General features: G+C 49.6%; 2 protein-coding genes across 18 annotated transcripts; one reads left to right on the top strand and one right to left on the bottom strand.

The window, feature by feature from the left end:
• Window positions 1–8578: 8578 nt before the first annotated feature.
• CAMKK2 (calcium/calmodulin dependent protein kinase kinase 2) lies at window positions 8579–75456 on the top strand. Of its 17 annotated transcripts, none has more exons than XM_016924397.4 (18): window positions 8670–8859; window positions 31741–32270; window positions 35389–35436; window positions 36775–36828; window positions 37636–37687; window positions 42436–42569; window positions 46038–46074; window positions 50597–50618; window positions 50763–50851; window positions 52980–53179; window positions 53738–53791; window positions 56753–56826; window positions 56913–57000; window positions 58057–58185; window positions 61552–61652; window positions 62178–62220; window positions 69057–69128; window positions 75046–75456. In XM_016924397.4, the coding sequence occupies exons 2-18, from the start codon at window positions 31800–31802 to the stop codon at window positions 75268–75270; spliced, it is 1893 nt and encodes a 630-aa protein (XP_016779886.1). In that variant the 5' UTR covers window positions 8670–8859; window positions 31741–31799; the 3' UTR covers window positions 75271–75456. The 17 variants fall into 17 exon arrangements, 16 of the variants coding, with proteins under 16 accessions (XP_016779888.1, XP_016779896.1, XP_016779892.1 ...); XM_016924396.4 differs by lacking the exon at window positions 8670–8859 and adding an exon at window positions 9617–9758; XM_016924399.4 differs by lacking the exon at window positions 75046–75456 and having other exon boundaries at window positions 8579–8859; window positions 65929–69109.
• P2RX4 (purinergic receptor P2X 4) lies at window positions 72694–96941 on the bottom strand. Its single transcript, XM_016924411.4, has 12 exons — window positions 96571–96941; window positions 89560–89707; window positions 84913–84984; window positions 84731–84803; window positions 83862–83958; window positions 78219–78299; window positions 77966–78107; window positions 77733–77869; window positions 74287–74380; window positions 74118–74183; window positions 73708–73803; window positions 72694–73277 (listed from the first exon to the last, which is right to left on the bottom strand). Exons 1-12 carry the CDS (start codon window positions 96702–96704, stop codon window positions 73251–73253), a joined length of 1167 nt encoding a protein of 388 aa, XP_016779900.1. The 5' UTR covers window positions 96705–96941; the 3' UTR covers window positions 72694–73250.
• Window positions 96942–110008: the final 13067 nt, after the last annotated feature.

The following is a 110008-nucleotide window of genomic DNA, read 5'->3' as shown; positions in this document are numbered from 1 at the left end:
ATTTCCCATCAGAAAGTTTTTCTGATGGGAAGTAATTTCTCTTCAGGGCTCTTTGAAGCAGTGTAAAACAGTTGTGTCCATTACAGTACATTTGCTGGCCAAAGACAGCTGCTCTGGAAACAAGAGACTTGGTGGAGAGATAGAGACTAATTGGTATGTTGACTGAAAATCTTAAATTCATTTGAAAGGTTATATATAGAGATGGTAAACATTGAATAATATTAAAGGCTATGTAGTAAAAAGTAATTCTTCAGCCTGTAATCCCAGCACTTTGGGAGGCTGAGATGAGTGGATCACCTGAGGTTAGGAGCTTGAGACCAGCCTGTCTAACATGGTGAAACCCCGTCGCTACTAAAAATAAAAAAATTAGCTGGGCGTGGTGGCAGGCGCCTGTAGTCCCAACTACTCGGGAGGCTGAGGCAGGAGAATCGCTTGAACCTAGGAGGCAGAGTTTGCAGTGAGCCGAGATCACGCCATTGCACTGCAGCCTGGGTGACAAGAGCTAAACTCTATCTCAAGAAAAAAAAAAAAAGTACTACTTCCTCTTAGGAGGTAACTGTTATCAGTTCCTTTTTATTCTTTCAAGTATATTTTTTCATCTGATGTCATTTTTGATTAATGTATTTAAAGTAAGAGCCTTTCAATTTAAGAAGTGGCCTTAGCTACTCTGCCTCAGCAGAAGGTTGAATAAATGGGGTCAGGTTGTTCAGGTGACCCCACAGGTACCAACATGAAAGCTTGATGTCATCATGCCTGACCAGGACCAGCTATGCAACTCATGGAATCCAGTGCAAACTAAAAATGTGAGGCCTCTATTAAAAAGTAAAAATTTCAAAGGCTGGGTGTGGTGGCTGACACCTGTAATCCCAGCACTTTGGGAGGCTGAGGTGGGCAGATCTCCTGAGGTCAGGGGTTCAAGACCAGCCTTTGCAACATGGTAAAACCCCATCTCTACTAAAAATACAAATATTAGCCAGGCATGGTGGTGGGCGCCTGTAATCCCATCTACTTGGGAGGCTGAGGCAGGAGAATCGCTTGAACCCAGGAGGCGGAGGTTGCAGTGAGCTGAGATCGCACCACTGCACTCCAGCCTGGGGCGACACAGTGAGACCCTGTCTCAAAATAAAAAACATAAAATAATTTCAAACGGCAATGGCAGAGCCTTAAACCAATATAGGGCCCTTCTGAGCCCACAGCCCTGCACAGTTTGCACACCTGAAAAGCCAGCCTGCCCAAAGCGCCTCTCAGCTGATGGCAGCTTCACCCTAGCAGGGAGACAGGGCCTAAATCCAAAGCTAATAGAAGGGGTCTGGGGTCTCCTGCTATCTGTGACTTAGATTTGTTGATTGAGGGGCTTGTCTCCTCCCTGATAGAAGAGTGGGTTGAATGAAAAGTAGAGACATTTGTGACCCCAAAACTCAGAACTGTCGGGGTGACAGCAAACTGGCTTTTCTCCTGATAGAGCATTTGGTAGGGGGAAAAAAAGGAGTCAATAATTTCATAATGATGTGATGATGAGTGGTTTAAAGGTATAAGAATTGATCATCTGGTTAAATGGGGAAAGGGTTAAATGAGGAGGGAATTGAAACTTTTTCTTTTTTTTTTCTTGAGATGGAGTCTCGCTCTATTGCCCAGGCTGGAGTGCAATGGCGGAATCTTGGCTCACTGCAACCTCTGCCTCCCAGGTTTAAGCGATTCTCCTGCCTCAGCCTCCTAAGTAGCTGGGATTACAGGAACCCGCCACCATGCCCAGCTAATTTTTGTATTTTTAGTAGAGATAGGGTTTCACTGTATTGGCCAGGCTGGTCTCGAACTCCTGACCTCGTGATCCACCCGCCTCGGCCTCCCAAAGTGCTGGGATTACAGGCATGACCCACCGCACCTGGCCGGAATTGAAGCTTTTTAAGCAGCAGGCATTCGGGTCTATACCCGAGATCTTCAGGATATATCCTCTAAGGGAGAGAAGGAAAAAGGTGTTCTGACCTGGTGGCACAGTGGGAACTCTACCCAGCAGCCGTGTGCCCTGTTTTAAGTTCTTAGCTATATTAACACGTTTAATCTTCACAGTAATTCCAAGAGTTAGCAATAGCATGAATTCCATTGAACAGGATAGGATGGAGGCATAAGGGGGTTAAGTTACTTGCTCAAGGCCACACTGCTGATAGGTTCCAGGGCTGGGCCTACCCTTAGAATTTTCAAAAGTACTGTCCTGTTTTTGTGAACATTGTTTTTCAGTTTGTTGAACACATTAACGATAATATTAGTTGTTATTTACGTAGTGCCCAATATGGGCCAGACACTGCTATGTACTTCCACACATACCATCTCTAATGCTTGTGAGCTAAACATCATCCCTGTTTTACAGGCAGGAAAGCGGGCCCTGGAGGTTGGGCCTGACCCAGCCCCCACCTTGGTGAGGACCAGAATCAGGATTCAGCCCCAGGAGTGACGGGCTCCACAGCCTAGGCTCTTTCTCACATCACCAGGCTGCCTTTGTATTCACCTCCATACTCTGAATATTTCTACTTGTTCAAAGTGTTTTAAATTTGGTCCTAATATTTTTGGGTGGTTACACTGGCTTTTTTTTTTTTCCTGTTTCTTTTTCTTTCTTTCCTTTTTTTTTTTTTTGAGACCGAATTTTGCTCTTGTTGGCCAGGCTGGAGTGCAGTGACGTGATCTTGGTTCACTGCAACCTCCGCCTCCCGGGTTCAAGCGATTCTCCTGCCTCAGTCTCCCTGCCTCAGCCTAGGATTACAGGCATGCGCCACCACGCCTGGCTAATTTTGTAGTTTTAGTAGAGACGGGGTTTTTCCATGTTGGTCAGGCTGGTCTAGAACTCCTGACCTCAGGTGATCTGCCCGTCTTGGCCTCCCAAAGTGCTGGGATTACAGGTGTGAGCCACCGCGCCCGGCCATTTTTTTTCCTCGAAGATGTATGCTGAGACAAATGAAGAGCCTCCTCATCTGTGCCCCCATCACTTCTTCTTCTATGATGTTGTTTATGTTTGGGACTAGTAATCTCACTGCCTGTTGAAGGGAAACTTCTCAAGATCTTCTTCTTTCTGACAGCATTTTTCTTTTCTTTTTTAGAGATAGTTTCACTATGTTGCCCAGGCTGGCCTTGAAATCTGAGGCTCAAGTGATCCTCTCGCCTCAGCCTCCCAAGTAGCTGGGACTGCATGCGCGTGCCTCTGAGCCTGACTTGACAGCATTTTTTTCCTTTTCTTTCTTTTTTTTTTTTTTTTTTTTCTGAGACGGAGTCTCGCTCTGTTGCCCAGGCTGGAGTGCAGTGGCACGATCTCAGCTCACTGCAACCTCCTCCTCCCGGGTCCAAGCGATTCTCGTGCCTCAGCTTCCTGAGTAGCTGGGATAACAGGCACGTGCTAACATACCTGGCTAATTTTTGAATTTTTTAGCAGAGACAGGGTTTCACCATGTTGGCCAGGCTGGTCTCGGACTCCTGACCTCAAGTGATCCCCTGCCTTGGCCTCCCAAAGTGCTGGGATTACAGGCATGAGCCACCGTGCCCAGCCCCACAGCATTTTTCTTTCTTTTTTTTGAGACAGAGTCTGGCTCTGTCCCTCAGGCTAGAGTGCAGCGGCCCGATCTCGGCTCATTGCAACCTATGCCTCCTGGGTTCAAGTGATTCTCCTGACTCAGCCTCCTAAGTAGCTGGGATTACAGGTGCCTGCCACCACGCCTAGCTAGCGACAGCGTTTTTCTACTGTCCTGGTGAATGGGAAAAAAAAAATTCAACAAGTGCTGTAAATCAAAGAAAATGACCCAGGCAAGTCTCAATCATTTTAGGAGGCTTACTTGCCAAAGTTAAGGAACTACCTGGGAGACAGGTGTATGCCTTTCTCCGAAAATGATTTTGAAGGCTTCAGTATTTAAAGGGGAAAGGGCAGGATATTGAGAAATACACAATTTTCATGTGAGAGTGGGTAGGGGAAAAATAGTCATTCATCCCTTTGCCTGGCTTGGTGAATCTGAAATTTTTTTTTTTTTTTTTGAGACGGAGTCTCGCTGTCGCCCAGGCTGCAGTGCAGTGGCGCGATCTCGGGTCACTGCAGGCTCCGCCCCCTGTGGTTCACGCCATTCTCCTGCCTCAGCCTCCAGAGTAGCTGGGACTACAGGCGCCCGCCACCTCGCCCGGCTAATTTTTTGTATTTTTAGTAGAGATGGGGTCTCACCGTGTTAGCCAGGATGGTCTCGATCTCCTGACCTTGTGATCCGCCCACCTCGGCCTCCCAAAGTGCTGGGATTACAGGCGTGAGCCACCGCGCCGGGCCGAATCTGAATTTTTATATAAGATAACATAGAAGATAGGGCCAAGGAAGCAATCAGATACGCATTTGTCTCAGGTGAGTAGAGGGATGACTTTGAGTTCTGTCCTATGTCCCCCGCACCTGTGAAGATAAGCTATCCATTTACATTGCCTTGGAGAACTTCAACAGAACTGCTTTAGGGTAAAGATCTTGGGGGCCGCCAGGAATTTCCTTGTGGGCAAAATGTGAGGGAGGTGTGTCGCTTTTCATCTTTGTAGCCACCTTATTTAGGAACCAAAATGGGAGGCGGGTTTGCATGACCCAATTCCCAGCTTGACTTTTCCCTTTGGCTTAGTGAGTTTGGGGTCCCCAGATTTCTTTTCCTTTCCCAGTACATTGGTGTGATGAATCCTGCTGTCTGCATCTGGATGTTCAAGGTTTGGGAGGTGGAACATTCCAGTGAGCAACATGAGCGGCACACGGTTCAGAAAGGAAGGATGAAACCTCCGCAGGAAATTACAGTGCTGTCCTTGGGGGTGAGGTAATTTTACACTCTTGCTTCCAGCCCCTCCCTTGTACTGTTCAAGTTTTCTGTAAAAATATGATTCAGATGCTTTGTTTACTTATTTTCTTGGCAATCTGTTGTCAGGACAACAAGATCTGTTTGCCTAGAATAGAATTTTCTGGTGTTCTTGGAGGAGAAAAATCCAAAAAACAAAGCAAATTCTTACTTTCATATTTCTAAGAAGAAAATGGTTGCCTTAAGTGGGATTTTTTTTTTTTTTTGAGACGGAGTTTAGCTCTTGTCGTCCAGGCTGGAGTGCAATGGCGCGATCTCCGCTCACTGCAACCCCTGCCTCCTAGGTTCAAGCGATTCTCCTGCCTCAGCCTCCCAAGTAGCTGGGATTACAGGCATGCGCCACCATGCCTGGCTAATTTTGTATTTTTAGGAGAGACGGGGTTTCTCCATGTTGGTCAGGCTGGTCTCAAACTCCTGACCTCAGGTGATCCACCCACCTCAGTCTCCCAAAGTGCTGGGATTACAGGTGTGAGCCACCACGCCCGGCAGTGGGATGATTCTTAGAAGAATTGCAACTGTGAGATCAGGCAACAAGAGCAAAACTCCGTCTCAAAAAAAAAAAAAAAAAAAGAATTGCAACTGTGATGTTTCTGTCCTGTTCTAATTAACTTTAATAAGGAAAGCACATACATTGATGGGGGTTTTAGCTTTGTGCTAATTTTAATTAGTTAGCATCATTGAAGACTTATGTACCAAGCACAGAGCCAGTATCTTTACATACATACATCGTTAGATTTAAACCTCATGGGAAACCTGTGAGCTAGATACTATTATTATCCCCATTTGACAGCTGACGAAACCAAATTGGGAGAGATCAAGTCATTTGCCCAAGGCCACAGAGCTGGTAACTAGTGAAACTGGGATGTGAACAAAATCTATCTGACTTCAGGGTCATTGCTGTCACCCACAATGCAGAGAGTAAACAAAGGTTTCAGATGTGGTACCTGCCTAGACGCCAGGAAGGTATAGGTCTATTGGCAAGTCAAAACACAAGAGTGAAAAAGGAAGGAATAAAGAAGGAAGGGAGGTGGCTAAGCATCAAATAAATGGTACAGTCCTTGCTTTAAGACATCAGAGAGAGGAGAGGGCAGGGAGGGCCTGGCTCACAGCATTTCAGGAAACTATCAGGAAAAGCAACTCTTGAGCTAGAGTTTGGATTTGTAGGGGCACTTCCCAACCTTTCTTACTTAATTGGCTTTTAAGTTTACACAGCTGTGTGTATATCTAAGTTTCTGCCTGTGTGAGCTACAGTGTTCTAATAAAACACAGGCAATTTAGTAACATGATGTAAACATACAGAATTGTTTAACAAGTACCAGGAAAAGACATCCAGTAACAGGAAAGGACACCCAAATCTATTTTGGTTACCTTAGTAAAGCAGGGTTGCCAAACTATTTATTGCCCATAAGCTAAATCTGTCATGCCACCTGTTTTTTATGGCCTGCTAAGAATGGTTTTTATGTTTTTCTTTTTTCTTTTTGTCAAGATGGGTCTTGCCATGTTGTCCAGGCTGGTCTCAAACTTCTAGGCTCAAGTGATCCTGCCCCCTCGGCCTCCTAGAGTGCTGAGATTGTAATCACGCGTGTAGGTGTAAGCCACCACACCTGGCCTTTCACATTTTTCAATGGTTAAATAAAAACCAAAACAGTAATATTTTGTGACTTATGAAAATTATATGAAATTCAGTTTTCAGTGTCTGTAAATAAAGTTTTATTGGAACACTGCCGCATGCATTCATTTACTATTTCCTGTGGCTGCTAGGATGGCAGGGTTGAGTAGCTGCATTACAGAGCCTATGGCTTGCAAAGCCTAAAATATTTACTATCTGGCCCTTTACAAAGTTTGCTGACCCTGCCTTAAAGTGCCCCAGATAATCTCCACCAGGCCTGATACATATTTTTTTTTGGGGGGGGGAGAAAATATGAGAATATAGAAAAATACGGGACTATGCATCCTCCATTCAGAATTGACTATTGCTAACAGTTTGCCATTTGCCTCACAGCCATTTATAAGTACTAAAAGGAATAAAACTTTACAACATTCCTTATGCTCCCTGTCCCGTTCTGTGCTTTTTTCCTTCTTTGTGGCAGACTGTCATGAATTTAATGTATATTCTTCTCTTTGACTTTAAAAATCTTGTATGTAAGCATGTGTCCATGAACAGGATCTACTGCATGGGATTTTAAGGTACACACAAATTGTACATCATGTTGTATTCTGCAACTTGCTGTTTTACTCAACATTATGTTTTTGGGATTTCCTTATGTCAGTACAGATCCAATGCACCCCTTTTATCTATTAGATGGTATTCCATCAAACAACTATGAGTTTCATTTATCCATTCCTTTGATGAACATATAGGAATTTGTTCCCAGGTGGGTTTTTTTTTTTGTGTTTTTGTTTTGTTTTGTTTTGTTTTTGAGATGGAGTCTTGCTCTGTCACCCAGGCTGGAGTGCAGTGGCATGATCTCGGCTCACTGCAACCTCTGCCTCCCGGGTTTCAAGCGATTCTCCTGCCTCAGCCTCCTGAGTAGTTGGGATTACAGGCGCGCGCCACCCATGCCTGGCTAATTTTTGCATTTTTTTTTAAGTAGAGACGGGGTTTCACCATGTTGGTCAGGCTGGACTTGAACTCCTGACTTCGTGATCTGCCCACCTTGGCCTCCCAAAGTGCTGGGATTACAGGCGTGAGCCACTGTGCCCAGACTTTTTTTTTTTTTTTTTGAAACAGTCTTGGTCTGTCGTCCAGGCTGGAGGGTAGTGGTGCGATCTCTCTGCCTCCCGGTTCAAGTGCTTCTCGTGCTTCAGCCTCCTGAGTAGCTGGGATTACGGGCACCGCCACCACACCGGGCTAATTTTTGTATTTTTGAGAGATGGGGTTTCACCATGCTGGCCAGGCTAGTCTCGAACTTCTGGCCTCAAGTGATCTCTCCGCCTGGGCCTCCCAAAGTGCTGGGATCATAGGCGTGAGCCACCATGCCCGGCCTCAGGTTTTTGCCATTTCCAACAAATGCATGCATGTTGAGTAACATCAGAAGAGGTGGATGGCCGAGCATGTTGGCTCATGCCTATAATCCCAGCACTTTGGGAGGCAGAGGCAGGAGGATCACTTGAGCCCAGGAGTTTGAGACCAGCCTGGGCAACATAGGGAGAACTCTGTCTCTACAAAAAATAGAAAAAATTAGCCAGGTGTGGTGGTGTGTGCCTGTAGTCCCAGCTACTCAGGAGGCTGAGGCTGGAGGATCACCTGAGCCTGGGGAGGTCGAGGGTGCAGCGAGCCGTGATCGTGCTACTGCACTCCAGCCTGGGCAACACAGAGAGACCCTGTCTCAAAAAACAAAACAAAACAAAACAAAACAAAACAAAGAAAAAAAATGGGAGTGGGCCGGGCGCGGTGGCTCACACCTGTAATCCCAGCACTTTGGGAGGCCAAGGCGGGTGGATCACGAGGTCAGGAATTCAAGACTAGCCTGGACAACATGGTGAAACCCCATCTCTACGAAAAATACAAAAATTAGCCAGGTATGGTGGCCGGCGCCTGTAATCCCAGCTACTCGGGAGACTGAGGCAGAGAACTGCTTGAACCTGGGAGGCAGAGGTTGCAGTGATCCGAGATCGCGTCACTGCACTCCAGCGTGGGCGACAGAGCGAGACTCCGTTTCAGAAAAGAAAAAAAAAAAAAAAAAAAAAAAAAGGAGTCGGGGTGGAGCTCTCATTGGCTCGTTGCATGTGAGTGTCCCTACGGCCTAGAAATACCAGAGAAGCGCATCGGAACGGGCTGGAAATCCACCCAGTTAACTAGAGGGCTTTGAACCTTTTATTAACTTGGAGGTTGACTCTCCTGTCAACTCGATTCCCTTTTGGCTGTTTGGCAGGGTCAGTGAGACATCCCCTGGGTCGCTCGACCCCGTAGGACGGTTCAGGGAGCCCTCCAGGTCTTCGTTTCTCCTCTTCCCCGCACAGTGCTGTTATCCAGCTGGGGGACCCAACGCACACTTAAGGCTCCAGCAAAGTAAGTGCCAAAAAGGGGAGAATGGGAAGAATATGCTGTATTTCACAAAAAGCATCTAAGTAGCCATCTGGAAAAGCCAGAATGAACTTCAATGGTGCATCCAGGTGGGCTGGGGATGGGAGAGGAACGCCTTCCCCCAGCCTTTAGGGCCGGCCCTGAGCAAGTGGTCAGTCGGCAGGCAGCTGCGGAAGGGGGCTCCCCCGAGTCGGTGGTGGCCCAAAGTCCAGGCCGCATCCACCGCCCGGCGCCTAGCGCAGGGGCAGCAGCCGGGTCGCCAGGAGGGGCCCCGGGTGTTCTTGCCGGCTTGGGGGAACTTTCCCAGGGTCAGCCCGGAGGCGCCCTGCAGCCCCGGCATTTGGCTAAACAAAGCAAGCGCTGCCGGCGCGGCCCGCCCGAGGGCGCCGCGGGAAGAACCTGGGCAGGTGCGCGCCGCGGGCGAGCGGGTACAAAGTTGCGGCGCCACCTCCTGCGCTCCGCGCCCCTCCAGGCTCTCCTCCCAGCCGCCTCCGATCCTCCCGGCCGGGCCTCTCTTCCCCCGTTCTTCGCCTCCTCCCTTTCTGCTCCTTGCCCTTCGCCTCTTCGCTACTTTCGTCTTTGCAGGCTCCCGCCTCCCCACCCCTCCCCGGCGCAGGGCCGAGCCGGCGGGGGCGCGCAGGGGGCGGTGCGCGGCGGGCGCGGGCGGTTCCGCGTTCGGGTTTCCCGCCGCCGTGGCCAATCCCCGCGCTGCCCGGGGCGGCGACGCGCCCAAGCCGAGCCGGGCGGCTCCTCCCGCCCCCGCCCGCCGCGCGCCCGTCGCCCGGGCGGAGGAGAGGAGCGCGCGGCCGCGCAGAGCAAGCTGAGCCGAGCCGAGCCGAGCTGGGGGCGCAGAGCGCGGGAGGCGGCGGCGGCGCGGAGCCCAGGTGAGCTGGCGGTAGCCGGGCCCGGGGCAAGGGACGCAGCCGCCGCGGCCCCGGGCGCCCGCTCCGTTTCCCTCTTGAGGCGGGGGACCGCCGCCGGGATGGCACACAAAGCCCCGAGGCTGGCCTGGGGCTCCCAACACGGAGGGACCCCACGTGCGCCTCCCCACGCCCCGCCACGTGGAGGGACACGGTCCCCGACAGCCCTTCCCCCGCGTCCTCGGGGCGCCCTGGGCCTCGGGATGGCTTCCTCGGCTGGGCCGCGCCCTGTCCGGGTGGCAGGGGCGGTCCTGGAGTTTGGAACCGCTGTCACCGGGGGCCGGGTCCGTCAGGGTTCGTGGAGGCGGCCTAGGCCCAGCCCCTCGCGTTTGACAGGTGGGGAAATCTGGAGCGTTCCGGGGAAGAGAGGACCAGCGGACTTGGGGCACCCCCACCCCTCAGCCTGCCTGTCTCGGGGCAAACCCAGGCCCTGGTGGCTTGGACACCAGGTGGCAGGACCCTAGGCCAGCAGTTGTGGGGACCTAGGGGACCTTTGGCTGTCTTCGGTCTGCCCTTTGACCACCCCCACCGCACCTCTTCTCTCAGCCGGAGCCTCACAGGCTTGGTCCTTCTGACCTAAATTCACCTCGGGGTTGCAGTATGCTGTGAATGCGGAGAGGCGTCCGCCTGACTCTCAGGGACGCTGGACCCAGCCCCTCTCAGCATTGGGGCTCGGTGCCTGGGGTGCCACCCGACCCAGCCTTGAGCTTTTCCTGGCTTTCCCCCAGCCCCTGCACTGCCTAGCTGGGGAAGTGGGGTGCTTTCACAGCTCTGCCAGCCTGCCCTCCTGGCCGCTCTCACTTAGTGCTGGACAGGATGCAGCTCAGCCCCTCCGATCTCCCCGAGAAGGCTGAGCTTTGGGGAGGGCGTCTCTGCTATCAGCAAGAGAGGGATACCTGGCCTCCGGATGGGACCTGCAGCGTCCATCTCCCTACAGGCTACTTTTACCTTCCCCAGCCTGGTGTTTGGAGTCTCCACGCAGGGGATAGAAACTTCAGGTGCCCTAGAGCTGTGCTGCCATTTACCACTCCCCCTCCCCTAGCTCTGCCCCCAGAGGAGAGAGAAGAGGATGGCTTTATGTCCCCATAAGCTCCTTTGTTCCTTGGAGGAGGCGGGGGCTGCAACAAGGGGAGGGCTTTGGGGGAGTTAGCCACCCTCTTCCCTAATCACCCCACGAAAACATGCAGTTTCAGAATAAATAGTGTGCATGCCATGCAAATGCAGCTTTAGGGCAAGCCCCACATACCCCTTCCAGACTGCTGCTCATACACCCTTCCTATGGAGGAAGCAGGCATTGGTGACACACACCCTTCCTATGGAGGAAGCAGGCACTGGTGATGAGGACGCAAAACATATTTTTGTAATGAAGAGTAATAGCCATCATTTGATGAGCTCCTAACTTGGATAATAATAAGAATACTTATTTATTTATTTTGAGATGGAGTCTCTGTTGCCCAGGGTGGAGTGCAGTGGCACAATCTTGGCTCACTGCAACCCCGCCTCCTGGGTTCAAGCGATTCTCATGCCTCAGCCTCTCCAGTAGCTGGGATTACAGGCGCCCACCACCATGCCTGGCTAATTTCTATATTTTTAGTAGAGAAGGAGTTTCACCATGTTGGTCAGGCTGGTCTTGAACTCCTTACCTCAAGCGATCTGCCTACGTCAGTCTCCCAAGTGCTAGGATTACAGGCATGAGCTGCCACCTGGCCCTGGACAATAATAATAATAATAACAGTATTAAAAACTAACATCTATTGAGTTCTTGCTGCCTGCCAGATTCTGTGCTATGTGTTACATGCATTATCTCATTTAATGCCTACCAAATCCTACAACGTAGGGAATTTTAACCCCATAGTAGAGATTAGGAGACTGAGGTTTACAGAAATCCTGCAGTGTTGCTAGGATTTAGCCCCATTTTATAGAAGGGCTCAGAGAAGTTAAGTAACTTGCTCAGGGTCACACAGCCAGTGCAGGCATGTCAGGCCTTAGAACCTTTGTGCACCTGTTCAAGAGCAGAGACCCTGGCAAGGCTGCCCTGAGCTTCTTGAGGAGCCCAGGTGTTTGTTTTGTTTTGTTTATTCACTACATCAGTGTTTGCCGATGCAGCTCTATGCAGGGTCTGTAGTACTGCCCATCCTTAGATGTGGCTAGTGGGCTGGTAGCTAAATATAGTCACTAATAACAATGCACTAGTTCTCATCCGGGGGTGGTCCCACCCTCCTGGCAGGGATTTGGGAAAGTGTGGGGGCGACTTTTGGTTGTCAAAATGATGCTAAGCACTCCTGGCTTTTAGTGGGCAGGAGTCAGGGATGCCTACTAAAGTGTCCTGTAGGCAGGCCAGGGCCACGACATAAAGAATCACCCTCCCCTGGCTGGGCGTGGTGGCTCACGCTTGTAATCCCAGCACTTTGGGAGGCCGAGGCAGGAGGATCACCTGAGGTCAGGAGTTCAAGACCAGCCTGGCCAACATGGTGAAACCCCGTCTCTACTAAAAATACAAAAATTAGCTGGGCGTGGTGGCACACACCTGTAATCCCAGCTACTTGGGAGGCTGAGGCAGGAGAATCGCTTGAACCTGGAAGGCGGAGGTTGCAGTGAGCTGAGATCGTGCCATTGCACTCCAGCGTGGGGCACAAGAAGGAGACTTCCTCTCAAAAAACAAACAAAAAACAAAAAAAAAATCACCCTCCCCCAAATGCCAGCAGTGCCACTGTTGAGAAACACCACAAGGAATGAGTGCTGTTGTGATCGAAGGAGCACAGGGCACTGAGGGTTCTGGAGAAATCTCCTCAGACTGGTGTGAATCTGGGAGGCTCCCTGAAGGAGGTGTCATTTGTGCAGAGCCTTGAAGGATGGGCCAGAAATGGGAGATGGGATGGGAGTAGGAGGGGAAGGGGATAGGGTGGGGTGACCTAGCAGGGAACTTTGTGCAGTAGCCGGGGGTTTCCTCTTTGAGAACCTCATCCTAGATGGAAGATGAGTGGCCAGACACCACTCTCAGGGGAGAGGACCAGGCCAAGTGGGGCAGGCCAAGCCTGTTTTCAAGGCATTTTGGCTCAAATTTTAACATGGGCCACAGAATCACCATTATTCTATCAACTCATTTTATGGAAGGGCTCTTTATATGAAGGGCTCAGAGAGGCTGAGTAATTTGCTCAGGGTCACCTGTGATCTTCTTTCCGCCCCAGCATACTTTCTTCTGGTGGTTATGGGAAACATTTCATTTCCTGATCCTGGGGATTTGGGGCAAATGCTATTTCAGATTTTCCTTTAAATCAGAGGGTCTTATATTGCTTATTGCTTTGCTTTGTTTCTTTTCTTTTCTTTGAGATGGAGTTTCCCTCTTGTTGCCCGAGCCAGAGTACAGTGGTGTGATCTCGGTTCACTGCAACCTCTGCCTCCCAGGTTCAAGCGATTCTCCTGCCTCAGCCTCCCGAGTGGCTGGGATTACAGGTGCACACCACCACGCCTGGCTAATTTTTTGTATTTTTAGTAGAAACAGGGTTTCACCATGTTAGCCAGGCTGGTCTCGAACTCCTGACCTCAGATGATCTGCCTGCCTTGGCCTCCCAAAGTGCTGGGATTACAGGCGTGAGCCACGGCGCCCAGCTTTTTTTTTCTTTTTTTTTTTCTTTTGAGATGGGATCCCACTCTGTTGCTCAGGGTGGAGGGCAGTGGTGCTATCATAGCTCACTGTAGTCTCCAACTCCTGGGCTCAAGTGATCCTTCTACCTCAACCACCAGAGCAGAGGAGACTACAGGTGCATGCTACCATGCCTGGCTAAAATTTTAATTTCTTTATAGAAACAGGGTCTTACTATTTTGCCCAGGCTGGTCTCGAACTCCTGGACTCAAGTGATCCTCTAGGCTCAGGCTCCCAAAGTGCTGGGATTGGATTATAGCCATTGTGTGTGGCCTACTGCTATTTTTCTTCCATGTTTTGCTTTCCCACTCACTTCTTCTCTTTGGATGGGGTTAGAGAACCTGGATATGGGGTTCAGGCCGGCTGGCTGCATGGTGCTGCTGCAGCCTCAGCCTTGCATCTGTGTCTCTTTCCTAACAGTTGAGGAAATTGCATTTCCCTTTTGAAACTGATCTTCTTTCAGGCTGTGCTTGTTACCTTACTGACCTGTTAGTAGAGATTCGTAAGGGCTTCTTTTTAAAAAAATTGAGGAGGGCTGGGCACGGTGGCTCATGCCTGTAATCCCAGCACTTTGGGAGGCCGAGGCGGGTAGATCACTTGAGGTTAGGAGTTCAAGATCAGGCTGGCCAACATAGCGAAACCCCGTCCCCACTAAAAATACAATAAAAATTAGTTGAGCCTGGTAGCTTGTGCCTGTAATCCCAGCCACTCGGGAGACTGAGACAGGAGAATCGCTTGAACCCGGGAGGTGGATGTTGCAGTGAGCCAAGATCGTGCCACTGCACTCCTGCCTGGGCGACAAAGCAAGACTCCTTCTCAAAAGAAAAAAAAAAAATTGAGGTGAAATTCACATAATATAAGCTTAACCATTTTATTTTATTTTGTTTTATTTTATTTATTTATTTTTTTGAGACAGAGTCTCACTCTGTCGCCAGGCTGGAGTGCAGTGGCGTGATCTCGGCTCACTGCAACCTCCAGCTCCTGGGTTCAAGCGATTCTCCTGCCTCAGCCTCCCAAGGAGCTGGGATTACAGGCATGTGACACCATGCCCAGCTAATTTTTGTATTTTTAGTAGAGACGGGGTTTCACCATGTTGGCCAGGATGGTCTTGATCTCTTGACCTCGTGATCTGCCCGCCTCGGCCTCCCAAAGTGCTGGGATTACAGGCGTGAGCCACCATGCCCAGCCCAAACTTAACCATTTTAAAGTGAACAATTCAGTGGCATTTAGTACATTTATAATGTTGTACAACCACTACTTCTGTCTAGTTCCAGAGCATTTTCATCACCCCCAGAGGAAACCTTGTACCCATTAAACTATCACTCTCTCTTCCCAGTGCCCCTCCCTGCAGCCCCTGGCAACCACCAGCCTACTTTCTGTCTCTCTGGATTTGCTTGTTTTGGACATTTCATATAAATAGAATCATGTAATATATGACTTTTGTGTCTGGCTTCATGCTTTCAAGACTGATCCATGCCGTAGTGGCTGTCAGTTCTTCATTCGCTTCTACGGCCCAGTACTATTCCATTGTGTGGATGGACCGCATTTTGTGTATACATTCATCCATTGATAGACATTTGGGTTGTTTCCACCATAAGGGCGTCTTAAGGCTACTTTGTCCATTCCCGTGTCTCTGTAGCCCCTCAGTTAATGAACTTCTTGGCATAAGACATTTTTTTGTCACTCTGTTTGGAGGGAGCAGGTGATGGAAGAAAGGTTTCTTGAAATCACTCAGGAACCAGTTTCCCAACCCAAGGTTTTTGGGATTCCCTTCATTGCACCCTTACCTACCCCTTGCAAGAATTGTGGCTCCCCATTTAAACCCATTGCTGGCCAGGCACAGTGGCTTACGCCTGTAATCCCAGCACTTTGGGAGGCCGAGGCGGGTGGATAGCTTAAGGTCAGGAGTTCAAGACCAGTCTGGCCAACATGGTGAAACCCCGTCTCTACTAAAAATTCAAAAATTAGCCGGGTGTGTTGACACGCGCCTGTAATCCCAGCTGCTCTGGAGGCTGAGGCAGGAGAATCGCTTGAACCCGGGAGGCAGAGGCTGCAGTGAGCCGAGATCAGTGTGACTGCACTCCAGCCTGGGTGACAGAGTGAGACTCCGTGTCAAAAAGAAAAAACCACAAAACAATAACAACAAAACAAACCCATTGCCTCCTGGATCAATTCATGGTCATTTCATTACAATTTTCAGGGACAGTCTTGATTTTATTCAGTTCCATTCTTTTCAGTTATGATGATTTTTTGTTTGTTTTTGAGATGGGATCTCACTCAGTCGCCCAGGCTGGAGTGCAGTGTTGCCATCATGGCCCACTGCAGCCTCAACCTCCCAGGCTCAAGAGATCCTCCTGCCTCAGCCTCCTGAGTAGCTGGGACTACAGCCCTGCGCCACCACACCTGGCTAATATTTTTAATTTTTTTGTAGAGACAGGGTCTTGCTTTGTTGCCCAGGCTAGTCTGAAACTCTTGGGCTCAAGTGATCCTCCTGCCTTGGCCTCCAAAAGTGCTGGGATTACAGTTGTCAGCCATTACAACCAGCCCTGTTTTGTTAAATGAAGGTCCCCATGTGATTTTATTAGTATATATTTTGTGAGACTTTTTTCCAGGTAAGTAAATCCACAAAGTAGAGAAAAGCAGACAGATAGTGCCACGGCCCTGTGGCCGTGAGTGGAGTCAGCCCATTCTGTCCTGATAGCTTTGCCAGGAATACCCGCCAAGAAAGCAGAAATGGAAAGCTGGCCTGAGAGGAAGGACAGCAGAGATCAGCTCCTGAACCCTTCCATGTTCCAGACAAGGGAAGCGGAGTACAGAAAGGAAGGGAGGACATGATCTTTGCGGAACAATTACCTTGAGCCACGCTGTGTACTAGGGACTGCCATAGAGAAGATCAACTCTATAGCCACCCTCTTAGGTAGGTCTGGCACCATTTCACAGATGAGAAAATCAAGGCTCAAGGTCCTCTGGGATCTGTATCCTTTCCTGATGTACCTTCTCTTCCTGAGGTCTTAGGCCTCCCTTGGCTCCCCCCCGCCTTTTTTTTTTTTTTTTTTTAAAGACAGGGTCTTGCTCTGTCCCTCAGGCTGGAGTGCAGTAGCATGATCTCAGCTCACTGCAACCTCTGCCTCCCGGTTTCAGGCGATTCTCGTGCCTCAACCTTCCAAGTAGCTAGAATTACAGGCACGTCCCATCACGCCTGGCTAATTTTTGTATTTTTAGTAGAGACGAGGTTTCACCATGTAGGCCAGGCTGGTCTCGAACTCCTGACCTCAGGTGATCCGCCCGCCTCAGTCTCCGAAAGTGCTGGGATTACAGGCATGAGCCATCGCGCCCAACTTTGGCTCCTTTTACTGGCAAATTATGCTCGTTTTCTGATGGAGTGGAGTCCACCTTCCCCGGCAGGTTATGGGATGGAAAGCATTTCCGAATAGTTTTGGGCTCTGAGAAATAAGATTTAGAATTATTATTTGTTTTCTTCCCTGATTGGACCCCTTTCTCAACAAAACCAAGATAATAAAAAAGACATCTTTAAAATGATGTGAGTTCTGTTAGATTTTGTAGGGAAGACCCCTGGCTGCTGCTTTCCCCGTTGGGGACGTTAGTGATCCAAATGGGAAAGGGATTATTTTAGCTGCCAGTGTTTCAGTTTCAGTCATGTTTGTAGTATTGCCACTGAAGTTTTTTTTTTTCAATTATGAAACATTTTAAGCATAGAGAAAAGCCAAAGTTTTGCTTTGTTTTTTTGAACTGGCTCGCTTTTTGGAAAGCTGGAAGGAGGCCCAGGAGGTGACGGAAACGGGGCAGAGTGGGGCGCCCTGGCTCTGCAGGCTCCACTCTTCACCCAGCCCGCTCTTTTGGTTGGGGTGGGGTGGGGGGGTTGGTGCTGGTGACAGGCTATACCCTGGGGAACTGAGAAATACTGGGACTTGGTTCCTGTCCCAGGTGAGTGGTCTCGGAGCCTTTTGGAAAAGATGAACAATTCTGACATCCTTTCCCTTTTGAAAAGGAATGAAAGAAAATGAGAAGATTCTGTTGTGCCCCCACCCCCACCCCACCCCATCCTGAAAGCTGCTGAGCAACTATTTTTATGTTGCCTCTTTTTATCCTGGTGGCTTCTGTAAATAGTTGAGAGATGGCAGTTGCAGAGATAAAAATGCTAATCCCAACCTGGAAAAGAGAGGGATGGTGGTCCTCGGAGGAAAGGGGGGTGGGAGTCAGTGGGGAGGCCAAGGTGTTGCCCCTCTGCCCACGTGGCTTAGGCATGAGGCAGGAACCCAGTGGGTGGGGTAGGAGCATTGTGGGTGGTGCCTGAGAGAAGCTTCTGTTAGAGAAGTTTAAATGGGGAACCAGTGTTTTGCGGGGGCCAGGGTGCAGAAGGGAGAGCACACTCCCTTTTTCGTTTTTGAAATGTGCTTTGGGGTATTGCCTTCAAGGCTTCTGGCAGAGAAATATTTTATTCGGTTCATCCTGGACAGTTCTGCCCTCTAGGTCCAGGTGTGGGGACGTTGGGCCCCGCAGAGCGGCAGAGCTGACTCCCTGCACTCTTCTTGTCCCTCAGCTGAGGAGGCTTGCAGCTAGATTTAGCATGATGTCCAAAAGGTGGGGAGGAGGGAGGGAGAGGGGCCGTGGGTAGCCCAGGCACCGATGCCTGTGGGTTTCGAGCTGGCCCTCTCCATCTCTGATTTGCCAAGAGCATGCTGGGTAGAAGTCTTTTTCTTGTTCATTACAAACTGAAATTCCAGTTGTTTTCCAACCTCTTCCTTTGGTTTAATGAAAGATTGGGAGGGATGCAGTGGGGGAAGAGGAAGGAAGGAAGATGGTTTCTACACTTTATTTCCAAATACCTCCCTCCCCTAAACACATACCCAAACTCACCCACACATTCGTAAGCTCCTCACACTTCAAGGCTGGGGCCACCCATGCACACCTGGCTTTATTTTTATTTATATTTTTTAAATTTAAAAATTTTCGAGACAGAGCCTTTCTCTGTTGCTCAGGCTGGAATGCAATGGTGCAATCATAGCTCAGTACAGCCCCAACCTCCTGGCCTCAAGGGATCCTCTCACCTCAGCCTCTGACGGAGCTGGGACCACAGGTGTGCAGCACCACACTTGGCTAATGTAAACATTTTTTTGTGTGGCGATGGGGTCTTGCCGTGTTGCCCAAGCTGGTCTCGAATCCTGGCCTCAAGCGATCTTCCTGCCTCGGCCTCCCAAAGCACTAGCATTATAGGTATAAGCCACCACTGTGCCTGGCCCACAGCTGGCTTTAGATGTCTGACTGCGTGACTGGGGCCATTCAGTGATATTTCATTACTGACTAAGTAATAGCTGCCTAAGAACTCTTAAGACAGTTGGCCCTGGCAAGCAGCAAGACAGGGGAACTGCTTACTCTGTGAGCATCCAGGGCCTCAAGGGTCACTGGGCTGCAGGGCAGGCCACCTGGATCTCCTCCTGGCCCAACTGCGAGCCTGCTGGGCTGCCTGGATGATGTCATCTCAACTTCTCTGAGTCTCGGTGACTCCATCTGCAGCCTCTGTTGCGCTGATTGCAAAAGCCATGTGAGAATGTGCTCTTATGACACATGGAAGCAAGGATGTGAAATGATATGCATACGCTATTTTTAATTTTGTAAAATGTGATGCATATGGACAAGGGCTAGAGGGGAAGATGAAGAGTTAGCACGGCAGGATTAGAGATTTAAGAGATTTCGTTTTAAAATAAATTGAAACCAGCTAGGCACAGTGGCTCATGCCTATAATCCCAGCACTTTGGGAGACTGAGGCAGGTGGATCACTTGAGCCCAGGAGTTTGAGACCAGCCTGGGCAACATGGCAAAACCCCATCTCTACCAAAAATACAAAAAATTAGCCAAGTGTGGTGGTGTATGCCTGTAGTCCCAGATACTTGGGAGGTAAGGTGGGAGGATCACCTGAGCCCAGGAGTTCGAGGCTGCAGTGAACTATGATTGCACCACTGCATTCCAGCCTGGGCAATAGAGTGAGACCCTGTCCCCAACCGCCCCGCCCCCCAAAAAAGGAAGCCAACTGAGGGCCGTGAATTCAGTAACTGCCAAAGTTCTTTCTTGGCAACAGCTTCTGTATAGTGAGCATTCACACTTGTGCCCTCCTGAAGCACTCAGAAGCTGGATGATTGTGGGCAAGTCAGCCAGGCTCCCTGTGCCTCAGTTTCCTCACTGGTGGAACAGGGATAATAGCAGGACCTATTTAGCCAGGCGTAGTGGTGCGCATCTGTAGTTGCAGCTACTTGAGGGGCTGAGGTGGGAGGAATGCTTGAGCCCGGGAGATCAAGGCTGCAGTGAGCCAAGATTGTGCCACTGTACTCCAGCCTGGGTGACAGAGTGAGACCCTGTCTCAACCAAACCAAATCAAACCAAACCAAACCAAACCAAACAGTATCTATAACTCATAAAGTGGTCGTGACAATTAAATGAGATGATGCAGGATTAGAAGAGTGCCAAGCACTCAAGAAGGCTAACCATTAGTATCACTGCATCTGCAGCAATGCGATTCTTGTGTTGAAAATGCCAGTTTCTTCTCCTCTCCCTGTTCATCAGCCCTTCCCTGCCCCATCCTTGACGTTTTAAGATTAAAAGAAAGAGAAAAGCAGCGTTGGAAGTGCTGGTTTCTGCCTGTCAAGGTGAAGGCTGTCCAGGTTGCCAGAGGCCTTATAGCTGCCTGGCAGTTTGGCCTGGATGAGAGCCCTGGGGTGTAGGGAGACAGCAGTTTCCCTGTCAATCAGCTCTGTCATTTGTAAGTCAGGGCCCTTGACTGTAAATGATGGAAAACTAATCACGAAATAGCTTAAGCAAAAATGGAAATATGTTGGCTCATGTAGTTAAAAATTGAGGTACATGAGCTTCAGGCATGGCTGAATCCAGGTGCCTAAACAGTGTCTCCAACCTCAGCTCTTTTCCATCCATTACCTCTCTTCTCTCTTCTTAGACTTCATTCTGAGGCAGGATTCTCTCCAGCCCCTGGTAGCTTTAGGAATATATCCTCTGAGCTCTAGGTTCAACAGAAAGGACATTCTTTCTTTTCAACACTTCCACAAAATCACAGAATAAGACCCAATAGACTGACTTGGGTCACACATCTACTCTCTTTTTTGAGACAGGGTCTCACTCTGTCACCCAGGCTAGAGTGCGGTGGCATGATCACGGCTCACTGCTGCATCAACCTCCCCAGCTCAAGCGATCCTCCCACCTCAGCCTCCCTAGTAGCTGGGACTACAGGTGTACGCCACCATGCCCAGCTAGTTTTTTTTTGTATTTTTGTAGCGATGAGGTCTCGCCATGTTGCCCAGGCTGGTCTCAAACTCCTGGGCTCAAGGGATCTGCCCACCTCAGACTTCCACAGTGCTAGGAGCACAGGTGTGAGCCACTGTGCCTGGCCCACACATCTATTCTGTTTCTTTTTTAGATAAGGTCCTGCTCTGTTGCCCAGGCTGGAGTGCAGTGGTGCGATCTTGGCTCACTGCAACCTCCCCCTCCCGGGTTCAAGTGATTCTCGTGCCTCAGCCTCCTGAGTAGCTGGGATAACAGGCATGCGCCACCATACCTGGCTAATTTCTGTATTTATAGTAGAGGTGGAGTTTCACCATGTTGGCTAGGCTGGTCTCGAACTCCTGGCCTCAAGTGATCTGTCCGCCTTGGCCTCCCAAAGTGCTGGGATTACAGGCGTGAACCACTGTGCCTGGCCTCATATCTATTCTTGAGTTACCCACTTGACCAGAGCAATTGATAGCCAGCTGGCCAGGCTTGAGTCACATGCAAATCTCTGAAGCTGATGGTGGGGTCAGCCCTGTAGGGCCACCTCTCATGTGGAGGGATGGCTTCCCAGACATAAATTGGGCTGCTGTTATCAGACTAAAGAAACTTCAACTCTAGGCCAGCTAAAGAAAGCTTCTGACCTTCTGAGTGGCCTTGGGACAGAAGAAATAAACAACAACTTCTAGTCAGTATTTACTGAGTGCGAGCAGTGTCCTAGAAAGTTCTAGGCCCGGGAATTCAGCTGTAAACAAGGAGGGCAAAGCCACAGCTCTCATGAGTTAGTCATGTCCATGTCCCTGTGCCCAAATCCTGTGCATTTCTCCTCCAAGCACTTTGAGACCCTGTGCTTTCGCTCTCATCTCTCTCAAACACAGGTCGAGGTCCCAGGAAGGCAGAGGAATGGGCTGCCTGCCCAAATCCCTTGTTAGAGATTTTGGTCCAGCCTGGACTTTATTCAGGACGCAATATGTGGACATGGCAGGGCTATGCCTGTAATTGTTGGCCCCTTCCTGAAAAACTCAGCCCGGCCGGGTGCGGTGACTCATGCCTGTAATCCCAGCACTCTGGGAGGCCAAGGCAGGTGGATCACTTGAAGTCAGAAGTTCGAGACCAGCCTGGGCAACATGGTGAAACCCTGTCTCCACCAAAAAACACAAAAATTAGCTGGGCATGGTGGCGTGCCTGTAGTCCCCAGCTACTTGGGAAGCTGAAGCAGGAGAATTGCTTAAACCTGGGAGGCAGAGGTTGCGCTGAGCCGAGATCACGCCACTGCATTCTAGCCTGGGCAACAGAGCGAGACTCCATCTCAAAAATAAGTAAATAAATAAAAATAAAAATAAACAAGAACAACAAAACTCAGCCCAATTGTCGCCCTGCCTAGAACCACTGCGTGACTTTAGGCAAATCAGTAAATCCTTCTGAACCTTCATTTTCCTCATTGGTGGAATGAAATGGTCAGAGCAGGTGACCACTGATGTGCACCTGTCTTTGCACTGACATTCAATGACTTGAAAGCAGGGGCTGACACCTGTAGCGGAGAGGCAGGGCATGAGATGTGGGCCGAGGGGAGGGCGTGGGCCGTGGCAGGCAGCCTGTCCTCAGCTTTGGAGAGGCACTGGGAAGTGGTGAGGACTGTGGTGTGCTGGTGAGTGTGTCCCCTGCCCAGAGCTGCAGCGAGTGGTTGCCAGGATAGAACACAGGCCCAGTGCTATCAGTGTGCAGTTCTTCAAGAGAATCTGTAAATTTGCACTTTTATCTGAAATCTCCTGGCTCTGAAATGTTGGCATCTCATTCAAATAGTTATTTATTTATTTATTTATTTATTTATTTAGCGAAAGGATCTCATTCTGCCACCCAGGCTGGAGTGCAGTGGTGCAATCATAGTTCACTGCAGCCTCCAACTCCTGGGCTCAAGCCATCCTCCCGCCTCAGCCTCCTGAGTAAGCTGGGACTACAGGTGTGAGTACCATGCCCAACTAATTAAAAAAATTTTTTTTGTAGAGATGGGGTCTCACTATGTTGCCCAGGCTGATCTTGAATTCAGCATCAAGTCATCCTCCCACCTCGGTCTCCCCGAGTGCTGGGATTACGGCCATGAGCCACCACTTCTTCAAATAGCTTTGAACCTGGTGTAAGGCCAGTATATCGGTGGCCAGATGTCACACAGGAGTCACCATTTGCAACGTTTTTGTTCTAGGGACTATGATGAGGATGGGGTCTCTGAGGCCTGAGATATCTCTATTGCCATCTGACAAGGGAGGGCCTTTGTTTTTGCGGACTCAGTTGTTTCAGTGGCCCCAAATTAAAGAGCGCTGAAGGAGAGAGCCAGTTGTAACAGTTGGTGTCACTGGATCTGATAACCCTGCTTAGCTGGGCTAGGGCCCTGGGTCTGAAATATTCCAGCACCGCCTCCGTGGATGCAGCCGAGCCTCTCAGGTCTCCCGCTAGAGCTTTGGGAAATGCCTCAGAGTCTGTGGCCTCCAAGGCAGCCGGCTTCTCCGAACCCCACTGGTTGGGTGGGGTGCTGTATTATCTTCCTAGAGAAGCCGTGACCAAGTCTCACACTGGGCGGCTTAAAGAACAGAGATATTAGGCAGGGCGTGGTGGCTCACGCCTGTAATCTCAGCACTTTGGGAGGCTGAGGCGGGTGGATCATCTGAGGTCAGTAGTTCGAGACCAGCCTGACCAACATGGTGAAACCCTGTCTCCACTAAAAATACAAAAATTAGCCGGGCATGGTGGTGGGTGCCTGTAATCCCAACTACTCAGGAGGCTGAGGCAGGAGAAGCACTTGAACTTGGGAGGCGGAGGTTGCAGTAAGCCGAAATTGCGCCATTGCACTCCAGCCTGGGGGACAGAGCAAGACTCTGTCAAAAAGAAAAAAAAAAAAAAGAACAGAGATATATTCTGTCATTTCTGGAGGCCAGAAGTCTGGGATCAAGCTTGGCAGGGTTCGTCCCTTCTGAAGGCTCCGAGGGGAGTCTGTTCCAGGCCTCTCCTGGCTGCTGGTGGTTGTTGATAATCTCTGATGCTCCTTGGCCTCTAGAAGGAGCATCGTCTCCGCCTCCATCTCCGTGTGGCCTTCCCCCTCCGTGCTGGCTGGCTGTGTGTCTACCTTTCCCCTTTATTGGACTAGGCCTGTTGGACTGGGGCCCACCCTAATGACCTCATTTTAACTTCATAATCTCTGTAAAGACCTGTCTCCAAATAAGGCCACATTCTGAGGTCCTGAGGGTTAGAACTGCCATATAACTTTTTTGGGGGACACAGTTCAACTCACAGCAGGGTCTGAGCCCAGTCCCTGTAGCATTGCCCTGGGCTGCCCTCTCGTCATCATCATCCACTTCCCACAAAGCTGTAGCCCTTCCAGCCCCTCCTTCCCCACTTTGTTCCTGCTCCCGGGCTCCAGACCCAGGGAACTTGTTTCTGTTGCCTCCACTCTCCCGCCTCTTTTCCACAGAGGGCCTTCTCAGAAGCTGTTTCCTCTGCTGGGAACAAGTTCCTGCTCCTTTAGTATCTACTCACCCTGTAGGTCTCAGCCTAATAGACGTTCACCAAGAGGGGCCTTCTTTCACCCACCGCCTCCCTTCAAATCTAAAGTGATCCCCTCTGGTATTCTCTTTGATCATATCCTGGTCTTCTGCCCCAGTCTGTGCTTATAGATTCACTTGGGACCTACTTTTTCTTTTTCAAGATGGACTCTCGCTTTGTCACCCAGGCTGGAGTGCAATGGCCCAATCTTGGCTCACCACAACCTCTGCCTCCCAGGCTCAAGCGATTCTCCTGCCTCAGCCTCCCAAGTAGCTGAGATTACAGGCGCCCGCCACCACACCTGGCTATTTTTGTATTTTTAGTAGAGACGGGGTTTCACCATTTGGCCAGGCTAGTCTTGAACTCCTGACCTCAGGTGATCCACCCGTCTCGGCCTCCCAAAGTGCTGGGATTCCAGGCGTGAGCCACCGCACCCGGCCTTGTGCACCTACTTTTAAATGTTGGTCCCCCTCATTGGACTGTCAGTCCCCTCGAGGGCAAAAACCACATCTGTTTTGTTTATCCAGCACGTGATCATTGCTTTATAATTACTACATGTAAGAACAAATGAATGAATGAATGAACACATTTCCTTGAGGACCTCCGTGGGCCTCAGTTTCCCCATGTGAGACAGGGTGTGGCTGAGCCCATTTTCCCAAGGAGGACATTGATGTCCCAGGCAGGACATCATCCGTAGCCTTGGCAGGATCCTCGGAGCTGTTTTGGGCCTTTTTGTTGTGCCCGGGATGAGGCAACCTCAGGGGAGCCTGCACAGGTGTGTCCGGGCTTGGGAGCACCTCTTTGGCACCCACTGGCAGCTTGCTGCACGGGAGGTAGCGGATGCAGGTTGGAAACAGCCCCTAGGAAATGAGAATGTGTTTCCTGGAGGCCCGCGCCTATTGGGGGACCTGCCCCGATAATCACATAGGTTCTTTTCTATTTTCCTAAGCGTCGGCTGGCTTGAGAAATAAAGGGACAGAGTACAAAAGAGAGAAATTTTAAAGCTGGGCGTCTGGGGGAGACATCACATGTCGGTAGGTTCCGTGATGCCCCACAAGCCACAAAAACCAGCAAGTTTTTATTAGGGATTTTCAAAAGGGGAGGGAGTGTGCGAATAGGTGTGGGTGACAGACATCAAGTACTTAACAGGGTAATAGAATATCACAAGGCAAGTGGAGGCAGGGCGAGATCACAGGACCACAGGACCCAGGTGAAATTAAAATTGCTAATGAAGTTTCGGGCACCATTGTCATTGATAACATCTTATCAGGAGACAGGGTTTTGAGATCAGCCAGTCTGACCAAAATTTATCAGGCGGGAATTTCCCATTCCTAATAAGCCTGGGAGCGCTATGGGAGACTGGAGTCTATCTCACCTCTGCAGTCTTGACCATAAGAGACAGATACGCACCGGGGGGGCCAGTTCAGAGACCTACCCCTAGGTGCGCATTCTCTTTCTCAGGGACGTTCCATGCTGAGAAAAAGAATTCAGCGATATTTCTCCCATTTGCTTTTGAAAGAAGAGAAATATGGCTCTGTTCTGCCCGGCTCACCGGCGATCAGAGTTTAAGGTTATCTCTCTTATTCCCTGAACGATTGCTGTTATCCTGTTCTTTTTTCAAGGTGCTCAGATTTCATATTGCACAAACACACATGCTGTACAGTTTGTGCAGTTAATGCAATTATCAGAGGGTCCTGAGACGACATACATCCTTCTCAACTGACAGGATTAAGAGATTAAATAAGACAGGCATAAGAAATCACGAGGGTATTGACTGGGGAAGTGATAAGTGTCCATGGAATCTTTACAATTTATGTTTAGAGATTGCAGTAAAGACAGGCATAAGAAATTACAAAAGTATTAATTTGGGGAACTAATAAACGTCCATAAAATCTTCACAATCCACGTTCTTCTGCCATGGCTTTAGCCGGTCCCTCCGTTTGGGGTCCCTGACTTCGGCTGGCTGAGCCCATTTTCCCAAGGAGGACATTGATGTCCCGGGCAGGACATCGTCCGTGGCCTTGGCAGGATCCTCGGAGCTGTTTTGGGCCTTTTTGTTGTGCCCGGGATGAGGCAACCTCAGGGGAGCCTGCACAGGTGTGTCCGGGCTCGGGAGCACCTCTTTGGCACCCACTGGCAGCTTGCTGCGCGGGAGGTAGCGGATGCAGGTTGGAAACAGCCCCTAGGAAATGAGAAGGTGTTTCCTGGAGGCCTGCGCCACTCAGCTTCCTGGCAGAGGAAGGAGCGTTTCCCTCATCCTGGCCCAGGTCCCGGGTCCATCTGCTCCAGGAAGGCTCTGGTGGCTCGTGATGAGCTGCCCTGTGAGAGGGAACAGGGTAGAGGCAAGGCCTTGGGGGATGGCCTCTGCTTGGATTTCATGGGGAAGGATGCAGGCCCAGGGCTGACATTTTGTCAAATCCAAGCAACTTTGCAAAAAAGTCCTCTCACGCTCCGCCCTCTGGAATCGAATGCTTCACTGTCCTTCCCTGGCAGAGGGCCTGGTCCTGTGAGGGTTACATGGCCAGGCGGTTATCTCCGTGCTGGGTGCCTGATGAGAGCTCAGTTGAATGTTAGCCGTTGCTGTTTCCAGGCTAAACTGTTGTCTTTTTGCATGATTTCTTCTGCACAGAGTGTTGGTAGCTTTCATCAGATCTTTGTAGGGTCTGTGACCCCCAAACCGTTCAGGACACCTGCCTAGACTCTGTAGGTGTCTGTGAGGCCAGAAGCCCCTGGATGCATCTCTTCCTGTCAGGGCCTGCGTCTCTGGGGCTCCTCTCTGCTGAGCTCTGGGGTTTCACACTTGCCCTGCCAGCGCCGACGTCCCTGCCCTGGGTCTGAGCTGTCTCTCCTCTCCATCCTCCTCCAGACCGCAGAGGCCGAGGCTCCGTCAGAGCTGTGAGGGAGGCCCGGGCCAGATGCCAGCTTGCCAAGGAGGCCGATTAAAAGCAGCATTGCTGGGGGCGGATGGCTCAGTGCCCTTGGCCAGGTGTAGAGTTCGATAAGCAATTGTTTTCCTGTTGGTGAGAAAAAAACGAATCTCCATTGACTTCCCCAGGCACTGCCCGGCCTCATTTTCTTCTCAGGAACTCTTGCAGCCCTATCAGAGGCAGCTCTAGGATGGGGGAGAGACTGACTGCCTGCCCTGGGGGACGCAGGCCACACAGCCAGGGCTGAGGGACACACTTAAGAGCAGGCCAGCTCGCTTGGACGTCGGTCCTCGTGGGAACATTCCAGAGCATAGGCTACCTACCAGAGCAGGCCATGGGCATCTGTATTAGTCCGTTTTCACGCTGCTGATAAAGACATACCCGAGACTGGGCAATTTACAACAGAAAGGTTTAACTGGACTTATAGTTCCACGTGGCTGGGGAAGCCCCATAATCATGGCGGAAGTCAAGGAGGAGCAAGTCCGGTCTTACATGGAGGGCAGCAGGCAGCGAGAATGAGGAAGATGCAAAAGCGGAACCCCTTGATAAAACCATCAGATCTCGTGAGGCTTACCACCATGAGAACAGTATGGGGGAACCCGCCCCCGTGATTCAATTATCTCCCACTGGGTCCCTCCCACAACACACGGGAATTATGGGAGTACAATTCAAGATGAGATTTGGGAGAGGACACAGAGTCAAACCATATCAGCATCCAACAGGTGTTTGTTGAAGTAGTAGTTTTTGAGTACTTAACCACGTGCCGGGCATGATTCTGAGTGCTTGGTTCATCTAATCCTATGACTATCAGATGGGCACCAACTTTACAGGATGTCAGTGACCTTAAGCTGTTGAACTTCAGGGTATCTGAGTTTCCTCTTCTGGGACATAAGGATCATGAGAAGGAGAAGTAAAGTAGCAGCAGCTAGGGCCATAGAGAAATATCAAACTTGAGTTGTATTCTCTCATTGATGGGGAAACTGAGACAGGGACAGAGTTGATGATTTCTTTCTCAGATACAGTAAGGGGGAATGGGGGACAGAGAAATAGGAGATAAGACCAACTGCTCCCCTCTCCGACCTCCTGCCCCGTCTGATCCCGTAGCATCCTAGGCCTTATCGTCATAACTCCGATCATGGTTACAGGTATTTTCTTTCCTTTAAAACACTTTTTTTTTTTTTTTTTTAAGATGGAGTCTTGCTCTGTTACCCAGGCTGGAGTGCAGTGGCGCAATCTCGCCTCACTGCAACCTCTGCCTCCCGGGTTCAAGTGATTCTCCTGCCTCAGCCTCCTGAGTAGCTGGGATGACAGGTGCCCAACACCACGCCTGGCTAATTTTTGTATTTTTAGTAGAGATGGGGTTTCACCATATTGGCCGGGCTGGTCTGGAACTCCTAACCTCAAGTGATCTGCCTGCCTTGGCCTCCCAAGGTGTTGGGATTACAGGTGCGAACCACTGCATCTGGCCTGAATTTGACTATTCTAGATACTTCATGTAACTGAAATCTTACAACACTTGTCCTTTAGTATCTGGCTTGCTTCACTTAGCGTATGTCTTCACGGTTCGTCTGTGTTGTAGTGCGAGTCAGAGTTTCCTTCTTTTTTGTGGCTGTATAGTATTCTGTTGTATGGCTCTGCCACATTTTGTTTATTCATTCATCTGTTGATGGACACTTGGTTATACCTTTTGGCTATTGTGAATGATGTTGCTATGAACATTAGTGTACAAGTATCCGTTTGAATCCCTACCTTCAATTCTTTTGGGTCTATACCTAGGAGAGGAATTGCTGGTTATATGGCAACTCTACGTTTAACTTTTTGGGGAGCCACCAGACTGCCTGATTGTAGTTTGAATTTGCAGTTCTCTTACTATGGGGTTGAACATCTTGCCGCATGATTGGACTCTTTGGCGTTCTCTTACCACCACTCTGTGTGCATGAGTCAGGCCCGTGTCAGGGCTGGGACGTTGGGTTTTTCCCTTTTGCCTTTCCTGTTGGGCTTTCCCTGCCACATGCCTGGCATAGTAGCTATTCCATCAGTTCTTCTGGAAGGACCGTTCCGAGAGCGCTGAGGGACATTTTCTGCCTCTCAGCCAGATCCTCCAGGGAGCTCTGGCTTTCCGCTGTCTGTACCTTCCTCTCTTTTACCCCACTACCTCCCAATGTCATCGGAGATACCATTTTATTCATTCATAAAATCTCTGCTGAGCCCTCATTGTTTTCCTGGGACATCTAGAGAGACCCCCCACCCCGCCCTTTTTTTTGAGATGGAGTCTCCCTCTGTTGCCAGGCTGGTGTGCAGTGGTGCAACCTCAGCTCACTGCAACCTCCGCCTCCCAGGTTCAAGCACTTCTCCTGCCTCGGCCTCTCCAGTAGCTAGGATTATAGGCATGCGCCACTACACCTGGCTTATTGTTGTATTTTTAGTAGAGACGGGGTTTCACCATGTTGGCCAGGATGGTCCAGAGAGACCCTTTGTGATGTGGGTGATTAGCATGGAGTGGCCATCATCCACAGGTGTCTGTCCACAAATGTACTCCCTGAATTCCAGTGGTACCTGTGACATTTGTCCAGCAGAATTTGTCAAACACGTTAAGCAAAGGTTAATGTTCTGTCCCAGAGACGGTAAGAATTGACAGCCTAAGGGGATGTGTTAATCTTTTTTATTTTTATTTTTTGAGATGAGTCTTGTTCAGTCACCCAGGCTGGAGTGCAGTGGCGCGATCTCGGCTCAGTCACTGCAGCCTCCACCTCCCGGATTCAAGTGATTCTCCTGCCTCAGCCTCCTGAGTAGCTGGGATTACAGGTGCCCACCACCATGCCCAGGTAATTTTTGTATTTTTAGTAGAGATGGGGTTTCACCAGGTTGGCCAGGCTGGTCTTGAACTACTGACCTCAGGTGATCCACCTGCCTTGGCCTCCCAAAGTGCTGGGAGGATTACAGGTATGAACCACTGTGCCCGACTTCTCTCTCTTTTTTTTTTTTTTTTGAGATGGAGTCTCACTCTGTCATCCAGGCTGAAGTGCAGTGGCGTGATCTCGGCTCACTGCAACCTCCGCCTCCCGGGTTCAAGTGATTCTCCTGCCTCAGCCTCCTGAGTAGCTGGGACTACAGGTGTACATTACCACACTTGGCTAATTTTTGTATTTTTAGTAGAGATGGGGTTTCACCATGTTGGTCACGCTGGCCTTGAACTCCTGACCTCATGATCCACCCGCCCTGTCCTCCCAAAGTGCTGAGATTACAGGCGTGAGCTGCCGTGCCTGGCCTTTTTTAAAAAATTGAGATATAAGTTCATGTAACATAAGTTGGCCATTTTGAAGTGTATAGTTCAGTGGCATTTAGTACGTTCACAATGCTGTGCAACCATTACCTCTATCTAGTTTCAAAACGTTTTGATCACCCCAAAAGGAAACCCTGTGCCCATTAAGCAGCCATTCCCCACACCCACTAATGTCACCACCCCCACAGTCCTAGGCAACCATTAGTCTACTTTCTGTCTCTGTGGAGTTGCATATTTTAAAAATTTCATATAAATAGAATCATATATATGTGACCTTTTGTGACTGGCTTCCTTCAGGTAGCATAATATTTTAGAGGTTCATTCATATTGTGGCATATACTTGATTCTCCCCGACCTTTTTTTTTTTTTTTTTTTTTGATACAGTCTTGGTCTATTGCTGAGGCTGGAGTGCAGTGGCATGATCTCGGCTCACTGCAACCTCCGCCTCCTGGATTCCAGCGATTCTCCTGCCTCAGCCTCCTGAGTAGCTGGGATTACAGGCACACGCCACCATGCCCGGCTAATTTTTGTATTTTTAGTAGAGATGAGGTTTCACCATGTTGGCCAGGCTGATCTGGAATTCCTGGCCTCAAGTAATCTGCCTGCCTTGGCCTCCCAAAATGCTGGGATTACAGGTGTGAGCCACCATGTCCAGCCCTGACCTGCATTGTTAATGCCCAGCATTTAAAAATAAAAAGTCAGGCAAACTTATTAACCTCCTTAGGGCTTCTCTTGGGAAAAACAAAGGGAAGACCAGCAATAGTAGGCCCAGATTCCTGCCGAGCAACAATTGGCTTGAGCTGGAAGCAGCTGTCAATTCTGTAGGGGATATGTGTGCTCTGTTTGGGGGTTTTCTTATACTTGTTCCTATAGGAATTGAGTTAGGAATTATTGTCATGGTATGTGAGAAGTAGTTCCAGCTACTTGGGAGGCTGAGATGGGAGGATCACTTGAGCCTAGGAGTTCAAGGGTACAGTGAGCTATGATCGCACCACTGTACTCCAGCCTGGGCAACAGAGAGAGGGAGAGACCTTGTCTCAAAAAAAAAAAAGAAAAAAAAAGAAAAAATAATAAAAGAAAAAATATAAGAAGATGCAGACTCTGCTTTTCTGTATAGACTCAGATCAGATCACACCATGTTTTGCAAGATTTTTTTAGGATGTCAACTGGAGGCAGGAATTAGACAGCAGCCTGGGCCAGGAGGAGAGGGGATCCTTTCCTGTCCCTGCCTGTAGGAGCTGGGCCAGCTGACCCTTTCTCTTTCTGCAGGTGGCTCCGCTGCCGGATGGGAGTGCCCCAGTGTGCTGGATGAAGCTGGCGCATGCACCATGTCATCATGTGTCTCTAGCCAGCCCAGCAGCAACCGGGCCGCCCCCCAGGATGAGCTGGGGGGCAGGGGCAGCAGCAGCAGCGAAAGCCAGAAGCCCTGTGAGGCCCTGCGGGGCCTCTCATCCTTGAGCATCCACCTGGGCATGGAGTCCTTCATTGTGGTCACCGAGTGTGAGCCGGGCTGTGCTGTGGACCTCGGCTTGGCGCGGGACCGGCCCCTGGAGGCCGATGGCCAAGAGGTCCCCCTTGACACCTCCGGGTCCCAGGCCCGGCCCCACCTCTCCGGTCGCAAGCTGTCTCTGCAAGAGCGGTCCCAGGGTGGGCTGGCAGCCGGTGGCAGCCTGGACATGAACGGACGCTGCATCTGCCCGTCCCTGCCCTACTCACCCGTCAGCTCCCCGCAGTCCTCGCCTCGGCTGCCCCGGCGGCCGACAGTGGAGTCTCACCACGTCTCCATCACGGGTATGCAGGTGCGTGAGCCGGTGGTGAGCCAGGTCCTAGGGGTCCCTGGTGCCCTTCCCTGCCCCCAGCAGGGCCTCTGTGGAAGGTTGGGCTCCCCCAGAAGGATCTGAGTGCCACGGTTGACCTAGGAGTTGACTCCAGGGAACGTTGGGGGCAGCTGGGGCCAAAAAGGGGCCCTAGGGGGGTCGTGAATCAGCATGGGGAAGGGAAGGCAGTCAGCAAAGGGTGGGTCATGGAGCCGGTTACCAGTGTGGAGTGTGGGCCGCTGGGGCTTTTTCCTTCCGTGGGACCCTGGGGAACAGCACAGAGCAGCAGCCTCAGTCATCCCACCAGGGGCAAGGGAGCTGGGGTGTTTATACTCATGGGTGAGGGCTGCTGGGGCAGGTGTGTGTGACCCGCTGTTTGTGTGGACAGAGCAGTTGCAGGGCCGGAGGGAGCCTCCAGCAAAGAGACTGAGGTATGGGCGAAGGTGTGATGGAATGAGGCGGGTCACTGAGAGCCTGGCGACGACCCGCCTGGCCGAGTGTGTGTTGGCACCAGGCACTGGGTTCAGCGCTTGCTGTGCATCTCTCACAGGACCCTTACCGTAAACCCTGCGGGGATAGAGAGAACTCAGATCCTCACCAGGGTTCACAGGGCCCTGTGTGGTCTGACCCTTTCCCATCCCTCCTGCCATTCTGCTGCCAGCTCCCTAAGCTCCCTCTGTTCCTGCCTTCACATTCCTCGGAATCCAAGCTCTTGCCTTGGGTCTGTACTCTTTCGCTGTTCCTTCTGCTTGGAACCACCTCCCCCACCACCCCATGCCAACTTTGTAAGGCCTATTCCGATAATGTCCAAGTCTCAACTCCAGTATCACCTCCTCCAAAAGGCTTCCTGGGCCACCCTCCCTAAAGCACCCTCCAGCCTCTCTCTGCCCCATGGCCCTATTTGCTTTCCTTCATAACGTTCATCAGCATCTGATTATCTGTGCGTTGGTTCAGTTGTTTATTGCCTGTCTCCACCCAGCCAGAACGTAAGCTCCATAGGATAATTTCATCCACCTCCACACCCTATCCCATCCCCAGAGCCTAGCACAGTACCTGGTGCATAGTAGGAGCGCAAAAATATTTGTTGAAGGAACGAATGAATTTAATTGGAAGAAGACCCAACATCAGGATGCCTTTCTAAAGGGGCTTTTTGTTGTTGTTGTTGTTGTTGAGACAGAGGGTTGCTGTGTCACCCAGGCTGGAGTGCAGTTGCGTGATTTTGGCTCACTGCAACCTCCACCTCCCAGGTTCAAGCTATTCTCCTCCCTCAGCTCATGAGTAGCTGGGACTACAGGTGTGCACCACCATGCCCAGTTAATTTTTTTTTTTGTTTGTTTTTTAAGTAGAGATGGGGTTATGCCATGTTGGCCAGGCTGGTCTCGAACTCCTGACCTCAAGTGATCCACCTGCCTCAGCCTCCCAAAGTGCTGGGATTACAGGCATGAGCCACTGTGCACTGCCAAAGGGGCTGATTTTGAAGGGGCTATAGGGACTACATTTTGAAGGCCAGGAAAAACTTTCATAATTGGAGATGAAAATTGGGCCCTGGAGAGTTGAGAGGAGGGAGAATTCACAGCATGAGCCAAAAACAGATCTAGGACCTATGAGCAACGGTTCCTTTTTAGCTTAGCTTCTTTCACAGCATCATGATTTTGAGATTTATCCATGTTGTGGCGTATATCTGTTGTTCCTTTTTATTGCTGAATAATTTCAATTGTATGGACGTACCACAGTTTGTTTATTCATTTACCTGTGGAAGGACATTTGGATTGCTTCCATTTTTTTATTATTACAACTAAAGCTGTTATTAATATTTATATGCAAGTCTTTGTAAACACATTTTCACTTCTATTGGGTAGAATGGCCTGTGGTACGGCAGATGTTTGTTAAGAAACTATCAAGGCCTGGTGCAATGGCTTATGCCTGTAATCCCAGCTACTTGGGAGACTGAGGCGGGAGGATCACTTAAGACCAGGAGTTTGAGACCAGCCTGGGCAACATAGCAAGACCCATCTCTACAAAAAACAAAACAGGCTAGGCCCAGTAGCTCACGCCTGTAATCCCAGCATTTTGGGAGGCCAAGGCGGGAGGATCACCTGAGGTCAGGAGTTAGAGACCAGCCTGGCCAACATGGAGAAACCCCATCTCTACTAAAAATACAAAGAATTTAGCTGGGCGTGGTGGTGGGTGCCTGTAATCCCAGCTACTTGGGAGGCTGAGGCAGGAGAATTGCTTGAATCTGGGAGGCGGAGGTTGTGGTGAGCCGAGATTGTGCCATTGCACTCCAGCCTGGGCAACAAGAGCAAAACTCCATCTCAAAAAGAAAAAAAAGCCAGAGTTTTAATTTTGGTGAAGTCCAATTTATCATTTGTTTCTTTTGTCTGTACCTTTTTTGTATTATCTAAGAAACCCTTGTCTACCCCAAGGTTGCGCAGACTTGCTTTTCTTGTATCACTTTATGTTTTACAGGACAATGTAGCCAAGGATTACTTGTTTGATTTAAAATTTACTTTTTAAAAGTAGGAACAACCTTCTTTAAAAAATGGGTTTTACAAGAGTCCACAGTGTGTGGTTACATTTTGACAAAGTACAACAAGTAAAATCAGTATTGTTAGAAGTCAAGAGAGTGGCCACCCAGGGGAGGGCAGAGGTGCGAGTGGCTTCTGGGAGCTGGGGATGTTCTCTTTCTTGATTTGGGTTCTGGTTACCTGTGTGTGTTTAATTTGGAGAAATGTATCAAGTTGCAAACTTTTTTTTTTTTTTTTTTTTTTGAGACACAGTTTTTACTCTTTTGCCCAGGCTGGAGTGCAATGGTGCAATCTCCGCTCAAGCAACCTCCACCTCCTGGGCTCACGCGATTCTCGTGCCTCAGCCTCCTGAGTAGCTGGGATTACAGGTGCCCACCACCACGCCTGGCTAATTTTTATATTATTAATAGAGACGGGATTTGACCATGTTGGCCAGGCTGGTCTGGAACTCCTGAACTCAAGTGATCCTCCCGCCTTGGTCTCCTGAAGGGCTTATAGGCGTGAGCCACCGTGCCTGGCCTCTAGTTGCAAACTTAAAATTCATTTTCCACGTGTCTCTGCTTACTCTCTAGGACTGTGTGCAGCTGAATCAGTATACCCTGAAGGATGAAATTGGAAAGGTAAATATCCCCAGGGCTAGGCTGGCTTTCTGCATTCACCAGGGTCATTCAGATACTGTGGAGGGAACGGGGTAAAGCTGGGAGCAGGAGAGGAGTCTTTGAAGGCGAGGTTGGTGGAGAGGGTTTTGTCATCAATGATCTAGGTTTTTGGTTTAGTTTTGTTTTCTTGTATCTTAAAATTAAATATGTTTCTGCAGAAGCTCAGAAAGCTTCCAACGAAATTCCATATCGCCTTGGTGATAGTTACATCCCCAATACATTTGGGGTTTTGTTTCACCCCGAGGTACTCTGACATCTAGTTTTGCTTTTGTTTTAGCTAATGGGGGGTATCATCACCATGGTCAAAAATCCAAATGCCAATAGAAAACAAGTAAGTAATATAAAGGAGTGAGGCATGCCAGCTGTAAGGTAGTAGGGAGTGGTAAGGACGGTGGCAAACCATTAACATATGGAAATGAGGGCTACATATAGCTAGATCTTTCCATTTTTTCAAAAGAAACTAGGAATCTTGATTTTTTTTTTTTTTTTAGACAGGGTCTTGCTCTATCACCAAGGCTGGAGCGCAGTGGTGCAATCTCGGCTCACTGCAACCTCTGCCTCCTAGGCTCAAGCGATTCTCCTGCCTCAGCCTCCCAAGTAGTTGGGAGTACAGGTGTGCACCACCACACCTGGCTAATTTTTGTAATTTTTGTAGAGACAGGGTTTCACTATGTTGCCCAGGCTGTTCTCAAACCTGACCTCAAGTGATCTGCCCGCCTTGGCCTCCCAAAGTGCTGGGATTACAGGTGTAAGCCACCGTGCCTGGCAAGGAATATAGATTTTTATATCAGACCTTTCTGTTTTTTTTGAGACTGAATTTCACTGTGTTGCCCAGGCTGGAGTACAGTGCCGAAATCTTGGCTCACTGCAGCCTCTGCTTTCGGGTTTAAGTGATTCTCAAGCCTCAGCCCCCTGAGTAGCTGGGATTACAGGTGCCTGCTACCATGCCCCGGCTAATTTTTGTATTTTTAGTAGAGACGGGGTTTCACCATGTTGGCCAGACGGGGTTTCACCATGTTGGCCAGGCTGGTCTCAAACTCCTGACCTCAAGTGATCCGCCTACCTCGGCCTCCCAAAGTATTGGGATTACAGGTATGAGCCACTGTGCTCCGCCCAGATCTTTCTGTTTTTAAATCTTGGCAACTAATCCAAACTTTGTAAAAACCTGGGCTCCAACAAAATACAGTTGCGGGACAGATTTGACCAATGGGCTGCCGGTTTGCAACGTCTGTATTAGGGTTCTCATTTTGCAGATCTTAACTTCTGGATAGTATGTCATGGGCATCTCCCTTTATCCAGGGCTCCTATGGTGTCGTCAAGTTGGCCTACAATGAAAATGACAATACCTACTATGTGAGTATCCGCATTCTCCTCCCTCCCCCCATCCTTATCCACAGAAAAGCCTCCTTTCCAGCACTCAGCTTACTGGAAAGTTTTCCTAGCTGTTGTCTCATTTTATTCTTAGGTCATGTTTATTTTGTGCCTTAGGAAGGAAGTGGTATGCCCATTTTAGAGATAGGAAAATGGGGAGGTGAGGAGATTGGCCCAGAAAAAGTTACTCATTCAGCAAAAGGCTTTTATGCCCTTCCTCTGAGCTGTCATCTCTGCATCCTCCATAGTATTGAGAACAAGGCAGCAGTGAGACAGATGTCTGTGTGGGTGGCTTTGGAGTCAGTCCAGCGTAGTTTTGAACCTGACTCTATCGTGTGCCAACCATGTGACCTTGACAAGTGCCATTTCCCCATGTGTAAAACAGCTGAGCCTCAGTTTCCCCTTGTGTAAAACAGCTGAGCCTTAGTTTCCCCATGTGTAAAACAACCAGTCCTGCCCCTCCTTTGCCCATCGCTGCAGCTCACTTGTGTTTTGATTCGATGGCAGCAAGTCCCGAGGCTCGTGGTTTCCCAGCTGAGAAAGGCGACCGTGAGCCTCAGGAACACCTCAGGGCTGGAGGCACCCCAGGAGTCCAGCCTCCCTACAACCCCATGGCTGCTTGACCCTCTCTGGTAATGAGGGGCTCACCCTGTTGACCTGAGCCTGCCAGGGGGCCAGAAGCTTGGGCCGGCTTTGGAGTAGAGGAACCCCCACTGCGCCCTCCTTCCGCTTTTCCTCCCTGCTTTAACCAGGACCTGGCTAAAGGTGCTGTCCTTCATTTTCCTGCAGGCAATGAAGGTGCTGTCCAAAAAGAAGCTGATCCGGCAGGCCGGCTTTCCACGTGAGTTTGGCGGGCCTTTGTTCTTAGGTACAGGGGCTGGGACAAGACAGGGCAGAGCACCCTGAATGGGAACCATTGCATTGGGCATGGTGCCACATGCCTGTAGTTCCAGCTACTTGGGAGGCTGAGGCACAAGAATTGCTTGAACCTGGGAGGGGGAGTTTGCAGTGAGCCAAGATTGCACCACTGCACTCCAGCCTGGGTGACAGAGCAAGACTCTGTCTCAAAAAATAATAAAATAAAAATATTTATTAAAGTTATATAGGTATCAAGTTAAAAAATCCAATAGAGGAAAACACTGGCAATTCCTCAAAAAGTTAAACATGGTGTTACCATATGACTCAGTAGTTTCACTCCTACTTATATACCCAAGAGAACGGAACATCCATGTTCACCCAGGAGCTTGTATGTGAATGTTCATAGCAGGTTTAGTCACGATAACTAAAAAGTGGAAACAGCACATACGGCTTCAGAGAATGAATAGAGTATATATGCATCCAGTGGAATATTCATCCATTAAAAGTCATATGAATAGAGCATATATGCATCCAATGGAATATTATTCAGCCATGAAAAGTAATATGAATAGAGTATATATATATGCATCCAATGGAATATTATTCAGCCATGAAAATTAATGAAGTACCAATTCATGCCCCAACACAGAGGGGTCTTAAAGACATTATGCTAAGTGAAAGAAGCCTAACACAAAAGCTCACATATTATGTGATTCTGTTTATGTGAAATACCCAGAATAGGCCAATCCATAGGAACAAAAGTAGATTTGTGATTGCTAGGGGCTCTGGGAAACAGGGGAAATGAGGGGTGAATGCTGATAGATATCAGATATGTATATAGATATTTAGGGAGGCATTGAAAATATTCTGCAGTTGGCCAGGCACGGTGGCTCACACCTGTAATCCCAGCACTCTGGGAGGCCGAGGCGGGTGGATCACTTGAGGTCAGGAGTTCAAGACCAGCCAGGCCCAACATGCTGAAGCCCTATCTCTACTAAAAATAGAAAAACTAGCTGAGTGTAGTGGTGTGTGCCTGTAATCCCAGCTACTCGGGAGGCTGAGGCAGAATTGCATGAACCAAGGAGGTGGAGGTTGCAGTGAGCCGAGATCATGCCACTGCACTCCAGCCTGCGTGACAGAGCAAGACTCCATCTCAAAAAAAGAAAAAAAAAAATGCAATAGATAATGGTGATGGTTGCACAACCTTGTCAGCACTAAAAACCATTAAAATACACATTTTAAAATGGTAAATTTAGCAGGGCACGGTGGCTCACGCCTATAATCCTAGCACTTTGGGAGGCCAAGGTGGGTGGATCACGAGGTGAGGAGTTTGAGATCATTCTGGCCAATATGGTGAAACCCTGCATCTACTAAAAAATACAAAAATTAGCCAGGCGTGGTGGCATGCACCTGTAAATCCCTGGCTACTCGGGAGGCTGAGGCAGGAGAATCGCTGGAACCCGGGAGGCGGAGGTTGGAGTGAGCTGAGATTGCGCCACTGCACTCCAGCCTGGGCGACAGACTGAGACTCCATCTCTCAAAAAAAAAAAAAAAAAAAAAAGATAAATTAAAAAAGTTTAAATACCACGAGGTATTTGAATAATATCTACCAAAAAAAAAAAAAAAAAAAAAAAAGGGCCAGAGCACAGGAGGGCTCATCATGGAGACCAGTTTCTTGCTGACCTCTTTCCTTCTCCTATAGGCAGCCTTGGCTTTTAGCACTTTTAGTTGCTGGTAGCTCCTGTGTGTGGTCAGATGATAGGCTGCAGGTGAGCGTATCAGAAGCTGCTTCAACATAAGCTCCCTGCCAGCATTGCTGGGCAAAATGTCAGCTTGGGCCAAAAAGAGAAATTAGATAAGAACAAACAGCCGGGCGTGGTGGCTCATGCCTGTAATCCCAGCACTTTGGGAGGCTGAGGCGGGTGGATCACGAGGTCAGGAGTTCAAGACCAGCCTGGTCAAGATGGTGAAACCCCATCTCTACTAAAAATACAAAAAGTAGCCGGGCGTGGTAGGCGCCTGTAATCCCAGCTACTCAGGAGGCTGAGGCAGAGAATTGCTTGAACCTGGGAAGCGGAGGTTACAGTGAGCCGAGATCGCGCCATTGCACTCCAGCCTAGGCAATAGAGCGAGACTCCATCTCAAAAAAAAAAAAAAAAAAAAAAAAGAGCAAACAAACCCCATCCTAATAGTAGTAGGACCCTGGTTTATCCTGCTTATCCAAATGCTGCACCAGGTCATAATCCTCACATCACTATTATCAATTTTTGACATCTGCTTCTGGCTTCTTCCAGTGACAGTAGAGGATTTCACTTGCTTAAACACTCCTTCTTACCTCCTGTCTTAACAAAATAACAAATGGTGTCCTGTAACAACGTACCAGAGACTGGGTGGCTTAACCTAACCGATATTTATTTCTCACACTTCTGGAGGCTGGTTCATAGTTAGCACCATCTCAGGCCGGGAGCGGTGGCTCACGCCAGCACTTTGGGAGGCCGTAGTGGGCAAATCACTTGAGCCCAGGAGTTTGAGATCAGTGTGGGCAATGTAGTGAGACCCCTGTCTCTACCAAAAATTTAAAAATTAGCTGGGCATGGTGGTGTGCACCTGTAGTCCTAGCTACTCGGGAGGCTGAGGCGGGAGGATCCCTTGAGCCTGGGAGTTCAAGGCTGCAGTGATTCTTGATTGCGCCACTGCACTCCAGTCTGGTAGACAGACCCTGTCTCAAAACAGACAAACAAACATAGGTAGTGCCTTCTGACCACATCCTTACATGGCAGAGGGGCTAGACAGCTCTTTGGGGTCTTTTTTTTTTTTTTGAGACGGAGTTGCAGAGTCTCACTCTGTCACCAGGCTGGAGTACAGTGGCGCAATCTTGGTTCACTGCAACCTTCACCTCCTGGGTTCAAGCGATTCTCCTGCCTCAGGCTCCCAAGTAGCTGGGACTACAGGCGTGCACCACCACACCTGGCTAATTTTTGTATTTTTAGTAGAGACGGGGTTTGGCCAGGATGGTCTCGATCTCCTGACCTCATGATCCACCCACCTTGGCCTCCCAAAGTGCTTGGATTACAGGCCTGAGCCACTGCGCCCAGCCTGGGGTCTCTTTTATAACAGCACTAATCTCATTCATGAGAGCTGTATCCTCGTGACCTACTCTTCTCCCAAATGTCCCATCTCCTAATACCATCACGTTGGGGATTAGGTTTTGACATATGAATTTTGGAGGAGCACAAATATCCTGACCGTAGCACCTCCCTTTCCCCAGCAGGCAGTGGAACGCTCTCCTGATGGTCAGCTCCTCTGTGGACACACACCCACCACTTTCCCCTCTCTCCAGCTATATGGCGAGTGTCTCCCACCTCCCCACGCCCTCCCTTTTCCTTTGAACTCAGCTTTCCTCCTTTCACATCCTCCCTCTGACGCCTGTACTTTTGTCTTTGCTTTTCCAAGGCCGATCACATCCCTGTTCTATTCTGTTAGTCACACTCAGAGCCTTACTTACATGGGATGTGTGCCATCGTGAGGGTTTTCACTGTGGGCCTGTGCATCCTTGTGACTTGCCTATTGTTTACTGCAGGATCAAGCGGTGGCCTGAGTGCCTCTCCTTTCTAGATAGCCTTTTGTTTTTCTCTCCTGATGCTTGCTTCTTTTCTTCTCCCTGGCTTCATTTTACATCAGTGCTATTTAGTTTTTGTTTTTTTTTGTTTTTTGTTTTGATAGGGTCTCGCTCTGTCACCCAGGCTGAGTGCACTGGCATGATCACTTCTCACTGCAGGCTTGATCTTCCTGGGCGCAGGTGATCCTCCCACCCCAGCCTCTTGAGTAACTGGGACCACAGGCACGTGCCACCATACCTGGCTAATTTTTTGTGATTTTTATTATTATTATTATTATTTTTGAGACGGAGTCTTGCTGTGTCGCCCAGGCTCGAGTGCAGTGGCGCTATCTTGGCTCACTGCAAGCTCCGCCTCCCAGGTTCACGCCATTCTCCTGCCTCAGCCTCCCGAGTAGCTGGGACTACAGGCGCCCACCACCACGCCCGGCTAATTTTTTGTATTTTTAGTAGAGACAGGGTTTCACTGTGTTAGTCAGGATGGTCTCAATCTCCTGACCTCGTGATCCACCCGCCTCGGCCTCCCAAAGTGCTGGGATTACAGGCATGAGGCACTGTGCCCGGCCCTAATTTTTTGTGATTTTTATAGAGTCAGGGTTTTGCCGTGTTGCCCAGGCTGGTCTTGAACTCCTGGGCTCAAGAAATCCACCCGCCTCAGCCTTCCAAAGTGCTGGGATCACAGGCATGAGCCATAGCGCCCAGCCAGCCATCTGTGCTATGAGTTAAGGAGATAAGAGTTAATGTTTATGTCCATTTTATGAACTGCAAAAACTGAGCCCAGAGAGGGGAAGTGATTGACTCACCCTGGGTGTTGAGATTGCTGAGCTAGACTGCAGTTGCCTCAGCACTCCTGCCTTTCACTGTGGACCAGGGTATGGACTGGGGATGTGACGGGAAGGAGGGAATTCATAGGACGGCCGAGGGCTCCGCCCTCACTCCCAGCAGCAGAGGAGACAGAGGAGGAGAGGGCTAGTTAAAGCCCCTGGTGGCAGCAGCCACTCCAGCCCTGCAGAGTGGCTTTTTGGCATCCCACCTTTTGGCATCCCACCTGCAGCTGCCCTCTGCGGAGGAAAGTCTCTTTGCCCTGACCCTGGGTCTGTTTTTGTTTCCTTCAGGTCGCCCCCCACCCCGAGGCACCCGGCCAGCTCCTGGAGGCTGCATCCAGCCCAGGGGCCCCATTGAGCAGGTGTACCAGGAAATTGCCATCCTCAAGAAGCTGGACCACCCCAATGTGGTGAAGCTGGTGGAGGTAAAAGGGTGGAGGCGCCCAGGAGGGACGGAGGCCCTGGCTTTGTTAATACCCAAACACCCCGCCACTGGTTTCCAGGGAGAGCCAGGTCACACCAGACCGCTCACTGCAGGGCTGAGTTGTATTTACTGCTCCCTAAGAGTATTTGTTACTCACATTAACTATTTTTTCCCTTCTTTCTTTTGCCTGCTTTGTTTTTCTGTCAGATATTTATTACTCTCATTTTACAGACAAAGGAATTGAGGCTCAGAGGGATCCCTTCACCCATTTCTGTCTCTTTGAAGCTGGTTCTCTTTCTATTTACACATATGGGTAGTCATAGCGCAAAAGCAGCCACACACATGATGTAAACAAATGGCATGGCTGTGTTCCAGTAAAACTTTATTTACAAAAACAAGTCCGGGTGCACTGGCTCATGCTTATAATGACAGCACTCTAGGAGGCCGAGGTGGACAGATCACTTGAGATCAGGAGTTTGAGACCAGCCTGGCCAACATGGTGAAACCCTGTCTTTACTAAAAATACAAAACAAACAAACAAACAAACCAGACAGAGGGCTGAATTTGGCCCACATGCTGTAGTTTGCCAGCCCCTGCTCTAGATCAGCCGTTCTCATACTTTTTGGTCTCAGGATGCCTTTGTACTCGATTAAAAATACAAAATAATTAGCTGGGCGTGGTGGCGGGTGCCTGTAATCCCAGCCACTTCGGGAGGCTGAGGCAGGAGAATCGCTTGAACTGGGGAGGCAGAGGTTGCAGTGAGCTGAGATCACGCCATTGTACTCCAGCCTGGGCGACAAGAGTGAAACTCTGTCTCTAAAAAAAAAAAACTTCTTTTGAAGACCCAAAAGCACTTTCACTTATATGAGTTATATTTATTAATATCTACCACATTATAATTTAAAACTGAGAAAATTTAAACTATTAATTATTTAAAAACAATAGGCTGGGCACGATGGCTGACGCCTATAATCCCAGCACTTTGGGAGGCTGAGGTGGGAGGATCACCTGAGGACAGCAGTTTGAGACCAGCCTGAGCAACAGGGCGAAACCTTGTCTCTACAAAAAATTTTAAAAATTAGCCCGGTATGGTGGTGCACGCCTTTGGTCCCAGCTATTCCGAAGGCCGAGGTGGGAGAATCACTTCAGCCCAGGAGTTCGAGGCTACAGTGAACCATGATTGTGCCACTGCACTTGAGCCTGGGAGACAGAGTGAGACCCTGTTTCTAAAAAAGAAAAGAAAAAAACAAAAAGAGAACAATAAGCTTATTGCGTATTAACATGAGTAATACATTTTTTTTTTTTTTTTGAGACGGAGTCTCACTCTGTTGCCCAGGCTGGAGTGCAGTGGCACGATCTCAGCTCACTGCAACCTCTGCCTCCTGGGTTGAAGTGATTCTCCTGCATCAGCCTCCCAAGTAGCTGGGACTCCAGGTGCCCGCTAGCACGCCCGGCTAATTTTTTGTATTTTTAATGGAGATGGGGTTTCACCGTGTTAGTCAGGATGGTCTTGATCTCCTGAACTCGTGATCCAGCCGCCTTGGCCTCCCAAAGTGCTGGGATTACAGGAGTGAGCCACTGCACCCGGCCGAGTAATACATTTTTATGAAAAATAAAAAGTAGAAGAGTGGCTTCATTTTTCATTTTTGCCTTTTTTTGGGTTACTGTTTGGTTTGATAGGAGACATTTGGATTCTCATCTCTGCTTTTGCATTCAATGTTTTGTGACATCACATATCATCAGGTTTCTGGAAAACCCTGTAGACTAGTGGAGAATGATTGTCAAAAAGGCAAATACTGTCTTCGTTTTAAAGTGAAAATAGTGAACCTTGTAAACTCCATGAAGCATCTTGGGGATCTGCAGACATCTCCAGATTGTGTTTGGAGCACCTCTGTTCTAGACGACAAGGACTTGTCACCGTGCTGGATGTTCAGAGTGCCATGGGAGTACAAAGCGGGGGCAGCCAGCTCACTGGGAGAAGCTGGGAGAGGCCTCTTAGAGGAAGTGATGTTTGAGATGGCCGTGGTGGTTCCTGGATGAGAAGTCACGGAAAGGCATTGCAGGGCAGGGAGCTGCATGTGGAAAGGGCTGGAAGCCTCTGTTTGGGGGAGTACACGGTGCCTTCGGGAGATGTGAGGGCTAGCTACCACTTTGCCTGGGACTCATCTGGTGCAGAACTCTAGGCGGACAAGGCCCTGGGTGTGCCTTCCCCACAGGGCATGGCTCAGGGCTTCAGGCTGCTAGCCCAGGCTCTGCCTAGGGTGCCTCCCTTTCTTGGGGCCTGTTGTCTTATTGATCTTGGGTGACTGGAGAAAGCGGACGTGAAGGGGGAAGAATCAGGGGGACTAGTCTAGCCAGGGAGGCTGCATTTGTTTCTTCCCAAAGAAGAGAGATGGCAGTTGCAGGCCATCACCACCGGTCACACTAAGTGACACAATCTCGACTCACTGGTGCTAGAGTTGGCCATTTTCGAGGAAGCCCAAGGGCATTTGGTTAGCGAGGGGCCCTGGGTCCTGGCAGGGTGTCTTTTCTCTCCGCTGCCCTATGGCATTTGGCCTTTTCACCCAACAAGACTCTTTGCCAGCCCATCTGTTTGTTCATTCATCAGATATTCCCTGGGCACCTTCTGTATGCCATGCCCTGTACAGGACGCCACCGAGGAAATCAAGGTGGATGTAGCCTGGTGCCTGCCCTTTGGAGAGAGAGAAAGTGCTGTGGCTGTTCTGGGCAGGGAGACATCATTTCCTGTGGGGTTAGGGGCAATGGGGAGGCTTCATGGAGTCACTTGAGCCCAGATAGGATTTGAATTTTCACCCTGAACACCGTTGTCTCCTAGGAGATGGGTTGGATTCTTTTTTTTTTTTTTTTGAGACAGAGTCTTGCTCTGTCGTCCAGGCTGAAGTGTAATGGCGTGATCGTGGCTCACTGCAACCTCTGCCTCCCAGGTTCAAGCGATTCTCCTGCCTCAGCCTCCTGAGTAGGTGGATTACTCAGGCATGCACCACCATACCGGACTAATTTTGTATTTTTAGTAGAGATGGGGTTTCTCCATGTTGGTCAGGCTGGTATTGAACTCCCGACCTCAGGTGATCCGCCCGCCTCGGCCTCCCAAAGTGCTGGGATTTCAGGCATGAGCCACTGCGCCCAGCCGGAGATAGGCTGGATTCTTATTCAAGCATGAGATATTTCCAGGGGAGTATTTTGGCCCCTCCCTTTTGCGACCTTCTTTCTGAGTGTTCAGATCCTTGAGGATCAGACAGAGAGGCATTTATTTTCCGGATAGCCATTAGGATCTCACACTCTGGGGGTTTTCCCTATCTTCCATCTTAACTGGGAAACACGCTGCCAAATGCAGCCCTCCTGTTGGCAAACGCAGCCACGTGGATGCTGCCTCCTCCCTGCTCATATCTATTCTCTCTTTTTCTCCCCCGCCATCCGTCTCCTGCCTATTCCATGTGGCTGTGCCAAGGTCCTGGATGACCCCAATGAGGACCATCTGTACATGGGTAAGGAAGCCCTTTTCTTCTGCCACCCTCACCCAGGCACCACACCTGCCAATGCCCAGGGGTCCTCTCGAGGCAGCCTGTGCCCTGGCACCTTCCACCAAAGACAGCTTTCCCTTTCCTGGTCCAGCTGGCCCCACCGGAGGCCACACCCCTGGTTGGGATCAGCAGGTGGAAGGGAGTTCTTGCTGGAAATTTATCTGATCCTATTCATTCATTTGCATGTATTTATTTTTTTTGAGTCAGGGTCTTGCTCCGTTGCCCAGGCTTACAGTTCAGTGGTGTGATCACAGCTCACTGCAGCCTTGATCTCCCAGGCTCAAGTGATCCTCCCACCTCAGCCTCCTGAGTAGCTGGATTATAGGCATGGGCCACCATACCCAGCTAATTTTTAAAATTTTTCTAGAGACAAAGTGTCACTATGTTGTCCAGCCTGGCCTCAAATGCCTGGGCCCAAGAGATCCTCCTGCCTTGGCCTCGCAAAGCATGTATTTATTGACAACCTCCTATATGGTGGGCACTGTTCTAGGTGGTACACAGAAAAATGGTAGAAAAACAATTTTATATTTAATTTAACATTGTATAGGAAAAACTATAACCAGCACCCCAAACTCATAATTTCATGGATATTATCATCTAGGACAAGGCTAAAAAATTAAAAACTGAGTCAATTTAAAGAAAAACATTCAATAAATAATTGATGTGGCATATAGGTATGGCCAGATTATAAACATAGTAGGCAAATAAATGAAGTTTGGGGAGATACAGCAGAAATCACAATATGCCAAAAGTCATTTTGGCCCAGAATGGCATTCTTAGCATAATTCTCTCACTTGGGACCCCAGATCCAGGTCAGAATGACTTTGAGCTCTTTCTGAGGCGTGCCTTTGTTCATTCAACAAATGTTACAATTTGTCAGACCCTGCTGTAGGTTCATCAGGGACAACATTCAAAACCCCCTGTCCTTGGGGAGCGCACCTGAGTGTGATGCATGGGTTTTGAAAGCGACAACACTGTAACAAAACAAAAACCCCGAGCAGGACACGAGGGGCCGCCAGTTTTGGGTTGGGGGATGGAGAAATACAGTGGCTCCCCAGGGAATGTCTCACCAAGGTGACATTTGGGCAGAACAGTAGGGACCAGGTGGCAGAAGGTATTTTACAACATTGTAAAGAACTTGGATCGGGCACAGTGGCTCACCCCTGTAATCCCAGCGCTTTGGGAGTCCAAGCGGGTGGATCACCTGAGCTCAGGAGTTTGAGACCAGCCTGGGCAGCATAGCGAAACCCCGTCTCTACTAAAAATACAAAAATTAGCTGGGCATGGGGGTGTGCACCTATAATCTTGGCTACTCAGGAGGCTGAGGCACGAGAATCACTTGAACCTGAGAGGCGGAGGTTGCAGGGAGCCAAGATGGCGCCACTGCATTCCAGCCTGGGCAACAAAGTGAGACTGTCTCAAAAAAAAAAAAAAAAAAAAAAAATTGGCTTTGACTCTGAGAGTGATGGAAGCTATTGGGGGGTTTGAGCTGATGGGTGGAATGAGAATAAAGAGAACATGGTCCAAGCCTCAAAGAGGAGTTTCGTGATCTGCTTGAGCTGGGCAGCTGCAGGGACAGTTTTTCACTCCTCGAGGTGGCAGTTGCAGAAAGCCATGCTAATTTGGGGTATGTGATTCCAGTGGTTTTGAAAATCCTGACACGGTTATATTTTACTTTCCAGCCACAGCCGTGTGAGCCTGAGACAGACAGGGCAGTGCATGAGGCCAGGTAGTGTAGGTATCAGGAAGGGTCTGCAGCTACAGGCCTGACATGCAAAGGGCAGAAAACTCAGTCCAGGTGCGGTGGCTTATGCCTGTAACCCTAGCACTTGGGAGGCTGAGGTGGGAGGATTGCTTGAGGCCAGGAGTTTGAGGCTGCAGTGAGCTATGATTGTGCCACTGCACTCTAGCCTGGGCGACAGAGCAAGACCCTGTCTCAATAAAACAAAAAAAGGTGGGGGAGGGGGCTGGGTGTGGTGGCTCATGCCTGTAATCTCAGCACTTTGGGAGGCCAAGGCGGGTGGATCCCCTGAGGTCAGGAGTTCGAGACCAACCTAACCAACATGGTGAAACCATGTTTCTGCTAAAAATACAAAATTAGCCAGATGTGGTGGCGCATGCCTGTAATCTCAGCTACTTGGGAGGGTGAAGCAGGAGAATCACTTCAACCTGGGAAGCGGAGGTTGCAGTGAACCGAGATCGTGCCATTGCACTCCAGTCTGGGTGACAGAGCTAGACTTTGTCTCAGAAAAAAAAAAAAAAGGTAGAAAACTCGATCTCTATTTCTAGAGGTTAAAAAATTCCCACCCACTGCTCAGCCCCAAAAGTGGTTGAACTGTCAGCGACTGAAAATAGACCTGTTTCAACAGGCCACCCTCCCTCATGCCACCTGATTTATGGTGCTTGGGTGGGTGGGAAGATGGTGCAGAAATTCATGAAGCTTGCAAGTGAAGACTTAAATAACCAAGGCAGGAAAGGCCAGAGCTGAGGGGGCCAGCGCTGGGTTGTCTGTAGAAGCTGTACCTTAGCAGCATTGCCTTTGTTTTTAACTACAGCCTGAAGCAATGGCAAATCTGCCCTAACTCACACTGGTTGATGAAACTGAAGATGGGGAAGGCCTGGGAGAGTTCAGTTCTTTTCCTGATCAGAACCTTTAAGCCTTCTTTTTGGCTGAGTAGCTTCCCTGTTCCCCTTGGCCACCTCAGCCCTTGGAGAGCTTTGAAACAACCCTTTGGTTTCATTTTTAAAAAAATTTTTTGCCTGTAATCCCAGCACTTTGGGAGGCCGAGGCGGGTGGATCACCTGATGTCAGAAGTTTGAGACCAGCCTGACCAATACGGTGAAACCCCATCTTTACTAAAAATACAAAAAATTAGCTGGGTGTGGTGGCAGGTGCCTGTAGTCCCAGCTACTCGGGAGGCTGAGGCAGAAGAATTGCTTGAACCCAGGAGGCAGAGGTTGCAGTGAGCCAAGATCGTGCCACTGCACTCCAGCCTGGGCAACAGAGCAAGACTCCATTTCAAAAAAAAAAAAAAAAGTTTTTTTAATTTTTGTGGGTACATGGTAGGTGGATATAGTGATAGGTTACATGAGATGTTTTAATACCAGCATGCAATGCATAATAATCCCATCATGGAAAATGGGGTATCCCCTCTGGTTTCTATTACATGCTCATCTCATTGTGGGTGTATGATTCCAGAACAACAAGCAACCCCAGAGTCATCCTCCACTGGATTTTGAAATCGACTGTGCTCTTTTTTATTTTTTTTAACTTCCTAAAGTACAGCCTTGTATTCCAATTTATGCTTGTCATAGCAGAATCAAATTAAATAACTATACCACGTGACCCAGCAATTCCACTCCTAGGTATATACCCAAAAGAACCAAAAACAGATATCCACACATGAACATATCCATGTACACGAACGTTCATTGCAGCACTTCCCAACAGCCAAAAAGTAAAAACAGTCCATATGCCCCTCAACAGATGAATGGACAAAGAAAATGTGGTCTATCCATACAATGGAATATTATTCAGCCATTAAAGGGAATGAAGCACTGATCCATGCATCAGTGTGGATGAACCTTAAAAACGTGCTAATGATGCTAAGTGAAAGAAGCCAGACACAAAAGGCCACATAGTGTACAATTCCATTTATATGAAATGTCCAGAACAGGCAAATCTATAGAGACAGGAAACAGATTGGTGGTAGCCAGGGGATTGAGGGAGGGAAGAATAGGGAGTGACTGCTAATGGGTATGAGGTTTTCTTTTGAGGTGATGAGAATGTTCTGGAACTAGATAGTTGTGATGATTGCCCAACATTGTGAATATACTAAATGCCACTCAATTGCATGCTTTAAAATGGGTAATTTTATGTTACGTAAATTTCATCTCAAAGAAATTTTTTTTTTGGGACATTCTTGCTCTGTTGCCCAGGCTAGAGTGCAGTGGCGCAATCTTGGCTCACTACAACCTCCGCTGTCCAGGTTCAAGTGATTCTTGTGCCTCAGCCTCCCAAGTAGCTGGGATTACAGGCACCTGCCACCACGCCCGGCTGATTTTTGTATTTTTAGTAGAGATAGGGTTTTGCCACGTTGGCCAGGCTGGTCTCGAGCTCTTGACCTCAGGTGATTCGCCCACCTCAGCCTCCCAGAGTGTTGGGATTACGCTGGCGTAAGCCACCGTGCCCAGCCCCCTGCCGTGTTTTCTTTGACCAGTGGATCCTGGGCCAATTTGAGCACTAGAAGTCAAGCCAGACTGTGGGCCTGGGGACGTCAGAAATCCCTGGTTCTTTGCCTTCTGATGGAAATTTAGCAAAGCAGGACCTTGGCCAGCTTGGTTCAGTGGACTGTTCCTCTCCCCAGCTCTAATACTAGTTTCTGTCTTTCTTGGTGTTTCTGGAGGTGGTTGGGAGGTGGGGAGGACAGAGAGAGATGGATGTTCAGTTTCCCATGTAACAGTTTCACCCTTTTCTTCCCTACAGTGTTCGAACTGGTCAACCAAGGGTGAGTGTCCCAGCTCCCAGCAGGGGTGATGCAAGAAGCTTCTGTAGCTGCATAGCTGAGTGAGGTGCCACTGGGCTCTGCTCATGAGAGAGGGCAAGGGCTGGTGGGTCTGCTTTGTGTTTCACACGAGTGTCGACCTTTCAGGCCCGTGATGGAAGTGCCCACCCTCAAACCACTCTCTGAAGACCAGGCCCGTTTCTACTTCCAGGATCTGATCAAAGGCATCGAGTACTGTGAGCAGGGCCTGCGGGAGGGCTCTCACCCAGCGGGTAGTTAGCATTCTGAGCGTGGGTGCAAAGTGGAAAGTGTCTTATTTTCTTCCTGGAGCACAGGGAGGTGGGCGGGTGGATTGGGGTTCTCTAGAGGGACAGAACTAATAGGATATATATATCCTATATAGTATATGTATAATATATATATTATTATAATATGTATAATATATAATATAATTATATCTAATATATATAATATATAATAATATTATATATTATACATATTATATACATATTATATACATATATTTTATGTATATTATATACATATTATATAATATGTATATAATATATTATATATGATATATAATATATACATATAATATATTATATATATTTTATATAATATATATAATTATATATATATAAAGGGGAGTTTATTAAGTATTAACTTACACGATCACAAGGTCCCACAATAGGCTGTCTGCAAGCTTGAGGAGCAAGGAGAGCCCATCTAACTCTCAAAACTAAAGAACTTGGAGTCTGACGTTTGAGGGCAGGAAGCATCCAGATAGGAAAAAGACATAGGCTGGGAGACTAGGCCAGTCTCACCTTTCACGTTTTTCTGCCTGCTTTATATTCGCTGGCAGCTGATTAGATTGTGGGTCTGCCTTCCCCAGCCCACTGACTCAAATGTTAATCTCCTTTGGCAACACCCACACAGACACATCCAGGATTAATACTTTGTATCCTTCAGTCCAGTCAAGTTGACACTCAGTATTAACCATCATAGTGGGAAACAGAATTGTGTGGAATGCAGAATCAGGGCCAGCTGCAGAGAGCCACCCTATGGCCATGGCCCAGGCGAGCCAAAACCCTTCTTCCTGCCACTTGGCAAAATGAAGAGCAGTAGCAATAGTGACTATTTAGCACTTTCTATGTGCACCAGGCACTGTTTGGGGCTCTATTTTTTTTGTCTCTTATTCCTCCCAGTGACCCTGGGATCAGGGTCCTGTTCACCTCCTGGAACCTTAGGTTCCTCATCTGTAAAATGGGGATAACATATCTCTCACCAGGGCTGAGATCAGCCAGTACACATCAGTGGTTTGATTGGCAGGTGTCCTTTCTGCTTCTGCTTGTTAAACATCTTAGCTCTTTTTTTCCTTTGAGATTCTTGCCCTGTTGCCCAGGCTGGAGTGCAGTGGCGCGATCTCAGGTCGCTGCAACCTCTGCCTCCTGGGTTCAAGCAATTCTCATGCCTCAGCCTCCCAAGTAGCTGGGACTACAGGTGTACGCCACCATGCCCGGCTAATTTTTGTATTTTTTGTAGAGATGGGGTTTCGCTATGTTGGCCAGGCTGGTCTTGAACTCATGACCTCAGGTGATCCGCCTGCCTTGGCCTCCCAAAGTGCTGGGATGACAGGCGTGAGCCACCGTGCCCGGCCACCACATTATCTCTTATCCCTGCCTGTCACATAGGATGGTTGTGAGGTTTAATTAAATGTAAAATGTGAATGTGAAACACAACGCAGGGCCGGGCCCCTCACTTGGTGCTCTGCTGCTGCTTTTACTGAAATCATCTTCATCATCATCATCACCCCAGAAATGGCAGTTGGGTCTTCCAGGCCATAGAACTGTCCTGTACCATGGGCTGATATCCAGCCAGGAGGACTTAGCCAAGCCCCCAGTTCTCTGTGTGGTTCACATTTCAAATCGGCGTGCTCAGGTCATTGTCGGTTTGGTAAATCAGTTGAGTATTGGCTGTTGGTAAATGAAACTATGTTTCACTGTCAGTTTCACTCCTAGCTGTGAGCCAAGCCCAGCAAAACCTTTCCATGCACTGTCACTTGTGACTTAATAAATAACAGGCGATTACGAATTGCTATTGGCAGTGTTTTATGTGTCATTGTTGAGAAGGGGTCGGGTGATGGTGGGCTGGGACTTCCTTGAAGACACTTTTCCCCTCATCTTTTAGAGCATGTCAGTGCCCAGCGGGTTTGGGGAGCGGAAGGTTGGAAAAGGCCTGGGGCTGTGGGAGACAAGGCATCAGAGGGGTGCCATGCCTGTGTCTCCAGGCCATGTGGCCGCATAGAGGTGCTCACGAGGTTTTCCTGCCCCTATCTCCCACCTGCTGTCTACGCCTCCCCAGTGCACTACCAGAAGATCATCCACCGTGACATCAAACCTTCCAACCTCCTGGTCGGAGAAGATGGGCACATCAAGATCGCTGACTTTGGTGTGAGCAATGAATTCAAGGGCAGTGACGCGCTCCTCTCCAACACCGTGGGCACGCCCGCCTTCATGGCGCCCGAGTCGCTCTCCGAGACCCGCAAGATCTTCTCTGGGAAGGTAAGCTTGGGCCTGCCTCAGCCACAGAGTTCTGCCTGTGTTAGTGTCTTCTGGATTGTAAGCAGCAGAAACCCAACGCACACAGGCTTAAACAGTGAATCCACTGGATCAAGATACTGAGGGGTAGGCTTCAGGCTTGGCTAGATCCAGGGACTCAAACAGAAACCATCTCTCGCCATCTTTCAGTTGTTTTTCTTATTTGGTTTCCTCCACAGGTGGGTCAGGCACCCAGGGACCAGGTTACTTTCTATCATTTGCCAACCTCAGTGGCAAGAGCATTCCTCATTCTGAATAGCGCCTGTGAAAACCCTGGGGTTGGCTCTGATTGGCCCAACATGGGTCATGTGCCCATGCTTGAACCAATCACTGTGGCTGGGGGTAGTGATGCTCTCATTGGCCTGGCCTGGATCCTGTGCCTGCCCCAGAGCCTAGGAGACAAGATTGGTCCCGCCCCAACTCCAAGGGCTGAAAGTCAAGAGGTGGTTCCCCGAAGGAAAGCTGGAGGGTTGGAGGCTGGACCGCCCCTTGTGCCCTCACACTAAGCTCTTTTTCTTGCAGGCCTTGGATGTTTGGGCCATGGGCGTGACACTATACTGCTTTGTCTTTGGCCAGGTAAGAGGGTGGGGTGTCTGTCCCCTCAGTACTGCTGGGTGGCCCCTGGGTTAATAGTCACCCTTGTGGGGAGACAGTACTTACTTATTTAAGAGTTATTTTAGGCTGGGCATGGTGGTTCACGCCTGTAAACCCAGCACTTTGGGAGGCCGAGGCAGGCGGATCACCTGAGGTTAGGAGTTGGAGACCAGCTTGGCCAACATGGTGAAGCCCCGTCTTTACTAAAAATACAAAAAATTAGCCGGGCGTGATGGCGCATGCCTATAGTCCCAGCTACTCAGGAGGCTGAAGCAGGAGAATCGCCTGAACCCAGGAGGCGGAGCTTGCAGTGAGCTGAGATTGCACCATTGTATTCCAGCCTGGGCAACAAGAGCGAGACTCCGTCTCAAAAAATAAAATGAGAAGAGTTATTTTATTTCTACACCTAGATCTCAATGTGAAAAAGGATGCCTTCCTAAATATACATGTGTATGTATGTCATGATCATATCTATGAAAAAATGATCTGTTAAAACAGAAGGATTGGCAGAGGCTCTAGAGTTTATAAATAGTTGATAAATCGGCTGGGCGCGGTGGCTCACGCCTGTAATCCCAGCACTTTGGGAGGCCGAGGCGGGCGGATCACGAGGTCAGGAGATCGAGACCATCCTGGCTAACACGGTGAAACCCCGTCTCTACTAAAAATACAAAAAATTAGCCGGGCCTGGTAGCGGGCACCTGTAGTCCCAGCTACTCGGGAGGCTGAGGCAGGAGAATGGCGTGAACTCGGGAGGCGGAGCTTGCAGTGAGCCGAGATCGCGCCACTGCACTCCAGCCTGGGCGACAGAGCGAGACTCCGTCTCAAAAAATAAATAAATAAATAAATAAATAAATAGTTGATAAATTTAGGGCAAGGACAGCAGTTCTGCCACCTCACCCATTTCTGAGCCCAAGGCAGACATCACTAATCAATAACTGTGCTCGTTCCTCCTGAGCCTGATGCTGTTCTGATGTTCTTTCCATCAGGGTATTCCTAGAAGCTTTTGTCAGAGGGGTAGCATTGGAATGGAAGTTAAAAGCTGTTTACCATTATTGATTTAGGGAGTGCTGTTTGGGCTTTTCTGTTGTTGTTATTTTGTTATTATTGATATCTGGGGGCTTCTCTCTCTATTTTTTTTTTTTTTTTTTTTTTTTTTTTGAGATGGAGTCTTGCTCTGTCACCCAGGCTGGAGTGTAGTGGTGCGATCTCGGCTCACTGCAACCTCCGCCTCCCGGGTTCAAGCCATTCTCCTGCCTCAGCCTCCTGAGTAGCTGGGACTACAGATGCCAGCCACCACACCTGGCTAATTTTTGTATTTTTGTAGAGATAGTGTTTTGCCATGTTGGCCAGACTGGTCTCAAACTCCTGACCTCAGATGATCTGCCAGCCTGGGCCTCCCAGAGTGCTGGGATTTGGGATTACACGTGTGAGCCACCATGCCTGGCCTTCTCGTTTTAACTCTGAAGTTCAGTTTGATTATGTGAGCAATAAAAACGTAGATTTTTCCCGTTCCTGAGCTTGTGTTCTTATTGAGGAAAGCCTAAGAAACTGGTCCCATGAAGAAGTAAAGGAGTTTATACCGATTGCCTCTCAATATTTGATTAGAAAATTTTTCAATCATGTAGCAAAGCTGGAAGAACTGTCCAGTGAACACCCACATACCCACCACCTGGATTCTGCTATATTAACCTTTTCCTGTGCTTGTCTGTTCATTCCTTACCCATCCCTCAGTCCATCTGGTTTCTTAATGGATTTCAGAGTAAGTTATCACCATCTCCACTCTTCCTTCCAAATGCCTTAGAAGGCAGTGATTAGCTAGAGCTCAAGTCACTGCTCTTAATGAAATCGTTTTCCTTAGACAGGGGTGGTTCAGGTACCTCTCTGCCACCTTCTCCAACATTTTCAGTGTCCCGTGTAAAGATTCCTTTTCCAGCACACATGACCAAGCTACTCTTGAGTCAGGCCCTCAGCTGGGTGAAAGCATCGATTTGTCACCCAGAAGGTGGTGCAAAAATAGGCTTCAGAGTCAGCTGAATCTAGGCTTAAATCCCTCTTTGTACTTCCTGGGACACGTTATTTCTCTGAACTTCTGTTTTTCTCTTCTGTAAAATGAGAATACTACTTATTATTTCTGATGACTTCTGAGAGGATTGACAGAAATAATTCAAGTATCCATTAATTCAGCAGATATTTATTGAGCCCTTACTTTGTGCAGGAACGTGCCTAGGCACGGAGAGTCCGCAGTGAGCAAGACAGACAGAAATCCCTGCCTTCTTGGAGCTAACGTTCCCGTGGGAGGGATTAAACAATAAACAAATCTGTACGATAACGTCAGGGATAAGTGCTATGATGAGGAGTGATGTGGGCGGTGGCGGCATTGGGGGTTGTCTGTTTTAGACAGGGCTTCAGGAAGGCCTCCCTGAGAAGGAGAGCTTTAGTCAGACACCTGCATGGTGGGAGAGACCAAGCCACGTAGATGTTGGTGAGAAGAACATTCCAGGGACGCGGAACAGTGAATGAAAACCTCAGGGTAGGGCGTGGCGCGATCCAGGCTAAGCCCTTGAAAATCACTGCTGCTGCCACAAAGTCTTTTGTGTTATTCTTCTTGTTCCTGTTGTTCACCTGGCAAGTGGGTGACGAGCAGGGTTTGCTTTGGTGTAAGTAGGTAAACTGAGGCCCAGCTACAGAGGGAGGCTGCAGTGTGCTTGGGAAAGGCCCTAGCCCTTCGAGAGGGCCATTCCTGGCTCCGCCCTGCGTCGGCCAGGCCCCACACCCCTGTGTCTGGGCCATTCTCGGGGAGAATGGGAACTGCTTGCCCCCTAGCCTGGGCCGCGATTGTTGATTTCTCTGCTGTATCCTATGTGAAGTGGCACAGCACAGGTGGCCCTCGAAGGGCAGATGTGGCCACCATTGACTGCCACTCTGTCCCTGGCCTCTTTGCAGTGCCCATTCATGGACGAGCGGATCATGTGTTTACACAGTAAGATCAAGAGTCAGGCCCTGGAATTTCCAGACCAGTGAGTATCTCCCGCCGTCCCGCATCTCTCCTGTCCGAGTTCTTGGCGGTCCCGTGTCTGCCACCCTGATGCCTCTCCATCCCCAGGCCCGACATAGCTGAGGACTTGAAGGACCTGATCACCCGTATGCTGGACAAGAACCCCGAGTCGAGGATCGTGGTGCCGGAAATCAAGGTACCCTTGGCTCAGCCTGTGCCCCGTGCTTGGAATTGTTTGGCTCAGCCCTGCCTCAGCCAGACCCCACACCCTTGTGTCCACAGCACCACACCCTCCTTGGCACCGCTGTTCTCCTATGCCCCAGGGCCTCTGAGCTGCTGGGGGCTGTTGAGGGCTGGGGAGGAAGATTTGGTCGTTGTGTGCACTGTGACTGTGGGAGTGGGATCTATGACCCGCCAGCCTGCACTTGCTCTGATTGGCGTGGGCTGATGGGATCCACCCTCTGCAGACCAGCATGGGGCCTCCGTGCTCCACACCCTGCTCCCAGAGCTCAGGTCCTTTCCAAAGGCCAGTCCCTTTGAGAAACTGCAGTGAGGATGGGAGGAAATTAATGAGCAATTCGACCTCCCCAGCCTGCTGAATCCCACCCTCTTGCAGAAAGCACTTTTAGGAAAGTGTATTCCCCTACACATCTCCACTAATGCCACACACATATATCTGGCCCTCTAGGAAATCTAGAGATTTGCCCTGGGACTTCCTAGGCAGCTAGCTAACTGGCATTTGAAGGTCTTAACAGAAGGCAGCCCAAAAAGTCATGGATTGGGGCTTGGACCCCAGGGGGCAGACCCCTGCCTGGGTCCTCTCCTGATCCTGTCCTGCCAGCTGGTCCCACCATGCCTCCAAGCCTCTCTCTCCTGCTGTGAGATGGGGAGAATGCTGCCTGCTGTGCACTGAGCCTACCAGGTGTCAGGGATTGTGGCTGAGGAGTGATGGATGCTCCTTGGGCAGCCAGGCAAGGCAGATGCCAAATTCCCATCACTTCGGCCAAGACCCGGGGCCAGATGGAGAATCGCCCCACTCCCATTTCAGCCTTGTAGCTCCTCCCGTCCTGTCTCTCCGTCTTCACGTTTCCGCCCCTTTGCTCACCCCTGCCCTCTGCTCGCCAGCTGTTTTGCATGCCTGACCACAGGCCCTCGCCTCTCCCTCCTGCATGCCCTCGTGGCTCCGCTCGCTGGCAGGGCCCCCCGGTAGCCAGCCACACCTGCCCCTCACCCCTCCTGTCGTTCGTTGAAGCTGCACCCCTGGGTCACGAGGCATGGGGCGGAGCCGTTGCCGTCGGAGGATGAGAACTGCACGCTGGTCGAAGTGACCGAAGAGGAGGTCGAGAACTCAGTCAAACACATTCCCAGCTTGGCAACCGTGGTAAGGTGGATGGACCCCTGACCCAGAGCAGGGACCCAGGAGCCTGAGGTGGGGCCTGGCCAGGACAGGCCGGACACAGGCGGGTGCCCGGGAGTCAGATGTCCGGGGGCCGCCCCTAATCCACAGCTGCTGGCCTCTGGGCCTTGGTCATGTATCAGGCCAGGTGACCCCTGCATCTTCTGAGCCAGGTTCCATGTTACCATAGGAAGGGGAAGATTATCCTTCTGGAATTCCTGCTTTCAGAGCTCATCAGGGGAGAGGAACTAGGAGAAGTACCAGGCAGGGGCAAGGGTTGGGAGCTGGAGCCCAGGTCTCTAAGCCAGGATTCCCGCCTAGCTGGAATTGTAGGCTCCAGGGTGGATGGCGTAGCATATCTCATGTCTGCTGTGTGGGCAGCCACCAGGGGTAGGGGCAGGGACTTCCACGCACACACTCAGAAAGTTCTGCCCATCTCCTGAGAGTGAGAATTGCTTAGGAGCAAGTAGGTCCCCTTTTATGGCCTTGAATTTGGATCCTGACCCAGGAAGAAGGAGCCAGAATGTAGAGTCCTCAGGCCTAACCTTGGAGGCTCTGGGAATCGCCACTGACCAAGTCACTGTCCAGGAGGGCAGTTAGCTCCAAGAGGGAGACCAAGAGTCCCAGGGATCCAGGTTCCAGGCAGCAGGCTTGGGGACAGAGACCAGCAGGTTGTCCCACCACAGCCACCTCGAAAGGCCTGGTTGCAGTTGGCCAGCAGTAGTCCCAGTGGGCCGGCGGGCCCCTGGGCTCTGGGAGGGACCCTTGAGACTGGCTGGAAAGGCACAGAAGGTGCAGCTGTGAAGGATTGCCCCTGTAGGAGCCCAGATGCTGCTCCTGCTCCTCCAGCTTTGCACCTCTCTTCTCTGCTTCCCCACACACTTCCTCTCTCCTCCTCCCAAAGCTGAGCCCTGGCTGGGGCATCCATCCACATCTTCCTCCACTCTTTCCCCACCTGGGGCTGTGCATGACCTTCACTGTTGAAGACCCACCCACACCCACTCACCCTTCCTCAGCCACCCCTTGTGCCCGTAGACGAGGAGACAGCTGGCGTCGGACTGTGCACCCACCATGGGTTACTGTGTTCCAGGCTCAGGAGGTTCTCAGTCCTGAATCAGTTGCCCTCCCTTTCCTTCCCGGATCTCAGGGACGGGTTCTTGGGAGAAAGCGTCTGGCCCTGGAGGTCTGGAGTAGGCATTCATTATTCCGGAAACAGTTGTTGAACACTGAGTGGTTTCTCAGGCCTGTGCTGGGAGCAGGGGCTGGGTGGAGTGATGAACAAAAGCCCCATGGCCTCTGCCATGCTTGAGAGGCAGATACTGGTCAAACCAACAAATGTATGTACAGTGCAGTAGAGGGACCGCAGGACATGCCCCTAATGGAGGCACACTTGGACCCACTGGGAAGAAGTGGGTAGACACCGAGAGGATGGTAGGGTGTTAACTCCGCCGAGAGAGGGCGGACGGGCTAACACACTGGGTGGGGCCACTGAAGCAGGGCAAGGAAGGTGGAGGGAGGGTGTGGCGAGGTTTTACATCTTTACTCCAAGAGCATGGGTTTGAATCAGGGTTTGAACCAGGGCAGCTGGAGCAGGGATGGGCGGGTAGATACTGGGAAGTGGTCTGACTTGGGACAAGATGGCAAGGTCCAGGCCCCCTGCATGTGTTCATCATTTAGCAAACACTCACGGAGCAGCCAGTGTGTGCCAGGCACAGGTGTCAAAGATGAGCTTAGCCCAGTGCCTGCTCTCGGGGGTGGGGGGCTGGGGGGCTGGGGGAGGGGCTCCTGGCCTTATAAGAAAGATGGACCTGGGAAGAATCAGCCTCCTGTGTGATCAGAGGCCAGTGCAGAGAGATGCAAGGGCTGGGGGCTTCACAGAGGAGGAGCTCCTGCTCTGGGTTGACAAGGCCACAGGGGAGGCGGCAGGGTGGGCTCACCTGGGGAGTGACATCTGCTCAGACGCAGAGGAAAGAGGGGCTGGCATGTCCCAGTGACTGTAAGAACCTCAGTAGGGGAAGAGGCCTTCATTCTCTCTCTTTTTTTTTTTGAGATTGAGTTTTGCTCTCGTTGCCCAGGCTGGAGTGCGGTGGTGTGGTCTTGGCTCACTGCAACCTCCGCCTCCCAGGTTCAAGCAATTCTTCTGCCTCAGCCTCCCGTGTAGCTGGGATGACAGGTGCCTACCACCATGCCCAGCTAATTTTTGTATTTTTAGTGGAGACGGGGTTTCTCCATGCTGGCCAGGCTGGTCTCAAACTCCTGACCTCAGGTGATCCACCTGCCTCAGCCTCCCAAAGTGCTGGTATTACAAGCATGAGCCACCGTGCCCGGCCCCCCCGCCCGCTCCTTCTTTTAAATTGAGGTAGAATTCACATAACATAAAATTAAAGTGAGCAATTCAGTGACATTTGGGACATTCACAGTGACATGCAATTATCTCCTCAATAGTTCTGAACATTTTCATTACTTCACACCCCCGCCCATCAGCAATGACTCTCCATTCACCTCCCCCCAGCCCTGGCACCCACTCACCTGCCCTCTGTGTCTATAGATTTGTGTATTCTGGTGGAATCCTACACTCTGAGGCCTTTCGGGCCTGGCTACTTTGACGTAGGAGAAGGTTTTCAGGTCCGTTCGTGTTGTAGCATGGATCAGTGCTTCACTCCTTATGGCTGAATCATGTTCCATTGCACAGACAGACCGCTTTGAGTTTATCTTCTTCAGTTGATGGGCATTTGGGTGTTTGCATCTTTTGGTAAATCAGTGTTTCTTAAACACTTATTTTTCTTGTTAGCAGCAAATGCTTAAAAAGTCAGAAGCTCTGTGAATTCCCAAAACAGCTTGAAGGGGCACCGTGTCCTGGTTGGGGTGGGGTGAGGGGCCCAGTGACTCTTATGGGGCCTGCAGGCCATTCCCTTCATGGGAAATGGCAGCCAAGAGCATCACCAAGAATGACTGGTTCACGTCCTTGCTCCAGAACTTTCCGGGGCTCTCTGGCTGACCACAGGCCAAGTTCCAGACCCCTCTGGGTGGGGATGCTGAGTCAGGGAGTGAGGGGACCAGATCTGGGTTTTGGAAGGGATGGGAGGGAGGGAGGTAGAAAGCAGGGAGGCCTGGGAGAGACGCTGAGCAGTGGCTGAGGGTGTGGTGCAGGACAGCACCTTTTCCCAGAGGATTCTTTCGGCGGGGGTTGGTTGCGGGGTGGTGCTGCCCAGTTTCTCTCAAAGTCTGCCATCGGTCACCAGCCCTGGGAGCTGGCAGGGGCTGGGGAGAAGGAAGAGGGAGGATGTTGCCCAGAATCGCCCCCACATGGCCAAGCAGTTGCCTGCCACCTCCTCTTTTCTCCCTCTTCAGATCCTGGTGAAGACCATGATACGTAAACGCTCCTTTGGAAACCCATTCGAGGGCAGCCGGCGGGAGGAACGCTCACTGTCAGCGCCTGGAAACTTGCTCACGTGAGTGGCCGCCTGCCTTCTTGGGTGGGGGAGTGGTGGCTGGAGGCTAGGCTTGGGGCAGCCCTGCCCAGACCACTCTGCACAGGTCCTCCCTGAAGTGGTGCCATCTGGAGAGACTCAGATGAAACCCACCTGGTGCACTGGGACAGTCAGCACCCCAACCTGGGCTCAGCCCACCTCCTTTTGCTGACAGCTAATCCACCTGAAGTTTACCTTTCTCGGGGACTTGCACTGTAGCTGGGGGGCTCTTGATCAGTCAGAAGAAAAGCACTTTTGTGGCCCGGGACCGTGAGTGCCTGTTGGGGAGGTTTGAGGCTCTGTGCTGGGCGAGCAGTGTGGTCTCACTCCAGGACCCTGTGTGTCCATGCAGAGAGGTGTCTACTCATCTGCTGTCAACGCCACCCTGGCTCCAGCTCTATGAAGCTGGTGTTTGGGGTCTGAGTGTCTCAGGGTGGGGGAACGGGCATCCCGTGGATCCCAAGGGTCCCTTCTCACTTCCCTTTTCCCTCCCTCTGGTGATTCCAGCAAAAAACCAACCAGGGAATGTGAGTCCCTGTCTGAGCTCAAGGTAACGCCCGCCTGCCTGTGCCGTAGCCTCTGCTGGGGCCTGAGGGGGGCGGGTGGGCAGCTGCAGAGCACGGGGGCATCCCCACCCGGGCAGATGCTCCTTCCAGCCTGGGCTGCTGTGGCCCGGCTCACCGCGGGCCTCCAGACCCAGTATTAGAATGAGGGGCCTCGGGGGCTTGGACCCAATGGTGGGTCATGCATGTGGGCTGGGGCTGCGGGTGCATGGCGCTCCAGCTGGAATGCCTGAGAATGCACCCAGGTCTGAAGATCCTGTGTGGCACCCATGTCTTCTCAGTGCACGTCAATGGTGTTGAAGCTCTGTCACGGGGCCCATGGGTGCCCCCCCGAGTCCGCATGGTCAGCACATAGGTCAGGCATGCTGCACTGTGTGGCTCTTCGCTAGGGGCTCTCCAGCCTCCACTTCTCTTTCTTTGATGTGTTTAGACCTAGAAAATAAGTCCCCTTCCCGCCTGTTGCAAAGTAACGTAAGAGTTCCCTCACCCAAGTGGATGCAGACCTTCTTGCTGTCAGCCACCCTTCCTTCATACACATAGCCAGCCCAGGTGACCAGAACCTCCCAGGACAGATGAGGCTTTGTGTGTCCTTATGAGACTGGGAGAACCTGCTGGGCACCCCTGCTGCAGGTGCTGTGGTGGGTGGGGACCCCACTGCCCTTCCCACTGAGCACATCGTGGCCACCTGACTTGGTGGGAGCTCCAGGCAGTCACTTCTGTTTCTTAAAAATAGCTTTATTGAGGTACAATTCACATGCCATGTAATTCACCCATGGGAAGTGTATGATTCAGTGGTTTCTAATACAGACTTCTGCAGCCATTACCACCATCAACTTTACGACATTTTCATCAGCCCAAGAAGACACCCTACACTCCTTAGCTGTCCCCATCCAACTCCCCCACCCCAGTAACCACTCAGAATAGGTATGGATTTGCCTATTCTGGACGTTTCGTATAAATGGCGTCATACACTACGTGGCCTTCTGTGTCTGGCTTCTTTCTCTCAGCATCATGTTTTCAAGGTTCATCCATGCTCTACATGTATTAGTGCTTCATTCCTTTTCATGGCCAAATAATATTCCATTGTTTGGATGCACCTCACTTTGTTCATCCATTCCTCTGTGGATGGACTTGTCTCCACCTTTTGGCTATCGAATGAAGACTGATGCTATGAACATTTGTGTACAAGTGTTAGGAGTTGGCTTACGAGATGAAATGGATTGACCAGCAGGCTGGATGCAGTGGCTCACGCCTGTAATCCCAGCACTTTGGGAGGCCGAGGCAGGTGGATCATGAGGTCAGGAGTTTGAGACCAGCCTGGCCAATATGGTGAAACCCCATCTCTACTAAAAATACAAATATTAGCTGGGCATGGTGGCGCACACTTGTAGTCCCAGCTACTCGGGAGGTGAGGCAGGAGAATCACTTGAACCCAGGAGGTGGAGGTTGTGGTGAGCTGAGATCACGTCATTGAACTCCAGCCTGGGCAACAAGAGCAAAAATCTGTCTCAAAAAAAAAGGCTGGGCGCGGTGGCTCACGCCTGTAATCCCAGCGCTTTGGGAGGCCAAGGCAGGCGAATGACGAGGTCAGGAGATCGAGACCATCCTGCTAACACAGTGAAACCCCGTCTCTACTAAAAATACAAAAAAATTAGCCAGGTGTGGTGGTGGGCGCCTGTAGTCCCAGCTACTCGGGAGGCTGAGGCAGGAGAATGGCGTGAACCCGGGAGGCGGAGCTTGCAGTGAGCCGAGATTGCGCCACAGCACTCCAGCCTGGGCGACAGAGCGAGACTCCGTCTCAAAAAAAAAAAAAAAAAAAAAAAGAAAAGAAAAAGAAATGGATTGGCCACCCATCCCGTGGGAGTCAGGGCTTATATGGTAATCTAGGAGGGACACCTGTTTGGGAATTATTTATGCTTTTGAGAGAAACCTTGCCCTCCAGCATAGAGCAGGGAAAATGGCAGTCCTTCAGAACCAGTCTTCAGCAGTCTCAGAAGGCAGACACAGTCCCCAGCTTGTGCCCAGACAGACGCCTGGGCAGCCCAGCCTTGGGTGTGAGCCTCACGGATGATGGAGTGGAAACCCAGCGGGCTGGCCTTTCCTCGGCCTTCCTCCTCTCAATCTCCATTTTAGGGTCTGCCAAACTGGGGCTGCCTCCTGTCTGTGAGCAAGTCTGCTGTTGGTTTCTTTCCTATTTTCTTTCTTTCTTTTTTTTTTTTTTTGAGACAGGGTCTTGCACTGTTGCCCAGGTTGGAGTGTTGGAGTATAGTGGTGTGATCTCGGCTCACTGCAACCTCTGCCTCCTAGGCTCAAGCGATTCTCCTGCCTCAGCTTCCTGAGTAGCTGGGATTACAGACATGTGCCACCATGCCCAGCTAATTTCTGTATTTTTTCAGTAGAGATGGGGGTTTCACCATGTTGGCCAGGCTGGTCTTGAACTCCTGACCTCAGGTGATCCGCCTGCCTCAGCCTCCCAAAGTACTGGGATTACAGGCATGAGCCACTGCGCCCAGCCTTCGTTTCAATGAGATCAAAATTGCAAGACACCAGCAGATGGAGACTGGCCCCAAAGGGCTATGCTGCCCCTTCCTTTCTTCACCTGGGATCCCCTGCCCTCAGCCCCCAGCAGGTGGGATGCCTTGGTCATGGGAGCTCACAGAGCTGATTCAGGCACTGGGGGTCTTGGACTGGAGGCCTGCCTGCCGTCTGCAATGAGACCCAGCCCCTACCAACAGGCAACTGCGAGGGCAGAGACTGAGGGCCTGACCTAACGTCTAGTTACAGCGCCCCCCTCCCCAGGGACCTTACCCACATTCTCCATCAGAAACATAGGGAGCCAGACATCACGCTTCCTTTCCCTTGTGTAAGGACAGTCTCCCTCCTGGACAGGGGACATGGATTGTTGTGGGGGAAGGACAGACAGTAACCCATGTGGCATGCCCAGTGGCCTCCCTAAGAACAGGGGAGCTGTGTGATGGTGGTGAGGGGATAGGCTCGGGGATTCCCCTCGCACCTGTCACACCGTCCACGCTGTCACACCGGTGGCTGTAGCCTGAGCTCTTCAGGGAAACAAGGGCTCTCCTCCTCCCACTTCCAAGAAGGAAGGGGCCTCCTCTTCTGTCTGAGGTGCTCCTCCCTCAGGGCTGGCTGCAGGAGGGCTGAGGCGGGAGGATCCCTGGAGCAGTTGTCATCAGCCCTTTCTTGAGGGCCAGCTGTGTGCCAGGCCAGGCAGGGGAGGCTCTGATCACCCCCACACACAAGGAACTCAACATCTGGTGACTGAGGACAAGCGTCACAGTCCCTTCCCTGTAAGAGCTCATAGCCTAAGTGGGGGATCGAAGTACCTAAAAACCTGGTATGACAGGCGCCGTGGGGTGGGGGGTGCCTTCTACTTGGGATTTGTGCAGTGAATTTTGGTGTTACATAGTTTTGGAACTGTTGTACGGTTCCTTGCTATTTTTGGCAAATGATGCTGGTCTTTCATTTACAGAGGGGCTGGGTGCAAAGTCTCCTTTGAAAAATTTATGTGAGCAAGGAAAAGGGGAGAGGATCTCAAAGACTGGGTTACGTAGATCACGTTCCAGGGGGTGCGCGACGGCCCACTTGGGCAGGGGGCCCAGATGTGGGAGCAGCTGGCTCAAGGCCTCGCTGGCATTTCTCAGAGTCTTAATGTTGGTTTTCTGTTCGGTGAGCAGGAAGCAAGGCAGCGAAGACAACCTCCAGGGCACCGACCCGCCCCCCGTGGGGGAGGAGGAAGTGCTCTTGTGAGAGGCAGTCCCTGCGTGGAAAGTTGCTGGGCCCCCGCCCCCGGCTCCCCCGCACGCATGCATCCACTGCGGCCGGAGGAGGCCATGGAGCCCGAGTAGCTGCCTGGATCGCTCGACCTCGCATGCGCGCCGCGTCGCCTCTGGGGGGCTGCTGCACCGCGTTTCCATAGCAGCATGTCCTACGGAAACCCAGCACGTGTGTAGAGCCTCGATCGTCATCTCTGGTTATTTGTTTTTTCCTTTGTTGTTTTAAAGGGGACAAAAAAAAAAAAAAAAGGACTTGACTCCATGACGTCGACCGTGGCCGCTGGCTGGCTGGACAGGCGGGTGTGAGGAGTTGCAGACCCAAACCCACGTGCATTTTGGGACAATTGCTTTTTAAAACGTTTTTATGCCAAAAATCCTTCATTGTGATTTTCAGAACCACGTCAGATATACCAAGTGACTGTGTGTGGGGTTTGACAACTGTGGAAAGGCGAGCAGAAAACTCCGGCGGTCTGAGGCCATGGAGGTGGTTGCTGCATTTGAGAGGGAGTAGGGGGCTAGATGTGGCTCCTACTGCAAACCGGAAACCATGGCACCTTCCAGAGCCGTGGTCTCAAGGAGTCAGAGCAGGGCTGGCCCTCAGTAGCTGCAGGGAGCTTTGATGCAACTTATTTGTAAGAAGGATTTTTAAATTTTTTATGGGTAGAATTGTAGTCAGGAAAACAGAAAGGGCTTGAAATTTAATAAGTGCTTCTGGAAGGGGATTTTCCAAGCCTGGAAGGGTATTCAGCAGCTGTGGTGGGGAAACATTTCTCCTGAAAGACTGAACGTGTTTCCTCATGACAGCTGCTCAAAGCAGGTTTCTGAGATAGTTGACCGAGCTCTGGTAAATCTCTTTGTCAAATTACGAAAACTTCAGGGTGAAATCCTATGCTTCCATGTACATTACATGGCTTAAGATTAAACAAAAACATTTTTCAAGTCTCTAACTAGAGTGAACTCTAGAGCACAGTAGTTCAGAAACTATTTAGAGCTTCCAGGATATATTTCAGAGCTTCAGGCATGTGATCAGTTAGAGCCGATGAAACCTATGCCCGCCTGTATATATATTAGCAGCTTAGCTAGTTCATAACCTGTATATTCTAAAGACTGCTAAGGTTTTGTTTTCATTTTAAATCCTAGCTGATTGTTGTGGTCAATGAAATACCCAGTTTCTGGAGGGCCAGGTGGGAAATGCTTTCACTGGACCAACACACAAATGATCATCCTGAGGATCTGAGCTTCCCTAGACTCCACACAATAACCTTGGGGCACCCTTTTAGAGAAGACTGTTGAAACCCACAGCACTCGTTGGGGTATGAGGAAACCAGGGCTTGGCACAGGAAGTTCCCCTTTGTAGCTAAAAGTCCAGAAAGAAAGGGTTCATCTTTTTGACTTCCAACTGATATTGGGAAGTTTGGTTGAGGTTCAAGTGTGACTCCTTCCAGAGCCACAGGTAGGGGAGTGTGAAGTTGAGGGGGAGGAAAGCTGGAAGGACTCGGCCCTGGGAGATTCCCAGCTCTGCTTTCCAGCGCTTGGTGGAATCTGGGCTGGGGAAAGACGGCACCGGGAAACTCTGCTTCCCCATTGTTTCCATCTGATCAGCCGTGGTGTGAGGACTTCTCAGACAAAGGCAAGGCCTCGTGCCCCTGCCCAGCCCATTCATGGAGCCCTGGGCCTTCTTGGCTTCCATAGTTCCTAAGCTCTTGACTGTAGTTTAGCCAGACTTGTTTTGCTATCTTATAAGCAGTTCAGAATTAGGGAATGCTGGTTTTGAAGAGCAAAGGACAGGTAGTCTAGAGAGGGTCGTCTGGCCTGCTTGCTGGGTCTTTGTAACCCAGCACTTCCTCTTGCCCTCCTGGCTTTATGTTTATGGGGAGAGGACTCAATAGCTCCACCCCTTCTGGCACCAGATGGGGCTTGGTTAGTTTGCAATAAGCACCTTGCAGAGGTTAAAGCCAGCGGGTCCCTAGTCTTAGGCCCAGCCTGCTTGTGTGGGCTCTGGCCTGGCCTGGTGGCTGGCCCAGGGGGCAGCAGTGCTTAGAGCTTCTGCAGGGCTTCTCTTGTTTACACAGCTGCATCAGACAATGCCATTTCTCCCCACCACGGAACCTTCCATCTAAGATTTCTTCCAGGGAATGCCAGCAATCAGGCAGCACCCAGCTGTAGGGGCAGTGGGGTGGGGGAGACCCACATCGATGACTTTTTTTTTTTCTTTTAATGAAGAAACACCAAAGAAAGCTGTGGAAAGGACCTGCCCCACATGAAAAGGATAAGCCAAGATGGCTGTAAACACAGAGCATTTGAGCTGCCACTCTTGGAGCACATTGATTTTTCAAAAGCCAGCTCTGTCAGGAAAGGAGGTGCTGTTATGAGCAGCTCTTCCAGTGGGCAAAGAGGACGCCCATAATTTCTTCCATTGCTAGCTCATCTGTGGGACCAATTTGGTGTAAGCAACCTGTGGCCTGCACTTGTGGCCTCGAAGGAAGCACAAACCCTCCATCCACTTCCCATTTCCTCTGCCCTTTTCCACCTCCCCCTTCCATCCCACCAGCTGCCAGTGGCTCCCAGAAAGCCTTATTGAGCCCCTTGTTGACACTTGGGGCTGCGGAGGCCTCTCCCTACTGGTCTGGCCTTTCCTGAGAGGCAGGTCTTCCATCCTCAGAGCCTTTCTGGAACAAGGAGAATGCCTGTGCAGGTGGACACACAGGCCTGGCCTGTCGCTCTCACTTGTCTTCCAGCGGGGAGCTTCACGTTGCCGAGTGGAAGAACCATGACCTCCACTTGCTTCCAAGGTGCTAGGGAAGTTTCAGGGTACGCTGGTTCCCCTCTCCAGCTGGAGGCCAAGTTTCTGGGGACTGCAGACTTTTCTACTCTGTGATCAATTCAATGCCCGATGCTTCTGTTTCATTCCCGACCCTTTCTACTATGCATTTTCCTTTTATCAGGTGTATAAAGTTAAATACTGTGTATTTATCACTAAAAAGTACATGAACTTAAGAGAAAACTAAGCCTTTCGTGTTTTTCCACAGGTGTTTAAGCTTCTCTGTACAGTTGAAATAAACAGACAGCAAAATGGTGCCAAGCCTGGGCCTCTTCGGGAGGTTTGTATTGGTGATTGTTTATTTAGGCCGCCTGCCCTGATGTCTGTATTCCTTCCTCAGGCTGACAGCGAGGTCAGATGCCCAAGTCAAGGCTAATGTATTCAGCAAATCTCTAATTTAGAGCATGTCCTAGGACCTTGCTACTCAGTGTGGCTCCCAGACCAGTAGCGCCAGTGTCACCTGTGAGTGGGTTAGAAACGCAGGTGCCAGCCGGGCATGGTGGCTCACGCCTGCAATCCCAGCACTTTGGGAGGCCAAGGTGGGAGGATTGCTTGAGCCTAGGAGTTTGAGACCAGCCTGGACAACATGGCAAGACCCCATCTCTACAAAAAAAAAAAAAAATTAAAAAATTAATTGAGTGTGGTGGTGCATGCCTATGGTCCCACAGCTACTCAGGAGGCTGAGGTGGGGGGATTACGTGAACCCTGGAGGTCAAGGCTGCAGTGAGCTGTGATCATGCCACTGCACACCAGCCTGGGCAACAGGGCGAGACCCTGTTTCAAAAATTAAAAGAAAAAAATAAATGCAGATACCCAGGCTTGGCTTAAACCTGCTCCCCAGGTGACTCGTCTGCGTGCTGAAGTTTGAGCAGCACTGCTTTCGCAGGCAGGTAATTGCAAGATTCTGGTGGAGGCCAGACAGGTGGGCAGCCCCCGAGCAGTCTCAGTCACACTGAACTATGGCCTGGTATGCCACATGACACTTTACCCCACGAGGTAGGGATTAACCTCGTTTTATGGATCATCGTCTGTGAGGTGAGGCTCCAGAAAGTTAAGTCAGTTGTCCAAGGGTTAGAATTTGCCAGCAAAACCCTTCTGGTTTTCTTTTTTTCTTTTTTGAGACAGGGTCTCGTTCTGTCACCCAGGCTGGAGTGCAGTGGCAGTCTCGGCTCACTGCAACCTCCACCTCTCAGGCTTAAGTAATCCATCCACTTTGGGTTCCAAAGTAGCTGGGACCACAAGGGCCCACCACCACACCAGCCCCCACACCCAGATAATTCTTAAATTTTTTATAGAGACAGAATCTCACTATATTACCCAGGCCTGGTCTCAAACTCCTGGACTCAAGCAGTCCTCCCACCTCAGCCTCCCGAGTTGCTGGGACTACAGATGTGCACCACCATGCCTGGCTAATTTTTAAATTATTTGTAGGGATGAGGTCTCACTACCTGTTGCCCAGGCTGGTCTCAAACTCTTGGACCAAGTAATCCTCCTGCCTCAGCCTCCCAAAGTGCTGGGATGACAGGCGCGCATCACCACACCCAGCCTTCTGCTGGTGTTCATGGCATCTAGAAACACACCCGCCCCTCACCCCAACACTGGCTTGCTTTCACATTTGTTTTAGAAAAGAGGCTAAACAGCATCTCCCCCACTTTGGAAGACAGCCAGTGACCATCACTCCTTGACGAGCAAGATCATAAACACACCCATTGCCCTTAAGTCTGTTTTGTGCTGCTGTTACAGGGACCTAAGACTGGGTAATTTATAAAGAACAATAATTGATTTCTCACATTTCTGGAGGCCAGGAAGTTCAATATCAAGGTGCTGGCAGGTTTGGTATCTGGTGAGGGTTGCTCTCTGCTTCCAAGAGGGTGCCTTGGTGCCGCATCCTTTGGAGGGAGGAACACTTGTCCTCGCGTGGCAGACAGTGGCAAGGCAGACAGGGGGATGAGCTCCCTCTCTAGCCCTCGTATAGGGCACCAACCCCATTCATGAGGGCAGTGCAATCCTGACTCAGTCATCTCCCCAAGGCTTCACCTCCCAATAAGGTTGCCTTGGGGATGAAGTTTCCAACATGTGAATTTTGGTAGACACATTCAGCCCATATCACCATTCCTAAACATTCCAGCTTCATTTGACCCATGTGCCTAAGCAAGCACTTTTTATTTTTTCAGACAGGGTCTCACTTTGGTGCCCAGGCTGGAGTACAGTGGCACCATCATAGCTCACTGCAGCCTCAGCCTCCTGGGCTCAAGTGATCCTCCGGCCTCAGCCACCCAGGTAGCTGGGACTACAGATATACACCACCACACCCGGCTAATTTAATTTTTTGTAGAGACAGGGTCTCACCATGTTGACCGGGCTGGTCTTGAATGCCTACGCTTAAGTGATCCACCTTGGCCTCCCAAAGTCCTGGGATTACAGGCAACAAGCATTTTTTTTTAAAAGGCAGCATGAACCAGAGCTTCAATAAAGGGAGTTGGTAAACTTTTTTTTTTTTTCCAAAAGCAAGAAAAGCCCAGGTTGGCCATTTATCCAGCAGAAGCAGAGTATTTCTAAAATAATGGTTCCTCTCAGTACTTGGAAGTGAATTCATGGCAGAGGCGAAGGGCAAACTGCTTCCTCTAGGGGGATTCTGAATACCTGATGCAGAATTCAGCTGGTGTGTGGCTGGGTGCAGTGGCTCACGCCTGAAATCCCAGCACTTTGGGAGGCTGAGGCGGTGGATCATGAGGTCAGGAGTTCCAGACCAGCCTGGCCAACATGGTGAACCTCTGTCTCTACTAAAAATACAAAAATTAGCTGGGTGTGGTGGCAGATGCCTGTAATCCCAGCTACTTGGGAGGCTGAGGCAGGAGAATTGCTTGAACCCGGGAGGCAGAGGTTGCAGTGAGCCGAGATCATGCCACTGCACTCCAGCCTGGGCAATAGGGCAAGACTCTGTCTCAAAAACAAAAAAACACAAACATTTAGTTGGTGTGAAGCTGCAGCTGGAAATAGCTTCATGAACATTTCGAACCTGTGCAGAGCTAGGTATGCGTGCTGCTGCTTTTGGTTGGAGACTTTTGGGAAGCAAACAGGGAAGGGAGAGGAAGCCACTTCCATGTTACCAAAAATTGTGTTACCCACAGCATAGAATTGTAATTTTATGTCAAAATGGAGGCACAGGTAAGATGTCACTAGAGAAAAAGTGTCCTGTGAACTGTACAGGAAGACAAGCTAATGACAAATTTAGGCTTTAAAAAGTAGGCAGCTGGGTGCAGTGGCTCATGCTTGTAATCCCAGCACTATGGGAGGCTGAGGTAGGAGGATCGCTTAAGCCCAGGAGGTGGAGACTGCAGTGAGCAGTGATTGCGCCACTGCACTCCAGCCTGGGTAATAAAAAAATAAATAGGCCAGGTGTGGTGGCGCACACCTGTAATCCAATCACTTTGAGAGGCTAAGGCAGGTGGATCATTTGAGGTCAGGAGTTCGAGACCAGCCTGGCTGGCCAATGTGGTGAAACCCTGTCTCTACTAAAAATACAAAAATTAGCCGGGCATGGTGGCATGCACCTGTAATCCCAGCTACTCGGGAGGCTGAGGCAGGAGAATCGCTTGAACCCAGGAGGCAGAGGTTGCAATGAGCCAAGATTGCACCACTGCGCTCCAGCCTGGGCGACAGAGTGAGACTCTGCCTCAAAAATAAATAAATAAAGAAGTAGGGGAAAATGTGCATAAGTGCCAGAAACAGACCATCCCATGGACCTTTTCTGAGCACAGTGAGCCGGAATAGTGGATTTACTGGTTGTCGTAAAAGGGTAGGAAGGAAAGTTCTAGCACATGCTATGAGACAACAGACAGGGATTAAGAAAATCACGCTTTAATGTCTGGTCCTCGATCACCTTAGCACAGCGCTTCTCTGAGGAGAAATGCCAGCTCTGCCGCATGGCTGCAGGGAATGGTCGGGGGGAAGCCTGCAGCCCAGGCCTGCTACAAGTCTAGTGACTGCAGCCAGGCGGCCTCCCCTGCCGCATAAAGTGCTTGAACAGAGCCGCCGTGCCTCAGAGGACTGGGCCTGTCCTGGAGAGAGCTGGAGACAGGAGGCTTCTGAGCAAAGCCAGCTCCAGCCCTGAAAGCCACAGCAGTGCCACTGCGTCGGGCCAGCGCTCCCCCGACAACCCCAGGTTGCGGGAAAAGCAGAGTTGACCCAGCCAAGAACAGACTGGTGACCTCCTGTGCCGAGTGGGCAAACAGATCCTGCACACAACACACAGGAGCTGCTGGGGAACCCTGAGTGCTTGTGGAGTGGAGACTCAATCAGATTCCAGAAATTTCTCTGGGGTGATGTGGTGGCCATTTCTCCCTCCTCCTCCTCTCTGTTCTTTGATGGGGCTGTGGAGAGCCCAGGTGTGGGGTAGGCCTCACTGGTCCAGCTCACTAGCAAGACCCTGCAAAGAAGGACACAAGCAGATCAAGGTGCCCCTGGGACCCCTTGTGGCAGGCGGGAGGGAGGTGCGCTCCTGGGACTTCACCACCAGGGGTTCTCAAGTTGGTCCCAGGCCTGGAACCCAACCCTTCCTGTTCCGCAAGGTGCACTGAAGTAGTGTGTGCCCACAGGCATTCTCAGAGCATGCATTATCATTACCAACCTGAGATGTCGCTCATTGAAACGAGGCTGGGTTTAAAGAGTCAATCTAGTACAGGGGCCTAGGGATGGAGCAGCTGCTGAGAGTGGCAGGACTGCCCGGGTTAACGGGGACACCACGCCACACTGGTACCAGCCTCTGCAGAAGGGCCTCCCCAGACGGGCCCACGCCCAGGGCTCCCACACCCGGGAGATGAGAGGCCTGTGCCTGCTGGGGGCCAGGAGGGGCCTACCTGCTCGTAATCTTCCACATATTTATATTTCTTCTCCCGATAGTAGAGTCTTTTCTTCATGCAGTAGAGGACTATGATGTCACACAGCACGGTCGCCTGAGTTTAGCATAGGGTGAGAGTGAGCCAGGATGCTTGCAACCCATCAACCCATCTTATTCTTTGCGTGCCCCTTCCTGAGAAGCCTGGAATCTTTACCGGAATGGAAAGGCACTCCCACCTCTTGGGAGAAGGCTGGGACCTGAGGGGGGTGGTCTTGGAGAAGGGAAGGTGGGAGGAGGGCTGGGGGCCAAGGGAAAGAAGGTAGGAGGGTCAAGTCTAGAAACACATCTGAGGTCTAGGGCCCAGGGCCAGGACCCCAGCCCAGGGGCTCACCTCACCGTGAGGGTGAAGGCAGGGCCTAAACCACTCACCATGCCTAGCAGCGCCAGGCCAGAGCCGATGTTGATCATAGTGGGGATGATGTCAAATTTCCCTGCCTGCCAAGACACAGAAAAAGAAAAAAAGTGATTCTGCAGGGGCAGGGAGAGGCCCCTTGTCCCTGCAGGGAGTGACGGAGGGGAGCCAGTGGCGGCGAGCTACCTTCCCAAACACAATGATGTCGAAGCGGATGCCATAGGCCTTGATGAGCGTGCGCTGCTCGTTGCCAGCCAGGTCTCTGTAGTACTTGGCAAACCTGAGGGGAAGGAGGATGGATCAGGGGGAGATGGCTGGGGCAGGACCTTGGGCCCTGTGAGAGAACGTTAGAGTGGAGCTGGCACGGGTGAATGGTCCACTCTGCCGGCTGAACGGATGCTGGAGCGGCTCGGGGCCTCTCCTGGCTGAGGCGGGCTGTGCAAGCAGGAGGATGCGGGGCCCACGAGGTACAGGGGCACAGGGAGACCTCCTCCTCCAGCACCAGTGTCCTCTCCTGAACCTGAACAGTTTGCTCTCAACATCCCACCTGGTACATCCTGCCTGCCTCCCTCAAGGGACCCTGACCTCCAACATCTAACAGTAAGAATGTGACCAGCCAGCATTGCAGGAGGGGACTAAGCCAGCCCCAACACAGCATCAGTGCAGGGACTTTTTTTTTTTTTTTTTTTTTTTGAGATGGAGTCTTCCTCTGTTGCCAGGCTGGAGTGTAGGGGCACCAATCTTGGCTCACTGCAACCTCCACCTCCCCAGTTCAAGCAATTCTTCTGCCTCAGCCTCCCGAGTAGCTGGGACTACAGGCGCGCACCACCATGCCCAGCTAATTTTTGGATTTTTTAGTAGAGACGGGGTTTCACCAAGTTGGCCAGGATGGTCTCAATCTCTTGACCTAGGGCTTTTTTAATTTATTTTTTTATTTTTTCAAAGAAACATGGATTCTGTGCACACAGTCTTCAACAACAACAACAACAACAAAAAGAACCACTCGTTCGTCACACAGATAAAGAGATGAACAAAACGTCGTCTGTCAACACAACAGAATATGATTTGGCCATAAAAAGAGACGAGGTACTAACACAGGCTACGACATGGATGAAGCTTGAAAACATCAGGCTAAGGGGAAGGAGCCAGACGCAAAAGGCCACATATTGATTCTATTTATATGAAATGCTCAGAAGAGGCACATCTGCAGAGACAGAAAGTAGACCACTGTTGCCAGGGGCCGGGGGACGACAGAAGGGTGCAGGGTTTCTTTTTGAGATGACGGAAATGTTCTAAAATCGACTGCAGTGAAGGCTGCACTTATCTGTGAATATAGTGAAAACTATGAATTCTGCACTTCAAATGCGTGAACGGTATGGCATGTGAATTGCATCTCAGTAAGACCATTTAAAAATATATGGCTGGGTGCAGTGGCTCACACCTGTAATTCCGGCACTTTGGGAGGCCGAAGCAGGTGGATCACTTGAGGTGAGGAGCTCGAGACCACCCTGGCCAATGTGGAGAAACCCCGTCTCTAATAAAAATACAAAAAATTAGCTGGGTGTGGTGGCGGGCGCCTGTAATCCCAGCTACTCAGGCGGCTGAGGCAGGAGAATGTCTTGAACCCGGGAGGCAAAGGCTGCAGTGAGCTGAAATCGCACCACTGCACTCCAACCTGGGTGACAGAGCAAGTCGCTCCCTTAAAAAAGAAAAAAAATATATATATATAATGGCTATATATATATATAATGGCTATATATATAATGGCTATATATATATAATGGCTATATATATACACACATATATACATATATGAGAGAGAGAGCGAGCGAGCACGCGAGAGAGCGCACACGCATGAGCAGGGGATGGATGGTTGGTGAAGAACCGTCAAGACATACCATCTGCTGCCCCGTGTTCTCCAGGGATCCATCAGGAGCCTCGGCCCGCACCCTAGCTCCATGCTCTATCTGGCCCACAACTTCCACGCCATGGGCCAGCCAGGCCTGGGAGACTCAGGCAGGGCCTGGGGCTGCCCGAGGTTGGGGGATAGGCGTCCTGAGGTCTTTCCGTTTTAGGGCTCTGACCTAAGCTTGAGGTTTCCACAAGAAGTGTGTGACAGTAGAGATGGAATAACACAAATCTAACTGCTAGAAAAGAAAAATTCAAATATCTGCTTTACTCAGTGAGCCAGAAGGTTCAAAAGGACAGCAGATCCCACAATTACAGAGGTCTTAGGATCCCGTATGGATCGGATTCCACACGTCACCACTAGGGGGAGGCAAGTGCAGCCCAAAGCACCGCTGAACGCGCCCAAGGATGGTCCTTGCAGGGCCTCTTTTTTTTCCCCCTGAGACGGAGACTTGCTTTGTCGCCCAGGCTGGAGTGCAGCAGTGCGATCTCGGCTCACTGCAACCTCTGCCTCCCTGGCTCAAGCGATTCTCCTGCCTCAGCCTCCCAAGTTGCTGGGATTACAGGCATGCGCCACCATGCCCAGCTAATTTTTGTATTTTTTTTAGTAGAGATGGGGTTTCGCCATGCTGGCCTCAGGTGATCTGCCCGCCTTGGCCTCCCAAAGTGCTAGGATTACAGGTGTGAGTCACTGCGCCCGGCCTGGAGCGCCTCCTTTTTAAGGACTGTGAAAAATGCAACAAAGGGTACGTGGAAATTTACCTGGCTATAGATTCTGATCATGAGATCATCAGCTGTAGTGGGTTGAACAGTGTGTCCCCAAAAATTCACATCTACCTGAAGCTTGGGAGTGTGACCTTATTTGGAAATAGGATATTGGCAGACGTAATTTGTTAAGATGAGGTCATACTAGAGTAGGGTGGGCCCTAAATTCGGTGACTGATATCCTTACAAGAAGAAAAGACACAGAGACACATACAAGGCAGAAGGCCTCATGACAGGAGAGGCAGAGACTGGAGTGATGCATCCACAAGCCAAGGAACACCGTGGGCTACCAGAAGCCAGGAGAGACAAGTAAGGACTCTCTCCAGAGCCTTCAGAGCGAGCACGGCCCTGCTGATGCCTGGATTTTAGGTTGTGGCCTCTAGAACTGTGAGAACTGTGAGAGAGTCAAGTCCTGTAGTTGCAAGCCACTGTTTGTGGGACTCGCTTACATCTGCCCCAGGACACCGAGATGCCAGCATTTGCAGCAGGGAACCCAGCAAGGCCTTTCAGGGGCCTCAGACCTGTGTCCCCTGCACTCTGGAGATTCTGGCACAGGTTCAACCTTTGAGAAACCAATTCCTGGGCCAGGCCCCAGAGGCCTTTGGACTGGAGGATCACAAGATCATCTGCTCCTTGAGGCAGTGAATGGAGGTCATGGCTGAGGCTGGTGCTGGAAAGCTTAAGCCCCCAGCTTCTCCTGGCTGCTCTAAGAACCATCTCAACATGTTTCTTGTGGCAGGAAAGGGCAAGGAGGGGTCTCGGGGGCCGGGATGGCCCCGGAGCAGGACACCACTAAGGGCATTTTCCCAGCATGGCCTTCCCGCCGCCTTGGACGGGGGACCGGCAGCCTGCCCTTGGGGTGCTGCCTGAGTGCTGGTCTTCAGTGGGCGGCCCACTGGCATGTACGCAGCCACCAGCACCGCCTACAACATGAGCGAGGGGCCCAAGCTCACGCCCACCTGAAATTGTAGCCAGGAGATACGTTGTGCTCAACGTCCCGTGTATCGAGGCGGCGGAAGGAGTACCTGGGCAAGCAGAGGGAGGCGGCTCTGTCCAGGTTGCAGTCCCAGTTGACCTGGATGCCCATGATGCCTCCCTGGGGATGAGCAGCAGAGACACGGCAAGGCTTTCCTCAGCACCTGGCACGAGACGCCTCCAGGGCTGGGTCAGGAGAGCCAGGGCCCGCACCCACCTCCACGGCCATGTCCTGGAAACTGTGTCCTGCGTTCTCCACTATTTTGCCAAGACGGAATATGGGGCAGAAGGGATCTGTTTTAGCATCATAAATGCACGACTTGAGGTAAGTAGTGGTGATGTTGGGAAGGATATTCCTCCTAAAGTCGAGAGGAAGCAGAAAATCAGAGCGATGAAAACCTCAGAGAAGAGAGAAGAGCCAGAAGTTTCTCCAAGACCCTGGTGAACTCACACACCTGGCCACCACTTACTTGCTGAAATTAAATTTGGGATACCAGATGTTGTTCTTAACCAAAAGAGTGAAGTTTTCTGCAGCCTTTAAAAAAGCAGGTCTGAAAAACAATGATAACATTACTGTTAATAAAATACAAATATATACAAATACTCACATACCCATGTTATATATATATATATATATAATATATATATATACACACACACATATATATATGTATTGTGTGTGTGTGTCTGTGTGTGTGTGTGTGTGTGTGTATATATATATATATATATTTTTTTTTTTTTTTTGAGATGGAGTCACTCTGTCACCTCGAGTGCAGGCTTGAGTGCAATGGTGCGATCTCAGCTCACTGCCACCTCAGCCTCCCGTGTAGCTGGGATTACACAGGTGTGAGCCACTATGCCTGGTTAACTTTTTTTGTATTTTTAGTAGAGACAGGGTTCCACCATGTTGGTCAGGCTGGTCTCCAACTCCTGGCCTCAAGTGATCCGCCTGCTTCAGCCTCCCAAAGTGCTGGGATTACAGGCATAAGCCATCACGCCCAGCCTATATATATTTTTGAGACAGGGTCTTGCTCTGTTGCCCAGGCTGGAGTACAGTTGCATGAACACAGCTTCTTGTAGCCTCGACCTCCCAAGCTCAAGGGATTCTCCCACCTCAGCCTCTCAAGTAGCTGGAACTATAGGCATGCATCACCATGCCTGGCTAATGAAATTTTTTTTTTTTTTTGTAGAGATGAAGTCTTCCTACATTGCCCAGGCTGGTCTTGAACTCCTGACCTCAAGCAATCTTCCTACCTCCGCCTCCCTGTGCTGGACTACAGGAGTGGGCCACCATGTTCAGCCCCTATGTAATATTTTTAAAAACATATACACACATCTTACAATGTCATTTTGTCAAGAAGATGAAACACGTCTAGCATTTTCTACACCCTTCTGCATGCACACTCTTCTCTTCCAAGAGAAGACACTGAGCCGAGCCTTCCAGGTTCTTCCCCTCAAGGAAGGGCAGGCCCTCTACCCCAAGGCGGTGAAAACTGAATTGCTAACCAGGGAGGGGATTTGTGGCCTCACTGGAAATCAGTAGGCCTGGCTTTGGGGCCGCAGGCGTTCTCCAGGGAAAGAATGAAGGCTGGGCAGATCCGGTTTTACAGGTCAAAGCAAAAGTAAATTTGCCTACAGGCTGGATCCTGACCTGTCTGAAAAGTGCACAAAGCACCCGCCAGCAGGTGCGCCGGCCTCTTCTCAGAAGTGCCACGTCAGCTCCTGGCTGACAATACAAGTTGAATCTGTCCCCAAGGGGACTCCATTTCTTTGGTGAATTTCTCCTGGAGAATCTGGCACTGTATGGCTAACCCTTCTGTGGGGGATGTTCCCCTGATCCAGGTGGGATCTTTGGAATGACAACATCAACAGTCTTCCCAGCCCTGAGACAGGAGCAAGGCCAGTGACAGGGCTGCACTCGGAGGAGAGCTGAGCCTGTCACCACTGCTGTCAGAGAAAGGCTGGGACCAAGGAGCTTCTCTCAGGTTTTTTTTTTTTTGAGATGGAGTCTTGCTCCTGTTGCTCAGGCTGGAGTGCAATGCCGCGATCTCGGCTCACTGCAACCTCTGGGTTCAAGTGATTCTCCTGCCTCAGCCTCCCAAGTAGCTGGGGTTACAGGCGTGCACCACCACGCCTGGCTAATTTTTTCATATTTTTAGTAGAGATGGGGTTTCACCATGTTGGTCAGGCTGGTCTCAAACTCCTGACCTCAGATGATCCACCCACCTCGGTCTCCCAAAGTGCTGGGATTACAGGCATGGGCCACTGTGCCTGGACTTCTCTCAGGTCTTCAAAGTCCCCACTCCCTCAAGAGGGATGGCTTACAACAGGGGTGTTCAAGTTTTTGTCATTTCCTGTACCGTAACACCCACACACACACCTGTGTACCTCACATGTAATACTTTAAGATCAACGCACCTTTTTAGAGAAATTGAGATGAAATTCACATAACATAAAATTAACCATTTTAAACTGGACAGTTCTGTGGCATTTAGTACATTCATAATGTTGTGCAATCATCACCTCTATCTAGTTCCAAAACGTTTTAGTCTTTGTTCTGTTTTTGAGACAGGGTCTTATTCTGTCGCCCGGGCTGGAGCGCAGTGGCATGATCTTGGCTCACTGCAACTTCCGTCTCCCGGGTTCAAGCAATTCTCGTGCCTCAGCCTCCTGAGTAGTGGGATTCAGGTGCGCACCACCACGCCTGGCTAATTTTTATATTTTTAGTAGAGAGGGGGTTTCACCATGTTGGCCAGGCTGGTTTTGAACTCCTGACCTCAAGTGATCCACCCGTCTCTGCCTCCCAAAGTGCTGGGATTATAGGCATGAGCCACTGTGCCTGGCCAATGTTATTTCTTATATCAGTGTGCACTTAAAAATCATTTTACACCGCATTAGATCTGTAACAGTGATGTCCAATAAAAGTATATTGTGAGGCCAGGTGTGGTGGCTCACGCTGTAATCCCAGCACTTTGGGAGGCTAAGGCAGGTGGGTTGCTTGAGCCCAGGAGTTCAAGACCAGCCTGGGCAACATGGTGAGACCCTGTCTCTACAAAAAATAAATTAGCTGGGCATGGTGGTGCACCCCTGTGGTCCCAGCTACACAGGAGGATGAGGCGGGAAGATCACTTGAGTCCAGGAGTTCGAAGCTGCAGTGAGCCATGATCGTTATCACTGCACTGGGTGACAGAGCAAGATCCTGTGTCAAAAAAAAAGTATCTTATGAGACACAACTACAAGCCACACTCCAACTTAAAGTTTCCTAATAGCCACACTACAAAGTAAGAGAAACAAGTAAAATTTTATACAATAACCCAAAATATTACTTCAACATGTAACCAACATAAAAAAATCAATGAGATATTATACATTCTTTTTTTCAAAATAAATATTCAGGGCCGGGCGTGGTCACTCACGCCTGCAATCCCAGCACTTTGGGAGGCCAAGGCAGGTGGATCGCGAGGTCAGGAGATCGAGACCATCCTGGCTAATGTGGTGAAACCCCGTCTCTACTAAAAATACAAAAAAATTAGCTGGGTGTGGTGGCGGGCGCCTGTAGTCCCAGCTACTTGGGAGGCTGAGGCAGGAGAATGGCATGAGCGCAGGAGGGGGAGCTTGCAGTGAGCAGAGATGGCGCCACTGCACTCCAGCCTGGGCGACAGAGCGAGACTCCATCTCAAATAAATAAATAAATAAATACAAATAAATAAAAAATAAATACAAATAAATAAAAAATAAATAATAAATATTCAGAATCGGGCTGGGTGCAGTGGCTCACACCTGTAATCCCAGCACTTTGGGAGGCTGAGGCAGGTGGATAACCTGAGGTCAGGAGTTCGAGACCAGCCTGGCCAACATGGTGAAACCCGCATCTCTATTAAAAATACAAAAATTAGCAAGGTGTGGTGGGGGGTGCCTATAATCCCAGCTACTCAGGAGGCTGAGGCAGGAGAATCACTTGAACCCGGGAGGCAGAGGTTGTGGTGAGCCGAGATCACGCCACTGTACTCCAGCCTGGGCGACAGAGCAAGACTTCGTCTCAAAAAAAAAAAAAAAAAATCCAATTCGATGATAAGTGCACTTCCTATGGACAGCCCATCTCCTTTCGGACCCAGCCATATTTCAATTTTCAATAGCCACGCGTGGCCAGAGTCTCCTGTGTTGGAGAGCACAGCTCTGTGAGATCCTCTCCAGCTCTAAGATGCTAGGATTCCTTTTCTTTTTCTATCTCCTTCCTTTGCCTTAGCAATCTCTAAATCTGCAGTTCTCAGCCTTTCCTTCTGTCTCAACACACCCAGGATGAGGTTCAGTGGCTTCCTGCTCCCCGGGGCTCATGGAGACCTCGGTCTGAGCTCTCCGTGAGAAAGGCCCTAGGCTGCACGCACTTCTCAGAGTGCTGCCTGGACTCCACCCCATGAAGCACAGCCAATTACAACCACGAAGAATGTTATTCTAGAGCAACCTTGAACCTGGCTAGTTTAGTTGATTTTTAAATTTTTATTTATTTATTTTTTTAAATTTTTATTTTTTGAGACAGAGTCTCTCTCTGTCGCCCAGGCTAGAGTGCAGAAGAGCGATCTCAGCTCACTGCAACCTCCACTTCCCGGGTTCAAGCAATTCTCCTATCTCAGCCTCCCAAGTAGTTGGGATTACAGACGACCGCCACCCTAACCCTAATTTTTGTATTTTTAGTGGAGACGGGGTTTCTCCATGTTGGCCAGGCTGGTCTTGAACTCCTGGCCTCAGATGATCTGAGTGCCTCAGCCTCCCAAAGTGCTAGGATTACAGCATGAGCCACCGCGCCAGGACGAACCTGTCTAGTTTAGTTTAAAATACACTGTAGCAAACATCCGTTGTTTTCTTCCCAGCATCTGCTCCCAGCTTTTCTGGTAACAGAACCCCAAATGTCCTTTGGAAGCCATATCTCCCCGATGCTTGCCTATGTCACTTGGGTGGGTCTGACTCTAGCCCCAGCTGCAGAGGTGGGCATGTGACCCAGGCCCAAGCTGATAAGCAAAACCCATTCCCCAGCCACAGAGATGGGTTGAGAGATATGGCCATTGATACCATTGATATGATGATGGACAGGTCTAGAATCTCCAGGGACAGCTGGAAAGGGAGACTCAGCCTTGGGGGGCTGTAAGTGCAGCGCTGCCTCCTGGGCTATGCTGGCTGGGCTATGCTATTCCTGCGAGTGAAGCTGGCACGGCAGGATGCAGAGCCAGGAAGGGAGTCTAGGGTGTTGTCCTTTGTCCCTCACTCTGTCGCCCAGGCAGGAGTGCAGTGGCCTCTGTTGCCCAGGAGGGAGTGCAGTGGCACCATCTCAGCTCAGCAACCTCCGCCTCCCAGGTTCAAGAGATTCTTCTGCCTCAGCCTGGCACGAGATTCTCCTGGCCATGCTGGATGTTTTTGGTCAGCCGGACAATACACTGCCCCCCCCCCACCCCGCTATGCACACATGTGTATGTGTGTATGTGTTTGTGCACATGTGCTTAAGGCACTGAGAACTGTTTCCTGTCGGTTATTTGCAACTGACAGAGTCCTAACATACAAGGAAGTCAGTCACCTGCACCCTTCTCGTGAGTGACAGACTACTTGTGGCCCATCTTGCCACTGATGGTTGCTGCCTTGTGGTTGAGAGCAGCCATCCTAGGGCAGCCTGACTTCATACAGACACCAGAAACACACAAAAAGCCACAACACACAGGTGTAACTCCTTGACCACCTCTGCTCAAGGCTGACACGCAGAGTTGAAGGTGCTTCCGGCTGGGTGTGGTGGCTTCTGGCTGGGTGTGGTGGCTCCCGCCTGTAATCCTAGCACTTTGGGAGGCCAAGGCAGGTGGATCACTTGAGGTCAGGAGTTGGATACCAGCGTGGCCAACATGGCAAAACCCCGTCTCTACTGCAAATACAAAAAATTAGTTGGGCGTGGTGGTGGGTGCCTATAATCTCAGCTACTCAGGAGGCTGAGGCACAGAAAATCGCTTGAACACGGGAGGTGGAGGTTGTGGTGAGCCAAGATCGCACCACTGCACTCCAACCTGGGATACAGAGTGAAACTATGTCTAAAAAAAAAAAAAAAAAGGCACTTCCTTCCCTAGGGCTGGACTCACTGTGGCACGTGTGTGTCATCCTCCACCGGGCACCAGGCTGCCACCTCACACGTCTTGACGGACCCGTTGAAAGCTACGCATCTGCCTGTTGAGACTCCTACAAGCACAAGGGTGGCAGGGGGGTCTCATGTCCACAGGGGTCTCCTATTTTCTACCTTTTTGGAGTAGAGAGTGAGAGCCCCATCCAGCCTCCCATGCAGCCAATCTTGAGCTGTGCAAATCTGGGATTTAGACAGTGTCAGTGTCCAGGAGTTAGAATCGGAGGAAGAAAGTTACCTATGTGCCAGCCACATCTCAGCCAGGGTGATGCCAAGCTAAAGAATGGGACAAGAGGCCAGGCACAGTGGGTCATGCCTGTAATCCTAGCACTTTGGGAGGCTGAGGCGGGTGGATCACCTGAGGTCAGGAGTTCGAGACCAGCCTGGCCAACATGGTAAAACCCATCTCTACCAAAAGTACAAAAATTAGCTGGGTGTGGTGGTGCATGCCTGTAATCCCAGCTACTCGGGAGGCTGAGGCAGGAGAATTGCTTGAAACTGGGAGGTGGAGGTTGCAGTGAGCCGAGATCACGCCATTGCACTCCAGTTTGGGTGACAGAGCGAGACTCTGGCCCAAAAAAAAAAAACAAAAACAAAAAAAACAAGAAACAACAACAACAACAACAACAAAACAGTAGGGCAAGAGCTGGGATGGCTTGTGGGGCTCCAATGACAGCAGTGAATGTAGAGGGGGTTCCAGGACCCCAGCCTCGACACCTGGCTCACCCAGGGTCATGTGAAGGAATTGGGAGGATTTCTCTATCAGAGACGCTCCACAGTGGGGGCGATCTGCTCAGGGGCTGCCCTCCCCAGGAGGCCGCAAGCTCGTACCGTTGCTGTGGGTGCCGGCAGAGCCGGCAGTACAGCTGGCATCTGATTTACACACAGTGGTCGCATCTGGAATCTGGAAAAAGAAGGAGCGAAAAGAAAGTCCACATGGCCCGGCCCCACACACAGGTGGACAGGTGTGGAGAGGGCTGTGGGGCCTGGGGCTCTTCCCGGGGGCCTCCTACCTCGGGGCACAGGCCCTGGGTCTGGTTCATGGTGAGGATCACGTTGGTCATGACGAAGAGGGAGTTTTCCTCCTGCAGAGGGGAGACAGCACGGGCAAGTCACGCTCAGAGGACTCACGGAGAGCCAAGAAAGGCAGACGCTGACTGAAGAGGACAACTCAAACACTGACCGCGTGCTCTCCCGCTCTCTCCCATCAAAGTTTATAACCTAATGGAAAACGGCGACTCAAACAAGTCCTTGTACATAAATATTCAGAGCAACACTTTTCACAAGAGCCAAAAGGTGGAAACAGGTCGGGTGCGGTGGCTCAAGCCTGTAATCCCAGCACTTTGGGAGGCTGAGTCAGGCGGATCGCGAGGTCAGGAGTTCAAGACCAGCCTGGTCAACACAGTGAAACCCCGTCTCTACTAAAAATACAAAAATTAGCCGGGCGTGATGGCGGGCACCTGTAGTCCCAGCTACTTGGGAGGCTGAGGCAGGAGAATTGCTTGAACCCAGGAGTTGGAGGTTGCAGTGAGCCGAGATCGCGCCACTGCACTCCAGCCTGGATGACACAACGAGACTCTGTCTCAAAAAAAAAAAAAAAAGGTGGAAACAGCCCAAATGTCTGTCCTAGTCTAGTCACATGATGGAATGTGATTCAGCCATGAATAAAAAGGAATGAAGGTCCAGGCATGGTGGCTCACACCTGTAATTCCAGCACTTTGGGAGGCTGAGGCAGGCGGATCACCTGAGGTCAAGAATTCCAGATCAGCCTGGCCAACATGGTGAAACCTTGTCTCTACTAAAAACACACACACACACAAACACACACACACACACACACACAAAAGGAGCCGGGTGTGGTGGTGGGCACCTGTAATCCCAGCTACTCAGGAGGCTGAGCCAGGAGAATCACTGGAACCTGGGAGGCGGAGGTTGCAGTGAGCCGAGATCATGCCAGTGCACTCCAGCCTGGGTGACAGAGTGAGACTTCATCTCAAAAAATAAAATAAAGGAATAAAGCACTGACACAGGCTACAACATGGATGAACCCCAAAAACATGATGCTGAGTGAAAGAAGCCAGACACAAAGGCCACACAGGATATGATTACATTGATGTGAAATTTCCAGAACAGTCAAGTCCATAGAGACAAAGCGCTTACGGGTTGCCAGGGAGTGAGAGAAGTGGGGAATGGGGAGTGGTTGTGTAACATACGAGGCTTCCCTTTGGGGTGATGGAAATGTTTTGAACTAGATAGAGGTGATGCTTGCATAACACTGTGAATGCATTAAATGTGCTGAATTTTTCATTTTAAAATGGTTAATTTCTTTCTTATTTATTTATTTGAGACGGAGCCTTGCTCTGTCGCCCAGGCTGCAGGGCAGTGGCAAGATCTTGGCTCACTGCAATCTCCGCCTCCTGGGTTCAAGCGATTCTCCAGCCTCACCCTCCTGAGTAGCTGGGACTACAGGTGTACACCACCACACCTGGCTAATTTTTGTATTTTTAGTAGAGATAGGATTTCACCATGTTGGCTAGGCTGGTCTCCAACTCCTGGCCTCAAGTGATCTACCTGCCTCAGCCTCCCAAAGTGCTGGGATTACAAGCATGAGCCACTGTGCCCGACTTAAAATGGTTAGTTTCTATAAGTGAATTTGACTGCAGTTAAAAAAAGGGGGGGGGGTCTGCAAACTGAAACAATGGTTTCTCATCAAACTTGACTTACTGAGGGAAAGAGCCAACAAGTGCTAAAAACATTCCCTGCCAACCAGATTATCTCAGAGGAATAAAAACATGAAGCCTCATGGGGCTCAAATCTGGCTGGTTTTCTTTCCTAACTGAAATTATAAATAAAACATTCTAGAGAAGACTCGGTCAGGGTCAGCAAGTGACATTTCTCTTTGAGAAGGTTCTGTTTCCTCCTTATACGTATAAAGGTGCCAAATAATTGATTTAGAGTTTCTGGAAAGCAATTTGCTAGGGATGAGACTGAAGAATTGCTGATAATGACCTCCTCATATAAGGAATAAAAGGCAAAGACCCCAAAAGATTCCAGTTGGATCCTCCTCTCATTGGGGGCTGGTGTCCATCTATCTAATCTAATCTATCTATTATCTATCTATCTATCTAATCTATCCTATATCTATCATCTGTTTTCTATTTATCTATTATCTATCACCTATCTAATCTATCCTATCATCTATCTGTCATCTATCCTATCCCTTTTCTTTCTTTCTCTTCTCTTTTCTTTCTTTCCCTTTCTTTCTCCTATCCTATCATTTATCTATTCTTTCTTTCTTTCCATCTATCTATCTATCTATCTATCTATCTATCCATCCATCCACCCACCCACCCACCACCCATCCAATCAAGATGGGGTCTCACTATATTGCCCAGGCTGGTCTTGAATCCTGAGCTCAAGTGATCCTCCTGTCTTGGCCTCCAAAAGTGCTGGGACTACACGCGTAAGCCACTGCGCCTGGCTGGGCCCAGGCATTTTAAAAGGAGATGCCCAAAGCTTTTAGCATTTCACACTCCTGAGAATAACAGTCAGTAGTGGGAGCCATCTTGGGGATCAGGGCAACTCAGAAACCAACCAGTCTGTAGACATCCCCAACCCCACGGCCTGACAAGTGGTGGAAGCTCTAGGAATAGCTGGCATCCTCCAAAGGCCTAGGGCAAACTATGTTGGGAGACAAGGAGAAGGCCACAGGAGGAGGCGTGAGGATGTGGCATGAGCTGCAGCCTCTCTCCCGCCACCCTGTCACGTTCCCAGGTGTTCAATGTACAAACACACTCCGCGTTTGGTGTTAGAGAAGGCCGCTCCTACGATTCTCCTGAGTTATACTTGGAACAATCCAGTATGGTCTACTTTTCATTTCCTATCTCTCCTTCTTTCTCTCTCTTTTAGAGTTGGGGTCTTGCTCTGTTGCCCTAGCTGGAGTGCAGTGGCGTGATCACAGTTCACTTCAGCCTCAAACTCCTGGGCTCAAGTGATCCTTCTGCCTCGGCCTCCAAAAGTGTTGAGATTACAGGCATGAACCACCACATCTGGCCTGTTTCCTACCTCTTATCTACTTCAAATTAAGGGTAATTTCAGTCTGGAAATGAGCCAAGGGGCTGCAAATAGATGACTGTGTTCCACCTACAAAGAACACAGACGTCGTGAAAGCTCATGAGGAAAGCCCTGGGGAACTCACATGGCCCCCGCCCAGATCCACCACGGAAGGCTGAGTTGTGGGGTGCTCCTTTCCACCAAGGGACAAAAGCGGGGCTTGTGCCCTTCCTCATCCACCCAGTAAACACACCGAGCATGACATTCCCAGAGTTCACCGGGACAAGGCTATGCCTGCACAGGAGGCAACCGTCTCTCTGCTGAGACAGATACATGCTAACAGGACTGCCCCCTCCAGCCAACTACAAATCCCCTGTTCCACTTGATCTTTTTTTTTTTTTTTTTTTTTTGAGACGGAGTCTTGCTCTGTCACCAGGCTGGAGTGCAGTGGCACTATCTCAGCTCACTATAACCTCCGCCTCCCAGGTTCAAGAGATTCTCCTGCCTCAGCCTCCCTAGTAGCTGGGACTACAGGCACCCACCACCACACCCCACTAATTTTTGTATTTTTAGTAGACAGGGTTTCACCGTGTTAGCCAGGATGGTCTCAATGTCTTGACCTCGTGATACACCTGCCTCGGCCTCCCAAAGTGCTGGGATTACAGGCATGAGCCACCGCACCCGGCCCTTCCACCTGACTTTTATGGCTCATTAGCTCGGTCTCCTCTCTGGGCACCCCACAAGATCCTTCTCTTGAGAAGGCAGGGGGAAGAACACACCTGAAGCAAGAGTTTCTGAAGTTCTTGTTTTCCCTGGCAAGAGCTCTAAGCCAAGAGTTGGCAGCTTATCTATACTGGTCACCCTTGGTGCCTTAGCACATAGACCATCTGGAGGGCCATGTCAGGGTTTGCCTGTGTGGTGCAGAGCTGTTACCAGGACTAAAGAGTCAATGTTTAACTTGGAGCTTTGCAGATTAACAGCCTGAAGACTAGTATGCAGCAGTAAACAACGTCTTCCCTTCCTTTTGCTCCCGATGGAGTCCTGTGCTGCTGTCTCTGTTTCCTTCATGTTTGGGTTTTGGTCTCTAATTCTTTTCTTTTTTTTTATTTTTATTTTATTTTTTTTTAAAGAGATGGGGTTTCACCACATTGCCCGGGCTGATCTCAAACTCCTGGGCTCAAGGTATCTGCCTGCCTCAGCCTCCCAAAGTGCTGGGATTACAGGCGTGAGCTACTGTGCCCGGCCTAAAGTTTTTACACTGTCTGAAAAGATTTACCTCGTGGATTTGGGACAATAATGCAAACCCAAAATGTGGAAAGGTGATATTTCCACTTGAATTTTTATCAGGATTTAAGACATTTGTTTTCTCATCTTTCAGGGCTTTCAGCCTGCCATGCTTTCAAGCTGAGGAACCACAGCTGCCTGGATACACTCTGTTAGATCCTAAGCTGAAAAGAGATCTGGCTGCACCGTTTTCTTGGACTAAAACAATCATTCTGGGCATTGGTGATGTCAGGACTCAGGCCACGTCAATCATTAATCAAGTGTGCAAAGTCAGTAAAGAGCAAGGTGTCAGTGTTAGACAGAAGACACAGTGGGAGACACACCTGAGCTGGTATCACATAATCCGCCACATCCCAGATCCGGAATCCAAGTTTAGAAGTGTTGGTCACAGCCACGCCCTTGACCTTGGTTGTAACGGAGCTGACCACGGAGTCAGTTTCCTGGTAGCCCTTTTCCCACACAAACACCCACCTATAAAATAAAACAGGCCTCTTAAATTGCCATTAGGATTCAATGGATTTGAATTGATGGGGAAGCTTCTGCTGGCCAGTGGCTGGAAGTACGGTGTTGACTAATTACATGACTTTTTACAAGCTATGTACCTTCTAGGGGACTCTATTTCCACTTCTGCCAAATGGGGATAGTAGCACCTAAACCACAGGAGGGTTTGTGGGAAATAAATGAGATGGTGCAGGTAAAGCACTCAGCACACTGATGGCACAGAGAAAACGCTCGATGAATACTGTCTTTATTACATTTGAGCACTTTCTCTTTTTTTTTTTTTTTGAGACGATGTTTCGCTCTTGTTGCCTAAGCTGGAGTGCAATGGCGCAATCTTGGCTCACTGCAACCTCCGCCTCCCGGGTTCAGGCAATTCTCCTGCCTCAGCTTCCCAAGTAGCTGGGATTACAGGCATGCGCCACCGCGCCTGGCTAATTTTGTATTTTTAGTAGAGACGGGGTTTCACCATGTTGGCCAGGCTGATCTCGAACTCCTGACCTCAGGTGATCCGCCCACCTCGACCTCCCAAAATGCTGGGATTACAGGTGTGAGCCACTGCGCCTGGCCCTTTGAGCACTTTCAATGCCTGTGACCTATGGGAATCACCAAGAGATAATACAAATTATAACAGTTACCACTGGAGTGTTTATAGGCACCAGGCACTGATCTAAGCTCTTTATATGTATGAACTCATTTAATCCTGACCACTTTATGAGACAGGTATCATTATTATTATTTCCATTTTACAGAGGAGGAAATGGAAACACAGAGAGGTTAAGTCACTTGCCAAAGGTCACACAGCTAGTGAGTGGCAGAGTCAGGATTTGAACTCAAGCCAGAAGCAGCTGAAGCCTCTTCTCTCACCCACTATGCTCTACTCTAAGCTTGTCTAACCCACAGCACACAGGCCGCATGCGGCCCAGGATGGCTTTGAATGAGGCCCAACACAAATTCGTAAACTTTCTTAAAACGTTATGAGATTTTTTTTGTGTGATCAAAAAAAGTTTTGTTTTTTAGCTCATCAGCTATTGTTAGTGTTAGCATATTTTATGTGTGGCCCAAGATAATTATTCTCCTTCCAATGTGGCCCACGAAAGCCAAAAGATTGGACACCCCTAGGCTACTCTTTCTAAAAAAGAGAATTCTACCCTTTAAGGAACTTTTAAGAGTAGTTTCTTACTTTTCCCCCAAGAATTCTGGTCACATATATGGTTCTCTCCTCTGAAGTGGGACTATGACTACCAGTTTGAACAATTAAAAATCCAAAGGGGCTGGGTACAGTGGCTCACGCCTGTAATCCCAGAACTTTGGGAGGTCAAGGGGGGAAGATCATTTGTGCCCAAGAGCTCGAGACAAGCCTGGGCAACATAGGGATCTCTACAAAAAATAAAAAATTAGCTGGGCATGGTCAGTTTTGATTATAGCAAGATGGACAAAAGCAAAGCATTTACTGCTTTAAAGATTCTCGTGACTGAGACAGTGAATACGTCATAAGGAATCCTACAGAGCTGTGCTGTCCAATAAAAATCCCAGCTACTTGGGAGGCTGAGGTGGGAGGATCACTTGAGCCTGGGAGACGGAGGCTGCAGTGAACTGTGATGCCACCGCACTCCAGCCTGGGTGACAGGGCAAGGCTCTGTCTCAAAAAAAACAAAAAACAAAAAAACCCCAAAAAAACCAACAAAAAAAACAACCATCTATAGGCATTAGCTTATAGGGGTTAGGACAGACTGGAGGCAGAGGTCTTGGCTCATGGCTCAGCTCCACCATTCACGAGGCGTAACTTTGGCCAAGGCGCTTAACCTCATTGTGCCTCAGTTTTTCCCATCTATAATCTGGGAATGATAGTAGAACTTCACAGGATTCTTGTGAGGGTAAAAGAATTAATGTAGGTCAAATGTTTACAACAATGTTTGTGAGTCATCGTTGGTCACAGAGCAAGTACTGACACCGTGGAAATTGGCCAGTACTACAAATCAGAACCCCTCCCCTTCGAACTGCTGTTAAACATCTACTAGAGACTATCAGTGTTGTTATTTATAGAATCAGGAAATGCTAGGTTTCTCCTTCTTCTAAGTCCTAGATGCTGAGACTTCAGAAATTCACTGGTTTTGTTGAGGTCAGGAGTCCAAGACCAGCCTGGCCAACATTGTGAAACCCCGTCTCCACTAAAAATACAAAAAATTAGCTGGGTGTGGTGGTGGGTGCCTGTAGTCCCACATACTCAGGAGGCTGAGGCAGGAGAATCACTTGAACCCAGGAGGTGGAGATTGCAGTGGGCTGAGATCATGCCACTGCACTCCAGCCTGGGCAAGAGTGAGACTCTGTCCCTCCACCAAAAAAAAAGAAACAAAATTAATGGTTTTGTTACTTATGAGTGTGTGTGATCGAGCAGTCTCCAAGTTCATTGCCCAGCCTAGAGATGGGCTTTCCCCCCCATGGGTTTTTCCCCTGACAAGTCCAGGGCTTCTAGGAATTCAGCTGCAGTGTAAGCTTCCATTTAATTCCAGTCTGACACACAAAAGCTTGGGGCAGGAAGACTGATGTACTCATCAAGTACAGTGAGTTGCTTAATTTAGAGACACAGGGTTTCATGCCACTCATTATCATGTGATTATTTCCTCCTCATATGATTGTTAACAGAGTTAGATAGATGAGAATTGCGTGTTCGGTCTTTTTTTGAGGGAGGGTTGCTGTAGGAGGAGACCACAATTTCACTAAGATGAGTTGCATCAAAAAGTTAAGAGATGAGGTTAAAAAAAAAAGAGCCTTAATGCAGGTCCTGAGTCAGTTTTGATTATAGCAAGATGGACAAAAGCAAAGCATTTACTGCTTTAAAGATTCTCATGACCGAGATGGTGAATGCGTCACAAGGAATCCTACAGAGCTGTGCTGTCCAATAAAAACATAACGCGAGCCACATATTTTTTTTTTTGAGACAGGCTCTCGCTCTGTCGCCCAGGCTGAAGTGCAGTGGCACAATCTTGGCTCACTGCAACCTCCGCCTCCCAGGCTACAGCAATCCTCCCACCTCAGCCTCCCAAGTAGCTGGGTCCACAGGTGTGTGCCACTATGCCAAGCTAATTTTTCATATTTTTGGTAGAGATGGGGTTTCACTATGTTGCCCAGGCTGGTCTCAAAATTCCTAAGCTCAAGGGATCCACCTGCCTCAGCCTCCCAAAGTATTGGGATTACAGGCGTGAGCTACCACAGGGCAAGACCCTGTAATTTAAAAGTTTCTAGTAGCCATGTCAAAAAGTAAAAAGAAATAGAAAGGGCTGGGCACGGTGGCTCATGCCTGTAATCCCAGCACTTTGGGAGGCCGAGGCAGACAGATTGCTAGAGCTCAGGAGTTCGAGACCAACCTGGGCAACATGGAAACCTCATGATTGTAGAGATGAGATTTCTCATCTGTACAAACAAACAAACAAAAACACAATAATTAGCCAGTCATGGTGGTGTGCACCTGTAGTCCCATAATTCCAGAGGCTGAGATGGTAGAATCACTTGAGCCTGGGAGGCGGAGGTTGCAGTGCATTGCACTCCAGTCTGGGTGACAAAGCAAGACGCCGTTTAAAAAGAAAAAAGAAAAGAAAAGAGACAGGAAAAATTAATTGTAACGATATATTCTGTGTAACCCAATATATCCAAAATATTTTAACATGTCATCAATAACAAATGTATTCATGTGATAGTGGTACTCTTTGTTTTTTTTGAGACAGTGTCTTGCTCTGTTGCCCAGGCTGGAGTGTGGTGTGATCACAGCTCTCTGTGGCCTCAACCTCCCAGGCTCAAGCAGTCCTTCTGCCTCAACCTCCCAAATAGGTAGGCCTATAGGCGTGTGCCACCATGCCAGGCTAATTTTTGTATTTTTTTGTAGAGGCAAGGTCTCGCTATGTTGCCCAGGTTTGTCTCAAACTCTTGAGCTCAAGCGATCTTCCCACCTCAGCCTCCCAAAGTACTGTGATTTCAGGCATGAGCCACTGTGCCCAGCCTCTTTTTCTGTACTATGTCTTTGAAATCCGGTGTGTATTTTAAGGTTATAGCACATCTCAGTGTACAGTAGGAACGGTTAAGTGTTCAACAGGTGCAAGTTACTAGTGGCTACCATACAGTGCAACACCACTATGGGTATTTTCCGCAGTTGTAATTTTACAGGTACCCTAAGGTAGATGTGCACTGATCCTCCCACTAGCAGCAAACGCCAAAAGCAAAAAGCTGCAGGGGAGCTCCTGCCCCCAAATGCTTCAGGTCCAACCAGGGATGTGAGTTCAGTTAACTGGCTAGCAGTGAGTCTCCAAAAAAAAAAAAAAAAAAAAAAATATATATATATATATATTTGAGATGGAGTTTTGCTCTTGTTGCCCAGGCTGGAGTGCAGTGGCGCAATCTGGGCTCACTGCAACCTCCGCCTCCTGGATTCAAACGATTCTCCTGCCTCAGCCTCCCACGTAGCCAGGATTACAGGCATCAGCCACTAGGCCTGGCTAATTTTTTGTACTTTTAGTAGAGATGGGGTTTCACCATGTTGGCCAGGCTGGTCTCGAACTCCTGACCTCAGGTGATCCACCCGCCTCGGCCTCCCAAAGTGCTGAGATTATAGGCATGAGCCACCGTGTTCAGAAAAAAAAAAAAAATTCTTTTTTTTGCACACCTCCATCAGTACAATTTACCATTTTAACCTTTATTTTTCTCTTAGAGATGGGGTCTCGCTATGTTGTCCAGGCTGGTCTTGTGTCCAGGCTGGTCTTGAGCTCCTGGCCTCAAGCAATCCTCCCACCTTGGCCTCCCAAAGCACTGGGACTACAGGTGTGAGCCAATGAGTCCAAATCTGGGTGTGGGCCAGGTGGTTCTGATGTTGAGTCTGCACCTGGAAAGCCATCCTCTTGAATACTGTCTGTATCTACTGCTGCTGCTGACAGATATTGGAAGCCAAACCTGCTTGGGCTTCCCTTGGGCAGTGTTAAGATTCCAAACCTCACCCCAAAGACGGGGGGATCTGTTACTTTTAAACAATTCCTCAGATGAGTCTTCCATGATCAGGTAAACTTGGGAAACACAGTTCATTGGTTCCGAAACGTTGCTGAACATCAGAATCACCTGGGCAGCCGATCATACTCTGCAGCAATTAAATCAGAAGGTCTGGGGATGTGTCTGGGCGCAGTGGCTCACGCCTGTAATCCCAGCACTCTGGGAGGCTGCGGCGGGTGGATCACCTGAGGCCAGGAGTTCGAGACCAGCCTGGCCAACATGGCGAAACCCTGTCTCTACTAAAAATACAAAAATTAGCCGGGCATGGTGGTGGGTGCCTGTAATCCCAGCTACTCAGGAGGCTGAGGCAGGAGAATCGCTTGAACCAGGGAGGTGGAGATTGCAGCGAGCCAAGATTGTACCACTGCACTCCAGCCTGGGCGACAAAGGGAGACTCCATCAAAAAAATAAAAAAGGGTCTGGGGATGGGAGCCAAAGATTCCCAGATGGTTCCAATGTGCAGTTCGGGGACCACTGCACTAGGCAATACGTGTCAGCCCAGCAGCTGTAGACACCAGAACACCCCAGGTAAGCCTTTAAAGTGGCCCCAGGTGGCACGGTAATTATCATCTTCTCTCTCGCTTTGTATTCAATTGTAACAGGTGCTAGCCCCGCGCGCCGCGGGGGCTCACGCCTGTAATCCCAGCACTTTGGGAGGCTGAGGTGGGCGGATCACCTGAGGTCAGTTCAGGACCAGCCTGAAACCCAGTCTCTACTAAAAAATACAAAAATTGGCCGGGCGTGGTGGCGGGCACTTGTAATCCCAGCCACTCAGGAGACTGAGACAGGAGAATTGCTTGAATCCGGGAGGCAGAGGTTGCAGTGAGCCGAGATCGTGCCATTGCACTCCAGCCCGGGCGACAAGAGAGAAATTCCGTCTCAAAAAAATAAAAAAATTAAAAAAGTAACAGGTGCCTTCAAGTACAATGGCACATTCAGCGAGGCCTGAGGGCGGCAGGGCATCTCTAGCCTAAGGGGGCAGCATGGGGAATGACTGACTAGGCTAGGGCAGGTACCACAAAAAGTCCCAACAACCCCACAAAACAAAGGAAGCAAACTTTAAACACTCTTGAAGTCTGACCTCGCTACTACCACATAGTGACACCGCATAGTGATCAAAAGAAATGACCAGAAGCCACCCACCCAGAAGGAACCAAGCGGAAATTCCAAGCTTTGGTTTTGTCAGCAAATCAGCAGGATGGGAAGTGGAGAGCGAAGATTGAGACGTTCAGGGCGAAGCCCCTACAGCCAAGGGGCACTATGGGGGGTCAGGCAGGAGAGGGTAACAGCCTAGCCAGGCTTTGCCTTTATTTATTTTGTAAAGAGACGGGTCTCGGACTGTCTCCCAGGCTCGAGTTAAGTGGTGTGATCATAGCTCACTGCAGCCTCAGCCTCTTGGGCTCAAGCGATCCTCCCACCTCAGCCTCCTGAGTAGCTCGGACCCCAGGCACGCGCCACCAGGCCCGGATGATTTTTAATTTTTTGCAGAGACGGGGTCCCACGATGTTGCCCAAATTGGTTTCGAACTCTTGGGCTCAGGCGATGGCCCCGCCTCGGGCTCCCAAAGTGCTCGGATTACAGGCTTGCGCCACCGCGCCCGGCCCAGGCTGTGGCTTTAAAACAGCAGCAAGCAGCCTCCCGCCCCCGGGGCCCCGGCGCGGGGGCTGGGGCCCAGGGAAGGTGTCACCGCCTCGGCTCGCCGCTCCCGGACTCGCCCAGGTGACCGAGGCCAGGATGAGCCGCCGCACGGCGCGGACGCGAGGGCAGCACCCGCCGCGCCCCCCGCGCGGCCCCACGCTCACCCGATGACGTAGGCCAGGATGAGCAGTTGCACGGCGCGGTTCATGAGCCCCACTTTGCGGCTGCGGATGAGCACGATGCGCGGCGTGTCGTACTCGAACAGGAAGGCCGCCAGCGCGGCGCAGCAGCCCGCCATGGCCGCGCCGCCCGCTCCCAGTCCCCTAGTCGGTCTGGGTCCCAGTCCCCGCTCGGAGCCCCGCCCAGTCCGCCTGGCCTGCTCGCGGCGCCGTCATCGCGGAGGAGGGCCCGGAAGGAGGCAGCACGGGCGGTCGGGGCCCGGGGCCCGGGGGAGGGCGCCACCTCCCCGTCGGGAACGATGATCCTCTAGGGGGCATGGAACTCGCGGGGAGGGAGTGGCCTCGCCCTTGAGGACGAAAGGCTCCTTCAAAAGGCGGGCGAGGGGCCGGGGGCGGTGGCTCACACCTGTCATCCCAGCACTTGCGGAGGCCGAGGTGAGAGGAATCTTGAGTTAGAGACCAGCCTGGACAACATAGCGAGACCTCGTCTCTATCAAAAATACAAAAAAAAAAAAAAAAAAAAAGCAGGCGTAGTGGCGCTCGCCTGTAGTCCCAGGGAGGCTGAGGTGAGAGGATCGCTTCAGCCCAGGAGGTAGAGGCTGCCGTGTGAGCTGTGATCACGCCACTGCACTCCAGTCTGGGAGACGAAGCGAGACCCTGCCTCAATAAACCAGAAACCAAAAAACAACAAAAAAGGCGAGTTGGGGAGTAATGACCTTCTCAGGAGGGCCAGAGAGAACAAGAGACCGTTTCGGGGAAGATGGGGTCCGCGAAGAGAGAGTGACCTCCCATTTGGGACAGAGTTCAAGTGAGGGGTAACGAGCGACCTCCCTTAGGGGTCCTGATAGGTGCCAGGGATTTCCGTAGAGGACCCCGGGGCTGTGCGGAGTAGCCATCGCTCACGAGTGCGGGCTCCTAAACTTGGGCAGCTGTGGTTGGGGGAGCTGGGGCCGCGCTGTCCTTAGCCTCTTGGGGAACAGCCTAAATATCAGGTGTCCTGTGAGCCCTGGGTGAGAGCCACACGCCCTGTAAAATACCCCTCCTGGATTTGAAGCCTGGTCGCATTCTCACTCCAAATACTTCCTTAGTTGCAGCCCAGGGGAGATAATTCTGTGGTCATCCTTTCCACTGAGAAAATGCTATCACAACTTTAGGAGAGAAAATAGTGAAAGGGGGGGAAACAGCCACCGTTCTACCCCAGGAATACAATTTTCCGCATGTGTATTTGTTCATTCCCTTCAGATACGTTTTTTCTTTTTCTTTTTTTTTTTTTGAGACGGAGTTTCACTCTTGTCCAGTCTGGAGTGCAGTGGCGCGATCTCGGCTCACTGTAACCTCCGCCTCCCAGGTTCAAGCAATTCTCCTGCCTCAGCCTCTTGAGTAGCTGGGATTACAAGTGCCCGCCACCACGCCCAGCTAATTTTTGTATTTTTATTAGAGACAGGTTTTCACCATGTTGGCCAGGCTGATCTCCAGCTCCTGACCTCCCATGATCCACCCGCCTCGGGCTCCCAAAGTGTTGGGATTACAGGCGTGAGCCACTGCGCCTGGCCCAGATGTGTTTTCACAGGTGAATGTTATATTTAGTTTCCCAGAAAATATTCATAAGCACATCCTTTATGCCAAGTACTGTCCAGTGAACAGGACAAGCAAAATATCCTGCCTTCATGCAGCATAAATTCCAACAGGTAATTGGTATAAAGTTTTGGTTTGTAATCATAGTCAATGGCTGTGCTTTTCATTTTCTGATTCGCACTACTTGGTTTCTGTGTTACTGCAGACTCATCATAATGATAATTTTTAATCCATGGACCATTTCTTCCGGAAAATATACCACGATGTCTCTAACCGCTCTCATCTGCTTGCTTCTTAGTTTGTGGATCCTATGCATAATCTTTGATACAACATTTTTAGCTCATTTCCTGGATGTGAGACTCCTAAGTAAGCCACACCAACTTGTTTTTCCAAATATAGAAAGGTGAATAATAAAATTTGCAGAAAACAGGCAGCATCTGCCTCTAAGAGATGGAATTCTTAAGTTAGAGGGAGGAACAGAGATGCCCATGCCAGCCTTGGTCCAAAATGGTCTCAGGAAAAGGTGGTGGTATTTTATTCATTCATTTGACAGAAATTTACTGAGTGCCTGTTGTGTGCTTGGCACTTTTCTTGATGCTAGGGCTATGGAGTGGACAGGTGAGGTCTCTGCCCAAATGGAGTTTGGTGCAATTGGGAAGCCTCAAATTATCTGTAGAAGAAGAAAACTCCATTGCTAAATCTTCATTGGAAGGGGACTTAAAAATCATTTCTTTAAGAATCAAAACATGGCTGGGCACGGTGGCTCACACCTATAACTGCAGCACTTTGGGAGGCCGAGGCAGGCGGATGATCATGTGAGGTCAGGAGCTGGAGACCAGCCTGGCCAACATGGTGAAACCCCTTCTCTACTGAAAATATAAAAAACTTAGCTGGGCGTTATGGCAGGTGCCTGTAATCCCAGCTACTCGGGAGGCTGAGGCAGGAAGAATTGCTTGAACCTGGGAGGCGGAGGTTGCAGTGAGCTGAAATTGTGCCACTGCACTCCAGCCTGGGTGACAGACTCCATCTCAAAACAAACAAACAAACAAACCCCAAAAAACACCAGGCACGGTGGCTTACACCTTTAATCCTAGCACTTTGGCAGGCCAAGGTGGGCGGATCACCTGACATTGGGAGTTCGAGACCAGCCTGACCAACAGTGGAGAAACCCCGTCTCTACTAAAAATACAAAAATTAGCTGGGCGTGGTGGCACATGCCTGTAATCCCAGCTACTCAGGAGGCTGAGGCAGGAGAATTGCTTCAACCGGGGAGGTGGAGGTTGCCGTGAGCTGATCACGCCATTGCACTCCAGCCTGGGCGACAAAAGTGAAACTCCATCTCAGAAAAAATAAAAATAAAAAATAATGGCAGCAATCAAAACACATTTCCAGCCTTCATTCATACTTACCCTATAGTAATGAGTTAGTCCCAACCTCACAAATCTTGAATTTAGATGGTTTGCTTGTGTTTTGGAATGGGGTCAGTTAAGAAAAATGTAGAAATGCAAGTTTTTATAAATTACTAGTTGGTAACATCATTAGGCCTGACCAAAGAAGCTGATCCTAAAAATGATTTGGAAAAGTTATTTTGTTTACACTGTTGCCCTTGGTTTATCTCTTTTTTAAAAATAACTTTATTGACCAGACATGGTGGCCCATTCCTATAATCCCAGCACTTTGAGAGACTAAGTTGGGAGGATTGCTAGAGCCCAGGAGTTTGAGACCAGCCTGGACAACATAGGGAGACCCCCATCTCTATAAATACTTTAAAAACTAGCCAGCCATGCTGGTGCATGCCTGTGGTCCCAGCTACTTGGAAGGCTGAGGCAGGAGGATCACTTGAGTTTAGGAGGTCAAGGTTGTAGTGAGCTGCAATTGTGCCACTGCACTCCAGCCTGGGTGACAGAGTGAGACCCTGTCTCAAAAATAAATAAGAAGGCGGGATGTGGTGGCTCACACCTGTAATCCCAGCACTTTGGGAGGCCGAGGTGGGTGGCTCACTTGACCTCAGGAGTTCCAGACCAGCCTGGGCAACATGGTGAAACCCCATCTCTACAAAAAGTACAAAAATTAGCTGGGCATGGTAGCACGCACCTGTAGTCCCAGCTACATAAAATTTTTTAAAAAATAAATTGGCCAGGTGTGGCTCACACCTGTAATCCCAGCACTTTGAGAGGTTGAGGTAGGTGGATCACTTGAGGTTGGGAGTTTGAGACCAGCCTGACCAACATGGTGAAACCCCATCTCTACTAAAAATACAAAAATTAGCTGGGTGTGGTAGCGCATGCCTGTAATCCCAGCTACTTGGGAGGGTGAGGTAGGAGAATTGCTTGAGCCCAGCAGGCGGAGGCTGCAGTGAGCTGAGATTGTGCCACTGCACTCCAGCCTGGGTGACACAGTGAGACTCTGTCTTAAAAATATATATAATAAAAATAATAAGGAAAGAGAAAATTAAAAATGGATCAAAGACATACATGTAAGAGCTAAAATTATAAATCTCTTTGATGAAAACATAGGGGCAAATCTTTGTGACCTCGGATTAGACAGTGGTTTTTTAGATTTACATTTTGTTGCCTAAAGCAAGGCAACAAAAGAAAAAATGGATAAATTGGACTACTTTGTCAAAACCGAAAAGTTCGTGCTTCAAAGTTACCATCAAGAAAGGGAAAAAGCCACAGAATGAGAAAATATTCACATATCCTGTATCTGTTAAGGATCTAGTATTTCAGATATCGTAAGAACTCTTACAACTCACCAATAACATGACAACCCTATTTAAAAGTGGGCAAACATATCTGACTAGACATTTCTCCAAAGAAGATATACACGTGAGATCAATAAACACAAGAAGATGCTCGATATCATTATTGTTAGGAAAATACAAATCAAAGCCACAGTGAGTTACCATTTCCTCCCCACTAGCATGGTTATAATTAAAAAGATGGACAATCAAAAAGCTGGCAAGGATGTGGAGAAACTGGAACCCTCACACATTACTCATGGGAATGTAAAATGGTCCAGCTGCTTTTTACTCGTGGGAATGTAAAATGGTCCAGCTGCTTTGGAAAACAGCAGTTCCTCAAAATGTTAAACATAGAAATTACTGTAGGACCAAGATATTCCTTTTCTAGGATTTCCCCAGAGAATTAAAAAGATATGTTCTGGGCGGGGCTCAGTGGTTCACGCCTGTCATCCCAGCACTTTGGGAGGCCGAGGCAGGTGGATCACTTGAGGCCAGGAGTTCGAAACCAGGCTGGGCAACATGGAGAAACCCCATCTCTACTAAAAATACAAAAATTAGCCAGGCATGGTTGTGCATGCCTGTAATCCCTGTAATCAGCTACTCAGGAGGCTGAGGCAAGAGAATCACTTGAACCCGGGAGGTTGCAGTGAGCCGAGATCGCACCATTGCACTCCAGCCTGGGTGACAGAGCGAGACTCCGTCTCAAGAAAAAAAAAAAAGAAAAGCTATGTTTGGCATCTGACCTTGTCTCTTTAACCTTCCCATGCCCACTTGGGCCTCTTCCAAGCACAGCTTCCTTTCCCATCCTAAGGCATTTCAAATAAACTTCCACCCCTGCTCTGAAAAAGAAAAATGTTCATGCAAAAACTTGTACATGAGTATTCATAGCAGCATTCATAATGGCCAAAAAGTGGAAACAATCTAAATGTCCATCAACTAATGAACACATAAACACAATGTGGTCCATCCATACAATGGAATATGATTCAGCCACAGGAAGGAAGCACTGACACGCGCCACACCACGGATGACCCTTGAAAACACCACGCTGAGTGAGAGGAGCCAGATGCCATAGGGCACTTATCGTATGATTCTGTGTATAGGAAATGTCTGGAATAGGCAAATCCATAGAAACTGAAAGTAGAGGCCGGGTGTGGTGGCTCACGCCTGTAATCCCAGCACTTTGGGAGGCTGAGGCGTGCAGATCACCTGAGGTCAGGAGTTTGAGACCAGCCTGACCAACATAGAGAAACCCCATCTCTACTAAAAATACAAAATTAGCTGGGCATGGTGGTGCACGCCTGTAATCCCAGCTACTCAGGAGGCTGAGGCAGGAAAATCGCTTGAACCTGGGAGGCGGAGGTTGCGGTGAGCTGAGATCGCGCCATTGGACTCCAGCCTGGGCGACAAGGGCAAAACTCCGTCTCAAAACAAAACAAAACAAAACAAAACAAAACAAAACAAAACAAAACAAAACAAAACTGGATTACAGTTGCCAGGGGCTGGGGGAAAGAAAGGATGGAAAGTGACTGCTAGTGAGTACAAGGTTTCCATTTAGGGTGATGAAAATGTGCTGGAAAAGAAAGTGGTGATAGTTGCGGAACCTGTGAATATACTAAAAGCCGCTGAACTGTACATTTAAAAAGAGTAAATTTTATGGTATGTGAGTTATGTCTCAGTAATAATTCCAGTAAACAGGGAGTAAACAACCAAGGTCTCAAGAAAAGCAAAGTATATACCACGAATCCATGGGGCCAGACGTCATATTCCTTCTTCATAGGGGAGCATCTCAGGCCCTCACACCAAGCTTACCTTTTTTTTTTCCTTTTTGAGACAGGGTCTCCCTGTGTCACCCGGACTGGAATGCAGTGGCATGATCTCGGCTTAGTGCAACCTCCGCCTCCTGGGTTCGAGCAATCCTCCCACCTCAGCCTCCCAAGTAGCTAAGACTACATGCACACGCCACCATGCCCAGCTAATTTTTTGTATTTTTGGTAGAGATGGGGTTTCACCAGGTTGCCCAGGCTGGTCTTGAACTCCTGGGTTTAAGCGATCCATCTGCCTCGGCCTCCCAAGGCGTGGGGTTACAGTCGTGAGCCACCGCGCCCGGCCTCTTTTTAGTTCAGATGCGATTGGAGCAGTTTCGATTTTCTGGTTCCTTTGTTGCTGGTGAAGCCAGTTCATCAGTACCTGCTTTCTCTAGGCTGTCATTTCTCGCAGAGGTGGTGCAGCAGCTGTTTTTATACTATGTGACCTTATCCTCCTGGCCACAGCTGACTGGACCACAGGTGCAAAACTGACCCAGCCGGGCCAGTCTCTCCTCTGGCTTTGGCATTGGGATAGTGACAACTCTTTCTTCTCTGCAGGTGACTGGAACTGATTTGACATAACCATCATATGCATGGAGAAGCTGAGAACAGTAATCTGCAGAAGCAAAAGTATGAAACAGCCGGGCAAAGATGCACAGAGGTGAGAGAGACGAAGAGAACGGCCTCTGGTTTCTGTTGAGCTTCCACTTCTTGGTTCTGCCTCCTCCCCCCGTTCACCTTTGCCTTTGAGATACCCCCATAATCTCATAATAAGTGTTCATTTTTTACTTAACCTAGTAGCCTTCTGAAACTTGGAATTGAAAAGACTATGTCTATGGCCCTAGGATCTAACAGATGAAAAATGTATTATGTCACCAGTAACGTAGGTGGTAAAACAAACATTTGTTTGAATGCAGCAAATTAGAAAGAGGTGGGACGCGTTGCCCCAGGCCACCAATACTAAGAGCAGCGATACACAAATAGCCCATAAAAAAGAAATGTTTCTATAAAAAGCAGAGCCAAGAACTCCGAAAAGCTCATCAGTCTGGGGCCATTTAGTTTAGAGACCTCAGTGTGCCTTAGGGTGTCATTTGGTGATGGTTATGTAAGACTGACATTTGTTACAATGGCCTTGAGCCGCAAAAGGCCAGTCAGAAGAGACAGTGTCATTTGTTTAGGAGAATCTACAATGAAAAAATGTTTAAATTAAATGTTTAGGCATTTAAAGATGTAAGACTCGCTTATCTGGCACATAGACATTGTGAAATACGTCATTGTATAACAGAATGACAGATACGTGTGGCACACAGTATAATTATATATACTTCCAGAAACAGAACGTCTAAATAAAGAACAAGTTGATAGCAGAAGTGAGGAATAAATTATTTTATAATTTTGCTGTTGCTTTCCCCGGATGGTGCTTGAGACTGAGTCTATTGTGGAACAACAACAACAACAAAAAAAACAAAAAGCAAAAAAACAGAACAGAGAAGCCCTGACTCTTATCTAACAGGCCATATGTTCATCACAGATAATCCTCTCAACCCCATCAGACCCAACGTCCTTTTTGTTTTTTTGACACAGGGTCTCTCTCTGTTGCCCAGGCTGGTGTGCAGTGGCGGGATGTCAGCTCACTGCAACCTCCGCCTCCCAGGTTCAAGCAATTCTCCTGCCTCAGCCTCCCAAGTCGTAGCTGGGATTACAGGCACCCACCACCATGCCCTGCTAATTTTTGTATTTTTAGTAAAGACAGGGTTTCACCCTGTTGATCAGGCTGGTCTCAAACTCCTGACCTCAGATGATCCGCCCACCTTGGCCTCCCAAATTGCTGGGATTACAGGCGTGAGCCACCATGCCGGCCACTTGTATTATGGTTTTAAAGTGTAAGACTTCTTTATATATTCTAGATACAAATTCCATATCAGATATATGATCTATAGATGTTTTCTCCCATTCAGTGGGTGGGAGGAATTACAGGTTGTTGAAATGGAGGAGAGGGGGAAGGGTGATATTCCTGCAGATGAGCTGGACATATTCTAATACCTGGATCTTGACATCTTAGCACATTTGACATTCGGTCTTTAGGCTGTAAAAGACCTCAGAGATCACACCCTTTGATAGGCAGCGTAGAATAAAAGGTGGATGGGGAATAACCTGTGACTGCAAGAGGCAGTGTGGGGGAATTGTCTGATACTGCTGAAAACAAGAGGCAGCCCCAAATTCATCAATCCTGTATGTGATTTTCACAACAAATTTTTGTTTCTTTTTAAATTTCACAATGAAATTTCATGTCACTGTGCCACAAAGAAAAAATTGTAATATATAGAATGGAAATAATGTAAAATCTATATATTTTATTTCGTTTTACTTGGTTGAAAATGTGTAATATTTATGATTTTTTTTTAGTTTTTAACTTTTTTTATTTTTATTTTTATTTTTGAGACGGAATTTCGCTCTTGTTGCCCAGGCTGGAGTGCAATGGTGCGATCTTGGCTCACCGCAACCTCTGCCTCCCAGGTTCAGGCAATCCTCCTGCCTCAGCCTCCCAAGTAGCTGGGATTACAGGCATGCACCACCACACTTGGCTAATTTTGTATTTTTAGTAGAGATGGGGTTTCTCCATGTTGGTCAGGCTGGTCTCGAACTCCCGACCTCAGGTGATCTGCCCACCTGGGCCTCCCAAAGTGCTAGGATTACAGGCGTGAGCCACTGTGCCCCGCCCGTTTTTTAAAATTCTTAAAAAAAAAAAAAAGAAATGGGGTCTCACTATGTTGCCCAGGCTGATGTCAAACTCCTGGCCTGAAGCAATTCTCCCAGCTCTGCTTCCCAAAGTGCTGGGATTACAGACATAAGCCAGTGAGTCCAGCAAGGCAAAACTATTGAAAAGCTTTTTTATTTTTTATTTATTTATTTTTTTAGAGACAGAGTGTTGCTCTGTCCCCCAGGCTGGAGTGCAATGGCGTGATCTTGGCTCACTGCAACCTCCATCTCCTGGGTTCAAGCAATTCTCCTGCCTCAGCCTCCCAAGTAGCTGGGATTATAGGTGCCCGCCACCACACCTGGCTAATTTTTTGTATTTTTAGTAGAGACAGGGTTTCCCCATGTTGGCCAGGCTGGTCTCGAACTCCTGACCTCAGGTGAACCACCCGCCTTGGCCTCCCAAAGTGCTGGGTTTATAGGTGTGAGCCACTGCGCCCGGCTGAACGAGGCTCCATCTCAAGATAAAATAAAATAAAATAATGATAGTATGCTGTGGAAAGATATTCAAGATAATTAAATGGAAAAGTATAACAGGGCAATATGTGTACTGGGTCTTCAAATTTTTGTGTTTATAGAAAAAAGTGTGGCCGATCATAAATTAAAATCTTAACTGGTTTTTCTGGGAAGGGTAAAACTATAGATGATTTTTGCTCTGCATACTTATCTGCATTTTAAAAAATGTCTACTCTGAAGTTGATTACTTTTCTTAAGAGAAGGCCAGGCACGGTGGCTCACACCTGTAATCCCAGCACTTTGGGAGGCCAAGGTGGGCCGATCACGAGGTCAAGAGATCGAGACCAGCCTGGCCAACATGGTGAAACCCCGCCTCTACTAAAAATACAAAAATTAGCTGGGTGTGGTGGCGGGTGCCTCTAGTACCAGCTACTTTGGAGGCTGAGGCAGGAGACTCGCTTGAACCCGGGAGGCGGAGGTTGCAGTGAGCCGAGATTGTGCCGCTGCACTCCAGCCTGGGTGATAGAGCGAAACTCCATTTCAAAAAGAAAAGAAAAGAAAAGAAAAGAAAAACAATTTTAAAGCTACTCCTAAAAATGTTTATGAAGTATATTTAATTATATGGAGGAAATGCTTATGCTGTAATGTTAAGTGAGGAAAAAGGCAAGGCAAGATACAAAACAGCGTGTGTTAGAATCTAAATTATACACATCAAAAGAAGAGAAGCATCTTGCTTCATCCAGGGAGAATGATTTTTTTTTTTTTTTTTGATAGAGATGGAGTCTCACTGTTTTACCCAGCCTGGTCTTGATTCCTGGGCTCAAGCAAACCTCCTGCCTTGGCCTCCCAAAGTGTTGGGATTACAGGTGTGAGCCACCGCGCCTGACCAGAATGATTCTTTGAATCAATCTCTTTTCTTCCCTAGTATTTGTCTTTAAAGTGCTAGATTAGGCCAGGCGCGGTGGCTCACGCCTGTAATCTCAGCACTTTGGGAGGCCGAGGTGGGCAGATCATGAGGTCAGGAGTTCAAGACCAGCCTGGCCAACATAGGGAAACCCTATCTCTACTAAAAATAGAAAAATTAGCCAGGCATGGTGGCATGCACCTGTAGTCCCAGCTACTCAGGAGGCTGAGGCAGGAGAATTGCTTGAACCCGTGAGGCAGAGGTTGCGATGAGCCAAGATCGCACCACTAAACCAACAGAGGGAGACTTCGGCTCAAAAAAAAAAAAAAAAAAAAGCCTGTAATCTCAGCACTTTGGGAGGCCGAGGTGGGTGGATTATGAGGTCAGGAGATTGAGACCATCCTGGCTAACACAGTGAAACCCCATCTGTACTAAAAATACAAAAAATTAGCCGGGCGTGGTGGCACGTACCTGTAGTTCCAGCTACTTGGGAGACTGAGGCAGGAGAATTGCTTGAACCCGGGAGGCGGAGGTTGCGGTGAGCCGAGATTGCGCCACTGTACTCCAGCCTGGGTGATAGAGCAAGACTCTGTCTCAAAAAAATAAATACATAAAAATAAAAAGCTTACAGTGATTTGAATCCCACTCAAGCTGTGTATTTGTATCTGTTACAGACGGAAGCAAGGAAGGTAAGTCCTTGGCTGATCAGCCCTCTGATTTACCTGGGACTGAGAGGTTTCCTGGACAAGGGACTTTCTGTGCTAAAACCGGGAAGGTCGATGCCAAACAGGATGAGTCGGTCAGTGACTTCAGAAGGATTAAGTCAATGGACTTCAGGAAGGCTGATGACAGGCTGTATTCAGGCCAGAACTCTATAAGCCATTGACACCCTCTCCTCCTTCCCTTGTCCACACCAGGCTTCACTCTGGAGAGAATGGCTAAACCTGTACTAGTTAAACTCAAACTTTCCTTGAAAGACAGTTTTACAGGGCAGTGGGGCGGCGGGGGTGGGGGGTCGGGGAACCAAGGAAACAAAGAACCTTGAAACAGATCTGTTAGAAAAGAAGGGGCTATTACAAGAAGCAGGGAGGCTTTCCAGGAAATGTGGCTTCCAAAACCCTATTTCTGGCCGGATGCAGTGGCTCACATCTGTAATCCCAGCACTTTGGGAGGCTGAGGCAGGCAGATCCTTTGAGTCCAAGAGTTCAAGACCAGCCTGGGCAACATGGCAAGACCCCATCTCTACAAAAAGTACAAAAAATTAGCCAGGCGTGGTGGCACATGTCTGTAGTTCCAGCTACTCAGGAGTCTGAGGTGGGAGGATCCCTTGAGCCCAGGAGGCAGAGAGCTAAGATCATACAACTGCACTCCAGCCTGGGTGACAGAGCAAGACCCTGTTTCAAAAAAACCCAAACCGGCCGGGCACAGTGGCTCACACCTGTAATCCCAGCATTTTGGGAGGCTAAGGTGGGTGGATCACCTGAGGTCAGGAGTTTGACACCAGCCTGACCAATATGGTGAAACCCCATCTCTACTAAAAATACAAAAATTAGCCAGGCGTGGTGGTGGGCACCTGTAATCCCAGCTACTTGGGAGGCTGAGACAGGAGAATTGCTTGAACCCGGGAGACAGAGGTTTCAGTGAGCCGAGATCGCGCTACTGCACTTGCTGTGGGTGACAGAGTGAGACTGTGTCTCAAAAACAAAACAAAACAAAAACCATGGGGAATTTTTTTTAAGGTGTGAAAAAAAATAGAAAACTACATTTCTTGTGATCTTGTATCAGACATCTTCAAGCTTACCTGAAAGTTTGAATCAAAACAAAATAACAAAGTGTGCCTTTTCTATAACTTGTCTCATTGTGAAGACCCGTCTGCTTTTTTCTCTGGTGAAGACAGGTTTTCTGAAACACACAGTGTTGAGTCTTTCCCATCCCTCAACAATTACTGGATTATTAGCTAAATAAGCATTCTCCAGCAGATCTAAATCTGACACAACAAGAATGCACGTTTCTTTGGCTCTGAACAGCATTTTATCTTTTGAAAACCACCTTCACGTGAGTGATACTCAGAATCCCATTTTATAGTTGAGTAAAAGCTCAAACTCATTTGTGTCTGATAAAACATTCTGGAGGTCTCCTTGCAAATTTTTCTGGTTCATTATGCCTCCCTTTATCCTCCATAAGATAATAGTTCATAGCCTATAGTCCCAGCTACTCAGGAGACTTGAGCCCAGGAGTTCAAAGCCAGTCTGGGCAACATGGTGAGACTATGTCTCTAAAAAATAATTTAAAAAAAGATAGCCAGGTGGGGTGGCTCATGCCTGTAATCCCAGAACTTTGGGAGGCTGAGGTGGGCAGATCACGAGGTCAGGAGTTCGAGACCAGCCTGACCAACATGGTGAAACCCTGTCTCTACAATACAAAAATTAGCTGGGAATGGTCGTGGGTGCCTGTAATCCCAGCTACTCAGGAGGCTGAGGCAGGAGAATTGCTTGAACCCGGGAGGCGGAGGTTGCAGTGAGCCGAGATTGTGCTGCTGCACTGCAGCCTGGGCAACAGAGCGAGACTCCGTCTAAAAAAATAAAATAAAATAAAAGATAATAATTGGTCGCTAAGAGGGAAGGAAGGAAAGCAGGACTCCTCAGATTCCAAAACTATCAACGTGTTATAACATTTTGCATTTTCAGTTGTTTTAGAGGTTGATAAGAATAACCTTTAAGTCCACATAAGAATCACAAAATGTTCTGTTGAGATTTTCCCAATTATTATTTATTTATTTATTTATTTATTTATTTATTTTTGAGATGGATTTTTGCTCTTGTTGTCTAAGGCGTTAGGTGTGTGAGCTACACACCGAGTCATGAGATACATGGCATGCAGTGATGTCAGCACAGCCAACAGGAAGTGTTTGTGGAGAGTAGCGCCCTATCCCTTTCTTCACTTGCTTCCCTTTTTCTCGTTTTTCTATCTCATGAGTTCCATTCTCTGGGCAATAGGAAATTGAGAGGGAAGTGGGGTGACTCAGTACAGTTAGTTTCTTTTGGCTTTCTTTGAAGCCGCCCTGCTTCTTGCAATAGCCCCTTCTTTTCTAACAGATCTGGGTCAAGTTTAACTAGCACAGGTTTAGCTACTGTCTCCAGAGTGAAGCTTGGGATGGACAAGGGGAGGGGGAATGGGCAT

The sequence above is a fragment of the Pan troglodytes genome, chromosome 10, assembly GCF_028858775.2.
Source record: "Pan troglodytes isolate AG18354 chromosome 10, NHGRI_mPanTro3-v2.0_pri, whole genome shotgun sequence".
NCBI lineage: Eukaryota > Metazoa > Chordata > Mammalia > Primates > Hominidae > Pan > Pan troglodytes.
Note: the sequence above shows the minus strand (reverse complement) of the source record. Positions and strands in the feature narration are given on the sequence as shown.

Bases quoted from the DNA above. Each gene is read 5' to 3' on its own strand.
- CAMKK2 (XM_016924397.4), top strand. From the start codon at position 31,800: ATGTCATCATGTGTCTCTAGCCAGCCCAGCAGCAACCGGGCCGCCCCC. The intron at 53,792-56,752 runs GTAAGAGGGTGG...GCCTCTTTGCAG, and splicing joins ACTGCTTTGTCTTTGGCCAG to TGCCCATTCATGGACGAGCG. The intron at 69,129-75,045 runs GTTTGTATTGGT...ATTTTTTCAAAG, and splicing joins AGCCTGGGCCTCTTCGGGAG to AAACATGGATTCTGTGCACA.
- P2RX4 (XM_016924411.4), bottom strand. From the start codon at position 96,704: ATGGCGGGCTGCTGCGCCGCGCTGGCGGCCTTCCTGTTCGAGTACGAC. The intron at 83,959-84,730 runs GTACGAGCTTGC...TTGTGCTTGTAG, and splicing joins TGCCGGCACCCACAGCAACG to GAGTCTCAACAGGCAGATGC. The intron at 74,381-77,732 runs GTGGGCGTGAGC...CCTTCCCCTCAG, and splicing joins TCTCCTGGCTACAATTTCAG to GTTTGCCAAGTACTACAGAG.